Source organism: Metopolophium dirhodum, chromosome 1 (genome assembly GCF_019925205.1).
Source record: "Metopolophium dirhodum isolate CAU chromosome 1, ASM1992520v1, whole genome shotgun sequence".
In the NCBI taxonomy this organism is placed as follows: domain Eukaryota; kingdom Metazoa; phylum Arthropoda; class Insecta; order Hemiptera; family Aphididae; genus Metopolophium; species Metopolophium dirhodum.
The window spans coordinates 2,281,277-2,425,455 of record NC_083560.1 but is presented as its reverse complement, the minus strand read 5'-3'; the positions used below and the strand labels follow the sequence as shown (position 1 = coordinate 2,425,455).

The window sequence follows — 144,179 nt, the reverse complement described above, 5'->3', positions numbered from 1 at the left end:
AAAACAATATTGGTGTCCGATTTTCTACTTCAGCATCTTTTTGCTGATAGGAAAGTGAATCTAGTTGGTGTGTTTTTTTTTTAGGTGAGGAGTGTAGAAATAAAAAAAATTGAATAATTTTCAAAAACGTGTTAAAAACTAATATCATTGTATAAGAAAAACGATATTACTAAGTAAATTTGATGATATTATTGTGAATAAAGTAATTTATATATAACCTACCTCGTCACCTCGGTATATTTACGTGGAACTTATGTTTTAAATTTTCAATCCTTATTGAATGTGGTATTCTTGCATTTTATAAAGCTAAATAAAAATAAATCTAAAATTATATCACAAAACAAAAGAGAACACTGCAGGTTTTTATAGCATTTCGTATACAAAAATACGGCTAAGTTAGAACACACTATTACATACCTACTATTTATACAGAGCAAAATTAGTAAAAGAAAAAACATTTATGTTATATTTACGTAATAATAGTATACATTATACTTATAACTATAGGGCTTTGATTACCAAAATTGGTGTAATTAAAAGGAATATTATGGTTGTTATTATTTTTTAATCTTGTGTTATAAGTGTGTGATGGTTGATAATCATTAATAATAGATTTAATTTTATACAATATATATAATAAAGTTTGTCGTTCATAAAGTAAATTAAAAGTTTGGATGCTAAAATATATGTATAATAAATTTGTTGAATATAATCTTGGCTTATTTAGAATAATTTTAAGTAAAGAATTTATAGTAATATTCAATTAGAACATTAATGTGGCTAGAGTATGTACTATTGTGCTAGAGCTAAAAAAACTACTCTAAAAGTTTTTAAGTCTAAGATATTGCAAAGTAGGTATTTTAAATTTATAAAATAATTTTTTTATTACATTATTAACTAAATAGATATGTTCCAAAAATTTTGCATTATTTAACTCTTGTAAAGGAATACATTTACTTCAATTTACATGATACCTATTTTTAAATATTTACATTTATAAGAATGTGTACATAAAGATAAGTCAGTACTATTAAAAACTATAATAGTTAGTGATATTAAAAATTACATATTTAGATTTACTTAAGTTTAAATTAAGGTTATTATCTTCACACCACTCCTTAATTAAATCAATTTAATTTGTAATCGCAAGTAGTAACTTCACCTTGCCATCTACCAGGAGTGAATATTTTGTGCTATCTAAAAACTGGCCAGTGAGCAATCTGTAATATTTATAACCAATGATATTACTTTTGTTAAATTTGAGTAATTAGGGTAGTGATTTACAGTTTTTACTTAACTTAATAAGTAATTAACTACAATATTTGAAATGGGGAATTTTGTAATATACTCAATTCTTTAAGAGGATGTCAGCGCACTATTTGTTTTCTCTCTCTAGCCCAAGCGCAGCATAGACAAAATGCATTAACACAGAATAATTTATTTTTTATTTTTTTAAGTAATCTAAGAGTAAAATCACTCATTACAAAAACGATGGAGAAAACATTTTTTGAGGGTATGACATTGTCTCAAAACAATTTAAATATAATTTAAATATACAACATTTTTTTGTTTATTTTGAAAGTTGAATACAAAGTCAAATAACAATAAAATATAAAATCGATAAGTCATACCCTCAAAATATTATGCTCTATAATTTATGTAATAGTTGATTTTACACAAAGTTTACTCAAAAATCATAAAAAAAATATTTTTGGTCAAAGTGTTTTATCTATGTTGCGCGTGGGTCTGAGAGAGAAAACCAATATTGTGCTGACAGCCTCTTAATGTTTTGCTATTTACAAAATATTAAAATATTAAATGAATGAAACCAATAGGTGAAATCTCAACATAATTATGTGAATGTATTTTTATAGATACTAACCATTTGTTCAATGTTTATGAGCACTATAATTTGTGTATATTAAATACATGACCATCTAATATGGGAAAAAACAAGTTTTGGATGACAAACTAGAAATTTTCTGGACATGTGCGGTGTTAGTACTTAACAAAGTTTACTTCTTGACTAGTGTTAATTCAAAATCTAGTAAAATTTGTTATAAAATTAATCAATAAAAACATTGTTCGAAATTGCCGCCGTTTATTGAGCAGCAGTTGGCAACCGGTCCGCGAGACGGACGGCGCATCGCGCGGACCGCGGACACCGGGCTCCGGACGAATCGCTGCCGGCAACTTTACACTATAATTTTTTTTATAGTCCTCTCCGTACGCTCTAGGCGAGCCCACTGTACGTGTGTCGCGACCGTCTGCCGTTCGGCCACCGCGTGTGGTGCGATTTATGTTGTGTTATTATATTCTTCGCTGTGTGTCGATTATTATTTTGCGTTAGTGCAGTGATTCGTGATCGCGCCGTCCGGCGTGCTATTATTACTGTTTATACGTATGGTACTGTGGTGCTATCCCTCGTGTGACGCCAAGCTCGGTGCCGTGAACACGTAACGTGCGTATTACGCAATCCGGTCACTCGCCGTCGTCCGGTGCCGTCGCCAACAGCCGCCGCGCCCCGTTCACCTGCTTGGCATCGCCATCGTCGCCGCAGCTGGCTCAGCCGTCGCCGCCGACGATACACCGCCCCACCGTGGCGCTTGTGCCGACCGGTAATATTTTATCTATGGTCATTATTGTTATCTACGCCTATCAATATTATTATTTGTTCCTTATTATTGTTTTCGAGTATTGCAATACACACCTTATTATTATTATTATTACAACGATAGTGTTTTTATTATATAATATATCGGTCACCTATCCCGTCCAAATTTGAACACCATTTTTTCGTCACTTAGTAAAGTAGCTGCTCGGCCAAATGCTAGTGAATAGCCGGCAGCCCAAACAAACATAATTACTTAGAACTATTGATTTAAATACTTACCAGATTTAAAAGACCTTTGTTGTATAGCAACAAACTCTTCCCTTCTAAAAAAATGTATTTCAAATTAAATTTGAATATAAATATTGTATAACTTGGTTACATTATCTCTTCAAACAGACATCACTACATATGATATCTTCACAACATAAGATGGTTGATGTTTAGAAAATATTATTAACAACATATCATATAATATGGTAATAATAAAGTAATAATAGAAGCCCAGACAAATGCCAAAATGTATTAAGGGTGCCAGTTTTTCAAATTTTCCACAATTCTATGCAATTTGCAAACTAAATTTTATATTTTAGTTGCTACCTCAATTATAAGACTTTTCCACAAATCTACTACACGATACCTATAAAGGGGGGGGGGGGGGGTGTGGAGAAGGTATATTATATTGAAAAAAAATGACTACGGGAATAACTCACAAGCCTTGTAGAATTGTCGGATTTTGATGACTAATTTTTTATATGGAAGAAGAAGACTTCCTACAGTCCTCATCAATTTCTGATTTTGTATTTTATTTCAAATAATTGTATTAAAAAATTTGTGAAAAAATGCTTTTCATCTTGTATTTTTTTAGACATATTTTAAAGTTTGAGAATAAAATATTGAAAAACAGAGTTCGATGCGGGCTGTAGAATATTTTTGTGTAGCAATTAAAAAAAAAATTATGAAATTTGGTAGGTTCTACAAGGCGGTATCATTATTTTCGCAGTGTATTTTTGAAGACAAAATGGCATTGTTACTGGGCGCCTTAAGTATAATCGGTTTCCCTAAATTGATAAAAATAAAAAATGAATTTAATATTTACCAGAATCTCAACTAGAATATGACATTTTTCATCGTTTTTTAGATTTTATTTCTTCAGCTGATAATGAAAGATCAGCTCTGTACTTTGAAAATTGTTTCATATTTTCTTCACAACTGTCAGAATTGCCTAAGATAAAAAAAACATTTTATTTTTAAATAAAGAGAATTTTAACTTGATACTAATTCATAGTAAAATGAATAGTATTCATAGCCCAAGCGCTTGCTATCATATTTTGAATGCTTGGTTGTAGCTCAAGTGCTACTTTTATAGAGAGTTTATAAAGTTCAGCTTCATCAGGTTGGCCAAATATTTTATTAACAGCGGATTTCTGAGAACATACAAATTGTATTACTTTAAAAGCATTATCAATCAAGAGGGAACTATGTTTTTTTGCTATTTATTACTTTTACCTGATATATTAAATGAAGTGCTTTGAGAAAGGTTTCATTTATTTATTGTGTAGGGTGAATATCTTTAATATGTATTTTAGACTGTATTGAACTTGGTTAGGTTTGTATTGAAGAAGGTCTTCCTGTGATATTGTAATATTGTTCTTACAGTTGAATTTATTACCTAAAATATAATATTAAATAATGTATTAACAAAAATACTATCTTTAATTATCAAACATTAATTCCTATTTAGTATATTCAAATTTGTACATTTTTAAATTTCAATTCAACAAATAATTTATAAAAATTGTAAAACAAATAAGGATCAATTTAAATCACTTTAAACTATTTTTAAGAGCAATGATATCGTGTTACATTCAGTATAAAACGAGGTATAAAATAAATATAGAATACTAAGAACGGAAAAACTACCAGTTAAATCAATTAAACCAGTTACAGAAACTATAAAACTGAGCCTTAAAATATTATCAAATAAAAAACTAAATAATTCAGCTAAATCTGTTCTGATAGGTTAGCACTTATTAGATGAAACCATTTCTCAGACGAAAAAATATACAATTATTGATATTGCCAAGTCGAGAATGCATATGGCATAATGATAAGTCGTTTTTAAGTGTTTAGAAAAGCAATACAATTTTCACTAGATACTATTAAACAATTAGTTAAGGTATCATGTGCCCTCCGCAATTGTATAAGAAAGAGTCGATATAGAAAACCCAGAACCAGTTGATATTAAAGATTATAAAAGAGGCATGTTTACCATGGTCGCGGAGACATGGATATGAAAATAATAGATTGATAAACTTAGCATCATCACAAAAAAATTACTGCATTAAAGCAAGAAAAAAAAAGCTTCATTTGCTGACTACTTTATGGCAGAAGGAGCAGTACATTGGCAACGGATAACCCCTATACGGATTTAAATAGTTAAATATATTATATTTAAGAGGACGTAACACTGATATTTGTTGTCTCCGTCTTACAAGTGTGTAAAAATATGCGCACAAATTTACAATCAGCAGAACACGTGTAGCTTTGTTGGTTTAAAAATTAGAGTGAATTGACCTATTCTGAAACTTGATGGCAAGAATATTATCAGTGTTTGGATGTTGGTTTTTTGAGTTAGTTCAATTTTTCTGCAAATTATACGTATATAATATACTGTAAATTAAAAACGCTCATAACTCACTTAAAAACTGAATTATCGTAGGTAATAACCAACGTACAAACCCAGATAATGTTCTTACCATCAAGTTTCATAATAGGTCAATTCACTCTAACGTTTAAACTAATGAAGCTACGAGTGTTCAGCTGAGCGTACATTTGTTATGTTATGTACTGGTAAGACGGAGACAACAAATACCAGTGTTACATCCTCTTAATATACAACAAAAGTAAAAATAATAATGAATTATATACCAAAATTTAATATTTTTCGTTAAATTTTTGTCTTTGGTAAATTATATAAGATAAAATCTGTACCTTCATATGTTGTGTTTCCTAACAGCTCTGTCAAAATTGCCTAAATCAATAAATCATTTTATATCGAAAATATAATTATGTTACAGTCGTTGCCAGATAAATTGAGACGGCAGTGATGATATTTGACAGAAGTAATAGGAACGAAAATTCACACATCTGCAACTGAAGTGAGAACTCGAAAAGACGCAATACGGATATTGATAATACTATCGTACTATAGCCCAATGAACCAAGATTATGGTATAATCACGGATGTGATATTTTCCTAGCTCTGTGCTCAGCAGCAACAGGCTGTCTCTCTTGTTTTTCTTCGTTGAACTCCTAGGCTCACATAAGAAGCGTAGCTTCAATAATATATTCATATATTTATAATACCTGTATGGCTATATTTTATATTTTATGTTTACCTACGTAATTAATATGCCACGTAATAAATGTTTTTATGTTGTATTGAAATATCTAATACTATAAAATAATATTATAATACTGTATGTGGCGACTGGAGGCTGCACTGCGGGGTGGTGCTATTTTGCGGTAGCCGTCAGCCGGTAATGATATTTGATAAGGTCAATGATTATTGAGAATTGTCTGTCGTGCCCTACGTGAATCCGACAAATACGACAAAAAACAAAACAGTTTGTATTTCGTCGCATCGGCGTGATCAGAATAGAAATCGTCGGATCTACGTAAGGACTATGTTCTGTTCTAAGTATAACAATATCCTAGGACCTAGGAAATAAAGTTATAACGTTGTAATGTGTGGCGTGTGCAATGGATTTTGATTTGATAACATATTTTTTTCGTTAATATAAATGACATCGAATTAAGAAACAATTTTCAAAGGACAACACATGATGATTTCGCGTTGACCGATTAACTGTTTGTGAAGAATTTTCGGCTATCAAAAGAAATTGCGCGGTATTTGATTAATATATTAAAGTCATACATTGTAGTTGATACTCAAATGTCTTCTATTGATATCCAAACAAAAGTAAAGTAAAAATGTATAATTATTAATCTAGTTTAAGTAGTGCACATTCAAATTTTTTAATTTAAGTTTACGATAACCATGTTGAATAACATGGGATTCAGAAAAAATAATTGATAAATTTGTGTGAGCGCTAAACTGGATTTGATCTTTATTATCATTTGAACTTTAATTAAAAACTGATGTATAATAATAATTTTTTTTTTTAGGTTTTAGTAGTTTTACATTTTTTTGTTACTGGGTCGTATCAATCGTCAATTGACAATAGTAATGAATTTGTCAGTCATCTGTATCTAGATGTGTAAAAAAATAGTTGCTGCTTTGAACCAACTCAAAATTTTTAACACTTGGGTAAAATTTCCTAGCAATATTCAAAAGCTTGACGGTCTCCGTAACATACAGTATGTTAAATTATTTATTTATTTAATATTAATTAACGCCTGTTAGGGCAATTTTACAAAGGTAAAAGTAATTTTTGAAATACTTATTTTTACAATAGTTTTTACTTAGTAGTATACTTACATATTATAAATTATTATAAATTAAAAATGTACATTATACAATTTTATGTGCTGTTTGAAACTAATTTTGTTAAAACTGTGAAGGTTTTATAGAAAAACTGTATTTGGTGGAGTTATAATATTTCCTTGTAAATTGTTATATGCTACTTACATCATTATTGTTAATACCCACATGTTTTATAGTTTTTCATTTATTAATGTCAAAACTAAGTTATAAGAAAAATAATATTTATAGTTGTATTGTAAATAATAATAATAAATTTCATAGTTTGTATGTTATCAACGTTGTATTATGTATTGCGCATCTTTGTCAATTGAGTTTGATTGCATTAAAGTTGAATATATGTCTTCTAGGGTTTTATATAATATTTAATGTTTACAATGTTGGGTAGAAATGTAATGAAAATTACAAATTACTGTAATGAAATTAAATCGAGTTTGATTGCATTATAATTGAATATATGTCTTCTAGGGTTTTATATAATATTTAATGTTTACAATGTTGTGTAGAGATGTATGCAAATTACAAATTACTTTTAGAGTAACATTGTAGTAATTACGTTATAAAAAAAATTTAACGCATTTAGTTTTAACACATTTTGTTCATGTATAACATTAAGTCATTAATAATGTACCTACATGGCTAACCTATAAAGTGTATATAATAATTAATAGTGTTACCACTATTAATTAGTTTTTATTGACTGATTTTGTAATTATTTTGTAACTTCCTACTTTTTGAATGTAAAAGTAACATAACATGATTTAAATAATATCGGGTTACGTGAATGTAATTTAAATAAAAATTATTAATGTAACTAGTAACGTAATTTTATCACTATTTAAAAGTAATTTACCCAACACTGAATGTTTATAATATTATGTAGTTGTAATTTTCTGTTAAAAAAATATATAAAATAGGTATTCAGCATACACTGTGTGCTGTTTATAAATGTAAGATACCCTTAAATAATAAGATATTTGTATTCAACAGAATCAAATATTTTTTTAATATCGAGGAAAATGCCAAGTATATTTAGTTGATTATCAAGATTTTTATAAATTAATTTAGTTGTTGGTATTGTATAATGCATCATTAGTTTTAACACATTGTTCCTAAATCCAAACTGGTTATTGTGAAAAAAATTGTGTTATCTAAGAATTCTAATATCCTAATCTTAAACATTTTTCAACAAAATTTAATATAGTTAGAATTAGACAAATAGGCAGATAATTATTACATTAATTTTTTTCGCCAATTTTTTAAACTGGTATAAATATTGATTCTTTGATAGACCTTAGAAATTCACCTTGATTAACACAAATATCAAATACTAAGGATAATGGCAAAAGATATAGAATTAACTGTACATTTTTTAATATTATTTCTTAGTGAGTTATTACAGAAGAAATTAAAATTATTACATTTATTAATTTCATTAACAATTTCCAATGGTTCAATTGGTCTTAAGACACAGACTTAACAGTTTTTATTTAATTCACAAAAGTGTACTGTTTTAAAATTACTATTTTTAATATTCATAGATATTTCAGCAACAAAATTGAAGAAAAAAGTATTAATAATCATATCTAATAAGTGCAATACATATTATTGTGTTTGTTGTTCATATTTATAAATTATACATAACATGTAACCTATCAACTATTTATCATGTGTATAAATAATTTTTCTTACATTATTAGTTAGCTTAATACTAATTATTAATTAGATTATATGACAGCAACTAATTCAACGACGTGTTAGGTAAATGTTCAGAATAAAATTTATTATTATTAAAAGTTATACTCCAAAATCACTTAAAATTAATCTTTAATTTTAGTTGTTTTGACGTTTTTGTTAGTATATTATTTAAAAATGGAAAGCTACATTTTATCAAATATATTATAGATCCTATAAATATGATTATTTTTTTCCAAACTTATCTTCGGAATATTATAGGAAGGTACTAAGCCTGAACCTAACCTAACCGAATGGAAAGAATAGCACGAGATTTCGTACAGCTGCTGTGGGACGCGCGACACAAACAACAGAAACCACAGCAGCTTACGGCAGACTGAGTAGACTGACTCGTTGTCGCGCGCACGGATACATCCCACAACAAAACCATCCATGATAACGGACAATGCGCGACGGACGAGAGATATGGGCAAAGTTTTCGAAGACTCCTCGTCCGTCACGCAGACCAATTCGAGGAAAAAATGCGGCGACTTGAACAAACACTATCGTAGGCCCTATAATAAAATATTTTTTTTTAGTTTATTATCCCTAAATGATATTATACAATAACACATTTATTATTATTAACTAGATCTAAAATAATTTCAGTTTTTAATTTAAATTCAAAAAAGGTGGATAAGTGGATGTCGTTCTGCTGTACAGTAGGTTACAAGTGGGTCACTGTAATGGATGGTGTTAAATTTGAATTCAATGATATAATATCATTGTATAAGAAAAACGATTCTGAGCGAAAACGGTCAGTCAGCCTATGATTTTACCAAGTATATTTGATGATATTATTGTGAATAAAGTAATTTATATATAACCTATTTACGTGGAGCCTTGTTTTAAATTTTCAATCCTTAGCCATAAAAGTTGAATACTTTATAAATTTTAACGACAAAATAATTATTAAATTTTAAATTTGATACATTTTGTCAAAATTTGAACTTAAAATGCTTGTAAAAAAAAATTGTGTTTATGTATTTTCAATATTTTTCAACTGATCTTGTAACAACATATCAGGAGCATTGCATTGAATTTTCACGCTTTTTTACCCAACAAATAAAAATTTATTGATATTTATAGAAAAAAAACTAAAAAAATTGAAAACTGACAATGTCCGTAAACAGCTCAAAAAGAGTCAAAATATTTTCAACATTTTATGGTGTATAGAAAATGCTAATATAAACATTCAGTGAAATTTTCAAGTATCTACAGTCATTCGTTTTTTAATTACAATAAAATAAGAAAATTGTTACATGAGAAATCGAGTAAATATCAAATGTTGTAAAAATATAAATTTCAGAAGCTCATAAAAATTTAATTTAAGTTTCTTCTAGACATTTTTTTTTTGATAAAGGTAGACAAACTTATGAGAAATCTTATATTACATTTTCAAATCTTAGATTTAAAAAGAAAAATTTTTATGAATTCTCATCAAAATAATTTGCTATTTTTCGTGATTTTTCCGTATTTTGTCAAAATTTGAACTTTAAATGCTTATAATTAAAAACTGTGACTAAGGATTTTTAATTTTTTTCATCTGCCTTTGAAACAATAACCTGGGAGCCTTCTATTAAATTTTCAAGCTTTTTTACTCAACAGATAAAATTTTATTGATATTTATAGAAAAAAAAACTAAAAAAATTGAAAACTGACAATGTCCGTAAACAGCTCAAAATAAGTCAAAATATTTGGAAAATGTTATGGTGTATAGGAAATGCAATTATAAACATTCAGTCAAAATTTCATGTCCCTACGGTCATTTGTTTTAGAGTTACACAAAAAACCTTTTTATTTTTATGCTTGTAAATTGAAATTGGAATACTCAAATTACTTTAAACTTTGCGTACATAATTAGTTTTAATTAGAATATAGAATAATATAGATCGTTAATTATTACTAATTAATCATTTATGTTATTTATTATCATTTATCAATTATCATAACAATATTGGCCCCATATAACCTTAAAAACGTATCACTAAATTGTCTAGTCATAAGTTCTTATATCGATGGCTAAGAGGCCAAAGTTGTAAGTCCAATTTTCTTCAAAATCGTTTTATTACTCCATAGGGTTTATCTGGGTCGTCATTTTGATTCGGTAAAACATTACAAGTCAATATCATAATTAAGACATGTTTTATTTATACTTTAATTTTTGTGTTTTTAGTGCAAGATAGGTTTTTTTTAGTGCACACATATAACAGGTCCTAATTTAATGAGATACAATAAATATTTTAACATGATCTAAATATCAAGCGGACAAATATAACAAGTCCGGACTTGTTACTTTTGTCAAAAACAATACATTCAATTTTGGACGTGTTATGTTTTAGATAATATTGAATTTGTTTATCTATTTATAAAAAATGAATATGTCCGGACGTATTATTTCAAATAATCAAAATTTTTAATTTTAAATTACACTAAATAATATGATATCTTCAATTAGCATAAAATATCATTAAACACGGGTTTTATTTGAATAAAAATTTGATGAAAAATTCTTCTTTATTATTTTTTACATTCAATAAAAAATTGCAATATTTTTTATATTTTTTACTTTTTTACTGCAATTATATAAATAAATCAAATTTTTATATCAAAAAAATTAGTCTTACGTACATTTTAACTATTTATATAATAAATAAATTAGAGTTTATATTAAATTAACAACCGTTAATATGTCCATCAAAACCTTATATGTCCACGGTAAAAATATATTATAATTGCCATTCATAACAAGTCCCATTTAAATTTAAAAAAAACATTATAATTACGTTGAAAAAAAATTTTAAGACCTAAAAGTAATAATTTATGTAATCTACAGAATATTTTACAAATAAATCAGTCGCAACACCGAAAAACAAAAATCTACAACACAAATGTTTTGGTGTAGAATAATTTAAAATCTTAAAACTACTTTCCTTTAAAATTTAATGTTTGGGACATACAACTTTTGGCCTCTTAGCCATCGATATTATTTATGATACACACAGTTACCAATTTTTAACCTATTGTACAGCAGAGCGACACCCTCATGCCCACCTTTTTTAGTTTTTTTTCTATGAATGTCAATAAAATGTTATTTGTTAGGTAAAAAGTTTAAAAATTAAAATACAACTAATACAATGCACCTGATATATTGTTACAATGAAATTTGAAAAATATTTAAAATCCAGTCACAATTTTATATTATAAGCATTTAAAGTTCAAATCTTGACAAAACACGTAGGTAAAAATCACGAAAATGTGCAAATTATTGTTACGTACCCACGTATTAAGTAGTCATATATTAACTATGTACAGCGCGCCTCACGTTTTTAATAATATTTGACACTATAACTAATAAGGCAATTAGTATAGTATAACATGTAGAGGTCGTTGCAAAAGCTTAGAGAAAACAATTAAACTATAGAAGGTGTCGTCACACGTATCTTTCTTGGAAAGCCAACACCCATACGAAGGATACGAGTCGACCAGCATACCAAATACGAGACCCGAACTCTGTCTCATGACTATATGACTATATGACTACATAATTTGAAGCTAATGGAGAAATTTTTTTTTGCATATTTTGGCAAAATTCAAAATTTATTGCATATTGAAGCGAAAATTTAAAAAAATGTATAAAATAATATTTTGCCAAGTAGAAAAATTAAAACTAAATTTCATAGTTACTAAATAATAATGTATATATATATTTATTTAAACCTTTATTAGATAAATAATCGATTACGACGTAAACTTAATCGCTCTTGCTGTGTCAGTCGGTTAGGTAACGGTCAGCTCGAAGATCTTTATGAAGACCCGACAATACTAAGTTGCTTCAAATATAACCCAATAACTTCGGTTGACGTCGAACGTTCGTTCTCAGTCTTTAAAAATATGTTAACCGATAAACTATACAGCTTCACAGAAGAAAAACTTGAAATGCACATGATTATTCATTTTAATAATAAATAAAATTTTAAAAATAAATTAAGTTTTTCAGAAAATTCCCTAAATTTTTTTTCATGAAGTACCTATTTAAGTAATTAATTATTATAAGTTGTATTGTAAATTTTAAATAAATAAAAAAATTTTGCATATTTTTTACATATTTTTATGATTTTGACTCCATATTTTTTGCATATTTTCATGATTTTTACTGCATATTTTTTGCATATTTTCATGATTTTTACTGCATATTATATGGCATATTTCAATACTTTTAAGTGCATACAAATCCGCGATCTACTCATGACCGAGCTTAGCCACTACTACAACCACCCACTCCAAAGGACACAATCATATATATAGAAGCCCAGGACAAGAGCTCTTCAGACGGTTAGGGACATTCAGAGTCAGGTCGTTACACCACTCACAGTTTAAATTCTATCTTAAAGAGTCGTAACACCACTCTTTTACACCATATATTATAACAATGTAATTTTGTACTACGTTAATAAACATTCTACCTAGTACATCACGTATTTCATTTAAGCGTTGATGTATATATCGACGTCGGTTGGGACGTAACAGAATCTTAAGTTAGAAATTCATAAATTTTTTTTTTTTTAATGTAATATAAGATTCCTTATAAGGGTACCTTTATCAAAAAAAAAAATGTCTACAAGAAAGTCAAATTAAATTTTGATGAGCGTTTGAAATTCATATTTTTACAACATTTGATATTCACTCGATTATCATGTAACGATTTTCTTATTTTGTTGTAATTAAAAAACGTATGACTGTAGATACTTGAAAATTTCACTGAATGTTTTTATTAGCATTTTCTATGCACGATAAACTTTTGAAAATAATTTGACTCTTTTTGAGCTGTTTACGGACATTATCTGTTTTCAATTTTTTTAGTTTTTTTTTTCTATAAATATCAATAAAATTTTATTTGTTGGTTTAAAAGGCGTGAAAATTCAATGCAATGCTCCTGATATGTTGTTACAAGATCAGTTGAAAAATATTGAAAATACATAAACACAATTTTTTTTTACAAGCATTTTAAGTTCAAATTTTGACAAAATGTATCAAATTTAAAATTTAATAATTATTTTGTCGTTAAAATTTATAAAGTATTCAACTTTTATAGCTAAGGATTGAAAATTTAAAACAAAGCTCCAACGAAATAGGTTATATATAAATTACTTTATTCACAATTATATCATCAAATATACTTGGTAATATCATAGGCTGACTGACCGTTTTCGCTCAGAATTGTTTTCCTTATACAATGATATCATATCATTGAATTCAAATTTAACACCATCCATCACAGTGACCCACTTGCAACCCACTGTACAGCAGAGCGGTGTCCACTTACCCATATTTTTTCTTTTGTATATTCCTAAATAAAATTTTTTTGCTTTTACGTATATTATGTTACAATTTAGACAGCTTAGTCGTAAGTTGTTCGAAACTCGGCGCCTTTACGTGCAGACCCAGAGTAGCGGCCGTACCGGGTAAGCGCGCCGTCGGTGTACAAACACCAATAAGAGCTGTTGCAAATACGTTGCGGGTACACGCAACCGGTCCGTCGCGATCAGTGCTGTGCCAAGCGAGCGACCGATCCCGTTCTTATTCGGTGTCGGGTCCGTACCGTCTGCGGTGTCTTTTTGAGTGGTCTTCATAGACCGTTGCTCGAGCAACGTCTTTACGATGCCTTACTGCCGTGTATGTAATTGCGTGATCGCCATGATCGGAGTGTCTAGATTCTATGTCGTGTGTCAAGTCCTTGCCGTCCACTGGGTTAGTCTCGCATTCTTTGTCTGTGCTCATAATGGACTGCACTGTGTGCGTTGAGGTGGGTCGTCGTGTGACATCGGTCTATTGCAGGTTGCTGTTCGTTCTAAAAGAACTGTAGGGGCCAATAACCGAGCCACCGGTGACGCCGCCGGACGACTTAAGTACTTACACCAGTAGCGTATTTCCGAACCCTAACTGCAGAGCTGGGGCACTAGTGCCCGACTCCGGTAAGACTCCGTAGTGCCGTGTAATATTTAATATATTATTGTGCAAACACCTGTCAATCAATTAATCTGACTTAGAGTTTTGTTTCGCAAGGGTAATAGACTTAACGGTGATGTGCGGGCCGGGAGCGTACAATAATAATACGCGTGCCCGGACACCAACTTAGGGTCTTTTCACCACTAACACCTAAGACCTAGAAATATGGAGAACAAGTTGGGTGTGTAATGGTGTAATAGCTCGAGCAGTAGTGGTCGGGATCACCTATAGCAATTACTGTCGGCTATGTAGTGCGTGTTGTGTAATTATGTGTATTTGTGTATGAATATGTGTATGTGTGTAGGTGTGTATAAAATTAAACAAATAGGTAATAAAAAATGGTAACACGATTTCTGATAGCTAAGTTGCTGTATAATACGCAAATTGAAATAATAGCAGTACAAATTATATATTATAATATATTGATTTAATAATAATATATTGACGCAGCTATTTGAGCTGAAGCTCGTTTAAAATAATATGCGGCCCTTCTGGCCAACAAATTAATAATAATAAAAAATATCTATAGCCTTTTTGGCCCAACAGTTAAATGTGTATAATAAATAAATAATAATAAAAATAATGAAAAAACTCACAGTTTGTGGAGCGCAGACTAGCTAGCTGGTCCTGTGCTATAATAGTATGGGTATAATACACGCAAATGACAAAAATAATAATGTAATGATTGCCCTTATGGCTCACAATTATAAAATAATATAATATACGAACAGACGTATAATAGACTCGTGTCTGGTCACCGTTACGACGAAAATCGATGTTCGCTGAAAGACGTACGATACGAGACAAAATATCACGGCGACCGTGTTAATAATGTTCGCGGAGCCAGCTCGGCGACGTGTGATAACGCGGTGATACTGTGATAGTAAAAATAATTATGTATAATAATATTATAGGTAGGTACTATTACATAATAATTCACTGAACACGTTTGAATAATATATACAAAAATTAAACAATAATTACAACAGTGATTGTAAGTGTGTGTGTATGTGTGACCAGTTGTTCCCCCATAGTCGATATCCTATATCTATGCTTAATGCTTATATTTCGTTATGTTGCGGCGGCAACAGGTGACTTAAAGCTGTCTCACTTCACCCGCTCATAAATACTCGTCACCCGAGAATCGATAGGCTAACCGCCGGTTCTTTAAGAACCCGACGGTGCCAAAACATAAGAAAAAGACAATATTGTGACTTGACTGTTACAAGTAAACAACTTAATAAAATATAATTACCTACGTATACCTATGATGCAAATAACATAACGATTAAAGCGATAATCGTTCGGCTTTTACTCAAATAAAAATGAACGATTCTGAGCGAAGACAGTCAGTCAGCCTATGATATTACTAAGTATATTATTTTGATTATATTATTGTAAATAAAGTAATTTATTTACAACCTATTTACGAGGAACCTTGTTTTCAATTTTCAGTCCCAAGATATAAAAGTTGAATATTTTATACATTTTTAACTACAAAATAATTATTAAATTTTAAATTTGATAAATTTTGTCAAATTTGAACTTAAAATGCTTATAAAAAAAATTGTGCCAATTTTTTTTAAATATTTTTCAACTGCTATTAGCATTATACCAGGAGCCTTGCATTAAATGTTCACGCTTTTTTACCCAATAAACATTCAGTGAAATTTTCAAGTATCTACAATCGTACGTTTTTTAATTACAATAAAATAAAAAAACCGTTACATGAGAAATCAAGTGAATATCAAATGTTGTAAAAATATGAATTTCAAACGCTCATAAAAATTTAATTTGACTTTCCGGTAAGGACTTTTTTTTATAAAATTAGACAAACATGAGGAATCTTGTATAATCAAAATATTTTTAATTCTTTAACGTGTATAGAAAAAACTTATATAAACAACCGGTGAAAATTTCATGTATCTACAGTGATTTGTTTTAGTGTTACACCAAAAACCAAAATCGATTTTGCCGGAAAATTCCTTAATTTTTTTTGTTTTTCTCGGCGCTTTTAAAAATTAATGGGATTTTCAAATTATGATAAATGTACCAAGTAGATTCACTTTCTCATCGAACAAGATACTGAAGTTGAAAATCGAAGCATTACTTTGACTACTTTTTGTGTACACAGACACTAAAAAAAAAAAAAAAAACATACATCATTGTAAAATTAATACATTCATCGCTCCGCTCAGAATCTAAGATAAAGTAAAATAGCGTATAAAATGAATAATGATAGAAACAATTAACAAATTCTGATTTTTACAATTATTGAATTATATATGAGATTGTATATTGTAATATAATATATAATAAATATGATATATTATTCAAATAATAAGGATAAAATGAAAATAGTATTTATAACAACAGCCTATACTTAGTGCAAAGCAACGATTTTACCAAAACGCGTAATTTTAGATGCGTCTGTTAAATAAGTCACGATTTACGAAAATATTACATTAGGCTTTATCGCAATACGCGTGTTATTATCATTTATTATACATTTATTGGTATTTTTATGATTGTTAGAAATTATTATATATTTATATAATTATATGATACGATGTACTCGTCTTTAAAGAATTAACAATTTCTAAGTACATTTTAGTAGACGAAAAGCACTGACGTAAAATAATACGTGAGTGTATAGTGACAAGGGCAAAACATTGTTTCTTATAATTTTATATTTAATAATTGTTCGAACTTGCTGCCTTTTATTATTCGTATATACGTCGTATTACGCTGTACGACAACCTGCCCGTGACTTGAGACATCCCGCGAGACAGGCTAAGTCGCCAGCGGCGACAAACTTTATCTTTTTCATACGCTCGAGTTGAGCAGACCGTGCGCGGTGTCGCGTCGTGCCGTTTGCTGCCGCTGCGACAACTCCGTGGCGCTTTAATACTTTATAATTCTGCACAATTTATTAAGTGCCTTTTATTACGGTGTGTTAGTCTTATTATTCTCGCTGTCAACGTCAGGGCCTGATTTAATAAAATTAGGACCAAGTGCACAATTTTTTTGGAGCCCCCAAGTCAAAAAAAATTGTCTTGTCTGAACGTATTTTTAATTTATCAAATGAACAGTTATAATTTATATGGTTAGATGTTCTAATTTATAATTATTATGATAAAAATAAATATTTATGATACTATTATTTTTGTAATAAATGTATTATTGAACATTGGTGATAGTGGGATGGTAATTATTAAAAAGTCTAAACTCAAAGAATATTTTTTGAATGTAAATTAAATTGAAATTTGTTTTTGATCTAATTAATATTAATCAATGTGTTATAATTGTTATTCACTAAAATTAATGACTAATTGGTATTCAATGTAGAATATATGGTGTTTAAAGTGGAAACTGTACACCATTTAGTGAGCACATTTTTGAAACCCCAAAGGGGGGGGGGGGCAAAGCCCTATACTTTTACGTATGCCATTCAATGGCTCTTCTCTTCCCTATAACAATTCTTAAATACGCCACTGTACACAGTTTACTTCTCATTATTATGATCTCGTGTTAATTACACTTTTTTTATCTGCATGTACAACGATTGTGAATTCAAATTTAGAAGAAAAATTAATATTCTTATATTTTTATATTACAATAAAATGTCAATGTGAAATCACTGAAGGAATCGGAAATAAAGAAGTGCAATACTTACAGATGACCACTATATAGAGTTTATAAAAAAATACCAAATATATTATATACACAATAATTTGCAAAACCATTTTTACACCACATCATTGATATTATAAGTTTAATTGGTTTTACTACGTTTTATAGTTTTCAATTCATTACCATCGGATTTCCAAAGTTTAAATACCGTATCTGGTATCTCTATTATTTATTAAATCGGTGGATTCAGTTCTCCCTATTCCAAATTTATCTGTGAGAGCACGCGTGTTCACATTTTCTTTTTCATAAAATTATAACAGCCTCATTTTTTCTGCTACAGTTATATATTCTAGGATAATGAATATAGCCCTATAATACCCAAGTACAATATGCATTTGTTTTAGCCTTTCGTATCTCTAACACTGTTATATTGACATGCACATTTATCATTTATAGCTTGAGAGGAACAGATTTCAATCGGACAACGGAGACGATTACGATTACCGCTAATCGTCGATGAATGCTGTACACTGCCCTGCACTAGACGAACACTTAAAATGTATTGTGCTCCGGATGCCTAAAAGGTACTTAACCAATACCAATAATAAATTATCAAATTGTTTAGATCCATACGATCAGCGTCAACGAGTTTCATTCCATTTACTAATATTGATGATTTTTTTTCAGATCACTTACAAAATGTTTGTAATAAGTATAATATATACAATTTTGTTCTTATTTTAATAAACCATGTATATTGTGTATCATTTATTTTAATTGAACTTGGCAATTTTAGGAATTTCGATATTACCTATGTATTTTTTATACATGGGTATAAATAGGACTTAGAATAGATTATAACAAATTAGTATTCAAGTTGATAACAGCACTTATACTTGTTAGAACCATGTAATAACTTTATATATATATATATATTAACTGTACAGGTTTTTAGTCAGGTTTTTAGTACGGTTTTTGTCAGGAGTCAACAGACACTATAGGGATAAAAAATCTGTGAATATTTAAAAATGATTACCTACAATTTTATTAAATTAAATATTATAACTGCATTAACATACTTTTTATTTTTGGTACTTACAGTATATTAGGTACAAATACTCACACCAAAATGTGTAAGCAAATAAAATTATATTGTTGATTCGAGAATAATGGTACCAAAATGTGCTACAATCAAAATATACTTGATCATTGACGAATTATATGAAACGACAACAATGTTAATTTTGTAAAAATCTGAATAAACATTAATTACCTATTAGGTACCTACATATTTCGTCCAGTGCCGCAAATAATGTTTATAGGTCCGGCGTGCAAAACAAATTAATAAGGTCCCCTACTTTCCCGATTATACAAAATATTTTCATGAAAACTGAACTTATGCGTGTAGATTTTAATTACCTGCCACCATTTAATTTTCCTTTAAACTGAAAAATGCATATTTACACTGGATATAAAATGGTTGATATTGTAAAAATAATTACATATTTATGTTTTTAAAAATACTTAAAAATTTTTTTCTGTTTTTTGATTAGCAGAGTCTAAAATCTATTTTCTTACTTCGCAGATCTTCACTGCGAGCTCTTTCTATGTTTAAGATACTTACTTATTTCGTTAATATGTCTTGAGATATCGAGTTTATTGAATATTTTCTTTTTTACATTTTACAAAAAATATGTATCTTTATACGATTGAAATGAATCGAATAATACTATAAGTATATAACATATGAAGTTACCTATTGTACCTATACTTGTGTAATATTATACCTACTTCGACATAAGAACACGTAGGTACCTATATAAGTTTTTATACAGATTTGTAACATTTTTATAATGGGTACGTGCTGATATACAGCAGTTTAAATTATTTGGAATAATTGCAGAGGATTTTAGTTTTTTTAAATTTTGTTTGTCAATATATTATGTTTCCAGAGAGTTCAAAAGTTATTTAAAACTATATACAATATAAACAGTTGATTTAAGTTTGTTTAATTATGTAAATTATAGAATATTGCATTTTCATATTTTATTATATTAAAAGTTGTTTTCTACTTCAATTATTTTAAATATTTTAATGACAAATTTAAAAGTTAAGATTGTTAATTTTTGATTTTAAATTATTTTGAAAGTTTATTTTAGGTTTTCTGAGAGTCTTAGATGTGTTATTTTAAATGATTTGCAATTATAGGTATTTACAGTGAATTTTAGTTAATTTTAATTTTAATTTTTTCTTTGAATATTTTATAATATTGATTAAAATATTTTAATCTATTTAAAGTTTGTTACATTTTTAATTATTTGAGTATTTTTGTTCATGAAAAAAAATTTAGTAGTTAGTTAGTTTATGATTATTACTATTCTTGGTGTAAAAATAGTGTTTTATTTTTTTAAACTTTTTTTTTTTTTTATTGTAACTCGTAACCCTCGGCAACATAGGCCATTGGGTGTGGGGGAGGGCACTGTAGGTTTTTTATATTGGGTAGGTTTGTACACGTGTGTGTGTGTTTTGGCAGAATTTCTAATGGGACACCCGTAGGTTTCTGCCGTGCCCCGGGTGGGGGGGGGGGGGGGGGGGGGGTGGCGGCACTTGTTCTCCGGACACTGTGACTTGCCCGAAGAAAAATGCCGCCCGCGGCCAAGGTATCGAACTCGGGTCGCAGCCGACGCCTTAGTCCGCTCGGCCACTCCGTCCTCTTAAACATATTTTATTAAGTTTAATATACATACCTATAATGCATTTTTTTTTTATTTATAAGGATTTATACAATTACAATTGAATAAAAATTATCTACCTTCCGTAAGCATAGCTTGTGTTGAAGGTAGAGAGTTAACTATTTTTATAATATATGTAAATTTACTATTTAATTATAGATGGTTATATACTAATTATGAACAATATAATACAGTACATTATAGATTAGATTTGAAAGAGAGAAGAGAATTTTCATTTACAGATACAAATAATTATTGATCTAGAGACATTAACAACCGTTTTATAACTAATGTTTTGGCATTAGAATATTTACAGTCAATGTTTTTTTTTTGTAATAAAAGGCATAGAATTAAAATAGGTTGAACCAAGGTAGGTAGTCTACGAATTTTTGACCAAATGATTTTTTAAAATAATCAACTTAAGCATCATAAGCTACTGTTTCTCTTTTATTTAGATTTAACCAGTTATTTGAGTTATTTAACACCCATAAGATTAGACAGTAGGTCCACTGGTAAAACATTAAATAATGTGAAATTAATAAAAGTTGAACCTTCGAGAGTGGATTAATGTAAACAATAAACATATACGAACTATTTGTCTTCGATGTATTAATAATAGTTTCAGTGCATTAGCTAAGAGACCTCCCTATATTAATAGTCCCGAAGAACGAAATCTATCAGTTATAATCAGAAACATGCCAACTTCCATCCCTGAAGAAACAATATTCAAGGCCCTTGTTGAGCTAAAATTCAATGTCACATCGGTCACTCGTCTCCAAAACCGTCACAAATCCCCTATCCCAATCGTAGCTGTCTTACTAGACAAATCGGAAAAAAATATTTTTTCACTTGATCGCCTACTACACTGCGTTATCGCAGTTGAGAGCCGCAAAAGCGATTCGTCCATACCACAATGTAAAAACTGCCAACGCTTCCAACATACAAAAAATTTTTGTAATCTTCCCCCTAGATGCGTCAAATGCCTAGAAAACCACCATTATTCTGAATGCACCAAAGACATAAACACCCCACCTACATGCGTCAATTGCAATGAAAGTCATCCTGCTAATTATCGAGGTTGTAAAATTTATAAGCAAATTAAAATTAAAAATAGCTCCAAACGTTTCAGGAACGCTCCTAAACATATAATGAAATCGAGCAATGTAAACGATAATAATAATACCAAAACCCCAGCCTATACTGTCGATCACATAAATACCCAAAATCAAGACCCAATCCAAATAACTCAAAACTTAAGCAACACTCCAACCTACGCCGAAAAAACAAAAAATAAAACTAATCAACATCAAAAAGAAGAAATCAACAACTCAAATATCACTAACGAGCTTATAAAGTCATTAATGCCACTAATCAGCTCACTCATCTCACAGATTATTAAAAAAGTTATCGAAAATCTACCAGCTCTATTAAATAATATCAATGTCGTTTAATAATTTAAATAATATTAAGCTAGTTATCATAAATTGGAATGCCAATGGAATTAAGCAAAATCGTAACACATTTGCAGCGTTCTTATCAGCACATAATGTCGATATCGCGTGCGTAAGCGAAACACATCTAATCGCTAATGACAAAATTAAATTTAATGGGTACACCACTTATCGCAAAGATAGGCTAGCGGTACGACCATCAGGTGGTGTCGCTATAATAATTAAAACAAAAATTAAACATCAACAATCATATCTACCTACATTGAAAACTCTTGAAGCAGTAGCAATATCTATTTCAATAAATCACTCAATCACAACAATAATTAGTGCTTACCAGTCACCTAGCTTTCAAATGTACACAAATGACTTTGACAAAATATTAAATAGCTATCAAAGAATTTTGCTAGTTGGTGATCTAAACTGCAAACACACGACTTGGAACTGCAAAGTTACAAATGCAAACGGACGTAAATTATTCAATTATCTCTCAAACAGTTCCACGATAATGTGTGCTCCAGATACACCTACCTACTTCCCATATGATCAAAATAGAAATTCTGATATATTAGACGTAATTTTACAAAAATCGATTCGTTTTTCCATTCACCAAGAACCACTATATGAACTCGATTCAGACCATTTGCCTGTAAAAAATTACAATAGATGCATCTCTATCATTTTCAACACCCACCCGTAAACTTATCACCGGCAAACCAGATTGGGAAAAATTCAAACAACATATCACTCAAAATCTAATTATTCCCAAAAATATTTTGAACATTCCCAACGCAGATAATGCGGTAAAACATTTACGCGAAATCATTTGCCAAGCGGCCGACACATGCACAGCAAAACAAAACACGATAACAAATTACAGTCCTAATCAACTTCCCCATACAATATTAAAATTAATTAAATCAAAACATCAAATGAGGAGACTCTGGCAAATACATAGACTACCGCAAGATCGAAAAAAATTAAATTATCTAACAAAAAAGGTTAAAAACTCACTCGAAGAACACAGAATTAACTGCTATCAAAAATATTTATCTACAATCCACCCTGCTGACTCTAATTTATGGATTGCAACCAAAAGATTAATCAAACCGAATACCAATGAAATCCCCCCCTTAAAAGCGGGAGATGCTTATCTAAATACAGAAGCTGATAAATGCGAATTGCTTGCTCATACTCTCGAAAATGCATTCACTTTAAACAGCTCACAAGATAACTCTACAAACTATCTAGTCCAACAAAAACTTAATGAGCCTGATATTCAACCACAAAATATTTTACCATACTCAAGCCCCAACGAAATCTTAAACATAATCAAAAAATTACCAAAAAGAAAATCACCCGGACACGATTTAATCACTAATACTATCCTAAAAAATATTCCCAAAAAAGCGATAACATATTTGTCCATCTTATTCAATTCCCTAATAAAAATTGGATACTTTCCTACAGAATGGAAATTGGCCACAATAATACTGTTCAAAAAACCAGGTAAAGATAATTCTAATCCCAGCAATTACAGACCTATAAGCCTACTGTCCTCAATTTCAAAAATATTTGAAAAAATTATTCACTTAAGGCTTACTAATTACTTAAATGCAATAAATGCTATCCCTCATTTCCAATTTGGATTCAAATCAAACCACTCCACTGCTCAACAACTTCTGCGACTAACGGAGCATATAAATGATGGATTTGAAAAAAAACTACATACAGGGGCAGCCTTCTTAGACATAGCCCAAGCCTTCGATCGGGTCTGGCACGACGGACTTTTATATAAATTAAAAACATTAAACACTCCAACCGCATTATATAATCTAATTAAATCCTACCTCTCCGATCGCTGCTTTAAAGTTCGAATCAACGATACTACATCGGGAACAAAACAAATTAACGCAGGAGTACCACAAGGTTCAAAAATTTCACCTTTACTTTTTAACTTATACGTCTCGGACTTCCCTACAACAAATAATACTGAAGTAGCACTATACGCTGATGACAGTGCTATATACTCAAGCGCCAAAGACACCGAAACAATAACCCAAAATATTCAAGCCCACCTGAATGAAATTCAAAAATGGGGAGATAAATGGAAAATTATGTTAAACCCTCATAAGAGCACTGCGGTACTCTTCTCCAACCGACGCCCGAAAACTCCTGGTAACTTAAATTTGTGCGGTAATAATATACCTTGGTCACCTAAAATAAAATACCTAGGTGTAGTTCTGGACAGAAAATTAACTTGGAATCCTCATATCACCTCCAAACTACAACAAGGATACCAGAGGCTAAAAATACTATACCCATTGATCAACCGACAAACTGCTTTAAGCTGGAGATGTTCTCTTTTATTATATAAACAAATACTACGTCCGTTACTTCTATACGCAGTCCCTGTGTGGGGAAATTGTGCAAAAACCCACATCCACAAAATACAAGTCTTCCAATCAAAAGTTTTGAGAACCATTTCTAATGCTCCTTGGTTTGTACGAAATGATGCACTTCATAAAGATTTTCAGCTACCCACAATAACAGAGTACATAAAAAAATTAACTATCAACTTCTTCGATCACATCAATTATGCTCATAGTGCGAAATTCTATAAACTAAGTGACCCACCTTCTGTACGCCGACTCAAGCGTGGACGCCCACACGACCTATTGTTATAACTATTATTTATTAATATATTATTATTTTGTTTTTTTTTTTTTTTTTTTTTTTTTTTTTTCTCTTCCGTTTTGTAAATATTTTAAAACGTAGTCGATAGTTTCTATTTTTACTAATAATTTTTCTAATTATTACTAATTGTTATATTTTTTCCAAATGTTAAAAAAAAAAAAAAATGTATCTAATCACACTAAGTTAAGATGACATATGTCAGTAAAACTTTATTTTAATAAAAATAAAAGAAAAATATTAATAGTCCATATTGTCTTATTGCTTGGTATAGGGCTAAATATACTGTACGAATTAATGCATATAATTACATATTTAGCCACTTTTCGTATGCATATAATATGCATCATATTTGAAAATTCCGGGCTCTAGAAAGAATATTTTCGCCGATTAAGAGGACGTTACACGGACATTTGTTGTCTCCGTCTTACAAGTGTGGAACATAGCGAATTTTACGCTTAGCAGATCTGTTGTTTTAAAGATACGAATGAATTGAGTTTGAATCATCAAATTTATAAGCAAGAATATTATATAGGCAATCACACAGACTTTTTATTATATTTTAATTTTAAAGCAAGTTATGAGTATTTTAAGATGTACAAACAATTTACTAAAATTTGCTATGTTAAGCGCTCATAATAAGACGGAGACAACAATTGTCCGCAGTGTAATGTCCTCTTAATCGGCGAAAAAATTCTACAGATCGCACTAAACTCCGTATTTTAATACTTTACTACCTCGTTACTGTTAATACTTAATACTGTAATAGATGTTTTAAATTTGATCGCTATGATAAACAATTACATATTTCTACCTACGAAAAATAATTTTGGGTGGACAAAAGATATGGTTTTTAAGCCTACAATGAGTATCTATACCTATTACTATGTAGGTATATTTTATGATATAGCCATATAGGTAACGTCGTAACGAAAATAAATACTACTACAATAATTCATAAAGTGTAATACTATGTAAAAAGCTTTAACTAACAGAAATTATTAAAAATATCGAATTAAGCAATACAAATTAAAAATTACCTAATAAAAGACCTAATAAATGAAACAATGCCAAAAACCGAACGGGCTTTACTTGCTTAGCTAAGTTATAAGTTATTGCGTACGCGGTCCACGGATTTAGAAGTAAGAGTATTATCTAGTGAACCTTATAGGTTTTTTTACATTTTATTTTTAAAGCACAAGTTATGAAAAGGTATTTAAAAATGTACAAACAATTTACAATTTTAAAATACTCTCAACCTGCTTTAAAATTAAAATGAGTGGTGTTATGGGACACCCGGGAGAAACGAAGTTTCTTTTCCAACCAATATTATAGATTACAAATACATTTTAGTGGAACCATTAGAAAAAAAGTAAATATCAATAAGTAAATGTGAAAAATAAAAATAATTATTATTACTATTTATAATTACTATTATGTTAATCATATTCAATAATCGAAATTACAGGCCTGTAATAACTGAAATATGATACGTATATTTGTAACGTGATCTGCTGAGCGTAAATTTGCCATGTTACGCACTTGTAAGATGGAGACAACAAATATCGGTGCATCGTCGTCTTAAGTTACTTCACTCGTTACATAGAAATGTAAGTGAATTAGTTACTTTATTCGGTATTCTAATAAAATTGTAATGTAATTGCTTTAGTTTTCTATCTAAAATGTAACTACGTTACAAACAGTTCATACGTATTTCTTTAGTATCTTCATTGACTTCATTTCTTTAAGAGGACCCACACCCGTCAGTCGTCACCCGCGTGTGTTGTCTCCGTCTTACAAATTATTTGAAACACGGAAAAAACTGTTTTGTTCAGGAAAGAACTGAGAAAGCTACGATCATAATTTACTACTAAGAAACGAAATTTTTACCACATAAAAAGGAAAACTTTAGCTGTGCAATACCGTTTTTATTTTTGTAATATCACTTATACGAAAGAAGTTCTTATGCTTTCAAAACCCATTATTGTGTGTGTTATTCAAACTTGAATAACTTTTTTTGTTCCGATATCAAAAAAATATATACGTTACTGCACAGCCGAGGTTCTCTTTTTTATGTGGTAAAAATTTTGTTTCTTAGTCATACAGTCTCTACAGTCGCCTTTTGTTAGTAAATCTTATATTCATTTATTCAATTTTAAATAATAAGTACCGATCAAAAATGTACATATTACTTACATAAGTGTTTAGTAATTTATGTACTCTGGGTAGATATTTATGATTGTATTAGAATATTTTCTAATATTTTATGGACACATTTATTTGTGTTTTTATTTTTCCTGCATGAATTGTAGGTATTTAATCTCTATTTATTATCAAATAGTAAAATATTGCTATAAAAGGACATTGTCCGTTTATAAAATAAATTAATATAAATAACAATCCACTATAAATGAATATACATTTGACATAATTCTCCCATGTCAGTACATTATAGTGTAATAACTTAAGTATAATTTGTTTGATTTACACATGATTTCTCATAGTAGGTAAATGTTACTTGACTGTGAAATGAGAATTATTCACTATTTTAATATTAATATCAATATGAAATATAGTAACCAAATTGTTTGTTATGTTAATTTTAACATTGAAATAGGAAAAATGTTTTTTTTTTTAGTTACTGAGACTGCAAATTGCATAATTAATTATTATTCAGTTTCAAAAAATAAAGTTATAGGTACCATAACCATGGTGTTTGTAGTTGTGAATACTTTCCCTAATACCACACAATAATTTTATTGTATTCAATTTGTAATTATTATTACATCGTCGATGGAAGGAGTGTTGGTGTGATCTTTGCGAACATGGATGCAATTGACAAATACAGAGAAGAATTATTGGCCTTGGTGATCAACACATAATTAATTATTTCATGTTATAATGTTTTTTAAAATTGCCTAATTTTACTCCTTAAAAAATTATTTAATATTGTTATATTAAAAAAGGATTGCACTATTTAGAATAAATTATAGAACCACGATTTGTATTTTTAGATGAAATATTGAAACTAACGCAGTAAACGTTTTTTTTTATAATTATTATAATATTTTAATATTTATTTTTAAGGGGTAAATAACGACAACTACAACTACAATTTTTCGGGGGGAACTGATAAGGGCCAGTTTTGACCATAGCTGCAGCTGTCCTTTATTATTGTCGTAGCAATGTGTATTGATAAACCTTGTGTCGTAGATAGTATTTGATATAATGTAGATACTAGATAGTGCGACGGATACATCGATAATCAGCTGTGCACGGAGCGTCTAGCGGAGTCGTCGTGATTCGCGGGTGTTTCTTATCAACCTCGGCGGCTCGGCGTTCGGTTTTGCACGCGCGTAGTACGTGGTACTAGTACATTATATTATACTTATCTATGGTGGTACGTGTTCTACGAACCGGACGTGAAAAAACGAACGACTATTCGTCACCGACATTGGCAGTAAAACGACAAATATCACGCGACTATTATCTTCCGTTGTCACAGATCGAGAAAATATATTTTATTATAATATTATGTGCGTGATCGACAGCGGCGGCGGTTACGCTTTCGACCAACAACAACAGCACCGTCGGCACCACCAGCAGCAGCAGCAACAACAACAACTTCGACAGCAAGCGGCCACGGTGGACGAACGTGACGGCAGTGGTGGTCGGCAGCGTCATTCGGAAAAGTTCGCCGAGACCGGTACGGGGGCCACCGAAGTCGTAGTCGTCGCCGCCGCCGTCGTCTCAAGTACAAGTGTCCTCCAATTCCATACGCGCTGGGCAGCTCATTAACGTGTCAGGCGCTGGCACGTTAAACGTTATTACCGCCGACTCGTTGCAGGTATGTGATAGACAACGTTGACGGGCTCTGACGTACCACCGACAACGTTTTGTATTTCTTATAATTTTTATGCCGTCACGACGCGATTGTTGTATATTATAATATTTTCTCCTTTTTTTTCCCGTTAGGTAGGTAATTATTATTTATCGTTAAAAGGTTTAGTTCAAGGGCGCCCACGGGAGGGTGGCCAATTGGTCCGTTGCAAAACATAATATTACATAAATATGTTTTGTCCATTGGATTTTAATATTGCTACGAGTGGGATTTTATCCTGCGGATGCTCTTTGGTTTAGACATCCATTCCAAACACGTATTAAGATATTCAGCGGCGGCGTCGACTTACATTATGAAAAACATAGAATTACACTAGAAAAACATTTTTTTAATTATAAAATTATTAATCTGTGGCTGATGTGTTCTCCATCGGCAGATTAGTCAGAGTTGTTTGGTACTTAGGCAAACTATTTTAACCAAAAGTATTTAATATAATACAAACATAAAATATTGAAGTCTCATTCCAGGACAATTCGCTGTCTCAAATACATTATGGGGACACCGGGATGCCATACTGAAAACTAGTACTCCGGACAAACCGTGACGTATGGCAACCTGACAGTATTTCCTATCGACCAATTGATAAAATCACAGATTGTTATATGAATATAATCTGTGTTAAAATTACTTTTTTTATTATCACATTATTATAGATGAACTTAATAGGGGATTATTACCTTTAAAGTTTAGGCACCAGCAGTGTTGGATAGGCTAAGTATCAAGCCACAAAGTTTTAGAACTTTTACTAGCCAAAACCTGTTAAATTGGGTTAAAATAAGTAAGTTATATACAAGATCTACCAAAATATAGTCTGGCCCAGTGGCGTAAACTCGGCAACTTGCTAGATCTATCTGAGCTTGGGAACCTGTCTAAATTTAGGCAATTTATCATAATAATATACATGTACATGTTATAAACTTATAAGTATATTAAATATTTTTTTTATCTTTGCTGTTATAGTGATTGATGTAGTGTAAAATTGTATTAACCATGACTTAAGTTATTGAACTTGTATTTTTGATTTCAGCTTTCGGAATCAAATGATTTCAAACCTCTCTTGTGCGTGGATAACAGTTGTTTAAATTGTGATACACACACTCAAGTTGATGGTGATACCTGGCAAACTGTAGTTCGAGCCAAAGTAATTTAAATTTTAAAACTCCTTGGTATTCACTACTGAACATTTACTAATGCAATTTAATCTATTAAGGATGTCACTTTCAAAACTGCTTATATTGTACTTGGACCAGATAACTCGACCACTAATAATGTTCACAAAGAAGAGACTGATCAAGGTGTATCATCCTCAAATACAGCACCTTGTTATTCATATGCCGAAGCTGCCAAGTTGTCAGTATTACCCGTACGATGCAAAGTAAGGATATATTTTAATATACCTATTACCTACATACTAGAGTTATTGTCTTAATTTTTCATCATGTCTTATGTCTGTAGACCACCAACGCAGAGCTACATAAAAAAAAATTTGGTTCTGGCTGCCGAGGCAAATGTATTAATTTTGGAAACCAATGGTACACACCTAGTGAGTTTGAAACCCTTTCTGGGAGGGCTTCTAGTAAGGACTGGAAAAAAAGTATACAATTTGGTGGCCGTAATTTGCAAACATTAGTATACGATGGAGTTTTATTACCACATGCTATGAGTTGTACATGTGCAGTCTGTTGTGATGACAAAGCTGCTGTAAGTATAATATTATTCTAGATCATTGGTATTTTTCGTAAGATGTTTATGATGGTTGTATATGCTGTTTTAGACTGGCCCCATACGACTGTTTACTCCATACAAACAAATACGTACCAAAAAACATTCGTCTAGTCATTCAAAAAAGAAAAAAATTGAAGATTGTATGAATGATGAAGATAGTTGTGATAGCAGTATAGGTATATCATTAGACAATGTTGATATCGATATAAAAGATAAAGAATCCATACTTCAACAGACGGGTGATATTTCTCAAGCTGAAATTGTTCAATTAAATGATTCAATAGAAGATATGTTTAAAAAGTTAGAAAATGTAAGTTTTTTTCAATTATATTTCAATTAACTCGTGATTAGGGGGAACAGATTATAATTTAAATAAATATTCTTATCGAGAAAAATAAAATAAATATAATATTTCTTTAAAATGTGTACAAAAAACATAATTGTATGGGGCTATTAAAATTTCACAGTTATCATACTTATAACTTTCTGGATTCATTTTAATAGTTATAAATTAAAAATTACTAAAAACTAAAAAAAAAAATACAATCATAATTCAAATGTAAAGAAAAATGTGTATGTAAATGTTTTTTATTTTTTGTTCTTTCATTCTTATTATAGAGGTCAAGTTATCTTTTCTTCTAGGCATTAAATTACCTAATAAATTAAGAGAAAATCTATATATATATAAATGAATTGCTGTTCGTTAGTCTCGCTAAAACTCAAGAACGGCCGGACCGATTTGAATGAATTTTTTGTATGCGTTTGGGTGACACCTTGAATGATTTAGATTCTTAAATCATCCCCATAGGTTCACCAGGGGATGTGCTCAAACGGGGATTTAGAGATTTGCGGTGGAAATTTTTGCTTATAAATGGTTGCCATGGGTTTTAAAGCTATTAAAACAATAATTATTGATTGCCGTGAAATCAGTTATTCATTCAATGCATTTAATTTTTTTGTACGCTGTGTTTTGATTTTATATGTATCAGTGGTTAATCCACAGTAGGTGGAATTAAGTAAAAATGACAAACTTGGTATAACTTTGATACTTTAGAGTTAAATCATACACTTACAGCACGGGGTCCGCGATCTACCGCAGGTAGATCGCCTACCTAATAATATACTGCTGCGAATAAGAATTTTTATTCCGGGCACCAAAAAGTTAAGATGAATCTAGAACATCATACACCTAATATTAAATAAGGCATTCAACAAAGTTTGAGTCATATACAGTTTGTACATTTAACGGGTACAGAGTGCACGGGATCAGCTAGTATCTGTTAAAATCTTAAAATTGTTTACCCTATGAAAATTATGGTTTTATAAATGTATGTATGTATATTTTTTTAGTGCTTTTATTGAATTAGTAAAACATTTAAACTTTTCTTATAAAAGTCTGTTCCTTACTAAATCAATTATATATAAATGTAATGTATAATTAGTATCATTAATATTTATATTTCATTCGGAATTAAGATGTCATCGAGAATGATTAAAATGGTTCACCATTTTCGTAACTCTATGCGTGTTGCTAAGTACAAATGGAATACGGAAAAACAGGAGTTGTTAGCAGAACTTAAGAGGGCCAATGAGAATTCTATAGAAAATAGGTAATTATTAATTTATAATATTTGTCACGTCTTTGATTTTAATCTGGTGTTAATTTATTTCTCATAGGAATGATTTTGACGTGGAGACAGTTTCAAGTTTTGCGGCAGGATTACAGCCAAATAATGATGTTATACCAGATGTTAAAAAGGTAGAACACACATACTTGGTTGTATATTATTCTTTGCAATACAATTTTTTTTTTCTGTAGTGTGCCAACTGCAATAGAGATTCATTTGCAAAATATTCATTATGTCGACGCACATCATATTGCTCTACGTTTTGTCAAAGTAAAGACTGGAACAATCATCAAGTAAAATGTCACAACTCGCAGGGGAACATTATGTGCATTGTACAAACTCAAGAATGAATCATAGTTTAGATTAGTATTTTTAACCTCTATCATAGAGTGGAATATTTGTTAAAGATAAGTGAATGTTATGGTTTCTCAACAAAAAGTGTTTTAAGTTACAGATGTATTCATTTTTTTATTTGAAAACTGATGTAAATACAATATCAAGTGGAATGATTATTACATAAACATTATTTTATAATCAACGACTGATAATATAATTTCAAATATAACATACTTTATTTGAAAATATGAAGATATCCCTATAATAATTGTTTTCATAATTTTCAAATAAATAATTGTTATAGAACAAAAAAAAACCTCAGTAAAATGTCAACAATAACTTGGTAAGAAAATTTGATATAAAAAACTATTCTGAGGTTAAGAGAATACCCATCAGTAGCCAGGATTATTTTTAGGAGGGTACTTTTAAATTTAAATATAACTTGTTGGGGTTCACACACTTTCCATTGTAGTCGTCATTCGTCACAATAATTTTATCAAATATGAATCATATTTTTCATATTTGAACCACTTTGTAGATTTATTTTTTGCATAAATATGGATGAGCTATGAAGGGGTTACAACGCTAAAAATACGTGGCTATTTCATTGATTTCTTTAGTTGCTTAACAGTGAAGACTCTGTTACAGACAGAAAACTATATGAGATTCTCCTAGACTTAAGTTTTATTAGTAAAGCAATTTTTCATAGAATGCAATCATTCAATAAAACAGTAATACCAATTTAATATCATTAAAGTCAGTCAAGTTTATCAATGGATGCCCAAGAGAAAAATATAACTAAATAGGCACTCAAAAACAAATTATTTAAACTATGTGCATATATATTATAAGGTTTACACTTACAATTTAAATTTTTACATTACTATAATTTACAAGATAAAGTATTTTGGGGAATTTCAATATTTTTGATATTATGAACATTAATATTAGGTAATATTTTATATGTATAGTGGCGGATATATTTCTATACCTTAATAATATAGTATTTTATATATATTTATTCTGAGACCATAAATATAAAATGTTTTAAAATAAGAAATATATAATTTCAATAGGTGATTGAGTCCTATTCACGTGTTCGACGTCTATGAACGCTAGGTACAAATCAAACCTTGACCCAACTTTCAAACCAAAATAATTTTTTCTAACTGGTAAACTATTTATATTTTATTTCAATAACAACAATAGGTAGGTTTATTATTCCTATAACCTACCATATTATATTAAATTTAGTTTAATATTTAGACTGTAATTGATGCCAAATTGTTTTCTTGTATTTTTCAGTTTTAAATAAATAAATAAAAATGTAGCATAAAAAACTATATAATTGAATTTATATAAAAAAAATATGGTTAACTGAAGTCATTTTTAAGGTACATTAATTTAGGTTTTTCATTTGAAATAATACTAGGCGTTAAGTAATAAGTCTATACCAGCCATCCATAACCAGTATTTTCCAGTATTTTCATGGTTGTGCAGCATACATATTTTATTAAAGGATAAAAATTTTTTTTTTTTTTTTTACCACTTAATAATTTATTGTATAATAATTAATAAGGCACGGAAGTTGTGTATAGTTGATATTTTTGTATAGGCTCTCAATTTATCAAAGACTGAAGAGTAAATTCATTATATTATATCAATGAGATAAGACAATTTTAAATATTTTCTTAAAGCATAATAATTTTAATACCTTATGTATTAGATACTCAATAATGCAAAGGTACCTATTTTTTTTTTCTAAAGATTTGTGAAAAGAAGCAAATAGCAAATTTTCTGCTATAAGAAAACTTTTTGCGATACCTTGGTTATGGATAGGTCAACCACATGAATGAGGTATTATTATTTTTGTCCAGCCAATTTCATTAATGTATTTATTTCAATTATAAAAAGGTGGGCAAGTGGGTGTTTTATGAATTCTCAATTAAAAATAATTTGCTAATTTTTGTGATTTTTCAGTATTTTCTCAAGATTTAAGCTTTAAATACTTATAAAAAAAACTGTGACTAAGGATTTTTAATACTATTTAAATGTCATTGTAACAATATAGTAGGAGCCTGTAATACATTTTCAAGCTTTTTTACCCAACAAATAATGTTTTATTGACATACATAGAAAAAAAAGGGGGCAAGTGGTTGTAGCTCTGCTGTACAGTAGGTTACAAGTGGGTCACTGTAATGGATGGTGTTAAATTTGAATTCAATAATATAATATCATTGTATAAGAAAAACGATTCTGAGCGAAGACGGTCAGATAGCCTATGATATTACCAAGTAAATTTGATGATATTATTGTGAATAAAGTAAATTATATAATATAACCTATGTATGTGGAACCTTGTTTTAAATTCTCAATCCTTAGATATAAATGTTGAACATTTTTTAATTTTTAGAGCCTTGCATTAAATTTTTACGCTTTTTTACCCAAAAAACAAATTTTTATTGATTTTTAAAGAAAAAAAAAACTAAAATATTGAAAACTGACAATGTCCGTAAACAACTCAAAAAGAGTCAAAATATTTTCAAAATTTTGTGGTGTATAGAAAATGAAATTATAAACATTCAGTAAAATTTTCATGTATCTACAATAATTTGTTTTTGAATAACAATAAAATATCAAAACCGCCACATGAGAAATCGAGTAAATATCCGATATTGTAAAAATATGAATTTCAAACGCTCATAAAAATTTAATTTGACTTTCTTGTAGACATTTTTTTTTTTTGATAATGGTAGACAAATTTATTAGGAATCTTGTATTACATTTTCAAATCTTAGATTTAAAAAGAACATTTTTTATGAATTCTCAACTTAAAATAGTTTGCTAAGTTTTCAAAATTTTTCGGTATTTTGTCAAGATTTGAAATTTAAATGCTTATAAATAAAAACTGTGTCTTAGGGTTTTTAATATTTTTCAAACATCAATATTGTAACAATATAGTAGGAGCTTTGTATTAAAATTTCAAGCTTTTTTACCCTACAAATAAAGTTTTATTGACATTCATAGAAAAAAATCTAATAAAATTGGAAACAGAAAATGTTCATAAACAGTTCAAAACAAATCAAAATATTTTGAAAATTGTATCGTGTACAGAAAATGCAAATATAAACCATCAGTGAAAATTTCATGTATTCAAAATCCAAAATTCACATTACTGTGAGTGCCAGAAGGGCCTCTTTATATTGTTTTAATTGTTAGCTCAAATTGTGGCGCATCGCCGTTTTATATTATACAGCCATAGGATCGGCACCTGCTGTGATTATATTTTTTGTCACACCTGCACTGAAAGTTTAGTTTTCGATGACGGTTGAACCGTTGGAAAGCGACGTTTTTCCGTCCAGCGGGCGGTAAAGTGGAAATCCCCAAGAGTACTGAGCTCGGAAATCACGCGTATTCTCTGAACAAACTGACACTAAAATCTATACCTACTACGGTCCTCATAAAACATAAACTTTTGGTTACATCTTATATTCATATTATAACCTCCTTGCATGACGCGTAAACATTTTTCTTTCGTGAAATTGTTTTCGTATAATAATTTGGTTGTAGCATAGATCCCCGCATAATGTATTACCTTTGCCTTGATTACATTTTGTTATTCTTATTTTGTTTTAATATAATTTTGCGCCGCGCCGCTCCTACTTTCACTATCGCGGTTAGCGACAACGACTCGCGTAATGTTATGGACGGCAGGAGGGTAAACTCACTGTATTACCTCGTACAAATATGTCTAAGTAGATTTAGCGCAATATATATATTTTACACAATAATAATAAAAATACATCAATAATAAATAAATAAATAATGTAAGCGCCGTGTGCAATTCAACACAGTCTACAACCAATAATAATAATAATTTGAAACGCAAATAATGCTAATATAATATGACCTGATCGACACCTCGGCGTAGGTCACTGGTCAGCACGGTCCTCGCTGGTAAAGCGACAGCGTCTTCCTCGTGAGCAACCAAAATCGGCACTGTGGCGCAGTTAAACGACGGCCCAGCGTTGACACGTATAATAAGTTCAGTGGTGGGCGGTGACACAATCCGTCAAACTTCGACTATCTCCAAGTTTATGACGGTATAAAAATGAGTAAATAATATTAGTGGTTTCGACGTTCAACCTGACTAAATATTAATAATAACAATAAACGCAGTGTCGGATGACCACGATGTCGACCACATCCCAACAACACGACGCGAACCGGCGGTACGTAATTCGCCTGGTTCAAACGTTGGCAAAAGACCGAAAAAGTGTTCCGGCCAGAGAGCCGTGGACGCCGGCCGACGTATGGACACCGTGGAGGGGGAACGACTCGTCGCGAACATTCCGCGCCGATCACGCGACTTGGAAAGCTTCTGGACTGTGTGGATTTGGCGGGAATTCAGCCGCGTTCGGACAATAATAATTATTATTTATACTGAAATCTATACCACGGTCCTTACAAAACATAAACTTTTGGTTACAATAAATAAAACCTATGTTTAATAAATAAAACCAAATCGTTTCTTTCATGAAATATTGTTTTCGTAGAATATTCTGGTTGTTGCATAGATTTTAGCCTGAATTACCTTTGCCGTGATGGCGCGATCAATGAACGCAGAGGCGTGACAAAAAATAGTATGACGTGTGACTCGTGCGGGAAGGCAATTTTCCTAAATAGCTCACTTCCCGCCCTTGCCACACGATATACTATTGTATTGCATATTGTATTATTATTTTAGCACAGGACCAGCTAGCTATTCTGCGCTCCACGAACCGTGAGTTTTTTCATTATTTTTATTATTATTTATTTATTTTACACATTTAATTGTTGGGCCAAAAGGGCTATAGATATTTTATATTATTATTCATTTGTTGGGCAAGGTGGGCCGGCCGCATATTATTTTATACGAGCTTCAGCTCAAACAGCTGCGTCAATATGTTATTATTTTGGTTTTGGCCATAAGGGACATTCAATATTATAATTTATTCCAGTTAGCCATAAGGGCTGTGATTTAATAATACATCACGGGTACCTATTGTAATTGTTCGCAACAGTAGGCAACAATAAAAGTAACCTGAATTGTTTTTCGTTTAAATTGTTTAAATTGTAGAAAAACGGTAGCGTCGGTAGGCACCTTTAAATATGTACATTACATAGGCGTGTCTACGGTGGTAGCCTAGGGTGCCTGGACTGCCCCTGCAATTTTTGAAAGGTGCCGGTCAACCGAGTTTTAAGTCAGAAGGGTTACAATACTTATTTTTTTTTAAAAACTTGATTTTTTTGTGGGTATTGTTATAATTACCATTTATTTACAAAGATTGATTTCCTGACTTCCGAAATCGGAAAAACCTACTATAAAGACTTTAGACAGACGACGACTGTACGGTACGATACGCAGGTATTATTGTTATTATTGTTGTATTATTTTTGATTTGTAGCTAGGTGTCTAGGTGGTGTAATCCAAGGCTGTAGATGAATAATATTTCTGAAGTTACTGTAGATTATTATTGTAAATAGATAATTTAGACTTTTTTTAAATTTTATAAATATTTCATTTTGGAGGGGGCTTAAAAAATACGGCTTTGGGTGTATAGGGCTTTTTTCAGTTCACTAATAATGTAGCGCCGGTTTATTACCTAGCTAGGCTGCCCCTGCCGATGAAGTCTAGTCACGCCTATGGTACATTATCTGTTTTTTTCGGGAATATTATTTAATATTAACGTTAAAATGTTTATTGTTTAAAGACAACTTATCGTTAACTAACTTAATGATTATTTAATTATTTAGGTTAATAAATATAATATAAATATCATATTTCCGTAATAATTATCCATAGAAAATAATAGCTTTTATAGTAATTTATAAAAGTGCAATCTGATAGTATATAGACTGATAGTATAGCTATAGCATAATAAATGTATTTCCCGTTTGTTATATTACGAACTGTATGTATTAGGTATACATAGCATACCTATACATTCCATCGAAAGAGTAATATTAGATCACAAATCGCAATACAAAATTAAAATATAAGAGGTGTACGGTAGTATTGATATTATTGAAAATTGAAATAATAAAATAAAAAATAACAATATATGAATAGGTATAAAATGAATTATACGATTAACCTAAGACGCGTATTATACTCAATATTTTAAATACACCGTACTTTCCGATTTCCGTGCGTGCGCGAGCATAAACGCATAATAATGAATAAAGATACGTGGGTATTTTCGGCGTTCTTGACTGTAAATTATATTTAATTAAATTAAATCAAAAAGTAATTACTTATTACCTTTTCAATTGATGAACCACAGTAATGTTTGAGTTACTCAATACCTCATAATAATATAGTAATATAATATAGTACCTCGTAATATATTATAATATAATACCTCGTACAGACACGACGACGACGACGACGACGCACAAAACGAGTCCGCACGGGCAGTCGTAGTGTATAATAATATTATTATACGATATTAACACGGATTCGCGAGTATACGTAAACGAGAATAATAATTAATTAATAATATGTTGGCAGCACACCGTACGAATTGCCACCCCACTCCGCCCTACGATCCCCTTTACGCGTGTGACGTCCGCCGCCTCCGCCGCTACGTATGTTTGGTAGCCTGCGCGACGACCGTCACACACACACACACTCAAGCATTAACATCTACATGACTTACGCCTGACGCTCGATTCCCCAAGAAGGTCGTACTACAAACCGATAGCATAGATGTTTACACATCAATAAATTAATGATTCTCAAATAACTTTTCCTGTAGAATCCAATAACGCTCATGGATAAATTCTAAGATACCTCTTAACACCTCAAAACGCATATACGTACTTTTAGCTTAGTTTTGTGAGACATTAATATTATTGTTTACACAGGGAAAATGCAGTATGAGCACATTTATTAATAGCATAACCATGAAATAATATAAAATAATATAATAAAACCATGGATGATGGGCCAAATACAATCACAGAATTAATAACAACCAGAATATTAACAGCGGGGTTTTCTAAGACCGTAGTTAACAGCGTATATTTATAAATTATTATAATCTATGATAATATGATATTGTGTGAGTGTGATACGGCTAGAAAATTATCATCAATACTAAACGAAAATCCAGTTTTTGAGCCAATACTTAGCAAAATTACAGTATACCGTGGTCAGTTACTGCCTTTTTGCTTAGCATGTGTTTGATACTGCTTTTTTGCTTAATATAATAATTTTTGCATTCATTTATTTGTAAATCAGTGACATATATAGGGGGGGGGGGGGTCAACCCCAACCCCCCCCTAAATTGTTTGTTGGTACGGCACTCATACGAATTTATTTAATCAATGTATCAACTATATAATGTCTAAATTTATAATAACATTATATATCATAGAAAAACTTTTTGCCTTTACATTGCCATTATGTAATGCATTACAAAAAGTAAATAGTGATTTATCGAAATGTTGTGAAAATGTTGAAAATTGTATCCAAGTTTTAACATAAATGCCGATAAAGAATTTCAAACATTGTTTTTAGAAGTCGAAAAAAATTGAATATATTGGATGAAACTATTCAAACACACGTCAAGTTTGATTACCCATATATATTATTATTTATTTAAAGCATTTATTAAGTATACTTATTTATGACTTCTACAATACCATAGGTATAGATTATATTATAAAGATAAATTTAATTTATACTATTACCTATGCATAGTATATTTATAACTATTTACATCATATTAATATATTGTTCATATTATAATCAATTTTTAGATTCTGAGCGGAGCGATGAATGTATTGATTTTACAATGATGTGTGTTTTTTTATTTTTTTACTTTCTTGATTTTTAATCAAGTAAGTATGGTAATTGAAATAAAAAAAGTCCGAATTTTGAAAACTTCAAGTATTTGTGTGGAAAATAATAAATATGTACCTCAGTAATGATGAGCAATAGTGGGTAATTTAGCTAGCTTTAATATAAAATATTAATGAGTGTGGGGGCCGGGAGCGTACAATAATAATACACGCACCTGGACACCAACTTAGGGTCTTTACACCATTGACACTTAAGTCCTAGAAATATGGAGGACAAGCTGGGTGTGTAATGGTTAAAAATAGCTCGAACAGTAGTGGTCGGGATCGCCTAGCAATTATGACTGTCGGCGCTATTTAGTGCGTGTTGTGTAATTATGTGTATTTGTGTATGAATATGTGTATGTGTGTGGGTGTGTATACAAAAATAGTAAAAATAGTAACACGGTTTCTGGTAGGTAAGTTACACACAAATTTAAATAATAGAAGTTCAAAATACATAATAACTCACCGCAACCCAAAAATGTATAAAAAATATAATAATAATAATAGTAATAACCCTGTGTGCATAAAGGTGATTTCGATATCTCAGAGATTGTATTTTTAAGTCTCAAATGTGACATCGCATAACTACTACTATGTAATTTTAAATAGATGTTATAAAAAAAAGTGTTTAGAATTATATTCTCTGAGATGTCATAAAGTGATTTCTATGCGATTTAAATTTGAAATAACAAATAGAAATTACTATTCGACGACTATGGGTGTTATTGTAGGCGCAGTCGTATCGATCTATCAACTAGATATAATGCAATTGTCGAATGCGATATCCCAGAGACATCTTGACATCTCGTCGTTGTGAGATAATCATCGTAAAAATCTAAAAATAGAAACTATAAAAAAAACTACAACCTATTAGGGAGCTATTGTGTAATCATCGAGATATACCAAAATTTAATATAAATAAAAATACATAAATATAAATACATCTTATTGTAACTCCATTAAATTATTGTATTATGCATCAAGATCCCATTCCATCTTGCTTAATTAAATAATTTTATATTAACAATAATAATCATAATTCTTCAAAATTAATTGACTTGGACTGTTTAAAAAATAAATGTTTATAATATATACCCATAGGTAGAAAATCTATCGCTATAACTCTACTTCATGAATTATAAAAAAAAATATGAGTACCTTATATCTAAAATTACCTAACTTACTATTCTTATGTTAGCTCTTAAGTTATACCTACTAAGGTATACTAAATAATAAATAGTCTGATTTCTTAATGCTAATAATAATTTATCATTTCTGTACCTAATTTAAAGTTTTAATAATACCTAAATATTAATAAAGAATTTAATTTTTTCAAAAATTGAAAATAATACTTGTTTTATTTTATTTATGTATGATTGTATGAACTTGCATAAATTTAGTTTGATAATTGATAACCAAATTATTATAACTACATAACAAACTAACAAATAAAGTTGATTGGATTAATTACTTACTGCATGTTGCTTGGTAATAATTAGTACTTAGTAGGTAGGTGGCGGATAAGTTTTATAAGTTCATACCTACCTAATACCTACTTTATTGAACAATGTTTAAACTAGAAGTCTATACATCAAAAGTATATACCTATACCAGTATTGTTGTTTGTAATACATTCATATTTCATTATAATACTTATACCGAGTACCTCGCTTTTCAAGTTTCTGAAAAACTACGACTATGTGATTTATGTTATTAATTTATTATAATATACTTATTGTTGATTTGTGTGAAATAAAACCAATGCAGGTCACATGATATTGCTGGTGTATTATTAATATTTATAAATCCTTTGGAAATGGTATACCAGAATTTTTATCGAAAGTATTCGAAAGAATTTAATAATAATATAATCTTCATATGTAAGGACAAGCGTCAAGCACGCGTGAAGATATATTTCGAAATTATTTTTATTGTGAACTTTGCGGTTCTAATTTATGGATTTTATATTTAAGGGTATTCGATACCGTGATTTTTTGATTTTGTCTAACACACACGTGACATAGGATTTTAGACTGGTTCTTTGCCAAACATACCAATTGATCTAATGAAACGATAAGAATTCTAAAAACAGATTTAAATTTGTCGTCAAGTCTACTTGAAATCGACTTTCTCATATTTTAATTTTTTGATCTTAACTTCTCCAAAAATTAAAATACGATAATTTTTAAATACTTATTTTTAATATGTCATTTTTAGGAATTTAGAGGATAATTTCAAACTTGTGGGAAAGTCGATTTCAAGTAGTAATTCTTATCGCTTATAGAAAACTTTTTAGTATTAAATGTTATAGAAAACATTACCTATATTTAAGAATACCATCAAAACTCACAACACATAAATAATTACAAATAATATAAAATATCCAGACTGACAAACCGTCTTCGCTCAGAATCATTTTTCTTATAAAATTATATTATATTATCATTGAATTCAAGTTTAAACAATCCTTTATACATTTACCCATTTGTAACCTACTGTACAGCAGAACAACATCCACTTAGCCGATTTTTTTATTTTTATTTTTTAAAACTAAATTTTTTTTTGAAGCAACTCATTAATTTGAAAAAATAACTTTTCAAAAAAATATTTACATTTTAACAAGTATACTTACTTAAAAAATGCTCATAAAATATTGTTTGTACTTTTTGAATTTAAAACTCTTTTTATTAGGTACGACTGGATCAACTCTACTTGACAAAAACAATGAGATTTCAAAATATTATGTAAAAAAAATAAACTACATAATATGATTTAAATAAAAATTTTTACGATCAATATTTTTTGATAAACCAGATTTACAAATTGGCTGTTTTATTTCAGTGTTAAAAAAAAATAAACAATGTTACGCTACACGCAATGACTTCCGTCTTCAGAAATCCAGATGATGAAACTTTATTTTACAATAATATTGACCTTTCTATTAACCTGTTAACTGCTATAATATGTAAGTTTACACAGCATAATATTATATGACTGTACTCGTACAATAGTATTTATCAATTTATCTTATATATATAATTATTTATAAAATAAATAACAGTAGGTAGTTTAATTTCTAATAAAATCTAAAATATATAACATAAATAATGCATTTAATTAATGTAATTACTAGGTAGATACTTAAAAAGTAAAAAACATATAACTAAAGATGATTAAATGTTAAAACAAGAACTATAAGTTACGTTTATTTTTGGAAAATTCGTCAACAATACATTTTAAACTAAATTTAAATCTTGAATTTTCTGTCTACGTACCTATACTAAGCATGCATAATCCAGAGAATAAATTATATTATACTTATTATTAAGTTTAATGTCTATGATGATAATATACTTGTCGTTCAAATCATTGAATTCCGTGATAAAATCATCAACATATTTTTCTTATATCAATATAATATTATCGATGGGTAAAACTAATTTCTGTGATTATATAGAACACGAAGTTAGTAATGAACACTAATACAATTATCAATTTTCTTTATTCAATGTATCGATTATAATATAATATTTTGTAAAATGTATATAATAGTATAATAGGCACGGAAAGCCAGAGGGGCATGTCCCCCTTGCCCCCCTAATGGACGCCCTTGTCGTTACGGCTCTGTTATTGAAAGTAAAATATTGAATAAAACAAAAGTTATTTTATTTGTCAGGTCTTCGTGTTACACTCTGTATCACGAATTAAGATTTATATTATAAATCTTAATGAGATAATATTATATTGAAGGTTACCTCAAAATATAGTTATTGCTATTAAGCCGGATTTCCACTTTCCACTAGACCGTGTCGTGATCTAGAGTTTAATTTTATTTTTATACCTTGTAACCTGTAAGTAAAGTGTGTTACTGATCAAGGGGGGCAAGTAGGGGCAGTTGCCCCCATTGGCTTTCTCTGGGTTGATCATTATCAATTATAATTGATGATTTTAATGTTCTAAAAAAACTTAAAAATGCCCAAACAATATTGTAAATAGTGCACTAAATTATTATTTTTTTAATATTAAAGATATAAATTCGGTATGAATTATAATATACATTTTAAACTTTTCAATGATTGTATAACAGTTTTACAGATAGAACTTGTAATTTGAATTTGAACAACCTACTTATTTAATCTGAAAGTTTATATTTTTTTTTACTATTTCCATAAGTTTAGACTTTAGATCAAATATTTATTATAAAAACCATGTAAAAACATGTGCAAATTTTAAATTTAAATTTAAAAAACTTCAAAATCCTCCAAAAATCTTTAGATGCAAAAAATTCAATGTCGGTATGTTATACAACAAGTATTGCTAGATTTGGAAAACAATGCAAAGTGCATCGTAATCCTAACCTCAATCATTACCGTTGTAATGTAAAATATCGCAAAATAAAATTTTTTTAAGTTTAAATTAAAAACATTATATTTTTTTTTTATTACAGAGTGATTTTTATTACACTCGATTATGAACGTCAGAACTAAGAACGTTGCTTTAATAGATTATCAGATATATTGGTGGGACCAAGTGCCATTATACTGCAGTTTTTACTTTTTTGATAAAAAATTAAATGTTTACATATGGCATACCTACACAATAGTTTCAACTGTTCAAGTTTGTGGTATCAATGACTGAATAAGCTAAAAATATTTAATTTTCTAAATTATTTAAAATTATAAAATCATCGGTAACATTTTATTTTTTTAATAAAAATGTACTTGATAATTTAAAATTACATAACAACTAATTAAAATGAATGCTGTAAGATTAAGTTTTAACTAATTATCTAATAATAATAATTCATAAATATTTTTACATTCCTTGTCTATATAAAAGAAAACGTAATTTCACAAAAATACTTTATAACTAATAGGATAGTGAGACAAAAAATTTAAAAGAAAATATTTTGCCCTCCCGTTGACAAATTCCTGCGGACGCCCTTGTGTATTCACCTAATTATCTATATGCATGCCAAATTTGAACTTTCTAGATAATCTGGAACTAGGTGAGAGTTTTGATCTATAGATCAGTCGGTGTTAAAAATAACGATATTATTCATTATTCAATATAGTATTATGTCTATCGATTTCTGATTATCGGAAATTTTTATTTTTGTCACAGTTTATATTATTCGCGATCCGATAACGAGAAACGCGAGTGCTTCAATGGAGGGGGGGTAGCTGCGTTTTGCCGTTTTGCGCCATCAGGGAATAATTCGATAATAATTAAATTAGAAAAATTATTTTACAATAATTTCACATGTTAAAAACTATTTTTCGCGGAACAAATTTACTCCCTCAATATTAACATAAAAACTACCAACATTTTACATCCCTAAAAGGAAGAACTTCATCTGCGTCATAGCGTCAAGTGTTAGCACTACCCAATAAGTTTTAATAATTAATTGAAAAACACAAGAAACGTAATGATCTCAAACCGATAACTTTAATCGTATATTTATGTTAACCAAATAATAAAAATACTACGACATAGATAAAATTCTTTTCTATGTGCTGCACACTTTTGTTTATTATATTATAAATATGATACGATAAAAGTTGTCCCACGTGAAACAGTTTTTACAACCAAATTACGAGTGGTATGGCGTCCTCTTAAAGAGAAAAATATCAAAGTAATATAATAATACCGAATACGCACAAGTCACACACACTTACACATTATGTAGGTCAACATCTTTCTGTAATACAGACTTAGATAATTGTAATATAATTACGTATTTATGACGGAACAACTAGGGTATTAGGTTTGACCATTCGATCGATTAAAAAAAAATCCGTATAAAATAACATTTATGTAACAATTATTATTATTAATAGGTTTATTACAAATTCATGAACTTACAAAAATAAGAAAATTGTAAAATTGGCTTTAATCATTGACTCAGAATAATTAGCTGACTCACATTTAAGTATATATAATCTAAACTGGAAATGAAAATTTCTAAGAATAATAATACATAATTTGGTTACGAGTCTGATTTTCCAGTTACGGCTATGTAAGGAACATAATCTATAGCCATAAGACACACAAAGAGAGTCATTATCATTTTTGGTTTTACTTCAGTAATATCTTCTGGTAAAGCATACACTCTGGCACCCGTCTTTCTGGCCATTGATATTGCATACTTAGCATTAGCTAAATTATCCTAAAAAAATAATTCAATTTAGTTACTAATCAAATATTCAAATATTCAAAAGCAATTTTTGATAATTGTTATAATTATTTTGATAATTTATTTTATTAATAATATTACCTCGGCATCACCACCCTCTTTAACTGCATTATAATTGATGGTGCCTGGTTTTATTGCATCAATTAAATCAATAATAATTCGCCCATCAGCTAATGCATGATCTTGGAATCCTCTTAAAGTTGAAGATTTATTGGCATTTTGTAACTTGTTGTTCACCCAGGTAACAATTTCTTTTTCAATTGTCGGACTTTCAAATTTAGCAAGTTGAGTTAAGACTGATAAAGTATATGCACGCATTAATTGCCAAATTAAAGCTATAATACAAAACAGACAAAATTGTTTAATCATTAGCTTATAGTTATGCTCCATATTAAATAGTTAAATTTTAAATCAAAAACGGTGAACAAATATTTTATTAATTATATCGATCTCGGCAGATATACATTACCGTTACCATTGAAAATAATATACAGATAAAGCATAGTATTGTTAATATTGAAAGCAGTTGAATGCAATAAATTAGCTGTTTCCAATATTAACAACACAATGGCTTATCTATGTATTTTAATATAAATGACGTTACCCTAAACAATTAAAATTATGGTATAATCGCAAAAAATATTAAATATGTCACAATGTTAATAACTTTGACCCATTTCTATTTTTTACTGTACCAAAAATTATTTATTTTGCTCACCTAATGTAAGTGTTGCATTTCCATTATTTAAATCTTGTTCAGCAATACCAACTAATGAAAACTTTAATTGACGACCCAACTCAACAGCATAGTTGCAATTTTCCAATTTTTCCATAAATGTTCGCAGTTTAGAAAATTTTCTACATTATAAACATATTGATGTTTGAATTACTCATACTATATTATAATTGTACAAAAACAAAGGATTTCATTACACAATTTGTTTTTTCTCTGACATTTCACATCAAATTAACGTTCAGCAGAACGTAATTACTGAGAACTGTATCGTTAGCTTTAATATTAAGATTGAATTAATCTATTATCAAAACTTAAGTTAATAACATAAGTTGTATTTGTATATAGGTATTATTAAGATATTAAACATTTTCAGCGATATATTAGCACTTTTTGATTGTAATATTTTACAGTTTTACATTCATAACTTTCATCAAAATTGAAATATTATAAAAAAACCAATAAACACAAAAAATGTGTTTAACTTTGAGTTGGATAATAGGTCAATTCACTCTAAAATAACAAGAACGGTTTGGTCCAATGCAAATTTGCCATGTTATGCATGATTCACAGAGAATAAACTTATTGTGCGCTAACTTCCTCTTATGTGAATTTGAAATGTATAACAATTTATTGGTTTAATTTTAAGATTTCAAGCGAAGTTCAAATTATAATTTTTTTACCTGTGTACTTTGGACCAATTAACAATTCCTGGTTTAATAATATCATACAATTGAAAAATTATGAGACCATCTGCCAAATCTGAATAAAGCCAATTAACATGAGGTGCAACACCCATAGAATTCATCCAATTTCTGTATGCTATAATCAAAAATTAGAGAATTGAATACACATACGAAAATGAAATAAAAAACTAATCAACATATACCGGGTGATTTTGTAATCATTATATTCGTTTTACTCATCATTTCAAAAAGAATAAATGTTAAAAAAAAAAAAATTTATTTCTAGTCTCTAAAAACAATATTTAAAAAAAAATATATACCTAGATTTTTAAATATTTTTATCCTTAACATTTTTGAAGTTTTTTACTTTTTTGAATGACAAGGACAACATACAGTTTTAATTTCACATTTCAAAGCAGAATATTTTTCTCAGTATTAAGATACATGAAAATCAAAATTAGGAAGAGTAGCTTATGAGTTATTAGTAGGGGCCGGAATTATATTCTTTTGCAGTCTATGCAGTCGGATGGGGGTTCGAAATCTTTACAAATCATGAAACAGGACCCAGGCGAGGACCCTGCAAAATGTTGGTCCACTACTCTATTCTTCTAAACTTTAAATACTTAAAACCCATAAAGTATCAAAATACTCGGAAAAATATTCTGCTTTTGAAGATGAAACTAAAACTGTGTGTCGTAATTCAAAAAAGTAAAAAACTTAGACAATTTATAAGGATAAAAATATAAATTTTTAATAAACCCGTTATTTTGTAAACACTTGAAACCGTTTAAAAAAATATTTTCAAAAAAAATAATACTTTTTGAATAATAAGTGTCCTATGTTAAATGACCTAGTATATAAACCTGAGTTTCAAATATAAATCTCATTAAAAAAATAAAAACTAACTTTTTTCTTCTCTTGTTTCTTCAATTGATTGTAATCTTGAAATTTCTCCTTCGGGTTTGTCTAATCCTGGATAATTGTTAAACAAATTAGCAACAAATGCAAGATTTAATTTGTATACACCATTCACGACATCAACGGGTGTAACAAAACTTCGACAACCTAACTTAGATGCTTGCTGCAACATTATACCTGCTCTTTTGTTCAAATCCGATTCCTTTATAGACAATAAATGTAATTTAACTATCCAAAGATTTATATACTCGATGAAAATGTTGGTTAATTAATCAAAAATAAAACATAGTTAATAACTAGGGGTCTTACTTTTAGTGAATACAAACATAAGTGTACACGGATATCGTGAACACGTATGATTAATATTTATAAAAAATGTGAATTAATAAATGCTAACACACTATCAGAATCATATTCACGTGAATTCGTTATTCTAAGAATAATTTTTAATTGATATTAACTGAGCATTTATATTATTTATATAAAAACATTTATTATTTTACAAAAATAAATAATTGTTAACTAATGATTTTTAGAAGGTGGTCAGATATTATATTACTTGACCTAAGTAGTTATACTTTATGTTATTGATTATTAAATTAATCTAAATTATTAATATGAGTAAAATCATCTTTAACCTACGAATAAAAATAGAAAAATAAGTAAGTAAAGACGTAAATACGTGAGTAATGTTATAAATTCACGGACAATTTTAAGTAATAGGTCTTAAAAATTAAACGTTAATTTCACGCGAAAACGTGAAAAGCAAGTACCTACACATGAAATAAGGAGCACTATTAAAAACATACTTATAAAAACCAAAATATATACTTATTGAATAACATTTAAAAAATAAACTATCAATTACTAAAATAAATAAGAAATATTCCAATTTTAATAATATTTGATTAGTCAAAGGTCAAAGCTAAAATAATAAAATACAACATTATTGTGTTCAATTTTAATTATTTTAAATATTGATCAATAAAAGAATATTATGTTTCTTACACACATTTACTTTTATTTATTCCTAGATCCTCAGGAAACAAAAATGTAAAAGTTATTCATAATTAGTAATTACCATTAACGCAGACATATCAACATCCGAATCAAGTGGTGCAATTTGCTTCATAAGGTATGTGTATATTTCTGAATCAGTTATATCATTTTGAAAATTATGGCATTGTCTGAAATTAGCAAAATATTTTACAATTATCTTTACTTAATAAAACTAAATATCATTTTATACCTACCTTGATACTCCAGAACGATTCAAATGGTAGTTAACCCATCCAAGAAGTATAGCTTCTGGTGACAGTTTTATAAGCTCTTCAATTTTTTCTCCATCTTGTAACAATGTAGCTAACCCAGGACAGTTTTCAAGAGTAATTTGATTAAACAATCCTTTCTAAATAATTTAAATTAAATTATAAAATTAAATTAGGTTTTTTTAATTGTTTTACTGACAAAAATATATTTACCCTAATAATTTGCCAGAGTAAACCAAGGACTAAATGTGGTTTTCCTTTAGCAAGATCATGAGCGTCAATATTCACAATATTACAACTAATAGATTGACTAGAAACTAGTGCTAGTGTTAAATTTTCTAATTTTTTGTAAACAGTAAGGTTGCTTTTATTTGTTTCTTTATTAATTGCCCTTTCGTCAATTGTATCAGGACAAGAATGATTAATAACTTTGCTAAAAAAAGATTTTAAACAATTATGATATATTATGTATAATTATACATACAAAATTACCAACATAAATAATACAATAATTGTTGGTTTTAAGTTTAAAATCTGTTTACCAGAGCAATATTCCATCTATGACCTTTTCATACAAATTTTTCCCTTTACTTTCTATTGAAGTAAATGCTTAAGGTCAGGATCATTACTCAAGCTAGTATTGATCCAATCAGAAAATGCAAGCTGTTCTTCTAAACGTACAGAATGTGTTGTTCCTTCACTTGATGCATCAGACATACCACCTAAAGTTTCTAAGTTTTCTTTTTTAGAAACAACTTGTTTAAATGAGCTAGCAACTTCTCCTGCTTTTAAGTCTGAACATAGCTAAAAAGTATATTATGTTAAATGTTTATAACTTTGAGTTTGTTTAGATGTTAGATAAGTATGTAAAATATTCAACCTTTTTAAATTCTGAAAATACAAGTTTTTCTTTTGTTTCAGTTCTTTTACCATCATAATCTTCAATAATTTTTCGAACTTTCCATGCAGGTAACTTAAAACCACATAAATCTAGGGCCTGTTGTAGTTCTGAAAGGTCAACAGTTCCATCTCCATTTTTATCAATCTAAAAAAAAATAAATTCTTTTATTCAATACAAACTGTTTTTTATGTAATTATAAAATTAAACATATTTGAAAATAGTAGAGAAGTAATTAGACATTAAAAAAATGTTAACATATTTTATGTAGGTAATTGAAAAGTTTTGTATGGAATTTTAAATGTTATAGGTTAGGTTAGAGATTAAGAGCAGGGAAAAACAAAACAAACAATGAGAAAAAACAGTAATTTTTACGCAAAATTGGATTTTGGTTGGCGTAACTCTAAAACAAATAACCGTAGATACATGGAAATTTCACTGAATATTTGTATTATATTATTTTTTTATACACGATAAAATATTTTGACTTGTTTTAAGTGGTTTACAGATATTTTCAAATTCCAATTGTTTTAGTTTTTTTTCTAAAAATGTGAATTAAATTTTATTTGTTCAAAAAGCTTGAATATTTAATACGAGATTCCTAATACATTGTTACAATGACAGATGAAAAATATTAAAAATACATATTCACAATTTTTTTTTAAAAGCATTTAAAGTTCAAATTTCGAAAAAATTTATAAAATTTAAAATTTAAAAATGATTTTGTAAATAAAAATTTATAAATTGTTCATCTTTCATTACAAATGATTGAAAATTTAAAAGAAGATTCTACGTAAGTAGATTATTAATACATTTGACCCAGTAATAGGAAAGGTGACCGACGGTGAAATAATAACACCTCAATTTGGGGAAAATATATATATAAGTTTATTTGAACAAATTCAGGATTTAAGTTGGTGCCGAGAAAGCCGAAGGCATAAAACTCGGTCAAAGTAAATTATAAAAATAATAATGCATTATACCAAATAAAATATAAACATTACTCACCACACGGCTCCGACGGAGCGGTTTACTGGCGGGAGGCAGAGGCGTAGCTAGGATTTTTTTTTTGGGTAGGCCCACTATAAAACTTTACTTGCCGACGGTAATGGGGACTTTTCCTGATTTTTTTTATTAGCTTACTAATAGAAATTACTATCAGTTTTCAATGATTATTCTTATAAATAAATGAATAATTAATTACTTAAAAATTAAAACAAATTGAACCAAAAAATAAGCATATAGTTTCAAAAGATTCAATTTTTATTTAAGTACCTAAATACTAATATTTTTACAAAATACAATTATAAATATTAATTTATATACTCGTAAACTTGTAACTTTCAATAACTTCAAATTTGGCAAACTGTAAAATCAATCCCTTTGCCTCTGCAGCCTCTCGTTTTTTAGAACTTTCTTTAAATGTATTAAGAACTTTTAAAATACTACCAAAATGAGTTTTGAAAAATTGTATACTTTTATATTTTGAGACCCATCTAGTATCACAGTGCTATGGGATTTTGAAATTTGTTTCTTGAAAAAAGCACGATGACGAAGAGTAGATACTGATTGAAATGCAAAAACAGCTTCTAATAAGCCTATTATTTCGCCTACTTCTTGAACATTTTGTGTAACATTAACAAGAACTAGATTTAGCCTGTGAGCATGGCAATGTATATATGGGTATGGATATTTTGCTAAAGTTCTTATTTTTGTTTGAACACTTGAAAATTCTTCCGACATAACTGAAGCACCATCATATAATGACTAACACATTTACCAATGTCTAAACCCGTGTTATTTAAAAAATAATATCAATCCGTTACACAACGCTTGGGCATTTAATTCATTTAATTCAATAAATCCTAAAAATCTTTCTTTTATTTTTGAATCGTATACATATCTTATACAAACGCTCATTTTCAATTTTCGATTCATCTCTAGCCTCATCAACAATTAGACTAAAAATGTTGCTCCCGAGATTAACTTCTTTTACTATTTTACGTAATGTAAGATTCGATGCAGCTTTAATTAAATCATTTTGTATATCAGGTGACGTATATTTACTATTTTTTGGTAATGATTTAAAATTAGTTTTAAAATTTTCATTTTCTAATGAATGTAATTTAATCATTTCTAAAAAATTACCTTCGTTTACGTCATGACAAGGCCAATTTGGATTATCTTCGGTAGAATTGATTTTTTTATGTTCTCGTATTCCGATGTCTTGTCGAGAACAATACAAAATGCATCGTATTATACTTGTTAATGTTTCTCTACTATTTATAATTTGGTCCTTAACTTGTTGGTTAATTTGAGATGAAACTGAACCGGTTTTTTTCGTTGACAGCCATGAGTTGTATTTTATTACAGCATTTTTGTGAGAACTAGTATTTTCATGTTTTTTTGTCAGGTTACTAATATTTTTCCAATCAGAATATCCACGATTAATTAAAGCATCTTTTTCAGTATGAGACTGAGAAACCGTTAGGTGAGGAGGAAAATGACGACAGTAATAACACAAATCAGCATTTAGCGTAATTGAATATTCCAACCAAGGATATTTACTATACCAACTGCTTTGAAAACATCGATTTTTTCCGTAAATAACTGTACGAGGAAAATTAATAACAGGTTGTACGGCATTTTCGTCACAAGTTGAACTTAAATCAAGAACGTTCAATTTTAAAAGTTCATCGGAATTTGTTTGTTTCGAATCTGGTTTTATTGATTCAACTACTGTAGTAGATGTACAAGGAAAATAAATTTTCGATGGATCCAAAACACTTGAAACATTTTCAGTGACATCATTTGATTTAAGTTTATTAGGAATCAAAAACCGTTTCATATTATTTATTAAATGTTCACTGTAACGACAACAACCATTCGAGATTGCGAATCGCTCAATATTAATAATTATAGGTAGATACTAGGTAAATGCTTAAAACGTTTATGAGTTTAATCGTGAAACTAAATTTCCAACAAAACTTTATCTCGAGAATTTTATAAGCAACGATTTTATCGATTACCTATTTTTCAATATTATTTTTACGTATCGTCTATCGATTAGTGCGATAGTCCTTATGACATTTTAATGATGTCGCCGTCTTGATACAGACAAATTATTATAGTGTTATAATAATATTATACATTTATGTAAAAACTGTCGTAAAAACGTGTATAAGTGTCTGAATATATTATTTTTAATATTATTGGTATTTTTCTAGAGAAAATCTGGGTAGGCCCGGACCTACCAGGCCTACCGACTGGCTACGCCCCTGGCGGGAGGACAACAATAATGTACCATAATACATAAGTATAATAATAATAATATAATAGTATGGTAATAATAATATAATAGCATAGTAATAATACCCTAAAAGTACCGGCCACGGTGAGAATAATAATAATGATGTACCAAAAACGTTACCAGTAAAATAGTGTGTGTCCTGTGCCGCCCTTCGGCGCATCAGCAAAACGCTTGCTACTCGCTCATGGTACCGGGAGCTGAGACGGGAAAAAAGTTAGTGGTGGCTTTTGCTGGTGTCGGTCAGTACTTTGCGATCTTGGGTGGCACGGAAAAACGACAGGTGAGGGAGGGGGTCACATACGTACAGCTAACATGAGTGGCCGGTACTCTGAGCCGTGGGTACTAGGAGGGGAGCGTGTGTGCGACTGCCGGAACGGTGGTGCAGTATTGGATCTCTATCTCGTCGCATGTCGCGCTCCTATGGCACCTTCTAGTACAATTATAAATTATAATAATATTGGTTTGCGTTGGACCTCACAGAAACCCCCCCATGAAGGTTCGCTACATTGGAGAGAGCTTTCATGGATGACGATGTTTGAACGCAAACTTAAATAATAATCGGTAATAATAATTGACGGGAATTTCATACGGGAGATGTGTTCGATCCGTTCTTATGATACCTGAGTGCTAACAATGACTTCAGCCTGCTGCAATGGTGAACTGATCGGTTCGTAGAACGGACGGAGGTGAATAATATTGTAAGTCCCAATAGTTCTGTTGGTGTTTGGATCTGCCAGAGTATATGCATTGTCTTGACGACGGCTGGTGATCACGTAGGGCCCTTCGTATAGCAAGAAGAATTTCTGTATACATTTGTCGACGGAGGAACTTAGGCGATGCGTTTTCACCAACGCGCGGGTACCGATGACAAATAATAGGGGTACGCCCTGCTTGTCATGGCGGTGTTTTCTTCTTTCGGAATGGGTGAGCTGGATCTCTCGGGCCATGGTCAGTTTAGTTCTCTGTGCTAGAGGAAGACGAAGAGGAAACGAAACGACATTTCCGAATGGGTTATATTGTTTGACGGAAAGAAAAAGCTCTTGTGGGGTGTGGCCTGTTGACTCATGGACAGTGTTGTTTAACACCCATTCAATGTACGATACGTACCGTGGCCACTCTGTATGGTTTTCGTGGCAGTACGCCCGGAACATACGTCCGAGTTCTCTCAATACTCTCTCAGCTGGATTGGACTGGGGATGGTACACAGATGTCATTGTTGGCGGTACACCGAGGGGCGAGGGCTAACAACCGATTCTGCCACACGTTGCTCCGGAACTGTACACCATGATCGGATACGAGGCATCGGGGTTTACCATATGTGGATATATAATCATCAATCATACGATTGGTTACCGTGACAGCGGTGGCCTTCTTCACTGGGTATAGACGGACAAATCGGAAGAAGTTATCTAGTACGTCAAAAATATATCGGACTTGGTTCCAACCCGGAGGGAGAGGGCCATATAGATCGACTAATACTCGCCCGAGTGGGACATCAGCCAGAACAGATCGCATTTCCCCTTCTATACGGACTGTAGACGCTTAAGTCTTCTGACACAACACATAAATTCGGACTACTTCTCGGATACGTGTCTGAAAGCTTTTGAAAAAACAGAAATCACGTATGGCGAGTATGCACTTCTTTGGTCCGACATGGCCAAAATGACGATGCACCTGAGTGATCAGTTCGTCTACCCTGTTGATGGGGATGTAAACCAGCCATTGATCAGTAGACTTGTGTCGTCGATAAAACAGTACCCCCTCTACTAAGCTATAGTGTTCGAGATACGGGGTCTGCTGACTCTGGGGGTCTTTCAGCAACTGTTGAAGTCTATCGAGGTTAGGGTCCTCCCTTCTGAGACAAGCAAATTGATTTGAAAGACGATATTTGACGCTCAAACTCGGCTTGAACCTTTTTTGACGTGATTGTTAAAACACACGGACAACTGGATATCACCTTCTCCGCCTCCTCTCGTCCAGCAGAACTTCTGGATAGAGCATCAATAACATTATCTGAGCCGGGGATGTGTTTTACTTGTAGATTGAACTCTTGAAGGTGTAACGCCCATCGAGTTAATCGAGCGTTTCGCAGGCGACATTGGATTAAAAAAGTTAAGGCTTGATGATCAGTCAGGACAGTGACTGGGTATCCTAGGATGAATACCCGAAACTTCTCACAAGCAAAGACTATAGATAACAATTCCAATTCTGTTATGGAGTAATTACGCTCTGCGGTGTTTAACGTGCGGCTAGCAAAAGATATGGTACGTCGGTCTCCTTTTGGAGAGATTTGAAACAGCTCAGCACCGAGTCCAACTTTACTCGCATCAGTCTGAAGGTAAAACCTCTGGTCGAAATGTGGATGTGACAGATATTGTTCTGTGAATGATTCATGGACCGCATTAAATAGCTTCAGCTCTTCATACCCAAAACGCCAAGTACAATCTTTTTAGATGAGTTCAATAAGCGGGCTTATAATTGAGGCATGGTGACACGAAAATTTCCGATAGAAATTACAAAAACCTATAAATGATTGTAGCTCTTTTTTATTCCGAGGTTGGGGAAACTCACGAATGACTTGAAGCTTTAACGGATCCATAGACCTCCCAAGTGGAGTCACAATGTGTCCGAGGAACTTAATCTTTTGTCGGAGAAACTCACACTTGGACAATTTCAATGTCATTCCTGACATGGATATTCTCTTAAACAAAGCGGCGTGGCGTACAAGATGATCGTCAAACGAGGTGGATGAAATTAAAACGTCGTCGACATATATGTGCAGATCGTCTAGGTTATTGTCTGTCCCATTGATTTTAATGTTAAGCACAGCCTCTAATGCTTTGCCGAATGCTGTATTCGAAATGTTTAGACCGAAAGGTACGACGCAGCACTGATAAGTCCACCCTTCAAAAACAAACGCTGTGAATTTACGTACTGTGGGATGTAAAGGTACTTGCCAATATCTGGCACTAAAATCCAGACTGGAGAAAATTCTTTTCTCTTCGAACCGAGCTAAAAGTTGGTTAAGTGGAGGAGACGTATCGCGCATCGGTAAAATTAACCGATTCACGCGTCGAGCATCGAGGCATAAACAAACTGACCCATCCGCTTTCGCTACACATACCATTGGGTTGCAGTAAGGGGAGGAACAACGTTCGACAACCCCCCATGAAAGCATTCGTTGGAGTTCCTTTTCAACAGCAGGTCTACGGGGGAATGGTATTGGGTATGGTTTCACTTTGAAAGGTACATCTTCTGATACTTCAAAACAGCAACTGTATAATTTGTTTAGCCCAGGTCGATCATCAAAAATGCTATGATATTGGTCCAGTAGACTTATGAGTTTTGATCGTTCCTTATCCGGTACTTCGTGGAAATTTACTATACACTCGGGCCATGGTTTTGCAAGTGGATCGGTAACTGGTTGTGTATGATCGACACAGTCCAATGGGTCACACGGAACGGATGTCAGCGTAGAGACTTGCTTTACGAAAGAAATGTCAGATATGCAGTGTTCCATTGCAGTAGGCATGAATCGGTCTAGTTCATGATGTACGATGATCTGGGTTATCTGGGTAGATGTGATATCTCCGATCTCTGGTCGGAATGGCGAAATGGTGTTCCATTTCGGGAACTCGACCTGGTGGGTTACATAATTCAAATCGACTCCGTATTGGATAAGCCAGTCATCGCCGAGAATCATTTCAGTGGACAGATGGGGAATAACCAGAAAAATCCCTGGAGCTTATGTCCAAACACACTTAGTGGTACATACACTTGCCGGGTGATCTTCTTACTTCGACCTTGGATGGCGGTGGAAATAGTGACCCCCGTTATGGGAAGCGTAGACAGTTTCGATGCGGTGTTAGTTTGACTCTTCAGGGTCGCGAAAAATTGTTCGGAGACCGCAGATATGGACGCACCAGAATCCAACAGTGCGGACGTACTTATTCCGAAAATTTCGACGTGAAGCTCAGGACGTTTCACAGTGCGTTCAGGAAAATCAATGGGAGACGAAAATGGTTGGTTGCAGACAGATGGGTTTTGGCTCTCGTCACGTGCTGCAATCACTGGCGAGAAGCTTCCTCGTTTCCCGACACATTTAATTGATGAATGGGCGGGGCGGCGTAGTCGCAGGCTGATTCCTCGGTGGCTGCCCTCGATTGTACCCTCCGCGATAGCCTTGTCGGTTGTCCTGTGCCCTCCGTTTGTTTTGTTGATTGGGTTGAATATTGTTGTGATGTGGTCGGTGATCATCCTGACGTGGCTCACAGAACGATGTGGACTCTTCGAATTCAGTCAAAACAGCTAACAATTCGTTTGTATCACGTGGTCCACGTCCTCGTAGGGCCATACTAAGGGGAATCGGATAGTGTTGTATTATTGTCGAAACCAAATCAATTGGGTCAATGGGTGGTGACAGATACTTTGCCCCAGCAATCCATTGCATGGCGTGCGTTGCGAGACCATCGTATCTCGTGTATTGAAATGGCCGAAACACCTTGTTGCGAGTCTTACGTTGAGTCGCATCGGACCAAAAACGTTGACGGAATAATATTGGGAAATCATCGTAGCTCGGAGGGGTGGGGATTAGTGAATGGAACCACAGACGAGCATCTCTATTAAGTCTACGTTGTGCAGAAATTAATTGTTGGTCTGCTGACATTGGAACATTCTCAAAATATACATCTAGCTGGCGGATAAAACGTTCTGGATGGATGGAACGGGTTTGTCCTGAGAATTCCGACACAGCATCGTTGAGGCGTTCTTGAGACCCAAAAAATGACGAATGACCCTGACCTGTGATATTCAACATTGTATAATTACCCACGGGATTCATTGTTGATGATGTAGGTATGGTGTTCCCCTTAAATGATTGAAAACCTTGGGACATATCTGGCGGTGCTGGGGTGTGCGTTGGTAACCCAGCTGTCTCATTGGCGGGTGGTGTTGGATTTGGTTGTTTGACAAAACGGTTCAAATCACTCCGGATTGTACGAACATCGTCCTCCAGCGAGATTATACGGTTGGTGTTGCGTCCGATAGTTTCGTTTAGTTTAACCGTTTGATGTTCAGAACGGGCCATGTCATCTTCTAATTTTGTGGTTCGTGTATCAATTGACTGCCACCTCTCCAAACATTCATCCCACCACGCAGTCATATCCTCCCTCATGGCATGGATTCCGGCTTCATTGGACCGTTGACTTGCCAGTAACTGCTTAAACATATTCTGAATCGTTTGATGGGGGGTGCTCTGCTTGGATGTGGATTGACTAGAGATCATCTTTACAGTCTCAGTGGTTCCAGTATCAATAGACGTTGTGACAACAGGAAGCATGTTGGATCCGGACGGGGTTAAAATTTCTGGTTGGAGAATTTGATCGATTAATCGGACTGGTGGCTTGGTGTTTCTTTTCCCGGCACTGTCCATCCACGAACAGGTCAACCAATATAGATGCTACGACTGATGAGATTCCAAAAAAAAACAGAAAACCCACAACGAGACGTTCGAAACGTAACAGAAAACGGTCAACAAATTATATTGAGGACAAAAAAAACAATATTAATACGACTGCCGAACAGCGAGAAAAATAAATAAATAAGTATCTAATTGTCTTACGACAAAAGATTAATTAAGAAAAAAACAATATGTAAAACGAGAATGAGTATCCTAGGACAAATATGTCGATAGCAAAATAAGTCAGGAAATAAATCTATCAATGAAAAAGATCACCGGTAACGCCGGGACGACACATGAACAACACACTAGTTTGTTTGGTAATAAAATTTTGAAAATCACCGTGGCGCGGGATATATTAGAATGTATGTGCATAATTCAAATGAATAGTATAATAAAAAATAATAACTAAAGAGTACGAAAATAACTCAATACTACACGAATAATGATTAACGAATAATAGTTGTACTCATACAGTACTAGGAGAATACAAAAATAATTATTCGTGTTGAACGACAACAATCAGAGTCGTTATTACGGAATAATACGAAAACGCGACAATCGTCGAGACTGAAACCACAACTCGATAACTATTAATAAAATAAAATGGATATAGTGTTAGGCACCACGCCAAGTAATCATTTTACGCTCCTACTAAGTAGGCACAAATACTCCTGACGACCCCCCCATACGTGCACGGGACGTACAAACGACGGCATCGGTGTGCGACAACCTACATTGTGGGTGACGATAATCACCGCGGGCTACAACGTATGGCAAACTTATAACTAACCGTCGGTGTGTGTACGGGCCTAACATGGATCATTAATTTTTGGTCAGTCTACCAACCGGGATTCGACTACGTATAAAGTACAAAAAAATCATTGTTGCAAAAATAAAACATTAATAAAAAACTAAATTGCACGCGCGTGGATCTATACGTGGACGGAAAAATTGTCGTCAGACAGTATACCAGGCGAACTAAACAAAATCTCGACTGATGGGCTATATGAGCATGATCAGGAATAAACTAAATAAATATGCAATACGATAATAATGATGATGTACGTAGAACGTTGATACTATCAGAATTTACTAAACAAAATAATATGGGGAACGACCGAACAGCTGTGGTGGAACGATACGCACCCAAAAATAGAACATTAATATAATACAGATAGTCAGCGGCGCGGCGGTAGACCGATCAAAATAAAGTGCTACTGGTTATGTAAGTGAACCAGGTAAAATGGGATGAGATATATATATACAGGCACACGTCGACGTGTACAGATAAGCACTTTACATTACGCCCCATTTCCGCCGATCAAACTTGCACCATGATGACGAGACACCTCCTGTCGATGGTGAACACCTGAATAGCAGTTTCGCGGCGTTAGCAAAGCACGGGGCAAAGCACGGCATAAAGCGGAGATCGTGAACTATATAGCTATACATATTACAAATATATATATATATAGCCTTGTATTATAAATCGTGACGGATTTTCGTCTTATGGCTCGTGTGTCGCGGCCTTGAAAATTTACTCCCAGCGCGCGTATAGAAGATTCACTTCAATAATGTACAAATCGAAATAGTCAAAATTTATCATTCAAGAATATCATACAATAATAATTGTAGGTACCTACAAAATATTTATAAATAATAAGTAATAACTAATGAGTACTTAGTAAGTAGGGGCTATGAATCGGGGCTTCAAGGGCTCGTATATATTGATGTCTTAATAACGTGGGAGTTTAAATAAACATGGTACATTGTTACCCCTACGTATATTATTATTAATTAGTACCTAATTAGTTAATACGACATTATTAGTTTTTATCTATAAAAATAAATACGACATTTTTCGTAAATGTATCTTTTTTCTAATAGTATTATATTTTACGAACTTATAACTACTTGTATAAATAATATTTGGATAATATGAAAATTCAAAATTAACTTAATTGGGATTATTAAAAAAAAAATATAAGTTGATTTTAAGTTAACGTAGATACAAATGAGTTAGGTTAAAGTTAAGTTAATTAAAACAGCCAACTATTAAGTTAAATTAATAAGTTAAAAATATCTTAACTTTTAACTTATTAACTCGTTAATTCCCAGCCTTGCCTTTTAGGATAGTTAAAATGCTTAAATTTTCTTCAACAGTATCTTTTCTAATAGGAAAATGAATCTAGATTGGATTTTGAAGGGGCAAAAGTAAAAATTCCCCAGTAGTTTTCAAAAGTAGCATCAAAAACAAAAGAAAAATTAAGGAAAAATAGTCATCGACAAAATCGATTTTGGTTTTTGGTGTAACTCAAAAACAAATGACCGTAGACACAGAAATGTTCAATGAATATTAGCATTTTTTATACACGATAAGCTTTTCAAAATATTTTTTGCATTTTTTAATTGTTTTGAGCGGTTTACGGACATTTTCAGTTAGGTTTTTTCTCTATAAATATCAATGAAATTGTATTCGTTGGGTCAAAAAATTAGAAAATTTAGTACAAGACTTCTAATATATTGTTACAATGACAGTGAAAAATATTAAAAATACCTTGTCACAATTTTTTTTGATAAGCATTTAAAGTTCGGATTTTGACAAAAAACGTAAAAATCATGTGCAAATTATTTTGAGTTAGAAATTCATAAAAATTTAACTATTTAAATATAAGATTTAAAATGTAATACAAGCATCCTTATAAGTTTATCTACCTTTATCAACAAAAAATATCTTTAAAAAATTAAATAAAATTTTTATGAGGTTTGAAATTCATATTATTACAACATTTGATATTCACTCGATTTCTCATGTAACGATTTTCTTATTTTATTGTAATTAAAATACGAATGACTGTAGATACTTGAAAATTGCACTGAGTGTTTGTACCTATTAGCATTTTCTATACACGATAAAATTTTGAAAATAATTTGACTCTTTTTGAGCTGTTTACGGACATTGTCAGTTTTTAATTTTTTTAGTTATTTTTTGTATAAATAACAATTAAATTTTATTTGTTGGGTAAAAAAGCGTGAAAATTGAATGCTAGGCTCCTGATATAATGTTACAATGAAGTTGAAAAATATTAAAAATACATAAGTACAATTTTTTTTTATAAGCATTTAAAGTTCGAATTTTGACAAAATTTATCAAATTTAAAATTTCATAATTATTTTGTAGTTAAAAATGTATAAAATGTTCAACTTTTATAGTTATAAAAGGATTGAAAATTTAAAACAAGATTCCATGTAAATAGGTTGTATATTATAAATTACTTTATTCATCTTAATATCATCAAATATACTTAGTAATATCATAGTGGCGCCGAAGTCCATGTTTATGTATGGCAGCTGCCATACATATAAACATTTAGCTGGGGGGTGGGTTCATAGGAAAATAAAATTATGAAAATTAATAGGAATAGGATCCCAAATTATTAAGTAATATTGCCCATCGAGAGTAATAACAATATTAATATTGATCTTAGATATTTTGTAAAATGGTAGATAATATATATATATCAAAATAAATATATAGACATGAAGTTAATAACTTTTACTCTGTAAAGAAAATATGCAATTATTGATGTTAATAAATATGATAACATTTTAAATTATTTAGTATTTTATTTCTTAAATTGAGTTAAATCTATAAGAATTAAGTCAGTATTTCTTTTTTATTCTTAAATAAAGATGAAGAGATACAGTGATTTTAGGATTTAGCTAAAAAATATGGTTATATGGGTTACACCACTACACCAGTTATGGGTAAATGAGTACAAATCACTGACTGTTCAACATTTAATTTACTTGTATATGCCTTTTAAATTTTAAAATTACCAGGCAATTGTTTGGACTATTAATATCTATTATGATCGAGGGGATTATACCAGTTGGCCACTTTCTTATATATCAAGGCTCTCTAATAAATTCTAATAGATTCTATTAGTGTTTAAGCCAGGGCTTGTATTTGAAAAAAATTCTGTTTTATGTTATTTGCAATTAAAACGTTACACAATGTTTGCGTTTATTTTAATTCTGAATTAAAACATTATCCAAGTTTTGCGTTTATCTTTATATTGAATTAAAACGTTATCTAAGTTTTGTGATTATTGTTATTTAGAACTAAAACGTTATACAAGTTTTGCGTTTATAGTTATTTAAAATTGTGTAAATACCTATTAAATTTAAAAATAATAACTAATGTGGGTAATGGCCCAGATACGGAATATATTATAATCGATTTTTAGATTGTTTGCATGAAATAAATGTTTCTACAAAACCAATAGACCTTTTAAATAAATAGATTTAAAAATATTTCGTTTTCCGTTATGTTTTGTTTAATGGTTTATAATATAGTTTGTTATATTCTTTTTTTTATCGCTTTCCGTTAAAATTACGTTTACAAATTAAAATCGTTTTTCGTCAAACATAACGTTATTATAACATTAGTAAGTCCTGGATTAAGCTGAAATTGACATATTATTATCAAATTTAAAGGTTAGACATTTAAAACAATGTAAATCTTTAAAATGCTTATAATTTGCTTTAAAATTAAATATCAAAAATAAACCTATTGTGGGGTCCTGGGTTTTTACCTTTAAATTTGATTAAAGGTCAATTCGCTCTAATATTGAAAATAACAGTAAAACGGACTCATCTAAACGTAAAATTTGGTATGTTACCTATGTGTTAGTAAGACGGAGATAACACATATGGGAGATAATGTCATCTTAAGTTATTCAACAACATAATGTAACAAATATTGTCTGTGGTCCAAACGCAACATAGCAAATTTGTGTTTAGTATAACCAATCCTTCCTGGGTAAATTTTATTTTGAGTTTTATCTTATTATTTTATAATTTTATGTTATATGAATCAAAAGTTGTCCTTGTAATCCATTTTTTAGAGTACCTACAAAAATTGCATTTTGAATTGAAATTGGAGCCCTAGCACGAATTGCTGCGGTCGAAACTAGAAAGCGACTGATGATTTCTGCAACAACGATGATGGTGACGCGGCGCCGACGGTTTACGACGAGAGCCCGAACGGCATAAGGATTTTCGATATTGGTACTTATAACGTCGAACGGCAAAAACGAAACTGTTGTTGACGGCCTGTAGTTCTGTACTCTGTAGTAAGCAAGTGACGATGAGGCGGGAATGAGGCACCCCTCCGTACTGCTGGCGAGGACTAACGTGTGACGACTGACGAGTGACGACGTGTTCTGGGCGGGGAGTGTTCACGGAGCAGAGTAGTCATAGGTGGAGGCGGAAGATTCACCGCCGCTGTGTGGACTGCGCACACTAAACTGACGATAAAACGATGTTTGTGTTGAGATGGTTTTTCGTCTTTGTCTATCGCATGCGTGATACCTATAATATTATACGAATTTATTCTGCTAGAACGACGACGTGTTCTATTTCCAACACGCCGATGACCGATCGATCTATTAGGCCAGGGGTCGGCAATCTTTTTACCTACACGGGCCATAATTTGTTTCAGTTTTTTATGGAGGGCCGCATACAAAATTAAAATATTAAAAATATAATTTTAACATATAATTATTAATATATTTACAGATAGCAACATACGTCATATTATGAGTTCAACATTGCGGTTGTCCTTATTAACTAATTCTTAATTAAATACATAAGTAGAGAAAATTTAGAAGTTTAAAAATAATTATTAATTAATTCTTGAATGCATTTTAGTATACAAATATTAAGTTACTAGTGTGATTTTTGAGGTTGAATTTTTCCTGCCAATTCGTTAATATCCGCTTTTATATTGGATGTTGATATCCTTAAATCAGCATTCAAGTGTTCATCGCTTAATCGTGAACAATATTTATTTTTTCGAAATTTAAGTATTGAGAATGTCTGCTCACAATTATATGTGCTACCGAAAGCAGTAATCATTTTTTTAGCAAAAATTTTGATGCCTTTAAAATCTATTTCAGAAATACTTGAATAAAATATTTTTAGGTCATTACTTTCTTTAAAAGCATTTTAAGAATATCGTTGTTCTGCAATTCTATGACTTCCATCTGTAAATTAGATTCAACATCGTCAATGTCGAGTTTACCAAAAAAATTATATTATAATATCATATTAGGTACCAATCATATTTTCGTCAGCAAGTTGAAGCTGGGAAAATAATTTTAAAATAAATTCCAAAGGTCAACCACATATTCTACTTGATTATTATATCATTTATCAAAACAATATTTTATCTCTATTAGAAATGTTTAGTAAAAGACAAATTATTAACATAAATTATTTAACGGGACGTTATATTTAAAACCGGTACACAACTACAGTAGATACCGACCAAACCGCGACGTAAATGGCAACCCTATATGCATACTGACCGTTTCTAAGGAGTTAAATATAGGCAATTTTCTATTTGTGTACATGCGGGTTGTGTAAATTTGTGCGTATTAAGTGATCATTAGTGTGAGTGACTGAGTGTAAATAAATAGCGAAGCGCACCCGTACGTGCACGCACATGTCAGTAACACAGCATTTTACACGCTATATTACAAATGTGAATTTGTGTGAAACACTGAAACTTAGTTTTGTATTTCCAATAATATAGCTTACTGAGTGACATTACAGTATGAACACTTATTATACAAATTGAAGAGAAGAAGTTTATCTAGGCTTGTATAGGAGTCGATTTTCGATATTTTATTTTCAAAGTTCAATACCTATTTAACTCTAAAAACTTGTGATATTTTACTTTTTCAATTTAAATTATTGAGTTTAGTAATTAAAATATTTAAAATTGACTTTTAAACAGGAATAAATTAACTTTTCTACTACAATATTGATAATGGGTGTATTTACTCTCAAACCGCTCAATAAACCATATTATTGGAAATACGAAAGTACATTTTCATAGAATTTTTCAATGCTATTCATACCCCTTAATAGAATACCACACACGCACTCCGGTTTTCTCTGTCTTATAGTACGCACATAATGCATGGGTGGAAATGAAAATCTGGTACAATTATTGCCTATTGGTGGAGGGTTAAGTAATATTTATATGTATCTACACATGGACAAAAAAACTGCTTTGAAATAACAGTTGAAATTTTATAACAAATAACATAACAAAAATTCTGAAGTTTTTGAGGTTTTTAGTTTTTTGGATGACAGAAAACCTACATTTTTTATTTTAATCCCGGAGCAGAATATTTTTCTGTTCATTTCAGTGTAAATATAGAAAATGAGGAAGTCGTTTTGTTGTATAATGGTCGATTTTTAGTTACTCATTGTGCTCACCGTATGTACAATGGATGTGCTTAAATTGAATTAAATGATTTCAACTAGGAAACTGCATGGCATCCTATATTTCTAAAGATATACATTAATTGTTTATATAAGGTACATTTAGAATTTAGAAATCTGATGGCGTGGTACACCTAAATGGCTTAAAATTTGTTAAAATATTTTGAATATTTTATCGTTTATGGAAAATAATAAAGTACGTAAAAACGTAATGGTGAAAAGTTTCAAATTCCTATAGGCTACAATATTAAGGCTACTATATTAAGATTTTTTATAATTACAAAATAATAACTAAAATTGTTATTTTCGTTTACATATTATCTAATTTATAAGAGGGTCACTGGGTGGATTTTACCCTTAGGTCATGAAGCTTAACTCAAATAACAACAATTAAATTTATTTTACGAAAATTGAATAAATTAATCTATGCATGTTTAAATATACATATATATAAAGTATACCTACACAAGTACACAGTACCTACATAATATAGGGTTTTGAAGTATACAACTTATAAGGAAATTTGTATTATAAATTTTAAGCTTTTTGACCAATCATACAACTATTTTATTAATATTTATAGAAAAAATCAAAAACTGCAAAATGCTTACAAATACTTTAAAATTAGTCGAAATATTTTAAAAATATTGTGTATAGAAAATGATAAGTTAAGTAATACAGTGGAATGTTTCAAGTTTCTATAGTTAATACCTTTTAATATTGACAATAGGCTAAAATGTTTGATTAGAAATAGTTACTATACTTTTGAATTAGTTTTATGTACATGTCATGTGTGTGTATTTTTTATATTTTTATTTCTGAAAACACATTTTATTGTACCTAGAAAAAACGTTAAACTCTAATTACGTGGGAGGTTTTTGGTAGAAAATTGTAACTAGTTAGTACTTTGACGCCTCAAAAGTTTATTTTTCTGACGTTTTATGAAAATGATTAACTATAGAGATATTCAATTTTCACCAATATCTCAATTCACTAGACATGATGATAGGTATAATGTCAAATTATTTTGTCTCTTTTTGTGCTGGTTTTTGGATATTAATTGTCATTTTTGACGTTTTAGTTTTTTCGTATAAATAATCAAACATAATTTTATTCTTGAGTAAAAAGCATTATCGTTTAATACATGATGTATACATAATGTTTATTAATTAGTCATTACAGCAAATGAACAATTAAAAATATTATATAGTCACAATTTGTTTAAATTTTTTAAAATTTGTTATAATCGAAAAAAATTGCAAATTATTTGAGGTATAGTTAAAAATTCATAACAGTTTACTGGAAAAAAAAGTTTGGGCATAAAGTCACGTTTATGTTCTAGAGTCGTTTGAAAACCAAATGTTAAGAAAATTAAATATTTGTTCTTAACATTTATCGATCAACAATTTTATTTATTTTATTGTGATTTGAAAAGTATTAATAGTATAGAATTGGAAACGTTTTGCGATCACGTATATTATTATTTTTTTTATAAGTATAGGTACCTAGTAATACCGAACTATGATTTGGTTAAGGGGTACGACACTGGGACCGTGTGAGGAACTTATTTGTATTCCCTATTGATCCTTATTATCTTAAATTTATTTATTAATTGTTGACAGCTGCGATATAAAAGTATATATAGTATAATACAAAAAAAAAATCAATAAAAAGTACCCACCTAAATGCCAATCATTAGTATCGTTCTTCCAGGCAAATCATTGAAATTTTTATTTAAATTACAATTGCGTTAGGTACCTAAAATTATTTTTATCATATTATATTATTTTTTCATTAATTAAGTAGTGTGTTACAAATAATGTTACTTTTTTTTATCATTGTATAAACAGTTATAATTTTCTTTGAACGATATTCAATTCATATGATTCAATTATTATGTATATATTTTACAAATTTACAATCATAAACCTAGAGATAATAGACCTATTATGTACAAATGTGCAATCAGTAAGTCATTAATCATAATTAATTTTAATTAAATTTTATTTTTAAACCGAACTTTTTTCTATCTGCTGATAGACTCGATTACTTTTATTCCTGAATTGTTATCGGAATCGAAAATAAATATAATTGATTTTTAATTTTTCTGAAATATCCCAACGACATGTTTTTGTAATACATTCAAAACTATTATTTTAATAACGTGGAAAACAACGCGTTAGTGCGTTATTTCATAGAAATTACTTTAAAAAAGTAATTTTGTTACAGTTGCGTTGCTTTAAGTAAAATGTAATGAAATTACTGCTGTGTTACTGAAAAAAGTAATTACGTTACAGTAATTTGTAATTTGCGTTACGTTACTACCCAACACTGGGCATTAAATACATGCCTACATGTTTCGTATTTATTATGACGTATGACTTATTATTAGGGAGCGGATGTTTATGCTCCAAAAAATTTAAAAATATGCATGCAATCAAGCTCTAAAAAGTATAAAAATATGCTTAGAATTTATTTATATATGCATCAATAAAATGTTTATTTAAAACTTATTTTGTTAATTAAAAATTTAAAAAATATAGGTATAAAATAATAATTATTAAAATTAAAACTTTAAAAAGAACTGTTGGTGAATTGTTTATTCATCTGAAAATAATATACATGGGTAGATATTAGAAACCAAGTACTAACTATGCAAAAAGAAATATTTGTCCTGGTTCATTTATCTCTAATGTCCCGATAATGACATTGGCAGTATACCGCCAGTCATTTCATCAATGCTTATCCAAAATCTATTATTGTTTATTTAGTCACGGATTTTCTGAATTGTTATATTATAAATTTCATCCACATAATTTTTTCTTAATGTGGATTCGTCTGGAATATCATGCTTTACAAATTTGCTTAAAAATTCACGAAAGGCTTTATTGTTAATTTTTTTGATGGGATATTCGTACGTAAAAGCGCAGAACATATTTCCTCATAAAAAGGTAATTTTTTTGTAATATTTGAAACATGTTTCCGCCGCCGGCGGTACATTTTGAACTATTAATTACGCGTGTTGAGTCCGTTATATATTAGTATATTACGAAAAACCTCAAATATGCACTAAAAGCATCGGACAAATATGCAAAAATATGCAAAATTAAATTGGTAAATTTGAATTCTTTATGTGATGGAACAAATTTCTATCTTACTCCGTATTAATTTAGATGTTATTAAAATAATAAATGCATAAACATCCGCTCCCTACTTACTATATTTTACTATTGGAAACATGACGATTTAGGTGGCTATTATAAACGTCATCGGGAAATTCGTATTCCGGAAGTAGGTAGCCCATGATAAATTTATAATAATATTATATATCTACACATTATATTGATATTACCTATATAAGTATACTGTACAGTGTAGATATATGTTAAGCTGAATGACGACATTTTGAATGAATATGAAAAAATTACCAACAGTTCCCGGTGAATGTCAATATTCACAATTGAGTATTGGTGAATGTTTACATTCACAATATTGAGTTTTGATGAATGTTAGAAATTTTTCGTTAACATTGGAGTATAGACGTTCAATAATTGGTGTGTGGTATATCGTGCCATACGTAAAGACTGTGAATATTAATTATAGACATGATATTGTTCACATAATAGGTGAAGGGCATATTATATGTTTGAGTGGAAACAAGGGCTTGAAACCGATTTTGAATACCGGTTAAAACCGTTAAAAACCGAAATCAATACCAAAACCAAAAACAAAATCGAAAAAAAACCACAACCGATATTAAAATCGGAAAAATTCAAAACCGGTGTTGAAAACCAAAAACGAAATCAGAAAAAATAAATTCCGATATCCAAAACCGAAATCAAAATCGGAAAAAATAAATACTGATGTCCAAAACCGAAATCGAAATCGGAAAATATATTTTCGGTTTTAAGCCCTGGTCATTTTAATAATATAATAATGTTGTAAGATTTGAAAACCGAAACCGAAAACAAAATCGAAACAAACTAATACCGGTAATCAAAATCAGTATTCAAAATCAAAAATGAAATCAGAAAAAATAAATACCAATATCCGAAATCGAAATCAAAATCGAAAAAAATAAATACTGATAACCGAAACCGAAATCGAAATCGGAAAATAATATTTACGGTTTCAAGCCCTGGTAGAAGAAACGTATACTAATGTTATACCTATAGTGCGTATTATTTAATCGAACGATGTTTAACGAACTATATAATATTATCAGAGATGCATTTAACGTTACGGTATCTGTCTGTCTGCCTGTACCCACTATATCTGTATGGATATCTCTCTCTCTCTCTCTCACACGAAGCTATTTTTGAGCTTGTGTGTTCAACGTCAAAGGAAACAAAAAGGATTATATATCGTGGACTCATCTGTCGATGTCGAGTTGATTTCGTCGATGTGCAAACGTGTAAAAATACTGACCAATCCGTTTCCTTAAGGAAAGCTTCCATTCCAATGTCTCAAACAGATGGACAGTTGTATTTGAGATGCAATTGTAAGGCAAACTGTGTATCGAAGAAGTGTAGTTGTAGATCCCAGGCATTTCATGTAATTCAAAATGTCATAATAGCTTATCTTGTTGCAACAAATAATTTTTATGATATAAAATAAAATAATTTATGGTTAATTATTAACTCTTTGAGTGATGAATTAATTTGTAAAAATTATTTTATCATTAGGTGTTATCATCTTTTTTTACAAAATGTCAACATTCACCAGTGAATGTCTACTTCTAAGAAAAAATTGACATTCACCTTAACATATACACATTACCCACGTAGCGTGTGTGTCTCGTTCACCCGTCTGTTTTTGGTTGTTCGTCCATTATAGGTAGGCTATCTATTATATTATTACTACAGTTTATAATAATATATTATACGCATTACATTAAACAATTTATAGGTACATCCCGGTATTGGGAAAATATGGCCTCGCACGTTTTACGAGTGTTTTTTGTATAATTTAAAAACGTGCCTGTAATATTGCAGTAGGCACACATATTATGGAAAGCATCTTGAAGAGTTTCGCATTCTTTCGTCTGGTCATTTTTCGATATTATGACGATTTTTTTATGGCGACAATTCTCGAAACATATACGTGCATTGCATATGGTATATATTATTATGTCTATTGTAAACCACTGTGTGACGGGGAGTATAAGACCATTCCCCCGGGGGTTGTTACACCTTTATCCATTTTTCTCGAGGGCGGCTACTTCACGCCTTAATGACGCGGTCGCGTCCCTCCGACGGGTTACGTCGGGGCGCCCTGGCGCCAGGCCGGCGGTCCCCCGCCGGCTACTCTCGTATGAGGTAGATCGTTGGGTCTCGCTGATCCGCGTCGGCGAGAGCTGGATTCGACCCAGTCAAATTCCTCCCCTTCTACTAAAGCGCTACTCCCGACAGCCCCCGCGAGGCCATCCACATGTGTCGCGAACGCGCGGCCGGCGAGCGCGAGCACGCGAGGTACACGCGCGCGTTGGTCGGACGCACGCCACATAGCTCGACGGGCACTGATACCGTCCGGGCGTTAGCAAAGTCGGGTTTTCAGTGGGGCTGTCCTCGTCGCCCGCGGGATGAGATTGAAGGATTCATTATCCAGATTACTCACAACGACTCTTTTCCCACTAGCATCGGCACCGGGATAGTTCTTACTCTGTCGCGGTGCGACCTTTTTTGAGTGGTACGGTTTTCTTTTGCCGGGTGCCGTGTCCGTACCGAATGCTCGGGTTTGAGTGCTTGTCGGTGGGTGTCCCCCAGCCAGACTTCCACCTTGCACGTATTCGCACACGAGTTGGTCGGGCCCGTGTGCTCTCAGTCAGGTTCGTGCTAGAAGCGCCAGCGCGCCCACGGAGGTCCGCGTGTGCTTCGCCCGCCGCGAGCTGGCGCCTCACGCCCAATCTCACTGGTTTGTCGCAGGTGGTATGGTACCCCCACTCGGGTAGTTTGTTCCCGTGCGGAAAAAGAAGGTGCCCTCATCAAAATCTGACAATTCTACAAAATTTGAGAGTTATTCCCGTAAAGTCATTTTTTTCGATATAATACACCCTATCAATTCACCTATCGCTCTTACCACTCTTACGGTGTCGTTCTGTGGTATTAACGAGGTCTTGGAGTCTCGACCTCGGTGTGTGATATTATTACTAGGGATCAGGGTTACCTTATGTGAAGTAAAGTACTCAACGTATATATAATATATGCATCTATTATTAAACTTGAATGTATTATTATATTATTATTTATTAGGTAATACTTATTAACTATAACTCAGGGTTACCAATCGGGCCAGGGTGTGTCGTGGGTGCCGATATCTAATGTGGGTTGAGCTGGTCGTCCGCATGTCCTCTTCAGGTCGTTGTCAGTTCTCGACTTTCACTATCGACCTCTAGGATTCTTCGTCTCTTCATTCTTGACCATCAAACTATCAACCGCCGCGGCCGATTATAGACTATCGACTACCTCACTGTAGACTCTGTCATAACTATCTACCGCCAGGAGTAATGTACGATGTCGATGACGATAATCGTTACACGGATGTCTAACAAGTCATTTGACGAACTTCTCTCAAAATTAGAAAGTGGAAAAAAAGTATCAAATAGTGGTCGTCCATCAATTTCACCTACAGAACGATTATGTGTGACATTAAGGTACGTTTATATTGTTAACATTTTAGCTATATGTCTGTTGTCTATATAAATAATTAAAATTCAATAGTTTTGTACTTAAATTAAATTAAATTAAATAATTACGATAGTAAATAATATACCTACTTAATACTTATATAACAAATGCTTTCAAAGTGCAACCCTTAACCCTAAGTGTCTATTTTCAATTTCTATAGGGAAATAAATAGCTGTAATGTTAGTCAAATTTATTAAAACTATGATTTTATAATTATCCAGACTAAAAATATAGTGTTATGTACTATATACACTTTGGTACTCTTTTTATTATAATTTATAGTTATTTGTACAATGTCTATAGTCATTTAAACATAGGTATTTAGATAGTACCCTGTACTTTTTAATTTAGTTATTTGGAAAACATTAACTATAGTAATTTATTTTATTTAACTACAAAATTTCAGTATTTTTTTCCCGTGTACAGTAAATGCCCAAGGAAATGTTACAAATAAGGTAATTTAATTGATTTCCTAAGTATAATAATTTGTTATAACTATACCATTTTATATACTATACTTTATCATTTTGCCAATACATTTTACTAAAAAAAAACCATAGAATACATAAATGTGTTTAAAAAAACAATATAACTTTTTTAAATATATATAAATATATATAAATAAAAATACAACTTTTACTTCTTTATACATAGTAAAATGTTTTTAATGAAAAATAGCAAAAAAAAAATACCTAATAATAGGACAAAACAAATAAATGTGTAAATAAATATCATATACAAATGCTTTTAATATACACATTACACAAGTATTCAAGAATGGTTTAAAAAAATAATATAACTTTTAAATATATGTTTATAATAAAAAATAAAAACACAACTTTTACTTTTTTATGGACATTAATAGTTTTTTGTTTGCCACTGATCTAATTTTTGCATCCCTTACACTTTTCCACCTTTGTTGGAATTAATTAACTATATGTAGGCAAAAAAAAGGTAATAATATACTATATAAATAAAATAAACAAAAATAACAACTGTTGTAATTTTTATTTTATTTTATTGAATACATTTTTGTAGGTACTTATTTATATATTAATACACAAATTAGAAACTCGCTCTACTGTATAGTGGGGGTGGAGTTTATTTATTTTATATCTTAAACCGTTATTTTACGCGTGAATTAAAAAAATGTTTATTATCGTAAAAATGTGTTAATTGACTTTCGCTCGAATTTTTTTATAATTATTGTAAGCAAAACTTGTGGACTATCTTTAGTTAAATTTTAAATTTGAATTTTCAAATTACTATCGAGATTTATATTCAAAAAAAGGTGGGTAAGCGGGTGTCAGTCTGCTGTATAGTAGGTTACAAGTGGGTAACTGTAATGGATGGTGTTAAATTTGAATTCAATAATATAATATCATTGTATAAGAAAAACGATTCTAAGCGAAAACGGTCAATCAGCCTATGATATTACCAAGTATATTTGATGATATTATTGTGAATAAAGTTATTTATATATATAACCTATTTACGTGGAGGCTTGTTTTGAATTTTCAATCCTTAGCTATAAAGTTAAACATTTTATAAATTTTTAACTACAAAATAATTATTAAATATGAAATTTGAAAAATTTTGTCAAAATTTGAACTTTAAACGCTTACTAAAAAAAGTTGTGCTTATGCATTTTTAATATTTTTCAACAGCTATTGTAACATTATATTAGGAGCCTTGCATTAAATTTTCATTTTTTTTTACCCAACAAATAAAATTTTAATGATATTTATCAAAAAAAAAAAATAAAAAAAATTTAAAACTGACAATGTCCGTAAACAGCTCAAAAAGAGTCAAATTATTTTCAAAAATTTATCGTGTATAGAAAATACTAATATAAACATTCAGTGAAATTTTCAAGTATTTACAGTCGTATGTTTTTTAATTACAACAACATAAGAAAAATATGAATTTCAAATGCTCATAAAAATTTTCTTTGAATTTTTTGTAGACATTTTTTTTTGTTTGTAACTTATGGATAATCTTGTATTACATTTTCAAATCTTAGATCTACATATAGAATATACAAATATGAAATAATAAATAAACATAAATAATATGTTTTTCTTTATTTCTAAGTGTGTAATCATTAATCAATATATTATTTCTAATCATCTATAACCGAAAACGTTCAATAGAGAAAAAAAATATTTTTCATTATTTCATTGAAATATTTCAAGAAGAGTGAAATTTCAAATTCAGAACCCATGTATAGAAAATTAATATTAAAACATTTTCAGTGAAATTGTCATGTATCTACAGTTATTCGTTATTGAATTACAACAAAATAAGAAAATCACTACATGAAAAATCGAGTGAATATGCAATGTTGTAAAAATATAAACTTCAAACGCTCATAAAAATTTGATTTGACTTTCTCGTAGATATTTTTTTTTTTTGATTAAGGTAGACCAACTTATGAGAAATCTTGTATTTTCAAATCTTAGATGTAAATAGAATTTTTTTTATCAATTTCTAGCTCGAAATAATTTTTGTCAGTTTTACGTATCTTGTCAATATTTGAGCTTTAAATTCTTATATAAAAAAAATTGTGACTATGGAATTTTTAATATTTATCAAATTTCATTGTAACAATATATTAGGAGCCTTGTATTTTTCAAGATTTTTTACACAACAAATACAATTTTATTGACATTCATAGAAATAAAAACTAAAAAAAATTGAAACTGAAAATGTCCGTAAACATTTCGAAACTGATCAAAATTTTTTGAAAATGTTTTCGTTTATAGAAAATGCTAATATAAACAACCAGTGATAGTTGCATTTATCAACGGTCATTTGTTTTAAAGTTACACCAAAAACTAAAATCGATTTTGTCGAAAACGGATTTTGCGTAAACGGTAGAGTACGATTGGGCGTCATTCATTTGGGCGAATAAGCCTGAGCAAAGCACATATCATTTGGGCGAGAAATTAACCGATCGTTTAGGCAAATTTATAAATTATTGAATAATAGGGAAGTAACATACCTACGTATACATAACTACAGCTAAATATTATTATTATATCGTTTCGACTGATTGTTGAGACCAATTTACAATTTTGGATAGTGAACTATAATTTGTTAGATTGTACATGTGGGTTTTCATCAATACTAATGTGGATCTAATTGTATTAGTGTCACCAAACAAGTCTAATATTATTAAATTTAATAATACATCTCACAATCATCCTGTCTCTACTCCGAAGACTTTAGCATTGAATCAAGTAAAAAGTGCTGTAAAAAGAAAAGCAAATATAGATTTAAACTCAAAACCAGGTAAAATTATACGTTCAACTTTACTCCCGAAACATGAAGACGAAATTATGTATTCCGATTTATCATCTATTAGGCAATGTATATATCGTGTCAGAAGACGTCATTTTCCTACTTTGCCTCATACCATAGAGGAAGCGTATAAACAGCTTTATGAAATTCAAGAAAATATTACTTCTAATGATGAACAGTTTTGTTTTGTTAATCAAGAAAAAAATATGATAATAATAACATGCTCAACTAATCTTAAATTGTTATGCGATTCTGAATATGTATTTGGTGATGGGACTTTTTCTTACTCCCCAAAACATTTTGTTCAGTTATATACACTTCACGTGTACAAGCAAAAGTTTTATGTACCCGTCGCATTTTGTTTCCTATCATCTAAAACTACTCAACAATATGAATTAATGTGGTATGAAATTATTCATTTATGTAGAACATTAGTAAATACTAAATTAAATATTACTAAATTTTATTCGGATTTTGAAATTGCTGCTCATAAATCAATACTTAAATGCTTTCCAACATGCCAAATTATTTGCTGTGTCTTCCATCTTGCACAAAATTGGCTTAAGGAAATTCAGCAAAATACTGTTTTACATAATCATTACTTGAACAATAACTCAGAAATTGGTGATTGGCTGAAATGTTTCTTTGGTTTACCGCTATTACCATCAGATCAAATTCAACGTGGATTTACAGAGTTGATGTCTATTTGTCCGACCGATATTTCTTATTTTTCAGACTATGTTCTAAATAATTATATTATAGAAGATGCCAAATTCCCACCTTTACTGTGGGCAAAAGAACCAACTGACGAACCTCGTACTACTAACGGGGCTGAATCATTTCACAGTAATTATAACTCGCAATTTTATCATACACATCCTAATATTTACCAAGTAATTAATATTTTAAAAGAAATTCAAACGGAAACCTTACTAAAAATTAATTCTATCAACAAACAAAAAATCAATATATTACGTAAAAATACTAAAGAAAAACAAGACTATACATTAAAATCATGGGAAGAATATCAAACCGGAAAATTAACAATAATCGATTATATTAAAAAAATGGGCATGAGATACCATACTAATAAAATAAATTATTTGGGATTTTTAATACATTATTATGATAATTTTGACACTTTATTAAACAAATGGGCATATGAGATACCATGCTAATAAAAAAAAAAATAGTTAAGATAATATATATTATATAATAAAAAATATGACGATATGACAATACATTTTTAACCATACCAGTTAGAGTTGACTGAGAGTCCTAAGTCTCTAAAAATGGGAAGGAAAACGTATTAGTCTACATAAATTTTTATAAATATATATTTATAGTTCGCCCAAACGATTTATTAGATAAATTAAAGGTCCGTGTAAATTTCGCCCAAATGATATGTATAAATTCGCCCAAACGATATGTTATTTTGGGTCATTCGCCCAAATGAAAGCCCCCCGTACGATTGAGAACGTTGTACCCTTTTGATAACACGATTGAGAACGATTGTGGCAGATCAAAGAAACAATATTTTGTACCTTATAATCAAATGATTGAGAATGATTTTTAGAGCGACGTTGCCGTTCAGTACCGTCCCGAAATAAAATGTTCGATAATTAAAAAAATAGTTTACCTATGGATTTCCGTATAATATTGTAAGTACGGGGCCCTCGAATTCCTGTTGTTGTTTATCTTAATGTTTAGTAATAAAGATAATAAATACGATATCGTGGTTTACGTATCTGCAGATAGTTTACGTATCCGCCAAATTCAGTTGTTTGGTGGACAGAGCGGTAACAACGTAATAATATAGTGTATAATATATAGTGTAATATTAATTATGATGGAAGACTTCAAAATTATAACGTCTGAACACGGAAAAGATCTTGCAGTATTAAATAATGATAAATATTAATTTGTAAGACAACGCAAAGATGGTTTAATGAAATGGAAATGTTCCAATAACAACTGAAGTGCCAGCTTATTAACAAAAATGTATAAAACTTTTCATTCGTCAAACGGTGAATACGTGAATCATGTAAGAAATAATAATCAAAAAATTGAAAGACAGATTTTAAGAGATAATTCTAAGCGAAAAGCTGAAGATATTATTTATCTACAAGACCTTTAAAAATTATTAGAACTGAGTAGAGAACTATTTATACTAAATAGTGATTTACCAAATATTACGCACAATGATATTACATCAGTGCGAAAGGCAATTTATGACAAGAAGAGAAAACAATACCCAATTTACCCTACTAATTTAAATGAAGCTATATCACAATTGAATAATATTCAAAATAACGATTTATGTTTATTTAAAAGTGATCAATTTGTTTTTGTTCCCGAAACCAATGACTTCGTTTGTATAACAACAAGCCAACATTTTAATTTTATGTCGAAACAAACCGAATTATTCGGAGATGGTACTTATAATTTTGCACCAAAATTTTTTTTACGGTTATATACATGTTTAAACTGCCGCCTTTTCATATTTGGATGTCACCACCGGTGCGCGTGATACCGCACGATAACACGGCGATTCCCGAACTTTAGACTCCATAATCTGGACGGCTCGGACGTCGTCTCCGCGACGCCAGTCAGTCTGCGTTCCACGGTGCCGATGTACAACGGCCCGTGCGTTTTGAGTTACACTCGTGACTGCCATGGCATTTCGTGTTGATTCCACGTGGTGCGTTTGCAAGTACTTACATCGTTCGAGTCGATATAATACTGTGCGTTGTTATTTTTCGTCGTGTTCCGATCGCCGTTCGGACGATTTGATTCGGCTGTACATTGGTACATAATAATCTGTAATCGTTGTTGAGTGGGCCTATGCCAATAAATATTCGAGTGCGTATACCGTGTCGGTTTGATAGTACTAAAATTTTGAACGTGATCCGTTAAAAATTAAATAAGTACTCGTCGCCGCCGCAGCCGTGACGTCATTGTGCCGCCGCCGTCAGCAGCTGGGGTCACCGTCATCTGCCGCCACCGCCGAAGGAGCGTTTAAATACAGGAATGCACCGCTCATAGTGCGCATGCGCAATATGGTATCGTCCGCATAACTATAGTAACTGATAACTCAGTGATAACTGATAATGTGATATTATACCTATTGAACTTAAATAAAATTATTAATATTGCAATTTGCGAATTTAGTATATTTTAAGTTTTAACTGAGTTATACTGATACAATTTGGTACATTTAGTCTATGGTAGGTACAACATTTTTTAATAATATAGAAATATAATAGTTTTAGTCAATAGTAATATTTGTAAAAAGATATAATATATCGTAAAGTACAAAAAAGTTTTACACTAACTAATATAAATGGAATTTTAGTATATCATATTCAGAAATTCCCACCTATTACGTTTTTATTATCTTACTTCAATCAATGTGTTGGAAATAGAACATGTCTAAATACTCTAAATTCCTATGTCATAAGCGTGTTACTGTGTCAGGTAAAATGTGTTTTACCAGTGACCTTAAATAAAATAGCATCATAAAGATAGCTAAAACCTGTTTGGGTAAGAATTGGTAAGTTTTGAATACCACACCATAATATCGTATTTATTCAAAATTTTAGTTTGCCGCTTAAATCACTGATAATCAATAATCAACATGTTATCTAATATCTATGTTATGCAGACGATACCATATTGCGCATGCGCACTATGAGCGGTGCATTCCTGTATTTAAACGCTCCTACCGCCGACGTTGTCATCATCGTAACACATCAACGACTATCAGTTATCACTGCCATCGTCGCCGTGGAATCCCGGAAAAAAAGTCCGGGGAAAAAAAGTACACGGAAAAAAAGTCCGGTTTGATTTATAGTTTCATAAAAAATATTGAAACTTATTTAATTAATTCAAAATTAATAATATATATGATTGATATGATCTAATATAATAATTTAAATTTATAAAGAATTAAAATTTCACGTCGTTATACAATCTACAGAAATAGAAGGTATTAAGGTAAGGTAGATAGAAAAAATATACTAGAATATATGATAGAAAACTCGTGTACATTAAAAGGCAATAAAGATAGCACAATTAATCTGTATTATAAGATAAAATATGAATGGAAGTTAATTTCTAAAATGCGTGAAGAGTTAGGAGTAGATAGAGCTAAAATAGCGTTACAAGAATTAGGTGAAGGGATTCCAACACCAAAAAAACGTACCAGTGAACGTTTAAAAAACTTATGTTCTAGAGTGGCCATTGACGAAATATCGGTGGAAGAATCTTTAATTAATATTGGCCATTGCATTCGAAAACAAAATAAATATTAGTTTTAAATTTTAATCATTTATAGTTTTAAATTAAATTTATATTATATATTATACATTTAGTAATTTTATTTTTTTTTAAATTAAACAGGACTTTTTTTCCGTATAATAATTTTTCTTGTCGGACTTTTTTTCCGGCTCCCGTCGCCGTGGTATCGTTATCAATTATTATTGTTTTGTATTTTGCAATTGTCATAAAGGCATATCATTATTGTTTATGATCGTAATTATTATTATTATTCACTGACCGTCAAAGACGGTCGCGACTCTGTGCAATATTTATTTATGTACATTATTATTAATTCAATTCCATATATCATACACTATCATTTAACAATCAAACTTTGTGTTAGAATTTAATATCAAAAGACCAGTGTCACCTCACTCCCATACCGACGCGAGTCGTCGTGCGGCGGTTCCGAGTTGCGTGCGAAAATCGTTTTCTGGGTCGAATTGCGTGCGTGGTTTTTTCATAACAGGGTTGAGTTGCGTGCGCGGTTTTTTTTGTGACAGAGCAGAGTTGCGTGCGAGATACAGATTTATTTACACTAAATAATTAAAGAATACATTTACTCTTCGAATACAAATTATTAAAACAATATTAATTCAAGTGATAATACAATAAAAATGTAATTTGAAATTACAGTAAAAATATTATAAAAATAAGAAAAAATAAAAAATAAAAATAAATAGGTTTGTTTACTCAACTGGCAAATTTTTGTACGCCAACTTTTCAATAAATTCCAAACGAGTTAACATTTTATTTTGAAATTGATACATAATGTCATTAATATAATCTTCTTTTTCTAATACCTCCCGTCGTTTTTTTGTCACATTTGAGCTACGAATTTTGACATAAACAGCGGTTTGTACATTTTTCAAGATTTCTACAAATTGAAATATATTTGGATACGCAGAGTAAAACATACTGTTTAGTTTCGAATGGAATGACTCGCATGAATTAGTAGTGCGCTGCAATGAGTTAGAAAATTCAGCCCATAATGGCGGTGGAAATTTAGAATTTGGTAAAACATAATTTCTTGATAATACCCATATACCCATATATAGCTATCATATTAAATACAGATAAATGATTCTCCGGCCGACACATCCAGCTCGGTGAAAACCGGTTGTCTTTAAATAAAATATGCGCACGCAATTCAGCTCTGTCATGAAGAAACCACGCACGCAATTCGGCTGTGTCTCGAAAAAACCGCGCACGCAATTCGGTTGTTGTCAAACATAGTTCTTTTTTTCTGCACGCAATTCGGATGCAGCCTCGTCGTGCGGCTAACCGCCATATATCGTAGGAGTTACGTCGGCGCCAACAATACATTACACACATATTATGTAAACGGTTTTCACGTGCCTATTGCTTATTTTTTTTTACCGAACAAACCAAAACAAATTTACATTAAAATGTGGAAGTATCTCTTGAAAATATGTCCAGCTCTTAACGTTCAAAAGCTGAATTTGGACTTCGAAATCGGTGCTCACGAAGTAGTCAAAGAAATATTTCTAAATGTGATTATTGAAACTTGCCGTTTTCATATAGTCCAAGCTTGGCGGAGAAAAAAATAATATCTGTATATTTTATTTCTATTTTGTATTTTTAATTACTGCAGCAACGTCGCATAAAAGTTGGTAGGTAAAAACGTTCTCAATCTTGATATTAAAAAAGGTACCGTTCTCAATCGTGTTCTACCCTGCGTAAAAATCCCCGGTTTTCCTTAATTTTTTTTTTTAAATTAATATTTAAATTAATAAATAACACATCTAGACATCTAGTACCTACAATCTTGCAATCTACATTCTATAAATACAGTTACTATAAAATATACTATTAAAATATTCCAAAGTATAATTCTGTATTATTCACATACAAACAATTACATAGATAACCCACTCCACTCACCTCTAATTAAAGGTGTAGTGGGCGCACACCTCTACTCTAGGATAGCCGCCACTATAATATAAGTTATAACTTTTATACAAATATTTCCTAAAATACATAACTATTCATTCATAGTTGATCTTAGATAACTTTTCAACCTTAAAAAGGTTGAAAAAGAGCTCTCTGGAGTGGCTGTAGAAACTGGCCATGTACAAAACTAGAAAATATTTGGATTAAAAAATGAACTCAGTATTTTTCAACCATTTTTGGTACCAAACTGATAACAAAAAAATCACGATATTTATTGAAAATGTTGATAACTGAAGCTTCGAAAATTTTCTACAAAATTCTTTGTATCGTATGATAAAATTTGTTTTTCTTTATCATGTAGAAACACAACATTAAACATGTACGAGACACGAGTAAATGGTGGGGGGGAGGTCCCCCTATAAATACGCCACTGGTATGTATATACAAATTTTTTTAAATACCTACTTACTAAAATATACATTTTTCTATTCTTTCTTATTTCATAGGTACTAGTTTTTGTATTGGTTTAGGGAATTACAGGTTTGCTAAAGTAAAGTATAGTCAATTAAATTGTTTAATCAAAAACTATTTATTTGTAGGTATATATTTTGAATTTTTTTTACTTCAAATGATTATAAAAAAACGTGCTTAATAGGTTAGGTTAGGTAGGTACAGTGGCTGTTTTGGGAGGAGCCTCACTTGTAATTTCAGAAATTAAAAAATACCTATTTGTTTACTTTTTATTGGTACCTACTATTATGAATTTTATTCGTTTACTTTAATTTAAAATATATTATACTATATTATACATATATTAGATGCATTAGATAAACAACATTTTGGGATATTTAATTTATTTTTGTACAGAACTTACGCGAAACGCGAGTAAGTGTGTGCGTCGCTGTATAACGTCGCTATAATAGCTATTATAGCCCTTGCTGTTTTTAACTCTTTCCAGCACAGCCCACACAGGGGACCGATAAATGTTTTTATACTTATACTGCAACGATGCATTTTTTTAGAAAAAAATTGACTTAAGTATAAAAACCAAATATTGTTTTGGTAAAAAGTACGACTTTGGTGTTGAAAAAATTTTAAAACAAAAAAAAAATAGAGGTTGGATGGCGCAATCCTGGCCTAATTCATGGTGTAATTCTCACCATGCAGCAAGTGATATATTTATTTTGATAGGTATAATATATGGTATATAAACTATCAATAAAATAGAAATTATATTTTATTTTATGATAAGATCTGTAATAATTATACATATTGTTGAGTTTATGAGTATGTTTGTAGATCGATCTGGATAAAAATGACTACACTGCTTTTAGTAATAAGTAACATTTAATAAACGAATGACGTACACATAAGTAATATTATAATGTAGGAAGTACCGGCCTATCAGATTCGCTAATAATTATATCGCATGATATGGCGTGATTTTTCACATTATTAAATAATATTCAACACATATATTACATAACTTGTATGTTGTATTTATGTAAGTATTTACAAAATTCTAAAAAAAAATAAATGTTTTGCCATGAAAATTTGTTTTTTTAATTTGTAGTATACATTTTTTTTTTAAATTACCTAAATCTCATTACTAAATTGCTCACTAAATATAATGAATATTACATAAACAAATAGTTATTTTTATGGTCTATGGGTGGTTTGACGAAATCTGAAATAGTAAAAGTAAAAAATGTGGGCAAGTGGGTGTCACTGTGCTGTACAGTAGATTACAAGTGACCCACTATAATGGATGGATGGTGTTAAATTTGAATTCAATGATATAATATCATCGTGTAAGTAAAACGATTCTGAGCGAAGACGGCCAACCTATGATATTACTAAGTATATTTGATTGTATTATTGTGAATTAAGTAATTTATAGATACATGACCTTTTTACGTGAAACCTTATTTTAAAATTTCAATCCCTAGCTATAAAAGTTGAATATTTCATACATTTTAACAACAAAATAATTATTAAATTTCAAATTAGATATCATTTAAAAAAAATTGGTACTTTAAATGCCTATAAATAAAAATTGTTTTAATGAATTTTTAATATTTTTCAACTGCTATTGTAACTGGAGCCTCGTATTACATTTTCACACTTTTTTACCCACGTTTTTTATAGCGTGTATAATAAATGTAAATTAAAAATGCTCATCTCACTTAAAACTAAGGAAGCATGTATTACATTTTTAAAATCTTAGATTTTAAAAGTAAATTTTTTTTTATGAATTTCTAACTCAAGATGATTCGCACATTTTCGTGATTTGTACCTACGTGTGACGTGTCTTGTGAAGATTTAAATTTTAAATGCTTATAATATAAAATTGTAAGTATGGATTTTTAATATTTTTCAAACGTCATTGTAACAATATAGTAAGTAAGAGCCTTGTATTATATTTTCAACCTTTTTAACCCAACAAATAAAATTTTATTGACATTCATAGAAAAAAAACTAAAAGGATTGAAAATTGACAATGTCCGTAAAAAGCTCAAAAAGTCAAAATATTTTGAAAATTGTAAGGTGTATAGAAAATGAAAATAATTGGAAACTGAAAATGTCTATAAACAGTTCATAACATTTTGAAAATTCTATCATGTATAGAGAATAAGAATATAAACAACCAGTGAAAATGTCATGTATATACGTTCATTTGTTTTAGAGTTACACCAAAAACCAAAATCGATTTTGTCGAAAACCGATTTTGCGTAAAACTTCCTATCAAAGAAATAAAAATAACACTGCACAGTAAATGTTCTCCAATTTATAGTGAGGATATTTGGTTGCTTATCTTGGACTACATCCTGAGTGGTGCTGATTCATAGCAAAACAGTTTTTGCTATGTTTTACACTTGTAAGATGGAGACAACACATGCGGATGTAGCGTCATCTTAACAATCATACAAATTACAAATTATTGCAATACAGTTTACTATAGTATAAAGGGATGTGAGAGGCATATCCTCCCACGGATCTGTGTACCATAAACTATTCCTGTAAATTGTAAATATTTCTAATTGTACGTACTTTTGCCTTCTAAACACCATGATACAATCAAAATTGTTATGATTGAAGTTATCAATTAATTACTTTTTATGAATTAATATTTTATTTTATTATTATTCATTATGTGCAATCATGGTGTTTAGAAGGAAAATATACGTACCTACAGTTAAAAAAAATCTAATTAAGTAAATTTTTTAAAATTATACCTACCTTTAACTGTTTCCGCGGACACACGGTATATAATAGCGTAAATTCAAAGTGCTTATAATATCTCACTTAATAACTAAATTATTATAAAAAAACCTCATACAAATACTGATAATTAGGGCTCGGAAGTTGTTGCATTTGCATGTTTTTATTTTTTGAATTTGTGTCTACTTTCTGTTAGTGTCTATGGCCACCGGTTATCGCCATCAGTGGTTATTATATTTAACTTTATTTCTTTAGTCATGCAAAAGTATTTACCTATCAACATTAAAATCACTTAACCAAATAGTAGGTACCTAATAAATTAAATAAGAATAAGTAGGTAATAAATGTATATTTTATATGAGTTGCTCTTGTAGTTTTATTTAATTTCTAATGCCTAGGCGTACTTTCAAAATTTGTTGGTCATTATTAATTATTGCCATTTGTCATAGGTACCTAAGACAAACTAAAATGTTTTGTTTTGTTACATAGATAACTAGTTACTAATAAATTAGTTGGTAATAAAGTATCGTATCCGTTTTATCTATAGTCATAACTAGGGCAGAAGACTTGTAGCATTTGCATATTTTTTTGCAGTCACAAAAATAGCAGTGCGAAATAAATGCGTTTCATGGTACCATAAAGCTAGTTTTGAAATTTTATTGTGCATATAAATGCATATTTTGCGTTTTTTTTATGGTTTTTAGGGCTTATTTTGCTTTTTTTTGGTTTTTAGGGCAAATTTTTTCCATTTTATACTTTTAGATGCATATTTTAAATAATTTATAGGTTTACCAATATTTTTGTCATGGTCAGAATACCTGAAAACTTGAGCCTTGACGATTTAGCATACTTTAAATATGCTCCTATAAATTCCGTTGATGTGGAACGTTCTTTTTCATTTAAAGTCCTGTTATCCAACAATAGGAAAAGTTTTACGTTTAACAATTTGTAAAAACACCGTATTGTCCAATGCAACTTCCAAGGTAAAAATTTGTATCAATTTTAAATATTTGAAACTAAAATATTTTGTCAATTGTTTTTTTAGTAGTCAAAGAAGTTGAAAGTTGAAATTTGAAAGTTTTGAAGAAGTATCCAGTTAAGAAAACCCATAAAATAAACCCAAATAATTCAAATAATTAATTGTAAGTTGTTAAATAAAGTTGTAAATAACATTTTTTCATCAAAATAATAAGTACCAACAGAAAAATTCTTATTTTTTATTCAAAAATATCCACTTTAAAATGCATATTTGGTGACTTTTTAGAGCTACAAGTCCTCTGCCCTAGTCATAACTAACCTGGCCACTGGCTTATATTAGCTAAACGCCAAAAACCGTTATTTCACTTTATAGTTTATAATATAGCTATACTGTTATACAGAGTGTAATAGGAAGATCTGACGGATGATATAACTTTTGTTCTAATTAATATTTTACATTTTTTTATATATATATATAATTTATATTCACTTGCGTTACACTTATAAAATAAAAAAAAAATATTTTTATTTTTAATACTGAAAATAAAAAATGTTAATTTTAATTTTTTGGATAAATTAAAATAGCCAATTTGTGTAATGATTGTAAGAATAATTTTCATCGAAAAAAAATTTATCCAAGGCAAGTAGTTTATTTTATAGAATTTTTTAAGTATCAATATTTTTTTGATTAAATTATTTACTAATCATATATTTTTAACTAATTTTGTCTAACGTTTAAAAAGCATGATTTTTTTTCTGTTAGGTCTTCGTGTTATTATCTTTATTTATCTTTCCTTGTCTTCTTTACAATAGTTTTAAAATATTTTGCTTTTCCTTCATGGTAAATTGTACAAGAGGGCATTACTGCTAGTAATCTCATATTTTATTTATTTAAATTGTTATTACCTACAATAGGTACATAGGTAAATGCAATCATTTATTATTGTCATGTTTTAAATAATTAATTTCTTATATTATTCATACCATATTAAAATAAGGTATCTGTCATAGTAATTACTAATTAGTAATTACTAAAGTACCCTACCTATAATATGAAATTTACTAGTTGACCGCGTTATACCATATTGTAAACACAAATATGTAGTATTATATTTTTGGTATTTTAAATTATTCAAATTTTAAATTCTGTCATGTAGGTAATATAAATACTTAGTAAAACTTCTAAAATTTGAAATTAAACTTATTATTAAAATATTAATATAGGTAGTAGTATACTAACATGGTAGTCTTCCGTGTGGTATCTAGTTACATTTATTTGTTACAAAAATAAAATATTAATTACACCATTTTTTTTTTTACAATTTGAAATTAATTTTCATTTAAAATATACTTTTCATTACAAGAAAGAAATTAAAATATATAATATTAATCATGATATAATAAACTAGGTATGATGGCAACGACCCAATTTTTGTATTATGTTGCGCAAAGATGGCGACCGTCTTTCGCTACTTTTCATTGGTTTAGATATTAATAATATTATTATCATAATGAGAAATTTAAAAACGGCGAAAGACCAGCGCCATTTTTTGTCAGAGTGATGGTCAGCTGGCGAGGAGAATGCGTATCACGATGTGTGCATTATACCTAGTTTATTATATCATGATATTAATAAATTTAGTTGTACAAAGAAAATTCAAGAAGAACTAACATTTCTTAATAATCGAGCAACTATTTTAAAATCAATTAAACCATTAAATGAATCGTATATTAATACGAATAATGCTCATATGTTCCATCTTCTACTTCTACTCTAAACCAGCATATCAATGATTTTTAAAAAAAATTTATAGGCAAAGCAGAAGATTTAGTTAGAATATGTATTTATTCCGATATTATAATAAGAACAGTTTCTATACATGCAATTTGTGCTGATGCTCCGGAGTCATTTACTGTGAAAATCAAAAGTCATACTGGTTATTTTTCTTGCACCAGGTATCTTGCAGAGGGTAAACATGTCGGAAGTACTTGTTTCCCATTTTAATATAGTAATTCTAGAGAAAGAACACACGAAGATCATAAGGTTCTTTGACTGTATCCTACTATACCAAGTAGGATAATCTAAAAAATTAGTACAAAATTAATGTTTCTCAAATCTTCAATAACTAGTGATTTTGTACGAAAACCAAGACTAAGTAAAGTTGTTGGTCATTGAAGACTACCGAGCTTCGTCAGTTCTTACTTTATAACGGACCACTTGCTTTGAAAAATTTACTTAATGTTAAAGTGTATAATCATTTAATGGTTTTGAATGCATTGAATATTATATTGCGTCCAAATATTGATGTTAAATTATTTAATTATTTTGATAATTTCTTAAAGAATTTTGATAAAAACTTATAATCGCTTTGGTCCTCTTGATGCTTGTTGTTGTAGATTTGATACTTTAATTTAAGAGGACGCTACCCATGCATTTGTTGTCCCTGTCTTACACATGTACAATATATCAAATTTTCATTCACTAGTTAGTGTGCTGTTAGTTTTGATATTAAGAGTGAATTGACCTGTTATCAAACTTTTAAGTTAGGTTAGTGTCCTCTTAAATCTTTGTCTCATTAAAATTAAATTAGTAGAAATTATAATAATTTCATGAGAATAATAAATAAAATATAATTAACTTGTTGATTTATTCAATTTATTATTACGTATACATATTTAAAGTAATCTCCCTCTACATTTTCGAGACTGACAATTGCATATTATTTTTGTGGAACCCGTCTGTTCTGTTCCCACCAGTATGTTTTTGTGTGCAAATAACGATACCCATGGGAACTGTAAGTCATGCATATCAACGAATACATTTTGGACAAATATATTTGGAGAACACGAATGATTGAAATAACGTCCAATATTGCCTCTAATTTTGGCATCCATAATATATACACACTCGTTGTTTCCAAAGTATTCACGCACTGATTTTGAAGGTTTAGACTTTATTTTTTCGTATCGCGTGTACTCTGGAAGATGAAATGGACCAATATAGAAAATCCAAAGCCCAAAACTGCTATTGATACATTGGTATATTGTGATTTATTTTATCCAGATATTAAAATTTTTGCAACAATTACCATTACATCAGCAACAGCAGAAAGATCATTTTCTTCCCTACGGTGGTTGAAAAATAATATGAGATCTTCTATGACAGAAGACAGACAAAATGGGTTAGCAGTACTGAATATTCATAATATTCATATTCTTAATATTCATTACCTAATAACATTGTTGAAGTTGGACTGCTAGTACTGAATGTTGATTGGTCAACATTTGACGGTTTGGATAATTTTCCAAATAACTTTTTATAAAATACCAGGAATTCTCTACTTCATCTATACAACATGTATACTTCTCCAACGTGCAATTAAACGAATACCTTGGTGTTGTCGATATTGAACTTTACTATCATAAAAAAAAATCAAGTATCTAAAAAAAGAATAATTATTAGTATTGAAAACTATTGCTATATTGTCATTATATAATTAACCTTACCGAAAGTTATTAAGCATATTTGGAGGTTCAGCTGCTATACCAGCATAAAATTCATCATCATATTTAGAATTAGGATCATAACATGAACCTTTTATAGTTAACTGCATTGCATATACAGTTTGTCCACTCTCAATAGTAGGATACTGGAAATTCCGAGGGAAATTCCTTTCTAGAGGTATATTAGCTGGTACAACACAAACTGTTCTATCAAACAAGATACTATTGTCCTTATCAGGTTTATCTAGTTTAAACTTTTTGGCTCCTTTTGATGCAAAACTTGTGACATTTGAATTAGATATTTTACGTTTAGGGTCACATTCAAGCATTTCTTTTACACTGGAATAAAAATACATTAATATGTTAATAATAATATAACAAAATAGATGTATCATTAGTTTAAAAATGTATCTTGCAGATGACACCAAAAAACTTTTAGTAATCTGTTATCCATAGGCCATTATTTTTAACTTTGTCTGCATAGTAACTAAACTATTTGTTTTTATACACTTAACCAATTAAACCAATAAGCATTATTACTATACTTATATTTAAAATATCTATCTAATTTCAGACATCTTTTTATTTAATACTAATTGAGTGTTTTCGCTCACTTATCTAAAATCGTTTTATAGTGCTTTTATTACTAGAAAATGAAAATGAATTGTAGAACATGTCAAGATAGGGTTATATAATAATTTGACCAGTTTAATATACTAGTGGGGACAATACTTAATAAGATGAAAGAACTTAGAGATCAAAACTTGAAATTATTTGAAAATTATGAAAAACTTTCAATTGAAAGCAAAAATTGAAGAGTTGGACCAGAAGTCATTTGAAAATGCAGTTTAAATTATTGGACATTACCTATAATGTGGAATGAAGATTGCTAGTATATAGTTAAAGGAATAACTGAAAAATTTAAAATAGAATGTGATGTATTGAAAGCATATAGATTATAAGATAACAACTGAACATAAAACCGATATGAAAATAATTGCTTGGCTGTCAGATAATAATGGTAGAAAACGGTTGGTCACAGAAGCGAAAAGATAAATGGGCAGCTAATCAGTATCTAGACAACTGGCCAACACCGAAAATGTATATTAATAATCATCTGACAAAATTGATATATTAGTAAGGAAAGATGAAAATACCAAAGTTATGAGGATCTACAACGAAAATGATTTGAATAAAATAATATAGGTAGGTCTCTACTCTCTATCTGTTTTAATTATGTACCTACATGTAAAAATTATATAATGAATGGTACTATAAATGAGTTAGATAACCTGTATATTAGAACTAATATTTCTATTTGATATTATATTATATCGACTTACAATCATATTATTATATTTAAGCATATTGGGCATTAAACTAACAAGAGCTGATCTATAGGAAACTATTCCGATATAATTGAGAATCGCCGTTTGAAATACAAACAAAAGTAACGAATGTTTTCCAAAAAATATATTTATATATATATTTTTTTACTTGTTCACGGATGCGCGAAAACAGGTTGGTGGTAACATATTCTAAATTCTGATTCGGGCATAACGCATTCAAATTTCAAGCAAGTGTAAAATATAAACATTTAACAATTGACAGTTGAGGTTTGCGATCGGAATATAATTTATCCATCGTACATCACAAATGTTATTCGTGATTTATTATTCTATTTTTTAATATTAAAATTTACTGACCTTGAAGACATGTTATCGAAGATTTGCATAATGACACTGACCAGCGTCAGGATATACAAATCAACCACTCAGCGGGATCCGTGAAAAATGAAATATGTGTCCTCTGAAACAACGGTGGCTGCTTCGGCGGTACAGTGATTAAACAAGTAGCAACTAAAACATAAATGGAAGAAACTAAATTGAGGTTATCGGTGGTACCTAATACCTATATCTATAACGTCAGTGTGTTGCAGACGAGTAAAAAAACAGTTGTATGCGTGCCACCAAATACTAAAATGTAATCCATTTTAAAATTTAAATTAAATTAAATATAACCACTTCACTCTGGCACAGTTTATTTTCTAAATTCATTAATGTTATGTAATTTTATTTAAAGTTTTTATTGAATTTAACCACCTGATGAATATTTTTACCTAACCTTATCCGCTTATCCATTCCCACTACTCTCATAGGGGCGGCGGCGGCAGCGACGATGTACTACGACGACGCACGGACGATATTCTTACTCTATGGTGACAACTCACAATTGCAAAAACAGACCATTTAGTGACTTGCATTCGATTGTTCGCGACGTGTTTATACTTTTATTATTATTTCCTTCTATATTACTATTTTAGGAGGCCAGCGGTTATTAAAGATTATTATTATTATTATTATTATTATTATAGAATACCAGATAATTAACACATCAACATTAAAAATAGTTGATATCACACCAAATACACTTCGTAATAACTCCGTGTAAAAAAAGCTATGTTAAAAAAAAAAAATTTAGTAATGATTAAATCTTTAAAAGACGTGATACCTATATATGGAAATTAAGTAAAATGCCATTTTATAATGTTACAAATACCTATGATGACAAATAAGATCAATTGTAATGTTAAATACTTAGTCAACATATTGTTGATACATTATTAATAACTGTAAATACTGTAGTGGTTACTTAATTGTATTTATTTAAGTATACTTCTACGTCCTGCCAAATAGTTAAACATAATATGTTGACTAAGTATTTAACATTACAATTTATCGTATTTGTCATCATAGGTATTTGTAATATTATAAAATGGCATTTTACTTAATTTCCATATTATATCACGTCTTTTAAAGATTTAATCATTACTAATTTTTTTTTTTTTTAACTTAGCTTTTTTTTTACACGGAGTTATAACGAAGTGTTTTTGGTGTGATTAATGTTACGCGGCGCTCGCTCGCATATTATATATTTATATTTACGCGGCGCGTACTATGTATGATTAGGTTTTATCAAAAAATGACCTAAAAAAAATGCAAATGACATAAAAATGACGAAAAATGTCTTTAAAAAATGATCTAAAAAAATTACAAATATTTGTTTTAAATTTATAAAAATACATTTTTATATAAATATCGTCGCCGAATTCCGACACAAATGCACGCAGACGAGCACTAACCGACGTTTTAATTTTCGGCATTTCGAAAATATTACGAAAAAATAATAAAATTTAGGTACAATATTATTTACTATAACACGAAAACGACGAGACGACTGTAATCGGTCAGATAAAATAGGATACTAAATACTAATCGATTATTAGGAAACACGACAACGACAAAATGTAATCGGCGAGATAAAATCGGATAGGTACTAATCTTAGTCCGTGGTAATTTCCAAGTTTTAAGTTATCGGCATAGACAAGAAACAATCAGAAGTGAACTAGTGTGAAATCAATGAAAATGTCGAAAAATGTCAAAAAAATGACTTAAAAGGAAAAAAAGCCAAAAAATGCAAAATAAAATTTAGTTCTTCAGATTCACATGCTAATGAAACACATTTGTGGCCAGGAGAGTATCGTCTAAAAAGTTCCAAAAAAAATGCAAAATGCCTCAACTTCCGAGCCCTAATGATTACGTATACACTATGATATTACTTAAATAGGTGTTTATATAGGTAATTTAATAGGTATATAGTCACGGCTCGCTACAAAATTATAAATACGTCACCTAGCTAATTAGAAATGTCATTTAGATTTTATATTATTAATTATTTTACTTTTTTTTTAAATAATTACAAAAATATTAACATTATGTATTTTCTCAAATTCTAAAATATTATTAAACATTGATTTGTATTTTAATAAAGATTGTACTGTATGTCATCTACCAGTACGATATTATTATATTCAACGATTAAAATTAATATTTTATTCGAATTTTTTGCACGTGAATAGTTGCAAATTATCATATAACAATTTTTATTTAATGATATCCAGAATCGTGTGCTGATCACAATCGTCCTGTTCACGCTTCGCAACACGGTGAAAACTGGTTTCGAACACTCGCCAGCCGAGTTGGTTTACGGTGCGACACTTCGACTTTCAGGCGAATTTTTTCACCCCGCCTTCGCAGAATCTCAACCACCCGAGCACGTAGCGACGCTCCGGGATTTCATGGCGCAGCTGCGATTCACGCGCGGTACTATACTAGTATTAAATACTACACTCTACAGCAACCGACCCACTACGTTCGTCCCGAGCGATCTGAACCAGTCAGTCATGTTTTCATTCGAGTCGACGCCGTCAAGCCGCCGCTCCACGAAATTATGATGATAGACCATGGTGTATTATATTCCGTTACAATAGTTACCGACGCTCACGCGTCGTACCCGAAATACTTTGTCAAATTATTTAAATTCGTGTATTCCGTCTGACGAGAAGTCAGTAGCGACTAGCGTATTTGTGTAAGTGTAGTCGTACTAGGTCAACCTCCGACGCCCCGGGACTTCTACACATGAGATATATAATATCGAGTAATATATTATGTATCTAATACATGATACACCACAGCCCCAATATTCCCTTTCCGTGGTTGGCTACACCGCCCGGTACATCGGCATCCGAACATGCCGAGCGGTAGCAGCTACTGTTAACTTCTTACCGCGACTACCGACAGTAACGGGCCTCTCTCAAATTTAATAATAAATTATGTGTTTTTTGATCCGAAGAATTGATGGAAAGAATTATAATTGTTATTAGTTTTCAATAATTATTATATTATCGCGCACGAAGACTGAGCCGCCGACTTGCGTTCTGTGATTGGCTGACAGTCAGAAGGAAGGAAACCGTCCTTTATCGAAAGCGACGGTGTCGCCGCCGTGCATACAGAGAATCACGAAAACATCGCGTTTTTGCGTGATCCTTAAACAATAACAAAATGTACAAACAATAAGATAATAATTCGCAAAGGAATATTATTACACGTAAATAAAACATATTATCATATTAAACATATTTATCTATTCTGTGATATTATGCGTGATAATCGCAAGAGCAAACAGGAGCGTTTAAATACAGGAATGCACCGCTCATAGTGCGCATGCGCAATATGGTATCGTCCGCATAACTATAGTAACTGATAACTCAGTGATAACTGATAATGTGATATTATACCTATTGAACTTAAATAAAATTATTAATATTGCAATTTGCGAATTTAGTATATTTTAAGTTTTAACTGAGTTATACTGATACAATTTGGTACATTTAGTCTATGGTAGGTACAACATTTTTTAATAATATAGAAATATAATAGTTTTAGTCAATAGTAATATTTGTAAAAAGATATAATATATCGTAAAGTACAAAAAAGTTTTACACTAACTAATATAAATGGAATTTTAGTATATCATATTCAGAAATTCCCACCTATTACGTTTTTATTATCTTACTTCAATCAATGTGTTGGAAATAGAACATGTCTAAATACTCTAAATTCCTATGTCATAAGCGTGTTACTGTGTCAGGTAAAATGTGTTTTACCAGTGACCTTAAATAAAATAGCATCATAAAGATAGCTAAAACCTGTTTGGGTAAGAATTGGTAAGTTTTGAATACCACACCATAATATCGTATTTATTCAAAATTTTAGTTTGCCGCTTAAATCACTGATAATCAATAATCAACATGTTATCTAATATCTATGTTATGCAGACGATACCATATTGCGCATGCGCACTATGAGCACGGATAATATACTAAACGGTCAAAGCATTGTACCACGAAGGGGGCGTGGTTTCTAATACCGTGACGTCATAATAGACCTCTGTTGTCTGTAATATACTGATATCAATATTATTCAGTATCATAATGTAATGTCTTATGTGTTTGTTAAGTTTGTTTTATGTTTTCAAGCAGACAAGTAGTTGCCAGTTTTCAGTTTTCAGTTTTCAAGCAAAGTAAGTTCCTAATTCGTAAATATTTAATTTTTAATTAATATATTATTGTGTGACATAAATGTGACGTGTCACAAACTATTATGGGCCGTATGGCGTATACATAGTCAATACTTAAGAATAAGTAGGTATCACATAAGCTATACTTATGACTCAGATGCTATCCATAAACGAGACTATGGCTAAAGAAAAGAAAAAAAAAAGTATTGCTTAAACTACCTTGCATTGGTTTTAGTTACTATTATACATTTTGTATTTTTTAATTATTAAAATTAATTTAAGGAATACTTATTCAAGCATCGAATATGTCACATAGGGTCAACTCAACTTGTTAGGAATATAGTATATCATAATAGTATTATTATTATGTCATTAAAAACTTTTATTAATTTATGATATAGATGCCAGGTACTAGGTGTGCTGTAGCTTTGTGTTCCAACAGTTTGCAAGTGACTAAGAAAAAGGACCTTAACATTTCATATCATACATTTCCTAAGGATAAAAAATTGTGTAATCTTTGGGTTAATGCTTGTCGACGAAAAGATACATGGAATCCAAAAACTAGTACAGTTTGTAGCATTCATTTTATAGATGATGATTTTGAAGTAGATCTCCGCAGTCAATTGATGAACATTAAAACTAAAAGAAAATTAAAACCTCAAGGTATGGATAATTTTTGATATTAACATTTTGTTTTAACATACAATTTTTTTTTTGTAATTTTACCTCAAATTTAATAATAACATATATGGTCTAAGCTAATAAATGTTGTGTTAATATGTTAGTGTTTATATGTGCATATCACCGCTAAATTTCTATGTTTCATATTAATTTGTATATAGCATATTCTATCGTTGATTGCTCTAAATTTCTTGACCCAAGGTAATAGTTTTTTGTTGATTAGGAATCCTACTCCATTTTCATGCTTGTTATTTGTAATACCTCCATACATTAAGCTCATATTTCCTGATGTAATACACTCTTCACCCAGCAATCTAGTTTCCTTATAATATTATAATATATTATAAGGTACACATCATTATTAATTATATTATATGTATATATTTTACAGCTATTCCTACACAATGTTTGAAAGAATGTTCTTCAGATATTTCCACACAAGTGACATCAAGACAACAACGTGCGAATAAACGCACAAACGAAAATATTGTAAAAAATTTAATCCTACCAACTCAAAAAATTGAAGATGAATCACCTGAAGATGTACATCCCGTTATTGAAGATAAGTATGAAAAATTATTCAATGAACATGAAAAATTAAAAACAAAATATAAACATTTATCAGAACTAAAAAGAAACCAAAAAAACCGTATAATCATGTTAAACAAAAAAATCAATTTACTTTCCCAAAAATTTGGAGAACAAACTAGCCAAACACATTGCTTAGAAGAAGCTTTAAAATCAATTTTTAGTAAGACTCAATTAAGCCTTATTACAAAACAACGAAAAAAAGTTATTTGGGGCACAGATGATATATCAAAGGCTTTTACAATAAGATATCTAAGCAAAAGGTGTTATATTTATCTTAGAAATAAATTACATTATCCTCTTCCACATGTTTCCACATTAGTCAAATGGGCTTCAAGATTAAGCTTTCGTCAAGGCATTTTATCGGATGTCATTAGAATAATGAAAATAGCAGCACTTAACTTCAATGAGTTAGAAAAAATATGTGTCATTCAATTCGATGAAATGAAAATACAAACCGCTTTTGAATATGACAAAAAAAATGATCAGTTAATTGGGCCATATCGCCAAATGCAAGTAATTATGGTTAGAGGCTTATTTAAAAATTGGAAACAACCTGTTTATGTAAACTTTGATCAAATCGTAACACCAGAAATCCTTTATGAAATTATATCTATATTACATGATAATTCATATAAAGTTGTTGCATGTGTATCCGATTGTGGAGGTGCTAATATAGGCTTGTGGAAAAAATTAAATATATCTATTGAAAATACTTATTTTTTACATCCTACCACAAATGATAAAATTTATTACTTTGCAGATGCACCTCATCTTTTGAAACTCACTCGCAATTGGCTAATAGATACAGGGTTTGTTCTTTCAGATGGTTCAAATGTAAATTCAACACCGTTAAAAGAGTTATTAAAAATAACCAAGTCAGAAATTTCTACTTGTCATAAATTATCTGAAAAACATATAGAATGTGTAAAGGCTGAAAGGCAAAATGTGGGATTAGCAGCCCAACTACTATCACATAGTGTCGCAACAGCTTTATGCCATTACAAGCCTGGATATAATAAAATATTATCTGAAAATACAGGAAAATTTATTGAAGTAATAAGTAATTGGTATGACATTATGAACTCATATACATCTACTGAAACACTATGTACAAAGAAGGCGTATGGCTTAAATCTTTCAGAACAAAATAAATGTTTGGATAAAATGCATGAATTAATATTTTCAATGAGATGTAATGGAAAAAACACTCTACAAACTTTCCAAAAAGGAATTTTGATATCTATAACATCTACTAAATTATTATTTGAAGATCTGAAACAGAAATATAACATAGATTATATCCTTACACATAGGTTGAACCAAGATTGCCTTGAAAGTTTTTTTTCTACTATTCGAAGCCGAGGAGGACTTCATGATCATCCTACGCCATTGAATGCAATGTATAGAATAAGAATAATCGTTCTCGGCAAAAATCCTGGAGTTGTACAAGAAAAACTTAATATTGAAATGGAACATAATAACACAAATGTAGAAGAGTACTTAGTAGCTAATGTTATAGCAACTGCAGATATTAAAATAAATAATAATGAAAATGATGATGAATTATCAGATAGTAGTTTATCATCATGTGAATCATCTCAAAATAATTCTGAAACACCAAATGAAGAAGATGGTTTTATTTATCTTTGCGGTTGGCTCGCTAGGAAATTCAAAAACAAATATCCTCATTTAGGAAATTATACTAAGGACAACAAACCTGATCATTCCTATAGTGCACCAAGTTGGCTACAACATTTATCATATGGAGGTTTAACAGAACCCACTGCGACTTGGGTTGAAAAAGCTAAGGTTTTTGAAAATATGTTCAAAAAGTTTCACAAAGACAAAATTAATCCTGATGCTAATATTGTCAAAAGGCTAACGAAGCTGATAAAGAAAAAATGTTATGACATGCCTGAAGATTTGATTAAATCATTTGTCCTTCAAAGAACTTACATTAGAATAAAACAACTTAATAATAATTTAATTGCTACACAAAAAAGACCTTACAGTGATACAGATAGGAAGTCAAAAAAAAAAATGAAAAAAATTACTACTTAGGTAAATCTTCTTCTTCTCTTCAGTTTTTATTGACCAATGAGGTCTCTATCCAGAGCTACTGCTACTTAGATAAATACTTTAATATATTTTTGACAACATTGTATTATTATTTTTATAATGGATTTAAATGTATTTATAATAATTATTTATTTGTATTTTATGGTTTGACTTAATAAATATTTTGCACGGTTATATACATAGAATATTTTTCCTTTTTAGCTTGAACTTAGTATAATCAAAGTGTTATTCTTTTCCCAACTATTATCAAACCAATAAGTTACATTAGGTAAGTATATTGTTTAATATAATTTTTTAAAAAAAGCTAAAAATTCTGTTATTTTTGAAGACATAATATATAAAGTTTGAGATTAAAATATTGAAAAACAGAGTTCAATGTGTTCTGTAGAATATTACCCTTTATTAGTTAAAAAAAAATGTGTTTGATTCTACAGAATAGGATCATTATTTGTGTGGACTAAATTACATTGGAATTGGGCAATTTAAATTATGTTTCAAAAAAATTAAAGAAATACACATTTAATTATAAGACCTTGTAATGAATAGATTTAAATATTAAATTTTTTCTAGTAGACGGTGATCAGTATAATATAATATATAATATCTGTTTAAATATCAATTAATATTGAGAATAATTTCGATAATTAATGTGTTTACTGACTTTACTGTTTATATTGTTATTTGTAATATATTTTGTACATCACAGAATACATCGCGGGAATGATGGGTCTATTGTGACGTCATAATCAGTAATTGTTTTTGATTGGCTAACAGCGCTTGGCTTCGACCGTTTAGTATATTATCCGTGCACTATGAGCGGTGCATTCCTGTATTTAAACGCTCCTTAGCAAACGTATACGCGCGAGTGGAATCAAACAAAATTGTGATAGTGTGATAATACAACTCACTACGTATACAGCTGCTGCAGTTCTCGGCGATGCGCGAAGAATAGTTTTGGTTGGCCGAGTGGTATATTCTTAAAGTGACCGAAGTATATGATCACAATAATTATACGGATTAACAACCGGTGGTTAGATTGTAAGTAATTCAGTAATTGTAAAAGGTAATTAATAATTATAAATACATTTGCTACTTGTAAAAATGATAAAATAATTTGAATATGAATACCATTTATCATAGAAATTAACACATTTTAACAATTTAACAATATACTTAATAGAGTAAAGCACAATCTATGTTTTAACATGTTTTTTTTATTCATAAATGGTTAATTTATTTTAATTCAATAAATAGTGTACCTATACTTATATTATCTCTAATTTAAAATCTAACTTATTGGTAGATTGTCTAGATTACCTAGGTAAATTCATACTTAAATCTTTGGAAGTTTAACCAAAAATCAAAATAGTGGAAATGTTAAATTATAAGTTCTAACATATCATATTATCACGTATAATGAATAAAAAAAATATCTCTTATTGGTAAAGAGACTTAAAATTATTGTATTATCTATGTAGTAATACTTATTAGTTATTAATTATTAATTATTTAGGTAATAATATTTTCATTTTAAATTTATCGGATATTTTTTTTATGCTGTTATAATAATAATATTGTTACTAATTGTTATAGGTAATATCTGTTTCTTTAATATGTTAAAACAGTAAATATGTTTTCCAAAATTGGAGGTTCGAGTTATAAAAATACTGTAAGAAAAATTTTAAGAAAACTTCTTGAATATATAATTTAATATTATATAAAAAGTAACATCATATTGAACATAAATATCAACATAGTTGTTATTCGCAAATTGTGAATCATGCCATAAATGTTACAATAACAAGGTCAATAAGTAATTTGTTTATAAGGCCACCTTTTACCATACTGTAGGCACTACATTATAATATTACTTATGTGTACGTCATGTCTATATGTTATTCAGAAACAAATAAAATAAAAGTGAGTGGAGAAGTTTTTTGTACGAATGAAATAACTGATAATGACCAGTAAACTATAGATACATTTAACCCCTGGTAAAAATATTAGTCTCAGTTAATATAGTTCTTATTTGGTAAGTTACATAGTTTTTTAATAACGTCTATCTTTGCTAATGTTGTACAGTGTAACGGGATAAACCGTCACTGTATTAAAATGGTCCTTTCAGGACCACCAAACACAACAGTATGGCAACATAATGCGACACAAGTAATAGACGCGACATATTAGAATAAGTAGTTTACCAACAGGAAAATTTCACGGAAATAACAAACAAGATCCACCACACCAGTCTTCAACATATCTTCTACAAGTCAACAAGCACTATAGAAGACCCGAAGACCTGAAGACCCGAAGACTATCAACGCAGCAGCAACACCGACCTGAACGACACCGGCGAAGCTGATCCGACCTAACCAGTCCACGACGACGCATCCTGAACGCACCGATCTAACGTGATCGCCCGATACCGCCGAGACTCAACAGTACCCGGCATACCTGGCTAATAAGCGCCACTTCACGGACCGACGACGCCAAGCCTACCGTGTACATCCAGCGATCGACGACAACGGATAGCCGCCACACCGGGACCTGATTGACCCACCGACGGCAGCGTATAATATAATTATACTCCGGCGATCCATTACCGACAGTCCACCCGTTCAATCGAGTCCAGTCACACCGTTGGACGAATACCAAGACACGCCGGGAACCGACTTCGCGACGTAACTTGGCCAATCGACTATTCAGCAAGCCGACAAGTAGTATCACGTTCCCCCCTACGGCAAGCTTATTCGAGTTTCGCCGCGAGGAAGAACCGAACCCACACGACTTGCTCGAGTCCGTGCACGGACGGTTTCTACTCTCCCCTATTATTGTATTACTTCTACGAAACGTATAGGCAAGTCCCGACTATTGTTTTGCTCGCGCCTCTTCAGGCCCGAACCCGCCCGCCGCGGCCGCTTCCTTAAGCCTGCCGCGCGGCCCGGGATAACTTGCCCCGATCATTATAAACATTACTTATTGGTTATATAATAAACGAATCATAACAATACACAACGCATTGATATTTACGACACGGGACGTCACGAACAGACGCTCCGTATCAACAGATGATAGTGAGGATGATATGTTTGAGCCAGCATACCACTCAACGGAAAAAAGCAATAAAACAAATCATATTGGTCACAATTAGTTTTAGTTAATACAATTATTATTTGATAAGTTACATAGTTTTTTTTTTAAATTTCTATATTTGCTTAGGTTGTACAGATAATAGTGACAAAAATATGGTTGAGCTGAATATTTCAGCAAGAGAAGTATCTCAAGATGGAAGACGAAATTACTTCTAATGATGGAGGTAAATTAATTTTTATAGTAAATCTGGTTATTGTAAAATAAAATGTAATAACTTAAAATTAATAATTTTAGTAAACTTATGAACCATTGGCATTGCAAACATCATGTAAAAACAGTTCAAAGCAACACTATACACTCATTGTTTACTTGAACAATTACTACAATCCAATAATCAAACTGTCCAACCAGCTAGTTTAAGTATTCAAGAAAAATTTCGAAGCAAGTTCCACAATTTGCCACTTAATTCCTTAGAAGATGTTGTTGAAATGGAAAATAAGTTGAACGATCCAGCATCACAGCATTTAATGGTAATTTTTTATTCATGATTATTAACTCAAACTTAATTTATAAATAATTGCTTTTATCATTTTAGAAAAATCACTTAAGACAATGTGGGTGCCAAAATAGTATATAAGAAACTGTCACTACTATATTAAGAATGGTAATGACTAATGAGTGATACATGCGCTCAATATTATAACTTTGATGGAAAGAACAATGCAAAGAATCCATTTAAAGAATTAACTCTTAATTCTATCATAATAGGTATAATCACTGAGTGATAATAATCTATACATACAATTATACTAAAAAAAAATTATTTTTTATATATTATTCTTTTTCGTTTTGTTAACTATTAGATGTTGTTATAAATTTACACACCGATGCAACAGAGTATGATGTTAAATCATAATGTTAAATGATCTTAAATAACTTCCAAGATTCATAGATCAATGGCTTAAGTAATTCAATATTGGTTACTTTAAATGGTAGTCATAGATTATACTGAAACGAATCAAGGTTAGTGTGTTTGATTGTTCCTACAAATCAATTGATTAAATAAGCCAATTCACTGGTATCACTATAGTAATTTGATTTAGTAAAAAAATAACTACCATCCATCGTCTAAGTGTTCGTCCCTATAAGTACCAACATAAATAACAATAATTTACATTAACCATCTTTCTTATAATAGTGATTATGTTATGTTTTTTATTATATATATTCTTTAGTTTGTGAATATCCTCATAATATAACAATTATTACGACAGCCTATGATGGCTAATAATATTATAATGTTATATTGACGTAGACAGATAACGTAAACAATGATGGTACTACTAATATTAATTTGTAAAATATATATTCGACAGATATTGAATTTCCTTCTTTGCATAACTGTACAGAGCAAGAGTATTGCTCAATACTTATATCATGAAGTAGTGAATAGTACGTAATATGGAAATTCACAAAAAAGGAACTACATACTACAATAAATTAGAAAATTCAAGTTACAATGAGTTCCTCCTAATGATCACTGGTTTATAGTGTAACGGATGATATCTGTTTACTACGACGTATATTAAATAATTAAAATAGGTAGTTAATTGAAAGGCAATGAATAATAATACTGTGGGAGATAGAAAAGCAAACACAACAACAATTTGGCAATTTGCGGGTTTGGATCAAAAAGGTTCTATGTGTAAATTTGAAATCTTTCAGAAAAGCCAATTTAATATGTTTAAATATTTTTCAGATTTGGACGTATAAGTTATCAAAACCTTTTAAATTAATTCAGAATTTGTATTATTTCGAAAGTTAATTGAGAAGAAATTTGGTAATCAAAAAATAATAAAATATTTATATAGAACCTTTTGGATCCAAACCCACGAATTGTCAAATACAGATATACGATCATGATAGGGGAGGAGGTCAGCCGAGTGATCATGAAATACGGGAGTAGTATTTAAAGCGCAGTACATATTTATTTAACTTTTAATATAAAAATTCACATCATACATGCAAAACACGAATCGCATATATGGTGGCAGGATATGGAAACATATATCATACATATATATGTATATATATATATACATAAACTAGAAACAAGGACATAGTATCTAATGAATGTTAGTGTTTCGAGGAAACGACGATATGACTTTTTGCACAACTAAGCATGCAGGATATAGATAATGACTTTACGCAATAAGGATAAGTCGATGGACAACGGGGAAGGTAAGAGAGCATGGGGCCTTATAAAAGCAGACCTAAAACGGCTTGTATCCAGACGTGTCACTCATTGGCATCACAAGCATCTTCATGTCACACCGACTAATAATTGTATTATTTTGACTTGGAATAATTTCATTGAAGTACATCTTAATAAACATCTTAACAATTCAACGAGTTATATTTTATTCAATCCAAAAGAAGAAAATCTTCATCACAACAGTCTTGCTACCCGGTAAACCACACATTCGACCCGATTGTCAGTTTACCATAATAGAATCAACAATTTATTGGAATCAAAAATGAAAATCCTAAACCAAATATTTTATTGAAAACAAAGATGCTTTATGGATTCAACTGGTTAATAGAATCATAATGGCCTGAACCAATATGATCACATAAATCTGTACTGACTGTATTAAAAATATTGTACTCGGAAGGTGCACCTATAATTTCAACTAGTTGACTTCCAGCACCACTCCTGGCAACTGCGTCAACAGCAATTATCTTTAAAAACTAAAAAATATATAAAGCGTCAACACTATATAGTAGAAATTTACGTTGTGCATAAAAGTTTCCACACACACACAATCCGTTGGCCCAAGGGTTTTTATTAAATCATGTAAGTTAACTCAAATATGAACGCACTTTTATAATTGTGATGAAAAACATACAAAATAGGGTTCGCGGGCGAAGACATGATAAGGTTTATTATCAATATTTTTATCATATTTAGTTCTGTGATATTATCATACCTACATTGAGATAGATAATATATTATTATGTATCTAAAAACTTGCCGCGTCTACCGACGGTAACGGACCACTCTTAAATTTAATAGTAAATTACGTGTTCTTTGATCCGAAGAATTGATGGAAAAAGTTATAATTTTTATAAGTTTTCTATAAAAAAAAACTGCATTCACGTTAAGAATATACGTGCGCGAAGTCTGAGCCGCCGACTTGCGTTTTGTGATTGGTTGACAGTCATCGGAAACCGTCGTTTATCGAAGAATCACGAAAACATCGGGTTTTTGCGCGATTCTTAAACAGTAAGAAAATGTACAAACAAAAAAGATAATAATTCGCAAGGGAATATAATTACGTGTAATTAAAACATAATACAAATAATATATAAATTATTATGTGTGATAATCGTTAGAGTAAACGTTTACGCGCGAGTGGAATCAAACAATTGATAGCGTAATAATCGAGGTAATAATACAACTCACTAGTACACTATACAGCCGCTGCAGTTCCATGACGGCAATGCACGAACAGGAAGGGTTTGGTCGGCCGAGTGGTATAAGTAAGTAAACGGAGTATATTAAGATCAGAATATTTATACGGATTCACGAACGGTGGCTTGATAGAGTTAAACTGGTGAAAATTCGACGATGTGTCGCTTCCTGTGGTCGGTTGCGAGTAACACGTTTTAAAAATTAAATTACAACACTTATTTTTTCCTCCGAATTAATATTTATTTAAAGTAAACTATTGTAGACATTCTATGAACTGAAAAAAATCTGATAAAAAAAAATATTGTTCTAGTAGTCATCGAGAAATTTAAAATGGCAGTGTGATATCGTTGGGCTTGATACCATATTATAATCGATCATCTATACATGTACAATTTGCCCACTTGTTAAATGAATTAGCTAATATAGAATATCACCTTTTTTTCTTTATATTCTGTTTATGTGAATTTTGTGCCAACGACAATAATAACACCATAGTTTTTGTACAAAAATTTATAATTTTTTCCATAATATTAGGTACAGAACTATACGAGGTTTAACATGTTTTGGGCAAGTAGCAGGACACAGTACAAAGACTTTACCACAATACAAATTGATTAAAATAACTCGTTATACATATTATTTGGTTATAATGAAAATTTTTATACATTTTAGTTACCGGGAAAAAAAAAATTCAGGTTTTACAATATTGTTACTAGTTCATTAAATGTAAAAACTAACAAAGTTACATAAAATCGGGCGAGACAACAACACATGTTGGAAACCATATTCGAACATCTTAAGCCTTACAATGATAGAAGCATGTGTGATTATATTGATATTTTGGAAGATTTTCCACGTGATAGCTTGGATACTAGATTGAATGAAGTTAATATGTGAGCAGGAAAGGGCTTTAAGATTTATAAATCGCTTTTAAAGAAAGTTGGTAAATATTTTAAAACTTTACTTTATAATTCTAAATTTGATTATTTTTATTGGCAGTTTTGTTTGCAGATAAAGCTGAAGACAATTTCATGGTCCAAGCGTTTGTCATTAAAGATAGAATAGATATACTTTTATTTAGGATGCAAAATGTATTTGACTGACCGCCAACTAGCAAACAAGTAACTCATGTTATAATAATTATACTATTAAATTAATATACAATTTGTTTAATTTAATATTATTTATATTAATTGTTAAGTTATAAAAGGAGGTCACAGACTCATAGCCATAAAGTGTACCTACAATTTTAGAAACTGACAAATTATAAACCATTAACCAATGCCAAAGAATATGTTTCAATTAATGTATGTGAAAAAAATATTTTTAGCTTTATGTAAATTCATCTCCAGATGATAAAACAGGTTACTTTATTAATTAATGAAATACAATATTTTTACAAAAAATTTAAGTTGATTTAATAATATATATTTTTTATATTCAAATAGGTAGGTAGGTAATAAAAATCATAATTCTATACTTGAGAATTTACTGGCCAACGATAATTGGATAAATAATGTTTCAGTAATTAATATATTTACCTATGAATAATTATGATATTAACGAAGATAAAATTCTGCTAAATTCAATAAAATGGTACGTACATAATACATTTTTACAAAAAAAAGAAATGTATTATAACCAAGATATAACTGTTAGGCATAATTTTTTTTTTTAAATTATCTGTAGCTATACTTGCAATCACTGATAGAGTAGGGATTAATAACTTAAAATTGATTCAAGTAAATCCAGCAGGTATTCTAATGATTTTAATGAAATACTTACTGTTTATTTTATTTTATTTTATAAATACATTTATTTAAATAGGTTCCTATAATATGTATGTTTCATAGATTTTAATAGATTTTAAAATGTTATTGTTTCTTAACAGATATAATATTACAGGTTATACGACAATATAAGACATCATTTAATTTAAAATTTGTGTTCAATAATTTTGAAAGTGTAAATATATGATGAAGATTGTAACTATGATGTGCAAAAAAAACAAAAACTTTCAATTCAACCGAACATAGCATTATGCAATAAACATGAGTTTGAAAATGCTTATAAAATACTTCCAATACCAAATGAAGATGCATTGAATACTTTAAAAGACATTTTATGTAATGATGCCTTATATGAACAAACTGTAAGTAATTGTGAAATGTAATTAATAATTAGAAATTTGCTACTTTTAAAAATGATAAAATAATTTGTTATTTATTATAGAAATCAACAAATTTGAACAATTTAACAATATACTTAATAGAGCAAAGCACAATCTGTGTTTTAACAGGTTTTTTTTTCATAAATTCGTGATTTATTTAAACTCAATAAATAGATACATACCTAAATTTATATCTCTCATTTAAAATCTAACTTATTGGTAGATTGTCTAGATCTAAACATATATGTGTACCTAAGGAAATTCATACTTAAAACTTGAAATGTTAAATTATAAGTTCTAACATACTATATTATCATATGCAATGAATAAATGAAAAATCTTTTAGTGGTAAAGAGACTTACAATTATTGTATTATCTATATAGTAATACTTATTAGTTATACATTTTTTATTACTTAGGTAATGATATATTTATTTTAAATTTATCATATATTTTATTTTTATATACTATAGGTAATATCTATTTCTCTAACATGTTAAAAAAGTAAATATGCTTTCCAAAATTGGGGGTTCCAGTTATAAAGATACTGTGAGAAAAATTTTAAGAAAATGGGTTGAATATATAACTTATAATGGATAAAAAGTAACATCATATTGAACATAAATATCAACATAGTTGTTATTCCTAAATTGTGAATCACGCCATAAATGTTACAATAACAAGATCAATAGGTAATTTGTATATAATGCCGCCTTTTACCTTACTGTAGGTACTACATTATAATATTACTTATGTGTACATCATGTCTACATGTTATTCAGAAACAAATAAAATAAAAGCGAGTGGAGAAGTTTTTTGTAGGATGAAATAACTGATAATGACCACTAAGCTATGGATACATTTAACACTGTTATATGCCATTATAGGTAACCAATATTATATTCTCATGACAAGTTGTAAACCAATTGGATTCGTAGATTCAACAGAACGAGTATGCAGACCCAATAGAAGTTTTACTAAATAAAACAATCACCAAGATGTTGGAATAATAGAATCAGGCAATTTCTATTTGAGTTGAAAATAGAACAAAGTAGGTCATTGAATCCGTGTATTTATTTTAATCACAATAATAATGAAACATTAATTTTAGCTATTTTTGTTGATGATGGTTTGATTGTCAAGCAACAAAATAAAAATAAATATATTATTACAAGGTCTTGAACAATAGTTTGAAATAACACAAGGTAATCTAGATTATTTTCTAGGTATTGAAAGAACTAGATGTTTTGACGGATCATTATGTATACATTAAACAAATTTTACTAATACACTAGTTAGCAAATTTAATTTATTAAATAGAAAGGAATATTTCAGGTCATCTGTTCATGCTAGGGCTGTCATGGCTAGCGCAGAGGCAATCCATAGTAACGTTCAGTTCAACTGAAGCAGAATATATTTCGGCATACGAAACAGTCAAAGTTTTGGTTAGTTTTGGAAATTACATTAATTCTTTATTGTATAGAATATTAATTACGGGGCTGTGTTGAATATTGTATAAAAAGTAACATCATACTGTTCAATGATAACAACATAGTTGTACGAATCACGAAATAAATGTTTCAATTACAAGGCCAATAGATCACTTGTATATATAGCCGTATTTTAGCATACCTACTGTAGGCACTAAATTATGATATTACTTATGTGTACATCATGCATTAGTTATTATGTTACTTATTACTAAAAGCAGTGTAGTCATTTTTGTCTAGATTCATCTACAAATATAGTTCTAAACTCAACTTAACTGTTGACTAATAGCTATACTGACCGGCCATAAGGACAATCAAAATGCATTTAGCGAGGCATTTAGTAAAATAGTAATTATGTTCTCTACTTCTTAATAAGTTATTGGCCAGTTGGCAGGTATTGAAATTATTTATTTTATTTAAGAAATTAATTTTAGAAGCAGTACCTACGTACATTCTTCTTCTTTTAATTTAGTAAATGTTTTTTTATTTATATTAATTTACATTTTTTTTAAACTAAATAATTTATTAACATGAAGCAATGTTAATCTGTACATATACTAGTTATTGTAATTAAGTTTTTTTAATGTATTTTTTTTACTAAAAATTTTTAGAAGCAGTACCTACATTCTTCTTTTAACACCACAAGAATCAAAGATATGGAAATTGTTGCTATTATTTGGCTCACAAAAGCAAGTGAAAAACTAAAAACAACAACACCAGCTGATTCCTAAGTTTAGTAAATGTTTTTTTTATTCATATGAATTTACTTTTTTTTTAACTAAATAATTAATTAACATGAAGCAATGTTAATCTGTACATATACTAGATATTGTAATTAAGTTTTTTTATGTATTTTTTTTACTAAAAATTAAGTTTATAGTGGGTTATAGTTTTTTTTTTAGAAATTATTACCTGTTATACAAATACATTTTAAATCACATAATTGAAATGCGAGGTGTGCAAGTATTTAGTTAAAAAAATATACTTATTTTATATCTGTTATATAAATTAAATAAGTAATATACATTTATATTGTTACTTAACTTATATTTAAAATGTTAATCTGGACTAGTTATTGTCATAACATTCGTTTTTTCAATGTATTTTATTTGTTAAAAATTAAAATTATATATTTTTTTTTATTAATGATTATCTGCATATACCTAAATAAATTTTAAATCACATAATTTAAATGCAAGGTGTGTACATTTTAAGTTAAACGATACCTATATTATATTTAAAACACTGAACTATAGTTAGTCACATTTTTAATAATATTATGACTACAAAATGAAATTGGTTAACTTAATGTTTCAATGTTAATTTATTATGTGATTATTTTCTTTTTAAAATTTGAACTATAATACCTACCTATATAAAAATTTTTTTTTTTTTTATATTTGTTATAATTTGCATTAACTATTTAGGTATTTAATATTTTAATTGATCAAATTCTTATAAAGATGATTTTTTTTTCCATTTTGAAACCCATGTATAAGATTAACATATTATTATAGTATAAGTATTGATTTATATGTATTATAAATGATTAACAAAAAGTTTCAATCTTAATAAAATATGTTAGGCATTTTTTTTTTTATAATTTTAAGCTTATATATTATAAAAGGCGAAATAATAGGTATATGAAATTTTTTTTATTGATATTTGATATGGGTATGTACCTATCAATTGGTAATTTAATAAAGTTAGGTAATGTTATTTTATTTTCAAGTTCTATAATTTATATTAGGTAGGTACCTATACTATATAAATTATTTATTGATGTATGTATATACACTTATACACCTATATACCTTTGTATACATATGTATTGTTAGATAAATTGTATTGATCAATGAAAGTTATATACTTTGATGGTCAAGTTATGTATTCCTTAGATATCTAACGAATATCTTGACAGATATTCCTTGAAAATTACTATCTTTTCTTGCATATCAAATTAATGTCGTGTGTGGATACCAATACCATATTCCATAAATATTTTCAAAACGTTCCTTAGATATCTAAGGAACTACCTAAAGAATATGCTAATAAAATATATGATCTTATGCAATAAGCATACTACTTCTCAAGCAAGACCTCGAGCAAGACATAGTGATATAATTATTATATTCTATTAATTAATTTAGCCTATTGTTTAATATACATAGAAAATATACCTATCAATTCTCTAAAGTATTCATTAAGTTTGAAAAGAATATAGATAATATTATTATAATTTATATTATTGTGCGAGAAGTATAATATTCATGTGGGTATGTTGTTTACATTTCGATATTTTCGTTTCAGCTTTTATTTTGTTTGTAAAAGAAGCAAATTGTATTTAATGTTTAGTGGCCGAAAAGTGTACAGTCGATGCATACTGCATGTTGCGCTGATACCGCTTCTGTGTTTAAATTTGTGCTTAGCGGAAACGATCAAGATATGCTGTAGGCAGAGGGGTGCTGGGATATGGTTACCTCACTGTTTACCTCTCTCTCTCTCTCTATATATATATATATATATATATATATATATATATATATATATATATATATATAGTTATATAATATTATAATAATACAATAACAAATTAAGGGTACCTATGGTTGGGCGCTGTACTATAATATATAATAAATTACAGAGATCAATGATAGTAAACCGATGAATAGGAGGTAATACAGATGTGATCATGACAAATTAAACCATATATACTACGTTTATATTATGGCGCTAAAACAGTTTAAAACTAAACAGGTTTGAAAGCTAAAACGCTCGCGCTAGTAGTTTAAGAACTTAAACTGTTTTATTTGCATTAACCGGTTTATCAAATGTACATATACACGTTTAAGCAAATAAAACGGTTTTAACTAGTGCGAGCGTTTTTGCTTTCAAACCGGGATAGTTTTAACTCCATAATTTAAATGTAGTAATAGAGTAACAATATTACTGACGGTTAAGACTTTAAGAGTTACCAAAGACGAGTGACGACAAAAACGATATAACAACACTTACGTATATAGCTTGGGTTGATTCCGGCGCGGAATCACTCTGGTCGCCCTGGACAGGACGTGAAGCTAACCGATTGACTTCCGCAACTTGCAGAGCACACACAAACTCCATGCTGGAAAGTGAACAGCGGGATTGGTAGTGGTTTCGTTAGAGCCGAATGACGATCGCATCGATTCACTTCGGCGGCGGTAACGTCAACATTGACGACCATCACGGGCGAGAAACAAGGCGTATAAACGCAACGCGTCTTATGCTAATCACCAGCGCGACGACTTAACCACACGACTATTTGGCAAAAATACGATAGGTACGCGAGCTTAGTCCGACAGTCGGTTTTAGGGCAGCAAACAAAGGCCAAAGACGAGCGAAGTATTGTCTGGAACACGTCGTCTAGCCGGGATCACACTGCGCATCGCGTTGAATCTTGAAATTCGAGCGGTGTAGCGCGGTACAGGTAAGTTGACTCGACGTCTGATTGGTGCGTCTCTTGCCGACATAATATTGTCGGTCTTTGTATTCCGCACCAAATGAACATTTGTGCGACGCGTCTTATCCACTCTATGTATATGCGTATATCTGTGCGTGTGTACGGCGCGTCGGTTTTAACAATTAATACTATTGTGGAGGTTGCGGTTTAGTAGGCGTATCGACTACCTCCAACCAAGTCACGTGGGGCGTGACGAGAAAATGAAATAATTGAACAACGCGGCTTGTTGATTACAATTTAACGATTATTCAAAATATACAAGAGAGAACGGTGGAAAACAGTACAAGTTATTAGTGGTGCTCGTTGGCTTTATTGGCGGTGCGACAAAAGCGTTGGTCACGAGGTTGTTGTGAATGACGAATGTATATTATGAAGAAAAGCGGTGCAGCGCGCATGTGTACTATAACGTAGTCGCGGGACGAGAGAGTCGGTCCGTGCGGCGGTTAAGCCGTAACCGCTGGCGAAGCCGTTCGTCGATTCGGAAGGGGGTGACCAACATCAAGCCACATCGTTAGTGCCATCGTCGGCCGGGAAGAAATCATGTAAATACCAGGGCTTGCAAACGTTATAATAACGTTATGATTATAACGTTATGTTTGATAAAAAACGATTGAAATTTGTAAACGTAATTATAACGAAATACGATAAACATAAATAAATAAATAACACAAAACAAAACGTAACGTTTAACAAAATATATGATATATCATTAAACAAAACATAACGCAAAACGGTATATATTGTATTCCATTAAACAAAATAATTAATTTCCAATTATTTAATAATACTTAGTATTATTCAATTATTTATTCGAGCCAAGAATTAATTTTATCCCGTATCCGGCCTATCCGGGAGATCCCGTATTAGATTTATTTTAAAATTTAATAAGAAGGTATTAATAGAATAATTTAATTACCAATAGCTAATATAATAGTGATACTCTGATAATATTGTACTGTACTATCTGTACTACGGTCGGAATTTATACCATTCAAGTTATTCAACTATTGTGTTCGGTGATCATTGGTATTTATTTTATTGTTTGTGAATGTTCAAATTAATAATAAAAAGGTGGGTAAGTGAATGTCACTCTTCTGTACAGTAGGTTACAAGTGGGTCACTGTAACGGATGGTGTTAAATTTGAATTCAATGATATAATATCATTGTATAAGAAAAACGATTCTGAGCGAAAACGGTCAGTCAGCCTATGATATTACCAAGTATATTTGATGATATTATTGTGAATAAAGTAATTTATTTATAACCTACTTACGCGGAGCCTTGTTTTAAATTTTCAATCCTTAGCCACAACAGTTAAACATTTTATACATTTTTAGCTACAAAATAATTAATAAATTATAAATTTGATAATTGTTGTCAAAATTTGAACTTTAAATGCTTATAAAAAAAAATTGTGCCTATATATTTTTAATATTTTTCAACTGCTATTAGAACGATATATTAGGAGCCTTATATTAAATTTTCACGCTTTTTTATCCAACAAATAAAATTTTATTGATATTTATAGAAAAAAAAACTGAAAAAATTGAAAACTGACAATGTCCGTCAACAGCTCAAAACGAGTCAAAATATTTTCAAAATTGTATGGTGTATAGAAAATGCTAATATAAATATTCAGTGAAATTTTAAAGTATCTACAGTCATTTGTTTTTAATTACAATAAAATAAGAAAATTGTTACATGAGAAATCGAGTGAATATCAATTGTTGTAAAAATATAAATTTTAGACGCTCATAAAAATTTAATTTAAGTTTCTTGAAGACATTTTTTTTTTTGATAAAGGTAGACAAGCTTATGAGTGATCTTATATTCCATTTTTAAACCTTAGATTTAAAAAGAAAAATTTTTATGAATTCACAACTCAAAATAATTTGCTGATTTTTGTGATTTTTCCGTATTTTGTCAAAATTTGAACTTTAAATGCTTATAAATAAAAACTGTGACTAAGGATTTTTAATTATTTTCATCTGCCTTCAAAAACAGATTTTGCGTAAAAATTCCCGTTTTTATTAATTTTTCTTTTGTTTTTCACGTCGCTTTTGAAAACTACTGGGAAATTTTTACTTTTGACCCCCCAAAGTACTAACTAGATTCACTTTCCTATTAGAAAAGTTACTGTTGAGGAAAATCCAAGCACTTTTACTGTCATAAAAGGTGATGAGTGATACAGACACAAAAATAATAAAAAAAAAAAAACACACATCATTGTAAAATCAATACATTCATCGCATCGCTCAGAATCTAAAATAATTGTATATAGACGTTGTTGTTGTGTCACCAGGTGTGTTAAGAGGCCATAACTCCGGAACCACTTATCCCACAGCGTACACACTTCACAGAAACCATCTACATATCAATCTTAATATGTCCTGGAATTTGTATCGGTTTGGTGGATCTTGAGTTATAAAATGTATTCAAAATGTACACTTATTTATATATATATAGATATAGATTTACAATTTACGTAGGTAACAATAAATTACTTTTAAATAAAATATATAAATACACAATAGCCAATAAGTATTATACTATTATTGTTTGGACCTAGATATATCAATATACATTGTACACAAATATGCAGATATCGGCGAATGTGCGACGGTTATTTAAATCCGCCGCCGCTGTACATCGCAATCGCATTAATAATATGCAATGCATAATTAAAAGCAGTTTTAGTTGCACTTGCGCTTGTGGCGGCTACAGTAAATTTACCATGTGTATCCAAATTACTAAGATCAGTGGACACCCACCCACCAACATTTCCTTACACACATAGTATACATGTCATATAAATGTATTGTTATACAACCATCATATTCGTTTAGCTAAAATGTTTTATACGAATGTTAGGGTAGGTTTAAAGTTTACAAAAAACAAAAAATACGAATAGACACTAATTAATTTATACTCATCTATTTGAAAACTTAAAATTATAATGGTATTTAATATATTTTATAGACATACTTAATAAAAATGAAAGTATAGACTATTCCTCCAGCGTCAGTGCATGCTGCATGTCACTTATTACTGCTACTGAAACCAGCGCACAGTGGTCTGAAACCCATTTTTAGCTGGCCATTTCTAAAAACAAAAAAAAACTACATTTTAGTGTTTATTTATTTTTGTTATAGTATTTTGATGGTCATTTAAGAAAATGAAGTGATTCATTTGATTATTGAACATTATAGAACTGTTTGATTATATATATATATATAAATATTAATTAATTTTTTTCATACAATATAATATTATTGTATAAGAAAAACGATTCTGACCAAAAATTGTCAGTCAGCCTTTGATATTACTATTTGATTATATTATTGAGAATAAAGCAATTAATATATTGACCTATTTACGTGGAGCCTTGTTTTAAATTTTCAATCCTTAGCTATAAAAAAATTAACATTTTATAAATTTTTAATTACAAAATAATTATTAAATTTTAAATTTGATAAATTTTGTCAAAATTCGAACTTTAAATGCTTATAAAAAAAATAGGCCCTACGTATTTTTAATATTTTTCAACTGCTATTGTAACATTATTTCAGGAGCCTTGCATTACATTTTCACGCTTTTTTAACCAACAAATAAAATGTTATTGGTATTTATAGAAAAAAAAACTAAAAAAATTAAAAACTGACAATGTCCGTAAACAGCTCAAAAAGAGTCAAATTATTTTATACATTTTATCGTGTATAGAAAATGCTAATATAAACATTCAGAGAAATTTTCAAGTATCTACAGTCATTCATTTTTTAATTACAACAAAATAAGAAAATCGTTACATGAGAAATCGAGTGAATATAAAATGTTGTAAAAATATCAACTTCGAACGCTTTTAAAAATTTAATTTTACTTTCTTGTAGACATTTTTTATACACAAATTTATGAGGAATCTTGTATTACATTTTCAAATCTTTGGTTTAAAAAGAAAATTTTTTATGAATTTCTAACTCAAAATAATTTGCAAATGTTCGTCATTTTTACGTATTTTGTCAATATTTGAACTTTAGAAGCTTATAAAAAAAATTTTGACTTTGGATTTTTAATTTTTTTATCTGCCTTTAAAACAATAACCTAGGAGCCTTCTATTAAATTTTCAAGCTTTTTTAACCAACAAATAAAATTTTATTGATATTTATAGAAAAAAAAACTAAAAAAAATTTCCGTAAACAGCTCAATTTAAGTCAAAATATTTGGAAAATGTTATGGTGTATAGAAAATGCTAATATAAACATTCAGTTAAAATGTCATGTACCTACAGTTATTTGTTTTAGAATTGCACCAAAAACCAAAATCGATTTTCTCAAAAACAGATTTTGCGTAAAAAATCCGGTTTTTCTTTAATTTTTCTTTTGTTTTTCACGTCGCTTTTGAAAACTACTGGAAAATTTTTACTTTTTATCCCCCAAAGTACCAACTACATTCACTTTCCTAACAGAAAAGTTACTGTATACTTAATCGTCTTATCCATTATCAACTGGAAAATAATGGTATTAAGGTACGATTTCGATAAGATTATATTATAAGACTATTAAAATAATACTTTTAAACTGAACGTGTTATTTGTTTTTTCATTTATAAACGTTCGCATGCACGAGTATAATTTTCGCTTTAGTTTGATTTTTAAACATTTATTTTTCCCTACACTTGCATTTGAAATGACGGATGATCAAATCGATAAGTTATTTTTTAAATTTAATATTGTTTAACTTGTATTACTGATATGCCTACAATGCCAATAAGTTAGGTATTTTATCATATTTTAATTTTCTAAGAAAAATTTTGATCTCTTTATACACATCAATAATTAAATAATTGTAATGTAATATTTTCCCAACATCCGTAACATATCTGTACTTTGTTTAGTTAATGTGACTTCCCCAAGAGAAACTTACAATCGGGATCTAATCGAAGTTATTCGAGAAAGAGTATTGTTGACGTGTATATTTTATCTCCAATAATTTGTAAACGATTCGCTCGCGATAGCGAGCACTATGTAATATATAATAGTATAAGAAGTCTAGTGTCAGTATGCATTCGACTGCCAATCACCGCTTAAATAAAAATATTTTACCTACTTCAAAATAAACCGAGTATATTATATTCTTATACTAATAAAATTGTAACTAATTTTCAAGGTTTTTCAATATCCGTCGATACACATGAGGTATAGGATAGCCGCCACTGCTGGTCGGATCGCGCATGACATATGTGTTGGCCGATCGTCGTTACTATTATTTTCATGTACGTGGTGCTTGTGGTAATAGTGTCGAAATATCTTAACACTTTTCTTGTGTCGTGTTCACTGTTCAGATGAGTGATCGGACGATATTATTGTCCCGCGGGCGATTGACACTTATAAATAATTATAATACACGTATAGTGGTGTGCGTGCGTTATACTCGGGCACTACCGCAGGTACATTATAATTGTGTTACGATTGTTGCGTAATCTGCTCCAAAGCGGTCGGGTATCGTTATTAGTTATAATTATTGTAAATCCATTGTGTGCTAAAATTCTCATACTGTCAAATCTTTTTTATTATATTATTATTTAATGTGAATTATTATTACTGTCGACATTCACATAATATACGTATCTGAGACCGGTCCGTTAGGGAATTTATAATAAGAGGTCTGTAAAAACAGTATTGCCGTATGTATGTACTTATTATAATTTATATTTGATTGTCGTCATATGTAAAAATATATCTTATATTATCCTTATCCGAAGTGTGTGATCTATTATTCATATTATTAAATACACTTAACCTTAGAGACGAGTAAACGTTGTGGTGTATAGTATATCAAATCTAAGGAGATCTAATACTATTGCTAAACACTAATAATATGAAATAAATATTTATTCTTATGAATGTGTAATTTTTTTTTACTTTTTGTTTGCTGTTTTAATTTTATAGTGGGCCATACTATTATTAGTATTTATTACAGTTTTTTATATAACTATTAATTAAAACATTTTCAAATTTTTTGATGAATTTAAGTTTACATATTATATTACATATATTTATTTTTTTTGTTTTTGCAGTATTTTTCTATTTCCAAAGTTTCCCCGAAATTGTTTATATTGTCTTTTACCGTGCTTTGCGTGTATATAAGTGGTATACTTTTATCGTACATTATGGTTTCCTTGATTTCGTTGAAAAATGCCCCAGGTGATACAGTAATTTTTGTGTCTTCTCCCGTTCCTGTTGCTCCTCTTATTTTTGTTGTTGATAACTATAATAGTAATAGTATCAGCATCTTGGCGTATATGTGTAGACGCACGGTTAGCAAAATTGTACTCACGCGGCACAAACGTTGTCTTGTCGGTAAGACAAAAATCGAACGCGTATTTGTTAGTTAATCGGTATACACGCACACAATTGCGTTCTGGGTTTCTACTGTACCCAAAACTCTTATAACTGTTATTTTAACTTGTAAAGCACTAAAAATTTGCTCCCGGTTACACTACCAGAAATGTACAATTAGTCGCACTTCACTTGTACAAAAAAAAACAAAAAATTATATATTGGTGTACTCACGAGGTACAAGCGTTACTTTTTCCGTAAGAAAAATTTATCGAACGCGTATGTGTTACTCACTCGGTATACACACGCACAAAATTGCGTTCTGGGTTACTACTGCACCCCAAAACACACACAAAAAGTATATTTTACTTTAACAGGTAAAAACACTAAACTTGCTCCGGGTTTTACTACCCGAAACGTACACAATTGTCGTACTTCACTTGTACAAAAAAAATTGGTGTGCCAAGGGAATTTTTCCCAGACCACACGTAAAAACTGTTGTACTTCTCGTACATAAACACTTCGAAAAATTAAACGTGCCAAGGTTGAGGTACCAGGGCACACGCACAAAAAAAAAAAAATGTCTCCGCCCGTGAATAACAACCCCGTTGGGCGCCACTCTGTGGTATCACCCGTATTAGACAATACGCGGTAAACCAACTATCGCCTTACCCTCGTATTCTCTTAGTTAATGACACTCTCTAAAGTTAATTAGAATGGCACTGTTAACTCGTTGAGGTATGATGGTAGGCGCTTGTCAATTCTTAGTTCGTTCCTATCTAGTTGAAATGACTCAAAGATTACATATACCTTGGCACTATTCAGTTTATTAAAACTTCATTGACACATAGTACGTATATCCCGGCGCTGTTCCTATAAAAGGTGAGAACGTAAGAATGACTAAAATAATGTTTAACTCGGGTTTTCAGGTCGGAAAAACTTTTATTGTATTAAAACAAACATAAATAAAACACTTAGCAAATTCAGATCGCCTAGCCCGTACTACGATCGGCGTTTCACACGCACGTCGTAGCTACGTCCTCGCCGAATCACTCAGCGACAACGGGGGCCGTGCCTGCGCGTATGGCGGTGTTATATAGAAAATATAATTGTCGCCTCAGCACATTATTGCTTCGCTGGCCTGACCTATGTCAATAATTTACAATTTGAAATATTCCCACCTATATTACATATATATAAAATAATATTATTTTGACGACTGTCTGCAATATACGACAAGTATTATACCTCTGACCAGGCCAGGGGACCGTTTTTTTTTTAGAGCCGCGGTACAGGCAAACGTATCGTTTATCATTTTTCCGACCGTGTTCCGGAAGGTGCGACACATTAAACATATATATTCAGAAAGCTAAGAAAATTCTCCATAAGTCGTTCATAGTTCAGAAGTGTACACGGCTTTCGGGTATATAGTATTATACCTCTGACCAGGCCAGGGGGACCGTTTTTTTGTAGAGCTACGGTACAGGCAATCGTATCGTTTATCATTTTTCCGACCGTGTTCCGGAAGGGTGGCGACACATGAACATATATATTCGGAAAGCAAAGAAAATTCTCCATAAGTAGTTCATAGTTTAGAAGTGTACACGGCTTTCGGGGACATAGTAATATGCCTCAAACCAGGCCAGGGGACCGTCTTTTGGTAGATCCTCTTTTACAGGCAACCTTGCCATTTATAATTTTTCCGACCGTGTTCCGGAAAGTGATGACGCATATAACCTATATATTCGGGAAGTCAGGAAAATTCTCCATAAGTCGTTCATAGTTTAAAAGTGTACACGGCTTTCGTTGACATAGTAATATGCGTCAGACCAGGCCAGGGGTGTGTTATTTTGTAGAGACGTAGTACAGGCAAACGTATCGTTTATCATTTTTCCGACCGTGTTCCGGAAGGTGGCGACACACCAACCATATATATTCGGAAAGCTCAGAAAAATCTCCATAAGTTATTTATTGTTCATAAGTGTACACGGCTTTCGGTATATAGTATTATACCTCTGACCAGGCCAGGGGACCGTTTTTTTGTAGAGCCGCGGTACAGGCAATCGTATCGTTTATCATTTTTCCGACAGTGTTCCGGAAGGTGGCGACGCATATAACCCATATATTCGGGGAAGCCAGGAAAATTCTCCATAAGTCGTTCATTTTTCATAAGTGTACACGGCTTTCAAAGACTTTGTAATATGCGTCAGACCAGGCCAGGGGACCGTTTTTTGGTAGATCCTCTTGTACAGGCAACTGTGCCATTTATAATTTTTCCGACCGTGTTTCGGATGGTGGCTACGCATTAAGCCTATATATTCGGAAAATTAGGAAAATTCTCCATAAGTCGTTCATAGCTCAGAAGTGTACACGGCTTTCGAGGACTTAGTAATATGCGTCAGACCAGGCCATTGGACCGTTTATTCGTAGATCCGCGGTACAGGCAAACGTATCGTTTATCTTTTTTCCGACCGTGTTCCGGAAGGTGATGACGCATATAACCTATATATTCAGGAAGTCAGGAAAATTCTCCATAAGTCGTTCATAGTTTAAAAGTGTACACGGCTTTCGTTGACATAGTAATATGCGTCAGACCAGGCCAGGGGACCGTTATTTTGTAGAGACGTAGTACAGGCAAACGTATCGTTTATCATTTTTCCGACCGTGTTCCGGAAGGTGGCGACACACCAACCATATATATTCGGAAAGCTAAGAAAATTCTCCATAAGTAATTCATTGTTCATAAGTGTACACGGCTTTCGGGTATATAGTATTATACCTCTGACCAGGCCAGGGGACCGTTTTTTTTGTAGAGCCACGGTACAGGCAATCGTATCGTTTATCATTTTTCCGACAGTGTTCCGGAAGGTGGCGACGCATATAACCATATATTCGGGAAGCCAGGAAAATTCTCCATAAGTCGTTCATTTTTCATAAGTGTACACGGCTTTCAAAGACTTTGTAATATGCGTCAGACCAGGCCAGGGGGACCGTTTTTTGGTAGATCCTCTTGTACAGGCAACCGTGCCATTTATAATTTTTCCGACCGTGTTTCGGATGGTGGCTACGCATTAAGCCTGTATATTCGGAAAATTAGGAAAATTCTCCATAAGTCGTTCATAGCTCAGAAGTGTACACGGCTTTCGAGGACTTAGTAATATGCGTCAGACCAGGCCATTGGGACCGTTTTTTCGTAGATTCCGTGGTACAGGCAATCGTATAGTTATCATTTTTCCGACTGTGTTCCGGAAGGTGGCGACACATCAACCATATATATTTGGAAAGCTTAGAAAATTCTCCATAAGTCGTTCAAAGTTCAGAAGTGTACACGGCTTTTGAGGACTTAGTAATATGCGTCAGACCAGGCCATTGGACCGTTTTTTCGTAGATCCGTGGTACAGGCAATCGTATAGTTTATCATTTTTCCGACTGTGTTCCGGAAGGTGGCGACACATCAACCATATATATTTGGAAAGCTTAGAAAATTCTCCATAAGTCGTTCAAAGTTCAGAAGTGTACACGGCTTTTGAGGACTTAGTAATATGCGTCAGACCAGGCCAGGGGACTGTTTTTTCGTAGATCCGTGGTACAGGCAATCGTATCGTTTATCATTTTCCCGACCGTGTTCCGGAAGGTGGGACACATTTAACATATATATTCAGAAAGATAAGAAAATTCTCCATAAGTCGTTCATTGTTCAGAAGTGTACACGGCTTTCGGGTATATAGTATTATACCTCTGACCAGGCCAGGGGACCGTTTTTTTGTAGAGCCGCGGTACAGGCAATCGTATTGTATATCATTTTTCTGACCGTGTTCCGGAAGGTGGCGACACATTTAACATATATATTCGGAAAGGTAAGAAAATTCTCCATAAGTAATTCATTTTTCATAAGTGTACACGGCTTTCAAAGACTTTGTAATATGCGTCAGACCAGGCCAGGGGACCGTTTTTTTGTAGAGCCACGGTACAGGCAATCGTATCGTTTATCATTTTTCCGACCGTGTTCCGGAAGGGTGGCGACACATGAACATATATATTCGGAAAGCAAAGAAAATTCTCCATAAGTAGTTCATAGTTTAGAAGTGTACACGGCTTTCGGGGACATAGTAATATGCCTCAAACCAGGCCAGGGGGACCGTCTTTTGGTAGATCCTCTTGTACAGGCAACCTTGCCATTTATAATTTTTTCGTCCGTGTTTCGGATTGTGGCTACGCATTAAGCCTATATATTCGGAAAATTAGGAAAATTTTCCATAAGTCGTTCATAGTTCAGAAGTGTACACGGCTTTCGTTGACATAGTAATATGCGTCAGACCAGGCCAGGGGACCGTTATTTTGTAGAGACGTAGTACAGGCAAACGTATCGTTTATCATTTTTCCGACCGTGTTCCGGAAGGTGGCGACACACCAACCATATATATTCGGAAAGCTAAGAAAATTCTCCATAAGTAATTCATTGTTCATAAGTGTACACGGCTTTCGGGTATATAGTATTATACCTCTGACCAGGCCAGGGGACCGTTTTTTTGTAGAGCCACGGTACAGGCAATCGTATCGTTTATCATTTTTCCGACAGTGTTCCGGAAGGTGGCGACGCATATAACCCATATATTCGGGAAGCCAGGAAAATTCTCCATAAGTCGTTCATTTTTCATAAGTGTACACGGCTTTCAAAGACTTTGTAATATGCGTCAGACCAGGCCAGGGGACCGTTTTTTGGTAGATCCTCTTGTACAGGCAACCGTGCCATTTATAATTTTTCCGACCGTGTTTCGGATGGTGGCTACGCATTAAGCCTGTATATTCGGAAAATTAGGAAAATTCTCCATAAGTCGTTCATAGCTCAGAAGTGTACACGGCTTTCGAGGACTTAGTAATATGCGTCAGACCAGGCCATTGGACCGTTTTTTTCGTAGATCCGTGGTACAGGCAATCGTATAGTTTATCATTTTTCCGACTGTGTTCCGGAAGGTGGCGACACATCAACCATATATATTTGGAAAGCTTAGAAAATTCTCCATAAGTCGTTCAAAGTTCAGAAGTGTACACGGCTTTTGAGGACTTAGTAATATGCGTCAGACCAGGCCATTGGACCGTTTTTTCGTAGATCCGTGGTACAGGCAATCGTATAGTTTATCATTTTTCCGACTGTGTTCCGGAAGGTGGCGACACATCAACCATATATATTTGGAAAGCTTAGAAAATTCTCCATAAGTCGTTCAAAGTTCAGAAGTGTACACGGCTTTTGAGGACTTAGTAATATGCGTCAGACCAGGCCAGGGGACTGTTTTTTCGTAGATCCGCGGTACAGGCAAACGTATCGTTTATCATTTTTCCGACCGTGTTCTGGAAGGTGGCCACGCATATAACCTATATAATATTCGGAAAGCCAGGAAAATTCTCCATAAGTCGTTCATAGTTCAGAAGTGTACACGGCTTTCGAGGACTTAGTTATATGCGTCAGACCAGGCCAGGGGACCGTTTATTCGTAGATCCGCGGTACAGGCAAACGTATCGTTTATCTTTTTTCCGACAGTGTTCCGGAAGGTGATGATGCATATAACCTTTATATTCGGGAAGTCAGGAAAATTCTCCATAAGTCGTTCATAGTTTAAAAGTGTACACGGCTTTCGTTGACATAGTAATATGCGTCAGACCAGGCCAGGGGACCGTTATTTTGTAGAGACGTAGTACAGGCAAACGTATCGTTTATAATTTTTCCGACCGTGTTCCGGAAGGTGGCGACACACCAACCATATATATTCGGAAAGCTAAGAAAATTCTCCATAAGTAATTCATTGTTCATAAGTGTACACGGCTTTTGAGGACTTAGTAATATGCGTCAGACCAGGCCAGGGGACTGTTTTTTCGTAGATCCGCGGTACAGGCAAACGTATCGTTTATCATTTTTCCGACCGTGTTCCGGAAGGTGGCCACGCATATAACCTATATAATATTCGGAAAGCCAGGAAAATTCTCCATAAGTCGTTCATAGTTCAGAAGTGTACACGGCTTTCGGGTATATAGTATTATACCTCTGACCAGGCCAGGGGACCGTTTTTTTATAGAGCCGCGGTACAGGCAATCGTATCGTTTATCATTTTTCCGACCGTGTTCCGGAAGGTGGCGACACATAAACATATATATTCGGAAAGCTAAGAAAATTCTCCATAAGTAGTTCATAGTTTAGAAGTGTACACGGCTTTCGGGGACATAGTAATATGCCTCAAACCAGGCCAGGGGACCGTCTTTTGGTAGATCCTCTTGTACAGGCAACCTTGCCATTTATAATTTTTCCGACCGTGTTTCGGAAGGTGGCGACACACCAACTATATATATTCGGAAATCTAAGAAAATTCTCCATAAGTCGTTCAAAGTTCAGAAGTGTACACGGCTTACGAGAACTTAGTAATTTGCGTCAAACCAGGCCAGGGGACCGTTTTTTTGTAGAGCCGCGGTACAGGCAATCGTATTGTTTATCATTTTTCTGACCGTGTTCCGGAAGGTGGCGACACATTAAACATATATATTCGGAAAGCAAAGAAAATTCTCCATAAGTAGTTCATAGTTTAGAAGTGTACACGGCTTTCGGGGACATAGTAATATGCCTCAAACCAGGCCAGGGGACCGTCTTTTGGTAGATCCTCTTGTACAGGCAACCTTGCCATTTATAATTTTTTCGTCCGTGTTTCGGATTTTGGCTACGCATTAAGCCTATATATTCGGAAAATTAGGAAAATTTTCCATAAGTCGTTCATAGTTCAGAAGTGTACACGGCTTTCGTTGACATAGTAATATGCGTCAGACCAGGCCAGGGGACCGTTATTTTGTAGAGACGTAGTACAGGCAAACGTATCGTTTATCATTTTTCCGACCGTGTTCCGGAAGGTGGCGACACACCAACCATATATATTCGGAAAGCTAAGAAAATTCTCCATAAGTAATTCATTGTTCATAAGTGTACACGGCTTTCGGGTATATAGTATTATACCTCTGACCAGGCCAGGGGACCGTTTTTTTGTAGAGCCGCGGTACAGGCAATCGTATCGTTTATCATTTTCCCGACAGTGTTCCGGAAGGTGGCGACGCATATAACCCATATATTCGGGAAGCCAGGAAAATTCTCCATAAGTCGTTCATTTTTCATAAGTGTACACGGCTTTCAAAGACTTTGTAATATGCGTCAGACCAGGCCAGGGGACCGTTTTTTGGTAGATCCTCTTGTACAGGCAACCGTGCCATTTATAATTTTTCCGACCGTGTTTCGGATGGTGGCTACGCATTAAGCCTGTATATTCGGAAAATTAGGAAAATTCTCCATAAGTCGTTCATAGCTCAGAAGTGTACACGGCTTTCGAGGACTTAGTAATATGCGTCAGACCAGGCCATTGGACCGTTTTTTCGTAGATCCGTGGTACAGGCAATCGTATAGTTTATCATTTTTCCGACTGTGTTCCGGAAGGTGGCGACACATCAACCATATATATTTGGAAAGCTTAGAAAATTCTCCATAAGTCGTTCAAAGTTCAGAAGTGTACACGGCTTTTGAGGACTTAGTAATATGCGTCAGACCAGGCCAGGGGACTGTTTTTTCGTAGATCCGCGGTACAGGCAAACGTATCGTTTATCATTTTTCCGACCGTGTTCTGGAAGGTGGCCACGCATATAACCTATATAATATTCGGAAAGCCAGGAAAATTCTCCATAAGTCGTTCATAGTTCAGAAGTGTACACGGCTTTCGAGGACTTAGTTATATGCGTCAGACCAGGCCAGGGGACCGTTTATTCGTAGATCCGCGGTACAGGCAAACGTATCGTTTATCTTTTTTCCGACAGTGTTCCGGAAGGTGATGACGCATATAACCTTTATATTCGGAAAGCTAAGAAACTTCTCCATAAGTAATTCATTGTTCATAAGTGTACACGGCTTTTGAGGACTTAGTAATATGCGTCAGACCAGGCCAGGGGACTGTTTTTTCGTAGATCCGCGGTACAGGCAAACGTATCGTTTATCATTTTTCCGACCGTGTTCCGGAAGGTGGCCACGCATATAACCTATATAATATTCGGAAAGCCAGGAAAATTCTCCATAAGTCGTTCATAGTTCAGAAGTGTACACGGCTTTCGGGTATATAGTATTATACCTCTGACCAGGCCAGGGGACCGTTTTTTTTATAGAGCCGCGGTACAGGCAATCGTATCGTTTATCATTTTTCCGACCGTGTTCCGGAAGGTGGCGACACATAAACATATATATTCGGAAAGCTAAGAAAATTCTCCATAAGTAGTTCATAGTTTAGAAGTGTACACGGCTTTCGGGGACATAGTAATATGCCTCAAACCAGGCCAGGGGACCGTCTTTTGGTAGATCCTCTTGTACAGGCAACCTTGCCATTTATAATTTTTCCGACCGTGTTTCGGAAGGTGGCGACACACCAACTATATATATTCGGAAATCTAAGAAAATTCTCCATAAGTCGTTCAAAGTTCAGAAGTGTACACGGCTTTCGAGAACTTAGTAATTTGCGTCAAACCAGGCCAGGGGACCGTTTTTTTGTAGAGCCGCGGTACAGGCAATCGTATTGTTTATCATTTTTCTGACCGTGTTCCGGAAGGTAGCGACACATTAAACATATATATTCGGAAAGCAAAGAAAATTCTCCATAAGTAGTTCATAGTTTAGAAGTGTACACGGCTTTCGGGGACATAGTAATATGCCTCAAACCAGGCCAGGGGACCGTCTTTTGGTAGATCCTCTTGTACAGGCAACCTTGCCATTTATAATTTTTTCGTCCGTGTTTCGGATTGTGGCTACGCATTAAGCCTATATATTCGGAAAATTAGGAAAATTTTCCATAAGTCGTTCATAGTTCAGAAGTGTACACGGCTTTCGTTGACATAGTAATATGCGTCAGACCAGGCCAGGGGACCGTTATTTTGTAGAGACGTAGTACAGGCAAACGTATCGTTTATCATTTTTCCGACCGTGTTCCGGAAGGTGGCGACACACCAACCATATATATTCGGAAAGCTAAGAAAATTCTCCATAAGTAATTCATTGTTCATAAGTGTACACGGCTTTCGGGTATATAGTATTATACCTCTGACCAGGCCAGGGGACCGTTTTTTTGTAGAGCCGCGGTACAGGCAATCGTATCGTTTATCATTTTCCCGACAGTGTTCCGGAAGGTGGCGACGCATATAACCCATATATTCGGGAAGCCAGGAAAATTCTCCATAAGTCGTTCATTTTTCATAAGTGTACACGGCTTTCAAAGACTTTGTAATATGCGTCAGACCAGGCCAGGGGACCGTTTTTTGGTAGATCCTCTTGTACAGGCAACCGTGCCATTTATAATTTTTCCGACCGTGTTTCGGATGGTGGCTACGCATTAAGCCTGTATATTCGGAAAATTAGGAAAATTCTCCATAAGTCGTTCATAGCTCAGAAGTGTACACGGCTTTCGAGGACTTAGTAATATGCGTCAGACCAGGCCATTGGACCGTTTTTTCGTAGATCCGTGGTACAGGCAATCGTATAGTTTATCATTTTTCCGACTGTGTTCCGGAAGGTGGCGACACATCAACCATATATATTTGGAAAGCTTAGAAAATTCTCCATAAGTCGTTCAAAGTTCAGAAGTGTACACGGCTTTTGAGGACTTAGTAATATGCGTCAGACCAGGCCAGGGGACTGTTTTTTCGTAGATCCGCGGTACAGGCAAACGTATCGTTTATCATTTTTCCGACCGTGTTCTGGAAGGTGGCCACGCATATAACCTATATAATATTCGGAAAGCCAGGAAAATTCTCCATAAGTCGTTCATAGTTCAGAAGTGTACACGGCTTTCGAGGACTTAGTTATATGCGTCAGACCAGGCCAGGGGACCGTTTATTCGTAGATCCGCGGTACAGGCAAACGTATCGTTTATCTTTTTTCCGACAGTGTTCCGGAAGGTGATGACGCATATAACCTTTATATTCGGGAAGTCAGGAAAATTCTCCATAAGTCGTTCATAGTTTAAAAGTGTACACGGCTTTCGTTGACATAGTAATATGCGTCAGACCAGGCCAGGGGACCGTTATTTTGTAGAGACGTAGTACAGGCAAACGTATCGTTTATAATTTTTCCGACCGTGTTCCGGAAGGTGGCGACACACCAACCATATATATTCGGAAAGCTAAGAAAATTCTCCATAAGTAATTCATTGTTCATAAGTGTACACGGCTTTTGAGGACTTAGTAATATGCGTCAGACCAGGCCAGGGGACTGTTTTTTCGTAGATCCGCGGTACAGGCAAACGTATCGTTTATCATTTTTCCGACCGTGTTCCGGAAGGTGGCCACGCATATAACCTATATAATATTCGGAAAGCCAGGAAAATTCTCCATAAGTCGTTCATAGTTCAGAAGTGTACACGGCTTTCGGGTATATAGTATTATACCTCTGACCAGGCCAGGGGACCGTTTTTTTATAGAGCCGCGGTACAGGCAATCGTATCGTTTATCATTTTTCCGACCGTGTTTCGGATGGTGGCTACGCATTAAGCCTATATATTCGGAAAATTAGGAAAATTCTCCATAAGTCGTTCATAGCACAGAAGTGTACACGGCTTTCGAGGACTTAGTAATATGCGTCAGACCAGGCCATTGGACCGTTTTTTCGTAGATCCGTGGTACAGGCAATCGTATAGTTTATCATTTTTCGGACTGTGTTCCGGAAGGTGGCGACACATCAACCATATATATTTGGAAAGCTTAGAAAATTCTCCATAAGTCGTTCAAAGTTCAGAAGTGTACACGGCTTTTGAGGACTGAGTAATATGCGTCAGACCAGGCCAGGGGACTGTTTTTTCGTAGATCCGCGGTACAGGCAAACGTATCGTTTATCATTTTTCCGACCGTGTTCCGGAAGGTGGCCACGCATATAACCTATATAATATTCGGAAAGCCAGGAAAATTCTCCATAAGTCGTTCATAGTTCAGAAGTGTACACGGCTTTCGGGTATATAGTATTATACCTCTGACCAGGCCAGGGGACCGTTTTTTTGTAGAGCCGCGGTACAGGCAATCGTATCGTTTATCATTTTTCCGACCATGTTCCGGAAGGTGGCGACACATAAACATATATATTCGGAAAGCTAAGAAAATTCTCCATAAGTAGTTTATAGTTTAGAAGTGTACACGGCTTTCGGGGACATAGTAATATGCCTCAAACCAGGCCAGGGGACCGTCTTTTGGTAGATCCTCTTGTACAGGCAACTGTGCCATTTATAATTTTTCCGACCGTGTTTCGTATTGTGGCTACGCATGAAGCCTATATATTCGGAAAATTAGGAAAATTTTCCATAAGTCGTTCATAGTTCAGAAGTGTACACGGCTTTCGAGGACTTAGTTATATGCGTCAGACCAGGCCAGGGGACCGTTTATTCGTAGATCCGCGGTACAGGCAAACGTATCGTTTATCTTTTTTCCGACCGTGTTCCGGAAGGTGGCGACACACCAACCATATATATTCGGAAAGCTAAGAAAATTCTCCATAAGTAATTCATTGTTCATAAGTGTACACGGCTTTCGGGTATATAGTATTATACCTCTGACCAGGCCAGGGGACCGTTTTTTTGTAGAGCCGCAGTACAGACAATCGTATCGTTTATCATTTTTCCGACAGTGTTCCGGAAGGTGGCGACGCATATAACCCATATATTCGGGAAGCCAGGAAAATTCTCCATAAGTCGTTCATTTTTCATAAGTGTACACGGCTTTCAAAGACTTTGTAATATGCGTCAGACCAGGCCAGGGGACCGTTTTTTGGTAGATCCTCTTGTACAGGCAACCGTGCCATTTATAATTTTTCCGACCGTGTTTCGGATGGTGGCTACGCATTAAGCCTGTTTATTCGGAAAATTAGGAAAATACTCCCTAAGTCGTTCATAGCTCAGAAGTGTACACGGCTTTCGAGGACTTAGTAATATGCGTCAGACCAGGCCATTGGACCGTTTTTTCGTAGATCCGTGGTACAGGCAATCGTATAGTTTATCATTTTTCCGACTGTGTTCCTGAAGGTGGCGACACATCAACCATATATATTTGGAAAGCTTAGAAAATTCTCCATAAGTCGTTCAAAGTTCAGAAGTGTACACGGCTTTCGGGTATATAGTATTATACCTCTGACCAGGCCAGGGGACCGTTTTTTTGTAGAGCCGCGGTACAGGCAATCGTATCGTTTATCATTTTTCCGACCGTGTTTCGGAAGGTGGCGACACACAAACTATATATATTCGGAAAGCTAAGAAAATTCTCCATAAGTAGTTCATAGTTTAGAAGTGTACACGGCTTTCGGGGACATAGTAATATGCCTCAAACCAGGCCAGGGGACCGTCTTTTGGTAGATCCTCTTTTACAGGCAACCTTGCCATTTATAATTTTTCCGACCGTGTTTCGGAATGTGGCGACACACAAACTATATATATTCGGAAATCTAAGAAAATTCTCCATAAGTCGTTCATTTTTCATAAGTGTACACGGCTTTCAAAGACTTTGTAATATGCGTCAGACCAGGCCAGGGGACCGTTTTTTTGTAGAGCCGCGGTACAGGCAATCGTATTGTATATCATTTTTCTGACCGTGTTCCGGAAGATGGCGGCACATTAAACATATATATTCGGAAAGCTTAGAAAATTCTCCATAAGTAATTCATTTTTCATAAGTGTACACGGCTTTCAAAGACTTTGTAATATGCGTCAGACCAGGCCAGGGGACCGTTTTTTTGTAGAGCCGCGGTACAGGCAAACGTATCTTTTATCATTTTTCCGACCGTGTTCCGGAAGGTGCGACACATTAAACATATATATTCAGAAAGCTAAGAAAATTCTCCATAAGTCGTTCATAGTTCAGAAGTGTACACGGCTTTCGGGTATATAGTATTATACCTCTGACCAGGCCAGGGGACCGTTTTTTTGTAGAGCCACGGTACAGGCAATCGTATCGTTTATCATTTTTCCGACCGTGTTCCGAAGGTGGCGACACATGAACATATATATTCGGAAAGCAAAGAAAATTCACCATAAGTAGTTCATAGTTTAGAAGTGTACACGGCTTTCGGGGACATAGTAGTATGCCTCAAACCAGGCCAGGGGACCGTCTTTTGATAGATCCTCTTGTACAGGCAACCTTGCCATTTATAATTTTTCCGACCGTGTTTCGTATTGTGGCTACGCATTAAGCCTATATATTCGGAAAATTAGGAAAATTTTCCATAAGTCGTTCATAGTTCAGAAGTGTACTCGGCTTTCGAGGACTTAGTTATATGCGTCAGACCAGGCCAGGGGACCGTTTATTCGTAGATCCGTGGTACAGGCAATCGTATAGTTTATCATTTTTCCGACTGTGTTCCGGAAGGTGGCGACACATCAACTATATATATTTGGAAAGCTTAGAAAATTCTCCATAAGTCGTTCAAAGTTCAGAAGTGTACACGGCTTTTGAGGACTTAGTAATATGCGTCGGACCAGGCCAGGGGACTGTTTTTTCGTAGATCCGCGGTACAGGCAAACGTATCGTTTATCATTTTTCCGACCGCGTTCCGGAAGGTGGCCACGCATATAACCTATATAATATTCGGAAAGCCAGGAAAATTCTCCATAAGTCGTTCATAGTTCAGAAGTGTACACGGCTTTCGGGTATATAGTATTATACCTCTGACCAGGCCAGGGGACCGTTTTTTTGTAGAGCCGCGGTACAGGCAATCGTATCGTTTATCATTTTTCCGACCGTGTTCCGGAAGGTGGCGACACATAAACATATATATTCGGAAAGCTAAGAAAATTCTCCATAAGTAGTTCATAGTTTAGAAGTGTACACGGCTTTCGGGGACATAGTAATATGCCTCAAACCAGGCCAGGGGACCGTCTTTTGGTAGATCCTCTTGTACAGGCAACCTTGCCATTTATAATTTTTCCGACCGTGTTTCGGAAGGTGGCGACACACCAACTATATATATTCGGAAATCTAAGAAAATTCTCCATAAGTCGTTCAAAGTTCAGAAGTGTACACGGCTTTCGAGAACTTAGTAATATGCGTCAAACCAGGCCAGGGGACCGTTTTTTTGTAGAGCCGCGGTACAGGCAATCGTATTGTTTATCATTTTTCTGACCGTGTTCCGGAAGGTGGAGACACATTAAACATATATATTTGGAAAGCTAAGAAAATTCTCCATAAGTAATTCATTTTTCATAAGTGTACACGGCTTTCAAAGACTTTGTAATATGCGTCAGACCAGGCCAGGGGACCGTTTTTTTGTAGAGCCGCGGTACAGGCAAACGTATCGTTTATCATTTTTCCGACCGTGTTCCGGAAGGTGGCGACACATGAACATATATATTCGGAAAGCAAAGAAAATTCTCCATAAGTAGTTCATAGTTTAGAAGTGTACACGGCTTTCGGGGACATAGTAATATGCCTCAAACCAGGCCAGGGGACCGTCTTTTGGTAGATCCTCTTGTACAGGCAACCTTGCCATTTATAATTTTTCCAACCGTGTTTCGTATTGTGGCTACGCATTAAGCCTATATATTCGGAAAATTAGGAAAATTTTCCATAAGTCGTTCATAGTTCAGAAGTGTACACGGCTTTCGAGGACTTAGTTATATGCGTCAGACCAGGCCAGGGGACCGTTTATTCGTAGATCCGCGGTACAGGCAAACGTATCGTTTATCTTTTTTCCGACCGTGTTCCGGAAGGTGGCGACACACCAACCATATATATTCGGAAAGCTAAGAAAATTCTCCATAAGTAATTCATTGTTCATAAGTGTACACGGCTTTCGGGTATATAGTATTATACCTCTGACCAGGCCAGGGGACCGTTTTTTTGTAGAGCCGCAGTACAGGCTATCGTATCGTTTATCATTTTTCCGACAGTGTTCCGGAAGGTGGCGACGCATATAACCCATATATTCGGGAAGCCAGGAAAATTCTCCATAAGTCGTTCATTTTTCATAAGTGTACACGGCTTTCAAAGACTTTGTAATATGCGTCAGACCAGGCCAGGGGACCGTTTTTTGGTAGATCCTCTTGTACAGGCAACCGTGCCATTTATAATTTTTCCGACCGTGTTTCGGATGGTGGCTACGCATTAAGCCTGTATATTCGGAAAATTAGGAAAATACTCCCTAAGTCGTTCATAGCTCAGAAGTGTACACGGCTTTCGAGGACTTAGTAATATGCGTCAGACCAGGCCATTGGACCGTTTTTTCGTAGATCCGTGGTACAGGCAATCGTATAGTTTATCATTTTTCCGACTGTGTTCCGGAAGGTGGCGACACATCAACCATATATATTTGGAAAGCTTAGAAAATTCTCCATAAGTCGTTCAAAGTTCAGAAGTGTACACGGCTTTCGGGTATATAGTATTATACCTCTGACCAGGCCAGGGGACCGTTTTTTTGTAGAGCCGCGGTACAGGCAATCGTATCGTTTATCATTTTTCCGACCGTGTTTCGGAAGGTGGCGACACACAAACTATATATATTCGGAAAGCTAAGAAAATTCTCCATAAGTAGTTCATAGTTTAGAAGTGTACACGGCTTTCGGGGACATAGTAATTTGCCTCAAACCAGGCCAGGGGACCGTCTTTTGGTAGATCCTCTTTTACAGGCAACCTTGCCATTTATAATTTTTCCGACCGTGTTTCGGAAGGTGGCGACACACATACTATATATATTCGGAAATCTAAGAAAATTCTCCATAAGTCGTTCATTTTTCATAAGTGTACACGGCTTTCAAAGACTTTGTAATATGCGTCAGACCAGGCCAGGGGACCGTTTTTTTGTAGAGCCGCGGTACAGGCAATCGTATTGTATATCATTTTTCTGACCGTGTTCCGGAAGATGGCGGCACATTAAACATATATATTCGGAAAGCTTAGAAAATTCTCCATAAGTAATTCATTTTTCATAAGTGTACACGGCTTTCAAAGACTTTGTAATATGCGTCAGACCAGGCCAGGGGACCGTTTTTTTGTAGAGCCGCGGTACAGGCAAACGTATCTTTTATCATTTTTCCGACCGTGTTCCGGAAGGTGCGACACATTAAACATATATATTCAGAAAGCTAAGAAAATTCTCCATAAGTCGTTCATAGTTCAGAAGTGTACACGGCTTTCGGGTATATAGTATTATACCTCTGACCAGGCCAGGGGACCGTTTTTTTGTAGAGCCACGGTACAGGCAATCGTATCGTTTATCATTTTTCCGACCGTGTTCCGAAGGTGGCGACACATGAACATATATATTCGGAAAGCAAAGAAAATTCACCATAAGTAGTTCATAGCTTAGAAGTGTACACGGCTTTCGGGGACATAGTAGTATGCCTCAAACCAGGCCAGGGGACCGTCTTTTGATAGATCCTCTTGTACAGGCAACCTTGCCATTTATAATTTTTCCGACCGTGTTTCGTATTGTGGCTACGCATTAAGCCTATATATTCGGAAAATTAGGAAAATTTTCCATAAGTCGTTCATAGTTCAGAAGTGTACACGGCTTTCGAGGACTTAGTTATATGCGTCAGACCAGGCCAGGGGACCGTTTATTCGTAGATCCGCGGTACAGGCAAACGTATCGTTTATCTTTTTTCCGACCGTGTTCCGAAAGGTGATGACGCATATAACCTATATATTCGGGAAGTCAGGAAAATTCTCCATAAGTCGTTCATAGTTTAAAAGTGTACACGGCTTTCGTTGACATAGTAATATGCGTCAGACCAGGCCAGGGGACCGTTATTTTGTATAGACGTAGTACAGGCAAACGTATCGTTTATCATTTTTCCGACCGTGTTCCGGAAGGTGGCGACACACCAACCATATATATTCGGAAAGCTAAGAAAATTCTCCATAAGTAATTCATTGTTCATAAGTGTACACGGCTTTCGGGTATATAGTATTATACCTCTGACCAGGCCAGGGGACCGTTTTTTTGTAGAGCCGCGGTACAGGCAATCGTATCGTTTATCATTTTTCCGACAGTGTTCCGGAAGGTGGCGACGCATATAACCCATATATTCGGGAAGCCAGGAAAATTCTCCATAAGTCGTTCATTTTTCATAAGTGTACACGGCTTTCGGGTATATAGTATTATACCTCTGACCAGGCCAGGGGACCGTTTTTTTGTAAAGCCGCGGTACAGGCAATCGTATCGTTTATCATTTTTCCGACTGTGTTCCGGAAGGTGGCAACACACCAACCATATATATTCAGAAAGCTAAGAAAATTCTCCATAAGGCGTTCAAAGTTCAGAAGTGTACACGGCTTTCGAGGACTTAGTAATATGCGTCAGACCAGGCCAGGGGACCGTTTTTTCGTAGATCCGCAGTACAGGCAACCGTGCCATTTATCATTTTTCCGACCGTGTTCCGGAAGGTGGCAACACACCAACAATATATATTCGGAAAGCTAAGAAAATTCTCCATAAGTCGTTCAAAGTTCAGAAGTGTACACGGCTTTTGAGGACTTAGTAATATGCGTCAGACCAGGCCAGGGGACCGTTATTTTGTATAGACGTAGTACAGGCAAACGTATCGTTTATCATTTTTCCGACCGTGTTCCGGAAGGTGGCGACACACCAACCATATATATTCGGAAAGCTAAGAAAATTCTCCATAAGTAATTCATTGTTCATAAGTGTACACGGCTTTCGGGTATATAGTATTATACCTCTGACCAGGCCAGGGGACCGTTTTTTTGTAGAGCCGCGGTACAGGCAATCGTATCGTTTATCATTTTTCCGACAGTGTTCCGGAAGGTGGCGACGCATATAACCCATATATTCGGGAAGCCAGGAAAATTCTCCATAAGTCGTTCATTTTTCATAAGTGTACACGGCTTTCAAAGACTTTGTAATATGCGTCAGACCAGGCCAGGGGACCGTTTTTTGGTAGATCCTCTTGTACAGGCAACCGTGCCATTTATAATTTTTCCGACCGTGTTTCGGATGGTGGCTACGCATTAAGCCTATATATTCGGAAAATTAGGAAAATTCTCCATAAGTCGTTCATAGCTCAGAAGTGTACACGGCTTTCGAGGACTTAGTAATATGCGTCAGACCAGGCCATTGGACCGTTTTTTCGTAGATCCGTGGTACAGGCAATCGTATAGTTTATCATTTTTCGGACTGTGTTCCGGAAGGTGGCGACACATCAACCATATATATTTGGAAAGCTTAGAAAATTCTCCATAAGTCGTTCAAAGTTCAGAAGTGTACACGGCTTTTGAGGACTGAGTAATATGCGTCAGACCAGGCCAGGGGACTGTTTTTTCGTAGATCCGCGGTACAGGCAAACGTATCGTTTATCATTTTTCCGACCGTGTTCCGGAAGGTGGCCACGCATATAACCTATATAATATTCGGAAAGCCAGGAAAATTCTCCATAAGTCGTTCATAGTTCAGAAGTGTACACGGCTTTCGGGTATATAGTATTATACCTCTGACCAGGCCAGGGGACCGTTTTTTTGTAGAGCCGCGGTACAGGCAATCGTATCGTTTATCATTTTTCCGACCATGTTCCGGAAGGTGGCGACACATAAACATATATATTCGGAAAGCTAAGAAAATTCTCCATAAGTAGTTCATAGTTTAGAAGTGTACACGGCTTTCGGGGACATAGTAATATGCCTCAAACCAGGCCAGGGGACCGTCTTTTGGTAGATCCTCTTGTACAGGCAACCTTGCCATTTATAATTTTTCCGACCGTGTTTCGGAAGGTGGCGACACACCAACTATATATATTCGGAAATCTAAGAAAATTCTCCATAATTCGTTCAAAGTTCAGAAGTGTACACGGCTTTCGAGGACTTAGTAATATGCGTCAAACCAGGCCAGGGGACCGTTTTTTTGTAGAGCCGCGGCACAGGCAATCGTATTGTTTATCATTTTTCTGACCGTGTTCCGGAAGGTGGCGACACATTAAACATATATATTCGGAAAGCTAAGAAAATTCTCCATAAGCAATTCATTTTTCATAAGTGTACACGGCTTTCAAAGACTTTGTAATATGCGTCAGACCAGGCCAGGGGACCGTTTTTTTGTAGAGCCGCGGTACAGGCAAACGTATTGTTTATCATTTTTCCGACCGTGTTCCGGAAGGTGGTGACACATGAACATATATATTCGGAAAGCAAAGAAAATTCTCCATAAGTAGTTCATAGTTTAGAAGTGTACACGGCTTTCGGGGACATAGTAATATACCTCAAACCAGGCCAGGGGACCGTCTTTTGGTAGATCCTCTTGTACAGGCAACCTTGCCATTTATAATTTTTCCGACCGTGTTACGGATTGTGGCGACACACCAACCATATATATTCGGAAAGCTAAGAAAATTCTCCATAAGTAATTCATTGTTCATAAGTGTACACGGCTTTCGGGTATATAGTATTATACCTCTGACCAGGCCAGGGGACCGTTTTTTTGTAAAGCCGCGGTACAGGCAATCGTATCGTTTATCATTTTTCCGACTGTGTTCCGGAAGGTGGCAACACACCAACCATATATATTCAGAAAGCTAAGAAAATTCTCCATAAGGCGTTCAAAGTTCAGAAGTGTACACGGCTTTCGAGGACTTAGGAATATGCGTCAGACCAGGCCAGGGGACCGTTTTTTCGTAGATCCGCAGTACAGGCAACCGTGCCATTTATCATTTTTCCGACCGTGTTCCGGAAGGTGGCAACACACCAACAATATATATTCGGAAAGCTAAGAAAATTCTCCATAAGTCGTTCAAAGTTCAGAAGTGTACACGGCTTTTGAGGACTTAGTAATATGCGTCAGACCAGGCCAGGGGACCGTTTTTTCGTAGATCCGTGGTACACGCAAACGTATGGTTTATCATTTTTGCGACCGTGTTCCGGAAGGTGGCGACGCATATAACCTATATATTCGGGAAGCCAGGAGAAATCTCCATAAGTCGTTCATAGTTTAAAAGTGTACTCTGCTTTCGGTGATATATTAATATGCGTCAGACCAGGCCAGGGGAACGTTTTTTTGGAGATCCGCGGTACAGGAAAACGTATCGTTTATCATTTTTCCGACCGTTTTCCGGAAGGTGGCCACGCATATAACCTATATATTCGGAAAGCCAGGAAAATTCTCCATAAGTCGTTCTTAGTTCAGAAGTGTACACGGCTTTCGAGGACTTAGTAATACGCGTCAGACCAGGCCAGGGGAACGTTTTTTGTGTAGAGATGCGGTACAGGCAATCGTATCGTTTATCATTTTTCCGACCGTGTTCCGGAAGGTAGCGACGCATATAACCTATATATTCGGGAAGCCAGGGGAAATCTCCATAAGTCGTTCATAGTTTAAAAGTGTACTCGGCTTTCGGTGATATATTAATATGCGTCAGACCAGGCCAGGGGAACGTTTTTTGTGTAGAGCTGCGGTACAGGCAATCGTATCGTTTATCATTTTTCCGACCGTGTTCCGGAAGATGGCAACACACCAACCATATATATTCGGGAAGCTAAGAAAATTCTCCATAAGTAATTCATAGTTCAGAAGTCTACACGGTTTTCGGGTATATAGTATTATACCTTTGACCAGCCCAGGGGACCGTTTTTTTGTAGAGCCGCGGTACAGGCAATCGTATCGTTTATCATTTTTCCGATTAAGTTCCGGAAGGTGGCGACGCATATAACCTATATATTCGGGAAGCCAGGAAAAATCTCCATAAGTCGTTCAAAGTTTAAAAGTGTACACGGCTTTCGAGGACTTAGTAATATGCGTCAGACCAGGAGAGGGGACCGTTTTTTCGTAGATCCACAGTACAGGCAACCATGCCATTTATCATTTTTCCGACCGTGTTCCGGAAGGTGGCAACACACCAATCATATATATTCGGAAAGCTAAGAAAATTCTCCATAAGTTGTTCATTGTTCATAAGTGTACACGGCTTTCAAAGTCTTAGTAATATGCGTCAGACCAGGCCAGGGGACCGTTTTTTTGAAGAGCCGCGGTACAGGCAATCTTATCGTTTATCATTTTTCCGACCATGTTCCGGAAGGTGGCGACACATAAACATATATATTCGGAATGCCAAGAAAATTCTCCATAAGTAGTTCATAGTTTAGAAGTGTACACGGCTTTCGGGGACATAGTAATATGCCTCAAACCAGGCCAGGGGACCGTCTTTTGGTAGATCCTCTTGTACAGGCAACCTTGCCATTTATAATTTTTCCGACCGTGTTTCGGAAGGTGGCGACACACCAACTATATATATTCGGAAATCTAAGAAAATTCTCCATAATTCGTTCAAAGTTCAGAAGTGTACACGGCTTTCGAGGACTTAGTAATATGCGTCAAACCAGGCCAGGGGACCGTTTTTTTGTAGAGCCGCGGCACAGGCAATCGTATTGTTTATCATTTTTCTGACCGTGTTCCGGAAGGTGGCGACACATTAAACATATATATTCGGAAAGCTAAGAAAATTCTCCATAAGCAATTCATTTTTCATAAGTGTACACGGCTTTCAAAGACTTTGTAATATGCGTCAGACCAGGCCAGGGGACCGTTTTTTTGTAGAGCCGCGGTACAGGCAAACGTATCGTTTATCATTTTTCCGACCGTGTTCCGGAAGGTGGTGACACATGAACATATATATTCGGAAAGCAAAGAAAATTCTCCATAAGTAGTTCATAGTTTAGAAGTGTACACGGCTTTCGGGGACATAGTAATATACCTCAAACCAGGCCAGGGGACCGTCTTTTGGTAGATCCTCTTGTACAGGCAACCTTGCCATTTATAATTTTTCCGACCGTGTTACGGATTGTGGCGACACACCAACCATATATATTCGGAAAGCTAAGAAAATTCTCCATAAGTAATTCATTGTTCATAAGTGTACACGGCTTTCGGGTATATAGTATTATACCTCTGACCAGGCCAGGGGACCGTTTTTTTGTAAAGCCGCGGTACAGGCAATCGTATCGTTTATCATTTTTCCGACTGTGTTCCGGAAGGTGGCAACACACCAACCATATATATTCAGAAAGCTAAGAAAATTCTCCATAAGGCGTTCAAAGTTCAGAAGTGTACACGGCTTTCGAGGACTTAGGAATATGCGTCAGACCAGGCCAGGGGACCGTTTTTTTCGTAGATCCGCAGTACAGGCAACCGTGCCATTTATCATTTTTCCGACCGTGTTCCGGAAGGTGGCGACGCATATAACCTATATATTCGGGAAGCCAGGAGAAATCTCCATAAGTCGTTCATAGTTTAAAAGTGTACTCTGCTTTCGGTGATATATTAATATGCGTCAGACCAGGCCAGGGGAACGTTTTTTTTGGAGATCCGCGGTACAGGAAAACGTATCGTTTATCATTTTTCCGACCGTTTTCCGGAAGGTGGCCACGCATATAACCTATATATTCGGAAAGCCAGGAAAATTCTCCATAAGTCGTTCTTAGTTCAGAAGTGTACACGGCTTTCGAGGACTTAGTAATACGCGTCAGACCAGGCCAGGGGAACGTTTTTTGTGTAGAGATGCGGTACAGGCAATCGTATCGTTTATCATTTTTCCGACCGTGTTCCGGAAGGTAGCGACGCATATAACCTATATATTCGGGAAGCCAGGGGAAATCTCCATAAGTCGTTCATAGTTTAAAAGTGTACTCGGCTTTCGGTGATATATTAATATGCGTCAGACCAGGCCAGGGGAACGTTTTTTGTGTAGAGCTGCGGTACAGGCAATCGTATCGTTTATCATTTTTCCGACCGTGTTCCGGAAGATGGCAACACACCAACCATATATATTCGGGAAGCTAAGAAAATTCTCCATAAGTAATTCATAGTTCAGAAGTCTACACGGTTTTCGGGTATATAGTATTATACCTTTGACCAGCCCAGGGGACCGTTTTTTTTGTAGAGCCGCGGTACAGGCAATCGTATCGTTTATCATTTTTCCGATTAAGTTCCGGAAGGTGGCGACGCATATAACCTATATATTCGGGAAGCCAGGAAAAATCTCCATAAGTCGTTCAAAGTTTAAAAGTGTACACGGCTTTCGAGGACTTAGTAATATGCGTCAGACCAGGAGAGGGGACCGTTTTTTCGTAGATCCACAGTACAGGCAACCATGCCATTTATCATTTTTCCGACCGTGTTCCGGAAGGTGGCAACACACCAATCATATATATTCGGAAAGCTAAGAAAATTCTCCATAAGTTGTTCATTGTTCATAAGTGTACACGGCTTTCAAAGTCTTAGTAATATGCGTCAGACCAGGCCAGGGGACCGTTTTTTTGAAGAGCCGCGG

At 32.1% G+C, this 144,179-nt stretch overlaps 3 protein-coding genes, 4 long non-coding RNA genes and 2 pseudogenes across 11 annotated transcripts; 6 read left to right on the top strand and 3 right to left on the bottom strand.

Moving 5' to 3' along the window:
* Positions 1-2,232: 2,232 nt before the first annotated feature.
* LOC132936215 (uncharacterized) lies at positions 2,233-7,189 on the top strand. Its single transcript, XR_009663430.1, has 3 exons — positions 2,233-2,618; positions 5,692-6,596; positions 6,803-7,189. It is a non-coding gene; the product is annotated as an uncharacterized LOC132936215 (long non-coding RNA).
* Positions 3,835-5,814, bottom strand: LOC132936216 (uncharacterized). The gene is made up of 3 exons (XR_009663431.1): positions 5,606-5,814; positions 4,121-4,283; positions 3,835-4,038 (listed from the first exon to the last, which is right to left on the bottom strand). It is a non-coding gene; the product is annotated as an uncharacterized LOC132936216 (long non-coding RNA).
* A 21,562-nt stretch (positions 7,190-28,751) lies between the features above and the next one.
* On the top strand, positions 28,752-33,212 carry LOC132935178 (deformed epidermal autoregulatory factor 1-like). Its single transcript, XM_061001650.1, is given in 9 exon segments — positions 28,752-29,102; positions 29,104-29,215; positions 30,297-30,410; positions 30,480-30,644; positions 30,725-30,970; positions 31,044-31,304; positions 32,471-32,604; positions 32,672-32,753; positions 32,814-33,212. Coding segments are annotated over 9 exon segments (1,473 nt in total). The 5' UTR covers positions 28,752-28,902; the 3' UTR covers positions 32,973-33,212.
* Positions 33,213-46,837: 13,625 nt separating this feature from the next.
* On the bottom strand, positions 46,838-54,395 carry LOC132937226 (plastin-1-like; annotated as a pseudogene).
* A 19,734-nt stretch (positions 54,396-74,129) lies between these two features.
* On the top strand, positions 74,130-83,497 carry LOC132937206 (uncharacterized). Its single transcript, XM_061004025.1, has 5 exons — positions 74,130-74,269; positions 77,407-77,597; positions 78,369-78,452; positions 79,754-80,084; positions 83,251-83,497. The coding sequence occupies exons 1-5, from the start codon at positions 74,130-74,132 to the stop codon at positions 83,495-83,497; spliced, it is 993 nt and encodes a 330-aa protein (XP_060860008.1).
* Positions 83,498-90,440: 6,943 nt separating this feature from the next.
* Positions 90,441-114,946, bottom strand: LOC132937166 (uncharacterized). 5 transcript variants are annotated; one of them, XR_009663621.1, is made up of 5 exons: positions 106,557-106,804; positions 93,251-93,403; positions 91,548-91,883; positions 91,130-91,481; positions 90,441-91,018 (listed from the first exon to the last, which is right to left on the bottom strand). XR_009663621.1 is itself a non-coding variant. In XM_061003994.1 (5 exons), the coding sequence occupies exons 3-5, from the start codon at positions 93,277-93,279 to the stop codon at positions 91,388-91,390; spliced, it is 459 nt and encodes a 152-aa protein (XP_060859977.1). In that variant the 5' UTR covers positions 93,280-93,403; positions 106,557-106,658; positions 106,728-106,823; the 3' UTR covers positions 90,444-91,387. The 5 variants fall into 5 exon arrangements, 2 of the variants coding, with proteins under 2 accessions (XP_060859977.1, XP_060859978.1); XR_009663619.1 differs by having other exon boundaries at positions 90,444-91,197; positions 91,272-91,481; XR_009663620.1 differs by having other exon boundaries at positions 90,444-91,166; positions 91,272-91,481.
* Positions 103,900-104,692, top strand: LOC132933766 (uncharacterized; annotated as a pseudogene).
* On the top strand, positions 108,393-108,987 carry LOC132937168 (uncharacterized). The gene is made up of 3 exons (XR_009663623.1): positions 108,393-108,503; positions 108,584-108,746; positions 108,831-108,987. It is a non-coding gene; the product is annotated as an uncharacterized LOC132937168 (long non-coding RNA).
* On the top strand, positions 109,290-112,307 carry LOC132937167 (uncharacterized). Its single transcript, XR_009663622.1, has 4 exons — positions 109,290-109,534; positions 110,440-110,603; positions 110,664-110,757; positions 110,888-112,307. It is a non-coding gene; the product is annotated as an uncharacterized LOC132937167 (long non-coding RNA).
* Positions 114,947-144,179: the final 29,233 nt, after the last annotated feature.

Excerpts from the sequence above, each read along its gene's own strand:
- LOC132937206 (XM_061004025.1), top strand. The coding sequence starts at position 74,130 with ATGTCGATGACGATAATCGTTACACGGATGTCTAACAAGTCATTTGAC. Across the intron at positions 74,270-77,406 it reads CGATTATGTGTGACATTAAG|ATTGTACATGTGGGTTTTCA; the intron begins GTACGTTTATAT and ends ATAATTTGTTAG. Across the intron at positions 78,453-79,753 it reads CGGGGCTGAATCATTTCACA|AACTGAGTAGAGAACTATTT; the intron begins GTAATTATAACT and ends AAAAATTATTAG.
- LOC132937166 (XM_061003995.1), bottom strand. The coding sequence starts at position 93,279 with ATGCAAATCTTCGATAACATGTCTTCAAG. Across the intron at positions 91,884-93,250 it reads TTCGATAACATGTCTTCAAG|TGTAAAAGAAATGCTTGAAT; the intron begins GTCAGTAAATTT and ends TTTTTATTCCAG. Across the intron at positions 91,482-91,547 it reads AATATGCTTAATAACTTTCG|ATACTTGATTTTTTTTTATG; the intron begins GTAAGGTTAATT and ends TTCTTTTTTTAG.